This window comes from Apteryx mantelli, chromosome Z, assembly GCF_036417845.1.
Source record: "Apteryx mantelli isolate bAptMan1 chromosome Z, bAptMan1.hap1, whole genome shotgun sequence".
Taxonomy (NCBI): domain Eukaryota; kingdom Metazoa; phylum Chordata; class Aves; order Apterygiformes; family Apterygidae; genus Apteryx; species Apteryx mantelli.
This window is the reverse complement of record NC_090020.1, coordinates 64717706-64839731: the sequence shown is the minus strand read 5'-3', so window position 1 is coordinate 64839731 and position 122026 is coordinate 64717706. Positions and strand designations below refer to the sequence as shown.

Genomic DNA, 122026 nt, shown 5'->3' with positions numbered 1-122026 from the left:
CACTCATAAATGTATTCTGTATGCAGGGAAGCAGCACTAGAATCATGAAATTATAGTTTAAATGAGCAATTCAATTTTCCAAGCCACTGTTTCAGGATGTCTGCAAATTCAAGTAGATGTTCCTGAATCAATGACTGAAGTATGAACGTTTCCTTGCATCACTACTTAGACTTGAATAAAATGAAATCAATTTTGGAGAAGTTTTTTTTGCTAATTTCATGCCTCTTCTCCATTTGCTACTGTATTTATGGAAGGACATATGCCATATATAAAACAAAGGAGTCATGTTAGTTAGTACAGAGTCATGCCTTCACCCTGGCATCATGCTACAGAGTTAATCTTTTTCTGAATCGTAAGACAGAACAAAATGGATTTTTCTTAATAGCTGTTACACAGAGTTAACACAGTCTTTCTTGGGTAAACTTTGCCATGTCCTTGGTAACAAATGTATAATCCAAACTATACTGAGATACTTCAGTGAATGTTTTTATCAAATGCAAGAATGCACTGCTTTGAGGCTCATGAAAAGCTTTGATCTAGGCTAAAACTCCCCTTTGTCTTGAACGGCAAAGTAGATTTCTCAATTGTCAATTCAAGCTGCTTTTTTTTTAAATTTATTTTTGACAAGAAAACTTCCATCCATGCCTATGAGTGCTGGTCACTTGGTACTTTACTGCTGTTTCCTAGATTGATTTGATGGCAGTGAGGAAGGGGTAGAGGAGTTGGACAGTGGTAGTTCTAGGTAACCTCAGTAACATTTTTGTAACTGAAACCAAGCCCAGAAGATGCCCTTGTTTCTGAAAAACCTATACAGAGATTTCTGTAAGAGAAGCAGGTTATCAAACAGACTTGGATTGCTGGTAGCTACCAAAGGACAAATGGAAAAGACAAGCATTTCGGATCAAAAGAAGATGTTTAAATATACTTAAAAACAAACAAACGAAATGGCTACAAATCTGTTTTTGTTGCCCAAACCAGAATTCAGAGTTGTACTGTGAATACTGCAAGAACATACAGAGATGAAGTCCATGAACAGAAAACAGATCTCAGTTATGGCAGTATCAATCCACATCAGTGGGATATATTTAAAAATGTGCAGTCACATGGAAGTCCAGCACCTCACTTTGGTCCTGAAAGGATTTAACGCTTTTAAAATATGGAGCAGCAGCTTCTTCCTGTTATCTGTGATAAAATTGTATGTAATGTTCTTAAAAAGACCCAGAATATGCATGCCATGTTCTGTTTGTCGCTTTTGCAAAGAGATATTGTCCCACTGCAGTTACTCTGGCTTCAGTAAGACTTAGATGACAAAATACGGAATATCTTTCATTCTTCTGAGAGAACCTATGAGAAATGGATGCCTTCTGAATTGAAGCCATGCAGTAGTCTGAAAAAAAATGAAATACTCATGTTACAGTTTCTACTAATTTATACTTCAAATAAAATCATTTCCAAGCCACTCTGGTAAAGAGCATAGGACAAAGAAAGCAAGCAGTCATAAAATCTATTGTTGCTGTTCAGCTGCTATGAAGAATTGTTACAAAGCTTACATCAGAGATTATTAGCAAGTTATGCAGTTTTAGAAATGCAGATACATTTCTAGTACAATTATTCATACTGCATCCTACCAAACTTACTATATTTCTTGAAAGAACAGTAGCTGCACTAATTGTTACACTGAGGAACAGCTAGGAATTTTATCTTGAATCAGAAGATTCAGAATTAGAAATACCAATTAAATTAGCTGACCAGAAGGAAGACCAGAATACAGTAGTTAATTACATAACTAATATTTCCAAATTATGCTGTAGATTAAGGCCTAATTCTCAAGACAGACAGAAAGGGAAGGGTTGTGCAAGTCACCAGGGAAATCTATAATAACCAATTTTGTTATTAGAACCATTTTTAGAGGGGATGTAGACATGTCTAGTATGTGAAAGTAGGGATCTTAAGCTAGTTGCTTCTCAATATTGTAAGCAGTTAAAATATATATAGGGTTTTTATATATAGGGTTTATATATAGGGTTTAAGTGTTCCTTCATGTTCAGGACTAGAAGCAAGGAGTATGTGGTATTCAGAGGACAGGAGAGATAGTACTATTCCTACCTAACACAGTATTAATCTGCTCTGCGTAGGTACGGATGCAGATAGAAATTGAAGAAGCTTAAAAAGAAGGCATAAAGAAAACAGATTTACCTAATAAAGTCATCTATATCCATTGAACGAGCTCGTTTCTCAGAGTAACCTGTATTTTTTAAGACTGTCTGTATTTTCTCCGCAATTTTGAAATTTTCTGGTATTTCCTATCGATAGAAGATAAGATACAAATTAGTTTTTCATTCATAGCATATAAAAAGGTTAAAATTAGTTGAAATCGTCTGTTCTTTTCCTGCTTTTAGAAGAGTTTTTGTTTCAAGTGATCTAATTAAGTTCTCTTTCCTCCTTTAAGGATTAATATATACTTGTGCCTGGATTTTTATACCTCAACTCATTCACTGTAAATGAATCACCAACAGTATTGCCAAACAATATATTAACAATACCCTCAGTTTTTAGTTTTTGCACTGTATTTTAGAAACACTTTTCCATTTTTCTTTGAAGAATGGAGTTAGGTTCCTCCCTACCCCAAACTCTTTTGGAAAAGCTTTAACATTTTAAGGTTTTCCATGCTAATTTTTTACTCTTACAAATGTTAGTGCTTAGGTCACACTGCACAGGAATAGAATTTAATACATTAAAAAGACACTTACTGTATTATATAAGGAACAATGAATTCGATAATTATGATCCAACAACTGCTCTACAGCACTTGATCTGAAAGAAATGCAAGTCTAGAGTGAAAACTGATTTTTAACTGGTTCTTTTGACTTGAGTGGTTGTTAGTCCTTACTATAAAAAGAAACTGTATTGACTACACAGAACTGTTTATTTGAAACAGTTGCCTAGTAAAGAGTTTTCTTCTAAAGGTTTCACTTTAGAAGAGTTTCTACCATCAGCATAAATTCTCCATTATTATTTACCTCAGACTGTTCCAGCATCTGCATTACAAGCCTCTATGAAGAGAACTCATTTCAGACCGATGTAACACTACTAGCCATTTGCAAAAAAGAAATGGTTAACTGGACAGACTCCGAAACTTTGAAAAGCTGCCCTCTAATAGAATTTACTTACTTGAATGCTGCAGAGAGTGTCTTGTTTTTCCTAACAAAGGCTATCCTTACCAGACCATCCCATTCCTGAAATTAAAAAGCATACAGTATTTACCAAAAGGAATAGACAGCTGCTACAAAAAGTTCAAAACAAACACTATTGACAATTTCACAACAATAACACAAAGAAAATAATCTTTTTAGAAAAATATCTTTCTAACTAATAAGAAGGCAGTGCTGTTTTGTGCAAAGCAATATAAGTAGAGGAGAAAATACATCACCCACAAAGACTTTTGAATTGTTCTTTTTTGTGGATGGGCACTATCAGACATATCTTACATACTGAGAAGGCAGGTAGTTGAAGAAAATCTGACTAAATTTGGGCTAGGCCTGAAGATCAAAGCATTTCAAAAATTAATTTTTAAGAAAACTATCATGTAACATCTGTCTTCTGAGACTATACACAATCATCTGAAGATGAGAGTTCTCATAGACACTCTTGCTCATAAGCAACAATCACATCATCAGCCAGAACAGTCTCTTGGAGATACAAAGGGGAATGAAAAGGACGTTATTACTAGCAACTCTCCAACTGACATGGAGATGGTACAACACTTCAAAGATGAGGTAAGAAAAGCTGCACCTGAGCTGATGGTGGCACATTCTTCAGGTAATGTCCTATGCAAACTGATGAAGTGGGGGGATAAATATTTTGGAATTCTGTAAATGCCAATGGATAGCTGGTACTTAGTAAACTACTGTGAAGACAGCATGTAGAATTGAGTAAGAAATGAAATGAAAAACAAATTAAGTACTACTACTGCTATGTTACTAGATATGGTTATTAGAGTGATGCTCACCTGAAAGTTGATAGGTGGTGGTGGGTTCTTTGGCTCTATTCTGACAACACTGGATTCAACTTTAGGAGGGGGCCTGAAGTTGTTCTTTCCAACCTGTTAGGAGAAGTTAGGCAGCTGTATAAGATAGCAGCAAATCCTCACATTCTTAAAAACAACATTCTTCTCTCTTTGATAAGTGGTAGCTAATGTAGAATGACGTACCTTCATCAGATGGTCCACACGAGCTAATAACTGAGTATTAATAGAGAGTCTGCAGTATAGTTTAGTCCCGGGTTTCGCAACCAAACGAAGTGCAAATTCCCTTTGAAACATAAGTATAGCACACCTGAGAATTAGAGAAATGAGCAAATGAATTCTAAGTCTTCTCAGCTTTTAAGTCAAAAGCCAACTAAATGCAGCTTTCCCCTCAACACTTAGAAGCAATAAAGTCTGACATAGATGCACACTCTGCCTTAATCACCTCAGTAATATCAGTAAAATTAGCAATTCAATGAGAGAAATCAAGAACTGCTGACATATAGAACTACACACAGAAGTGCCTAGCCAATTATATTTTTAATATATTAGACAATACAAACTATCTTAGCTTCAACTTTACCACCCTTACTTCTAAAGGTAGGAAGGCATTTGAAATGCCAGATGTCCTGTTTATCCTTGGAATAACAATTAGTTATAATAATAGTGTGAACAGGTGCAAATCCTATTTTCATCAGTTGGACAACTCACTAATGCCAAGACTAAATTTTCTCATGCTTAATACTTCAATAAACTAATTTCCAGGCGTTGGCAACTTACGTATTATAGAAAACTTTTGGTGTGGATCTGATCCACAGAACTGATATTTTATGAAGTAAATAATCTGATTTGGGATTATTTGTAAAATTAATCTTTTCAGTTAGAAAGGCTAGAGATCTATTCTTCCACAAACCTGAAGAAAGGTCTATGAAGCAACAACTTGAAAACAAAGGGTGAAGAAATCTGAGGAAAAGAATAGTATCATTAGTATGTCTTCTGAGCAGTTATCATTAAAAAAAAAAAAAAATTGCCAGGCTCAGATTGCTTTGTCCATACCTGATAAGGCAAGTTAGCTACACAAGCATCAAAGAATGGTAAGTCTGTTTTCAACACATCTCCAACCTTGATTTCAAGTTTGTTTGCCAGACACCTGTGGGGAAAATACATGGTGGTTATTTTCACATAGGCATGTTGCTGAAGTTTTTGCCAAGGCAGTTCCACTGCTTTAAGCACTCACTATTTCCACTGTTGGTACTTACGTGCCCTGGACTCTTTTCTGAAGTTCGCCCACAAGTCTAGGGTCAATTTCACAAGCAATAACCTGAAAACAAAGTATATATTTGCAATTTTCTACATGAACTCCTTCTAACTAGGATTAGAACTTCAGTTGCAAGAAACTGTACATAACTATTGCTACAGAATTAAATAATTCTTACATATTTCCTGTTAGGCTACGCACTTTCTCCTATCACAAAACATAAAAGGCTTATCATGTAAATAGATAATAGCAATACAGTTTGACAAAACCATACATTATTTACATGAACAAGGTCAGAAATTCCTTGAAATTATGCAAGTTTTAAGAAAAAAAATATATGTAAAGTGATTCTGCTTTTTTGAATCAGTTCACAGAATAGCCTCCTGTTTGCTTATAGTCTAAGCCATAATGTTGTTTCGGGTATGTCAGGGGTGGGGAGGGGGGCAGTGGGGAGATTACACTTACTTTTTTTACTTTCTCTAACATTTTCACTGTCAAGTTGCCAGTTCCAGGGCCTACTTCCAGAATGACATCTGTACGTCGTAAGGCAGCCTAGGAACAAATGGCATTTCACTATTTTTCTAGAACTGATTCCAAACAATCATTTAATCTTAAAATGAAACATACATGCAGCTCAATAAAAGGCTTAATTCAGCTAACAGTGGTGCAAAAATGTCATTTAGAAGAGGAAGCAAGGGAAATAGTGAAAACATGAGTGTCCTGGGCAGAAAACACAGAAAAATAAGCAATTAGTCTTATTTTTAAAAATGCAACAATGTAAGAACTATAGTATAGAAGAAGGTCCCTTCAAAACCATAAAAAGGACACTGATTCAGGGAACAGAACAATGCATTAAGGTGTGTTTTCCAAACAAATTTTCAAACTGCTGTACAAGGTGTACAGGAAGCCGATATTCTAGAGTATAAAGGATTGGCATCCACTTGACAACCTAGAGACCTGCTCTCAAGTCAATCATTTCATTCACTACCTGGTTCCGTAGCACCAGGCTGAATAAAGTTCTCAGCTCTAGGGCTGGCAACTATTGCATACACAGTCAAAGGAGCGGGCTTTTCCCCATCACCCGTATGTTAATCTTTTGAATGCCTCAATATTATTTTCAAAGCTCAAGGTCAGCTGTCACATAACAACGATTGACAAAGACCAACTATTGAGATTCTTCAAAACAAATGTGTGATACTGAGCTGTAAAACTATATAGTGATTTTTTAAACTATGCCCTTGTTAAAGCTTTAAGTTGTATTTTAGACCACATGGGAACACTTGTTTTAAAAATGAAGTTCAAAGTCATACTACTGATATAGCTGAGGTCACTAGGGCAGTAGCCACCGACCTTCTCGATGATGCTGTTGACGATGAGGGGATTTTTCAAGATGTGCTGGCCAGCTCCGGTGTTGAACAGAATTCCTGCAGCAAAGGACCAGAGCAGGAGAGTTACTAACGTGAAAACACAGCAAGCGGAAACTTGGCAAGAAACTTTTATATAAAGAAGTAAGAGTTTCTACATCCTTAGCAGCCATCCACGCTCCCTTCAGATGACGAGCCGCTCCCGGGTCCCGCGCCGGCCGCCCCGGGGCCAGGCCGCAGCCCGGCCCCGGGGCCGCCGCCGCCGCAGCCGAGACCCAAGGCAGGGCCCAGCCCGGCGCTGCGGCGGGAGCCGCCCCGCACTCACCGGTACCGGTACCGGTGCCGCCGCCGCCCCGGCGCTCCCGCCGCGAGCGCTTCTCCGCCCGAGCTTTGGGCATGGCGAGCGCCCGGCCGCCACGCGTGCGGCCGCCTCCCGCTGTGGGCCCTGGGGACTACAGCTCCCAGAGAGCACCGCAGCGGGACCCGCTGGCGCCGGGGTTATACGTCAGCGGGAGGCGGGGCCTGAGAGGAGCCCGGCCTCTTTCGCGGCGCCGCGGTGGCTGCGTGGGCACGCAGAGACGGGGCCCGGGGGCCCGCGCGCCTGCTCTGCGCCTGCTCTGCGCCTGCTCTGCGCCTGCTCTGCGCCTGCTCTGCGCCTGCTCTGCGCCTGCTCTGCGCCTGCTCTGCCGCGTCCCGCCAGCACGTCTGATCCTACCTGCCGGGGCCGCTCCCTGAGAAGGTGCAAGTACTCTGCAGTAGTGCTGTCTTCTAAGGTTAAAAAGGCCTAACTGTAAGGCTAAACGGTAGCACGTAGCATCAGGTATCTTTCATCCCGAGTTGTCGCAAGAATAGACTCTTCAGCGGAGTTATTAGAAAGAGCCAAGGCAAGGAACCATTGAAACAGCACGGTTTAGCAAAGCGTTGATTTAATTGACAAAAATTAGCGTTATAGCTCACTTTCCAGACAGAAATAGCCATCAGGAAAAGCATTTTTTCTTGCGCTGAATCATTTTTCCTTTTCTGTTAAATATATGCCTAATCTTAATCTTAAAACTTAACCCAAGATACCTGTATCTGCAATAGTGCTGGTTCAGCTCTACTTGTGCTATTGTCTGTTGGCAAATTTCAGTACTATGTCAACATTTCTTGATGGTTACACGAGTTGTTTCATCCAAGTTTGACATTGCCAATGGGACTGTTCTGCTGATTTGTACTCAGGGCACACAGCTGGCGTTGACACCAGCAATGAACTGTCAGGCTCAATTCTGTGTTTTTGCAAATTGTTTGAAAAGTCAAATAAAAGAAAACATAGAGACATCTATCTACTGGTTAAACAAAATAATTTTCATTTTCTTGATAGGTTACTGAGGTATCTTGGTACACCTGCAACACCTGGCATACGACACAGAACAGTGCCAATATAACATTACTAACTTGTTCATATGACCATTTGGATTGGAGCATGAGGAGTATTAGCCACTTACAAGCTATTTGAGAACATGTGTATTAGTGCTGCTATAAATTATTTTCCCTTTTCTCTTACATATGGGAATATACATGCCCCTAATGTGATAAGGAATGTTTTCCTAGCTAACTGCACATTATTTGGTGCACCAAACAGTAAGGGGGAGTGTAGCGAAAGGAGTGATGCACTTCACTCATAAGAGGGAAGCAGCACTACATTTATTGCAGTAAGATGGTGACTTAACAAAGTTCAGTCGTAAATAAGAATGATTTAACAAGGTTAGATTGGCAAGGTTCACTCAGTTATTTACTGCATGAAGGACAGGGTCAGATGTGTGTGCAACGGAGACCCTCCTGTTGAGTCACGAGGTTCAGAAAGGACCCCCTTGCTTTCTAAACTACTCCTCAGAGGAGCCTAGGTGCAGCTGGATCCAATCCTAGTCTCAGACTTGGTCAACAGATTATGTCTATGGAATTATGTGCACAGTTAATCAGAGATATAACTCAGGAAAGTTTCGTGAAGTTCGCAAAAGTTCAGCATGCTATTAATCACTTACTGAGGATCTGTCATGGGTAAGGAATCTCTCAACCTCGAGGAGTAACCTTGAGAGGCGTCCCTGCTCAAGAGGAGGTTCTGCAGTGCAGCCTACTGCCCTGCAGGAGAGCTCCATGGGCTCTGGGCTGCCCCCTATTTATGGGGGGGGAGATGATTGTCTCATAGTCATATTTGCATGCTAGATAGGCCGTAGTTGGCGCATGCTCAGCTAGTCCTTACATACGTGCTGTTTACAGGAAGGTCAGGTTGAGGGGGAGAGAGCACATCGTCACAGGGAGACAATTACATGGGCAATTAAACTATGTCTAAACAGTCAGTGCGGTGAGGGAGCAGCATGGAGACAGAGGTAAATAACCCAGAACAATATCCCTTCCAGGTAGCTGTGGATGAGTAGAACACTGGAAAAATGAAGGAAGAAAAGGTGAAAGTTAAAATAGTCAGGGGAAACACCTGTAGGGCTACACTTGCATACAGTAGCTCCAACTCCTTATTCAGTTGTGCTATGTACATCAGAGTTTGACTTCAGATTTCATCAGCTACTTCTTCAGTATTTGTTATTCTCAAAAGCGAACAAAAAATCCAGTTAGTTAACATTAGACACCTGAAATATTTTCGGATTCAGTATAAGTTGTTACATAAATGTAAGAGGCATTTGTACCACAGCCCCTTTAAACCATTCTCCCTTGTCCAGCTATGACAGTTCAGCAAAACACGTAATACGTGAGTAAAACTCTGTCAAAAGTTGTCATCTTCCTCCATTACTTTCAATCGTTTACACGTTAGAATTGCCCCCGGCAGCCCGCTGGCACCGTTAGCTCGGGACCGCAACACACGGCGCCCAAGCCCGCCGCGCCGCCGCCCAACGGTCGCGCCGCCGCTCCCGCCCCGCGCCGCCGGCGAAACCGCCGGCGTCACGCGGAGTCGCGTGCCAGGAGCCCCGCCCCTTTCCCCTCCCGGGCGACAGTCTCTGCCCTAGCGGCGGCAGGCGCATGCGCGCGAGAGGGCGCGTTGGGCCCGCTCGCCTGCTGTCCGACGGCCCCGAGAGCGCTCTCACGCGCCGCGGGGAGCGCCAGTCGCGTGTCGCGGGGGCGATGACGTCAGCGGCGGCGCGCCGGGGGAGGCGGGGTGCTGCAGCGGCAGCAGCTGGTCCCGGCTCGTGGCGCGAGCTTCGGAATAGGCGGGGGTCACGCGCGCCAGGCCCGCTCCGCGCGCGGCGCCGCGAGCCGAACGGTGGGTGGGTGAGCCGCGCCCCCCCCGCGGCGGGGCCGGGCCGCCGGGACGGGGTCAGCGGCGGCGGCGGGGCCCTGCGCCGGCCCGCGGGTGGGCGGCGGCGTGGCCGGGCCGCCGGGACGGGGCGGCGGCGGCGGCGGGGCCCTGCGCCGGCCCTCGGCGGCGTGGCCGGGCTGCCGGACGGGGGGATCGGCGGAGGCGGCGGGGCCCGGGAGCGCGCGGGGCCCCGAGCCGCGGCTGCGACCCGTCGCCCCGGCTGCGACCTGTCGCCCCGGCGGGGCGGGCGGGCTGCCGCGCGGCGCGGCGTGCGCGGGCGGGCGGGCGAGAGGGCGCGGCGCGGCGCCGGTCGGTGCTGGGCCCGGGTGGCTCCCAGAGCGGGCGGCGGGCAGGCGGCAGTGAGAGGAAGAAGGCGATTTCAGCTTAGGTTAGAAAATTGGCTGGGGGAAGGAGCCGCTCAGATTTTTCACGCCAGGGAGGAAGGAATTGTACAGTTGAACTGTGCTGTGCCACGCTCTTCCTGGTGTCTTTTTACCTATTTGTATCTGCTCTTCCTATCATCGTTTGCATTTTAATTTGAGGTATCAGGTGCTGTTTATCATTGGGGCAACATTCCTTTTCTGCTCGTGTGTATTTTTGTCTTGTGCTGACTTCTGTAGGTCACCAAGGATAAGGGAGCTCACCATTATATTTTATATTGTTCGGTAATGTCAGAGTATTTTCTTTGACTGCAGAAGAAAAGAAGAGCTGTTACAGAGCTCTGTAGAGCTATTTTCTCATTTCTCATTGGAACAATTTTCAGTCTGGATAAGACTGATGGGAAGGCATCAGAAGAAGTGAGGCATTAAGTTGCACAGTTTGTTGATAGAACTTGTGTTTTGCAGAAATGAAGAAAGCAAGCACAATGGTCTTCCATTAAAGGTGATTATTTTCTTCCTACAGGGTTTTGAAGAACAGCAGTTGAGGTCTCACTGGAAAGCAACTTCTTCCCAGAATCAAAGGCGGGTTCAGTGCAGTAGCAGTGAGTTATTTCTTCGTTTTGTGTTATCTTAGAAAACAGTAACGTGTGTTGTGTAAGAACATGACCCTACGTACAGTACTGACATTGCTTCTAATGTATGCTACTACATATATTGCTTCCTTTATCTTAATAGCTCAGATGATGTCTGCAGTGCATTTGGCATGGCTTTCAAATTGGCATTCGTAATATATAAGAGTACTTCAGTCTTTATAAGTAATATGTTCCTTATGAGTTTTGACTTCTTGAAACTTAAATTAAAGGCTAGTCGTCTTCATCATTGTCTACTTTTTTTTTCCCCTCTCATTCTTTTATTGTACCATTATGTAGAAATGCATTTCATACCATATGCATGAAATAAGAAAGGTTCCTGTTACCCCGACCCTACATATGATACACTTTAAAACTGTATCATCAGAAGCTGGTTTTAACTATGTACTGAAATGGCTTACAGCCAGTTTCAGAGGATGAAGGCAGACTGGAACTGAAGTTTTTATTTCAGCTGTTGCATACCAATTTGTTATAAAGTGTTCTGTTGTATGTTTTTTGATAATCTGTTAAAATGAAGTGAACTATAAAGAAGTCAAAGCAATAAGATTGGCCTTGTAAAACTTGTCATCCTGTAAGCTTACTATCAAACGTTTAAAATACTCTTCCATTGTCTGTCTATGCCTTTGGCTTTTTCTGTGTTATCAATACTGAACCATAAGATGGCATTTCTTCTGAGCTTGTATCTAAGCAAATTCCTCAGTAGGAGTGGTCCTACTGTAATTTTATAATACCTATTGTTTGTGTTAGGACTTCTTGATCAGTTTTGTGTTTTCCATTTAACCCAAGAGGCCATTCTTCTTGCCCGAAGTGTTTTATAGCATAATCAGAGTTCCTTCTCTAAATACCACAGTCAGCTCTCCTTACTGCTCTCCTTTATTCCTAAGTTTTCCCTTTTTACTCTGTGTTCCTTTATCCCTGGTGTCTTCTGCTGCTTAAGTTGATTTTCAGACCTAATTTTTAGTTTCAATGTTGTAGTTTTTTAAAAGTAAATCTGTAGAAGTTCTATTCCTCTGTTTCTGTCAGTAGCAATATGCACACAAACCCTGTAACTCTTCCTTCCTTACACATTTTCATTTTTCTTCTTTGCTATGGCTTAGATTGAAAAAAGCTGTTTACTCATTAAAGTTAAGAGAAATTAATCTGTTGTTCTGGAAAATCTCTGCTAACGATGGTAGTGGTAGTACCTCGAATGGCCAGGATACTGGTAGGGGTTTTTTTTTGGTGCTGTTCTTACTGCTCAGTAGGAATGCTAAGGTATGACATAATTGATACAGGTAAAACAGTGTTAGAGTAGAGACTCATAGGAGTGTTTATAGAGTGATGGAGGGGCTAGTATAACTACCAACTGTTCCTGAAATTGGCAGTATCCTTAAAAACACTGCTAATATGTTGTGTGAGCATCAGAAAGAATGCTAACACTTGTATTAGACTAATTTGCTCAGAAGGGGACCCAGAAGCGGTTCTTGTGGCTTTTTGGAATGGAAACTTTGTTTTTCTTGTTGTCTTTAAAACAAATAAGCTTGAAACACCCACCTTAATTAAGTCATCCAGTGAAAAAGAATAGAGAACAGTGGCTATTTTGAATGTAGGAATCTAGGTGTGACTAGACTCTTCAGCTAGTGAGACTGAGTTATATGCTGTAATCAGGTACGAACTCAAGTGTGATGGAGCAACTGTCATGCTTGATTCTTTGGAGCAACTAGTTTGGATGATCAGATCTCCATTTTCAATTGAGTTAATCTGGGCAAAGAAAGCTTAGCCTTTAGTGTGTGTCTGGAGTAGGGCTCAAGAGTACATGAGTCATTCAGCCACAATACTTCTAGCTGAAAATGCGTTTTTGAATATATTTTATTTTTTTCCAAAAGTAAATGAAAAGGTAGCTGAACAGACCAGTCACTTGTTAGCAAAATGATGTCACAGGAAGATCTAACAATAGGAAAGACCTAGATCAGGGTTTTTGTGTTTCTTTGCAATTTTTTAACATTTTGGCTTTGAATCTTACTCACTGCCTCTGCTATGAGCTAGTATAAGATGGTGCTCTTTATACCAATGACTTTCACTACATTCTTGCTTTAGTTGTTCCCATGTCCTTCTGCTATCTATGGTAAGTGTGTGAAGTGCAGAGTCACAGAAGCTTTGTCAGAAGGCACCTCTAGAGACATGTAGTCTAGCCTCTTGTTCAAAGCAGGACTGTTGTCACCACCAGCTCAGGTCAGGCATAGCTTGTCTAGTCAAGTTTTGCGAATCTCCAACAGTTCAGGTTGCAATGCCTCTCTGTTTCAGTGCTGCACTGGTCTCCTAGTGGAAAGATTTTTTTCCTGATGTTCAACTCGCTGCAGTTTGTGGCTTCTGCCACTTGTTATCTTCTGCCATTAACAAGAAGTGTTTGGCTCAGTCTGCTTCTAAGTGTCATTCTACTGGCATGCACTTACTACTGGTGACTACTAAAGTTATAGGTGACTACCAAATCATCTTTTAGCCTATTCCTTACCAGAGGAGTGTAGGTTATTTGCTTCAGATGCCTGACCATTAGCTCTGGACTCCTCTTCTTGAACTGAGGAAAGCGAGAGGGGTGATGACAAAACTGGACACGGTATTCTCTAAGCAGTCTCACCTAGTGCTGAGTAAACAATAATGATGCTCCTTGAGCCACTTACCGTGTTCATCCTAGAGTAGCCCAGTCTGCAGTTTGCCTTATTAACAGTGAGCATGTACTGTATTTTGGGTGATATGTTTACTGCTTTGTCTCCATCTAATTTAACATAATTTTAACTGAATCCATTCTTGCAGCTCACTATGGTGGAAAAGAATTCATTGAATTGTTAAGAACAGATAACAAAAAAAAAATTACAGAATTAATTGCTTGGGTATGTATGAGTTGTTACACTGTGTTCTGTGAAGTCCAGGAAAAGTGAATTTTGGAGGCCTCTACAGAAGTAAACTTTTTTTTCCCTGCAGATATAGTAGCAGTCCTTGTTGATTTGTTTATATAACTAACATGTGATTCTAAAATTCAGATATATTTCAATGTTATGGGAAAAGTACCTGAATACAATTTTCCTCAATCAAAAGGAATGAATTCAGAGAAAATGTTCAACCAGTATGGCAGAACAATCAAGACACTCAGACTATTTTCTAAAATAAAATATATCTGCAGATACTTACTTAGAAGGGGAATTACGTAATGAAGAGTAGAACAGAGAAAGGAGAGTTGAAGTTTTGAATTATTGCAATGGAAAGGAGATGGAGGAGTTTCAGAGTGGCAATGGAAGTGCAGGACACTGGAAGAGAGACAGGTAAAGATGAAGTATTGGTATTTGTAGTGTCTGAAGACTTTCTCACTGTGCTGAGGGGTGGCATTTGGTGTATTGTATACCTTCTGGAAACAGCTGTTTGATATTCACTTCATCTGTTTCATCTGCTGCACTAGGAAAAGTCTTGTGGTACTTGTTGAACTCTGAGTTAAGCTCTACAAGTATTCAGTAGACAATATATTGTATATTTTATATACTTCTGCTCATGTATGCTTGGAGGTGATGCAGATTTTCTTTCTTGTCTGAAAAAACATGTTTTTATGATATGCGTAAGTTCCACTGTCAATTAGGTATCAAACCTAGCTGCATCCTATCTGCAGGAATTGGTGTCACAAAAGTAGCTGTACATGACAATAATGAAAACTGTGTTGTAGGGGATCCCGTTAACACATAAGATGTGTGCTATTGTCTTGATTGATTCAATTATCTTTACAAAGCATGTGCAGAGGTTAAGTTTATTCTCAAGAGAAATTCTGTTCATGAGAAGGGGTTATAAGGACTTTATCTTAGGGCTGAAATTGCATGTGATGAATCTCTCTGGCTTGGCACTGCTGAGGGAGTCCTATGTTCCTCCTTTCTCCCTTAGCCAGGGTGGTGCCTGCTGGACCATGTACTCAGATGGCTCAACTTGCTAACTTTGCAAAAAAATTAACAATTTTCTGTACGATTAGTGAGTTCAACTGACTTAGCAAGAAGTCTAGTGAGGACCAGAGCTAGTGCAAGGAAAGGAGTGGAAAGGCAAGAAAGGTGAGTAAAGGGATAAGCTGGGGCCTGGGGGGAGTGGAGGAAAGGGAAAAAGATTGTCCCCCTTTCAGGGTAATTACTAGCCTGGGGCTGTAGTAATATGTAACTTTGCTCTAAGTCCATATTCTGTTTTGGTAAGACAAAGAAACAAAAGTAGATTAATATAAAGGATTGTACCCCAGCTTTAGGAATTAGCTTTATCTGAAAGTTGGCTAGTTGAAGGGGGAATGTTGAAGTCATATTGAAGGCATGCTGTTGTTCTGGTTTTCTGCATATGCCTCCAAATTTGGCAGTTGTTTATTCTTAATTTTTTTGAGATTTAAGAAAAAAAATGTTGATTTTTTTTTTTCCCCTTAAAAATGATTTTTAGGAGAAAAGGGAGCCTTGCCAGTACAACAGCATTTAATTTCACTATGGAGGGAGATTCCTAAACGTAAATATTCATTCACTTTTACAGTACTGATATAACCCTAACATAAGCATACAGTACTGATATAACCTCTAACAATATAACCCTTCATGGATTTCCTAATAGTTGTCAAAGCTCTTGTTCATCACAGTGCGGTTTTAATAAATATCTTAAGCTGGCATAAACAAGCACTACTGATGAAGCAGCATCAGCTTGCATCTAAACTATCTGCTTTTTATGCCTGGCACAAATATCTATGTAGCAATGTGGTATGGAAGTGATTTGGGAGCTTGATCCAAATGAATATCGGTGTATTTCCCCCCCATCTCCAGCTTCAGATGTTGAAGAGGTGCAGGGACAAGCAGAGGGTGGTACTATTTATTTTAGTGAACATACCTCTTTATATCAATATTAAAAAATAATAATAAAATAACCCGCCCATATTTGTAGTTAACCTAAACTGCAAATGCAAGTTTGCAGTTTGGCACTGTAAGGAATGATTTGAAATAACGAGTGTATTTTTCTTTTTATATCAAAAAACTTGGAAAATAATTGTAAAAAAACAGGCTATAATGACTGCTATCATCAGAATAAAGCAGAAATTGTTTAGAGGAATCTCTTGAACATAAAAGCAACAAACATCATCTTGTTCTGTCCTATGTGGATTCTTACAATATGCTTGCTATGGACTTTGCAAAATCCCAGCCATAATGCTGTGTTATTGCCATTTATGTTTTCTCACGTTTTTTGTTAGAAGTAACTTCTATAAGCTAGTATAATTCAAAATACTCTTTTCTACATGTTCTTTATATGCATAATAATGCTATTTATAGTCATTGCAACCGTTCTTGCTATATAGCCAATTATATTAAATTCCATTTGAGTGTTTTGTAATATGGTGTAGTACAATTCCCCCTACCTTCCTGGAAAATGTAATGGTAAATTGTGGGCTCTTTGGCTACAATGGCTATTTTATGTAATACTTTGCTAATATCCTCTGAATCCTATTACGTTACCCATAAATTTATAATAATTAAGAGACTGTCAGCTTGCAAAACAAAATCTTGAAGGGGGAGTTTCCTAACCTTGGAACAAAATGACTAAATTTTGAGGATGGTAGTATTAGCTTTATTTTTTAGTGGATTATGTCAACTGCATGCAAATATACATGCATTTCTCAGGTAAAGGAAATCCAAATAGAAATAAATTTAAAAAAATGAAATGATCATATATTGCCTTCCTAATTTTTTTCAAAGCAGGGGTCTTGGATGAAACTAGAACATGTTTCTGATTATTGTATTGGAATAGCTCTATTGACTTTTCATAATGTGTTGTCTTTGACTTTTTTTAACAAATGGATCTAATGTTTCATGCTGATGAAGCAAAGACCTATTTTGAAACACATATCTTGATGTGTTTCTTGTTAATTCTTATTAAATATTAAATTAATATAGAGCATACTGCTTCCTTAAAGTGTTTAAATACTGTAAAATATTTATCTTCAAAATTTCCCCATCTTTAGGGAAATTATTCTCTGTCTTCAATTTTGTTATATTGTTTGTGACAGCTTCATCCAATCTTGTGTGAGGAGTATTGTTCACTTGGGGTCAGAAAGCAACCATGCAAATTTATGGAAGATTAAATCTATTGAGCTTTGTTAAATTTAAATGCCCTACTTATTAAGAAGTCCTTGAACCACAGTTTTCTGGAGGATGGGAGAGTATTCTTTGGAAATATCACTACAAGACTACCCAGTTCTGGTCATCTTACCTATGTATGTACTATTGTCCCTGTCAAGAGACAGGACACTGAGTTAAATGAACTTATGTTCTGACCTGCTAAGGCTGTTCTTATAGCAGTGTCTGCCCCAGTTTTTAAATGAAAATATGAGCTTTTTTCAAGAATGAAAAGCATTTAAAAAAAAAAAAGCTTTGTATATATTTCTCTTTGACTTTTGCCATCTTTAGGTCTGTCAGTTGATTATTTTGAAGTAAGAAAATGAAAAACATCCTCATGGTTTTTGTTTGCAATGTGCTGACTTTAAGTCATCTGATGAGAACTGTTCTTGGTTAGTATATCAATTATATAAATCTTTAGTAACAACACCATTCCTCACAAAAAAGCAACCCTCCCCTTTCCACCGCTGCCAAAAATACAAAAAAACCCCCTCTCTTTCTGCATCAGCTTTGAATGTAGCTGAGAAATAATTTCACCTAATGGGCATAGTCTTTTTGTGGTGCAAAATCAGTTGTTACATGAATGTTCCATAATCCATTTTTTCTCTCAAATGAGCATGTCCTTGGAATGGATCTTCAGCAAGTATCTGGGTATGTGCTGCTGATTCACTGTTAATATATATGCAGTTTTCCTGTGGTAACTCATTATTTGAAGAACACTGTTTAGCAAAAGGCCTAAAATCGTCAACTTCTCTGAGGCTGAAATTACTTACTGTTTGTTTTTTGTTTTTTGTTTTTTTCTTGGACACATACGCACACGTTCTACAGGCTTGACGACTTTTGGAAGCTCTCTGTGTTCTTGAGGTTTCATCTAGCAATTAGGACTGATGGTCTGCTCTTTTTTTATAAAAAGTTTGATTAGGTGCTTCAGAATGATACTTTATCAGGTCTTGTTTCATAGTGTAAGATATGTATACATTTATTTTGCAAAGGAAATAATTTGACTTTTGAATGGAAATAAATGAAATCACTACCAAGTTCCTGTCATGATCATTACAAGTTAAGATGATGTTTTTCTGTCTTTTTGCTAGGCAGTATTCCTCATAGAGTAAACCAGTCTCAGTTTGACTTTACAGTCTAAATCAGTGTCTTGGTTCCCTGGAAATTAGTAGTCTTTTAAGAAGCAAGCTGAGATTGTATATTTAAATTTGTTATGTAAAGGTCTCATAATCTTAGGAAATTTTTAGAGAATCTGCAAATTGATAAAGGTTGAAATGACTGGTACAAGTAGAAAAGACAGAAGAAATGAAAGGTAGATCTATTTTGCAGGAGATTTAAAGCAGAAAGATGAAAAGGTGTATCATACAAAAAGTCTAGGGCAGAGTTGAGTTACTTGGTCTGTTAGATTATTGCTCTAAAAAGAGAGATGATCTAGTAGTTAGTAGATCTGAGAGCATACAGAGTGTGTGTGGGGGGGTTGTTTTTGTGTTTTGTTTTGTTTTTTTTTTAACTTTAGAAGCTTTGACATTTAGTCCACTTTTGTTGTGGGTGATTGGAGACCTAGTTATGTATCATGAGTTCTTAGGGGTGTTTTTTGTTTTTGTTTTTAATTGTGCAGGGCTATTGGTAGTGTCTTTCATCTTGCTGCTTGTTTTGATGTTAGGATGGTGGTTTTTTTTCTTTTCCAAAAAACCCACAATGTTATCCTTGTATCAGAATCAGGTTTAAATTGTTTGGCTTTCTTATTATCACCCTTAAAATTTTCCAACTCGAATCTTTTTCTAGGTGAAAGTTGGAAAGACAAACTAATTTCTTTAATACTAAACACAAACAAATCCCTGAGCCTGTTTGTAGAAGAGAATTAAGCTGTGCTTAAGTAAAGATTTCTAAATAAACAACTAAAGTGTAGAAATAGTTTGTTTAACGTGGATCTGCATTATGCAAAGTTTATGTTGGTTATAAACAGAAGCTTTTATAGATAGAAAAACAGTTTCATTTATTGTCAGACTTCATGGTTATTTATATACATTTCGGTTTGCCATGATGCTGTTTCTGCAGTCATGAAAAATGTAATATGTCTGTTTTGTGTCATTTGGAGAGCAATGTTTAGTTATGTCTTTAGAGTATAAGAATATGTTTATGTTGGAAAATAGGCAATTGGCATTCTTGGTTCAGGTGAATTAGCATTTTGTATGCTGAAATAGATAATTAAGGATACAAATACATTGAGAAAATTCAATTTCTTTTAGGATTCTAATTCTGAAACTCTATGATTTGTCCTCTTTTAAATAGATAAAAATTATTTAGGTAGATCTGAGTCATAGAAATTGTCTATCTGAAATGAAACAGTTCCTCTTTTGGGGAAAAATTATTTACAAAATACAAAACTATTGATACTCTGCATATCTACCTTTTTCAGATAATCCCATGGTTTGCCCTGCCTTCAGCTGAAGTTGTAATTCATTGCAGTTTTGCTCTGTCTGCTGTGCTTCACTGGAGAGGTAACCAGTTTAAAAACAAAATCAAAATATTTTCTGGCATTCTTCAAATTTAGTAAAGGTGCTTGCAATGATAGACTTATTGCTTGCTTTTTCTGCTGAGAAACTTCTGAGAGCAAAATAGTTTAACCACTCTGTATCTTGACATTGTCTCTGAGTGGGTGTGATATGCTACCTCCACTGTGTAGTCTAATGAAAAATTAGCATGGGATGTTTAAATAATGTGAATGAAAATATCTATCTGTAATTTTTCTGGGGGAAGAGAACTGATTTTATAAGTTAATCAAGCGTGCTTAGTTTTATATTCTTTGCAGGAATAGGATCAAAGCATTTCACAGGATTTAACTTTTTAATGTTTGCTGTCCTTTATTAAGTGTTTTCTCCCTTTTAAAATGTTCTCAGACTTTCATGGATCTCAATAGTGCTAGCACTATTGTTCTGCGAGTCTTGACCCAAGCTACTAGTCAAGATACTGCAGTGCTGAAACCAGCTGAAGAACAACTGAAGCAGTGGGAGACACAGCCAGGTTTTTATTCAGTCTTGTTGGTAAGATACAGCAGAAAAGTGCTATTACTTACTTTCTGAATAATTCCGAGTGTGACCTCCTAGAATTCCATTGAAACGTGACCTCTAGCTGAGGTAAGGTTTGAGTAGTTGTGGTCCAGCTACTAGTATCCTTGTGCCATGCTGTATGAGGCATCACCATCAACGCGTCTCAGAGCAGATTCCTTTCCTTGGCCTGTTGTGAATTGTAGGTAACAGAAGGCCAAGACGACCCTTCCCAAAGGAGTTGCCTTTTCTGCCTGATAAGGCAGTGACACTTTTATTTGCCCTAGTAGTTTTCAACCTCATTGTATGTCTGAACCAGCTGTTCTTTATTGTGGAGGCAATGCATTATGATAGCTGTTGTACAAGAAAAGTTCCCCACGCTTTTCAATGTACTAAGTTTGATACTCAGTTGGAATTGCTTTCCCTCTTGTCAGCAGAGAGAGATTCTCAGGGAGATGACCAGGTTGGTAGTAAGGTTCCTGAAAAAGTGCGTACTTCCAAAGGTATTACTCCTTCTGCTGATGAAATGAATGCATTAACATGGTTCCAGGTGATGGAAACAAAAAAAGCCCCAAGAGTTTCAAAGAAGGCAAGCAGAATTTAGCAGTATCATTATTCCCTGCTTCTTCTGCACATGTGTGTTTATGTTAGGGTAGTCTTAAATAACATACAGGTAAACTGATTTTCCTTTAAACATCTGTCTTTAGTGCACAGGATAAATGACTCAGAGTTGTTTAGTGACATGTTTTGTCCTCTGTAGACCTTCTGCCTCATCTGTTGGAAAAGTTAGAGCGAGTCAGGGGACTTAGGGAAAAGATTAAACAAAAAACAAAAACAAAACAAAAAAAAAAACACTCTGAATTTTGAGCTGACAAACTCAGTTCTACCCCCTGCCTTGCCATAGAGTTTGTTTACATTTGTTTGTATTTTCAGCTGAGTGTATGTATGCATATATATTTTTATATACACACACACACACACGTATCTATGTTTATCACAGAATCACAGAATGGTTGAGGTTGGAAGGACCTCTGGAGATCATCTAAGTCCAACCCCCCTGCTCAAACAGGGTCACCTAGAGCACGTTGCACAGGATCACATCCAGGCAGGTTTTGAATATCTCCAGAGAAGGAGACTCCACAACCTCTCTGGGCAACCTGTTCCAGTGCTCTGTCACCCTCACAGTAAAGAAGTTTTTGCTCATATTCAGACAAAACTTCCTGTGTTTCAGTTTGTGCCTGTTGCTTCTCGCCCTGTTGCTGGGCACCACTGAGAAGAGTCTGGCCCCATCCTCTTTACACCCTCCCTTCAGATATTTATATACATTTGATAAGATCCCCTCTCAGCCTTCTCTTCTCCAGGCTGAACAGGCCCAGCTCTCTCAGCTTTTCCTCATAAGAGAGATGCTTCAGTCCGTTAATCATCTTCCTAGCCCTCCACTGGACTAACTCCAGTAGTGCCATGTCTCTCTTGTACTGGGGAGCCCAGAACTGAACAGAACTGTACAGAACTTTATAGATATATAGATATCTTTTCAGCTGTAGAAATTAATTTTCAAAAGTAAGCAATTGCTATGTTTTAAGTCTTTTGCCTGTGGGAATGGGAATAAGTTTCTTTGTGTGTTGCCCTTCTCTGCTCTTTCTGTATCTCTTCAGTTTCTCTTTTTAAGACTAGCTAGCATTTCATGTAGTGTTCTAGATGGGACAGTTCTTTGGGTGAATAGATTTTGAATATTTCTTGGATTTTTCTCAGTCCCATGTCCAGGTGTTCTGTTTGGCTTCTGAGTTCAGCTGGAGATCTTTTGAGCAATAGCCATAATTTAAGAAGTAATTTTCCTGAGTGTTTAATTTGGAATTCGCTGGTCTATGAAACTTGTCTTTTCTTTTGTGGTATGCAAGACTTCGTATTTTATTATCTTGAGATACCTTTGTCGTTGTGCTATCCTGCCGTTTTGAAGTGAATGCTGCTTTGTACAGCTGATTCTACAATATACATCTTAATCTTTAGTAACATGCAAAAGTCAAAGTCACAGGAACTAAGCACAATAATGAACAGTGCTGCTTAGTGCAAACAGAATAGTGATGTTCAAGTTCTTACTATCCAACTATTCCTAGTGTAAAACAACCATCTGTGCACAGCATATATACTTAAACATCTAGCATACTGTGTATTATGGTATTTTTATTTACATTTTGCTCTAACACTGTATAAGTTAAAGATGACTGAAAGATAATAGAGTTAATGTCAGGCTGAAATGGATTTGAAAAAACGCCCAAAACTACTGGAACATCTTAACGCTTATACAGTGTAGAGGAACAGAATATGTCTTTATAGGAGCCGCACAGGCAAGTTTGAGAAGTGCTATCATACCAGAGCACTGTTTTCCATTCAGTGTTGGTAGGCAGGAAGGTTCTTAGCATGTGGCAAGCTAATGCAAGAACTTTCCTGAAAGATCTCAGGAGTTTGTGCAATACTATATCCTTGTGCAATGCAGTATAATTTCTTTTTCTACTGAGAATCCAGCTGTATCCTTTAAGAGTGTAATAACTGGCTGTTGCTAGTAATTAGTATCCGTTTATTGCCTTTTAAGCCAAACAAGATTAGAAATACGTTCACTGTATATTTTGGATTTATTTTTTATGAGTTAAGTAGTAGAGCTAATGACAAGCATTTTTCTATTTTTTTTTATTTTTAACATGTCATTTAATGTTTTTTGTCAAATGTTGATTAACGCATTTTTATATACACCTGTGCATACGCAGCTACATGTATTTATGCATATACTAGTGCACGTATTTATACAATTTCTCTTCTGTCTGTGGCACATTGAGTAGCTTTTAACTTAACTTCTTTTTAATAGAATATCTTTACAAATCATACTCTGGATGTGAATGTAAGATGGTTAGCTGTGCTGTACTTCAAGAATGGAATTGATCGGTATTGGAGACGGGTGGCACCACAGTAAGTTGGAAATTTCTTTCACTTACCCTTTATGGTAGATTCTGTTACACTTACCCGATGGGAAGACGGCAAATTGCTTGGTTGATAGAAGAGAACTTACTTTGGAATTTACAGTGACATTAATAAAACGTTTACATATTCCTCCGCCATGTTGAAAAGCTTTTTAGGTCATTAATGGACCGGTCTGTTTTCATATTGTGTCTTACAACTTTGTTCATCTTTTATTTTTAAGAACTGAGTTACAAATCTAGGTCATAGATTCCAGATTAGAAGTGATGTGATAAGCTTTATAAAGTTAATACCTGAACTTTCTGGTAGTGGCAGATGTGAGAGGTAGGAAGTCTCTTGGAGAGACTATTAAGGAGATGCTTAATTTAAGTTAAATTAGAATTCATATTGAATATATACATGAGAAAGAGACAGTAGCTATCATTATAGACAGTTCTGATGTGCATTTTTAAAATTATTCTGATACTTGGCTTCTGGTAATGTCTGACAGAGTTCTCCAAAGAAACTAGATGTCTAACCCATATTCCTGAGCAACAAATTATTTACTTAAAAGTTTCCAAGAGGGCTGTTGTAATTTATGATACATACAGAACTATATACTTTTCGGAGTGTTCCATGTAAGGTTTTTTCTTTCACCTTTAAAAAGTAGGTGTAAGTTCAGAAAGGGTTTTGATTTGCCTTCAGTGCTGTCAGGAAATAAGAAAGATCTAGAAGTGTTGAATCCACTGAGCTCTCATATGCTAGTAAAATAAATACTTAGGGACATCACTGTCAGGCTTGTGTATGGGGTGAGTTGGAATTTCAGGTCCAGTTTCTATGGATGATGAATCTGAGCTTGTTCTGAAAGCATGGCATCATTTGTATTTTGTGGTGTTTGAGATAGCTTAATGTATTTTGCCTTACATTTTAAGCTTTTTTTGAAGATCTGCCAAATTTATGTGGCAAAAAGAGGGAAAAGTGATGGAATTCTGCATCTGCAGGGCATTCCAAATTGACAGTGTAGTACCCCGTGATTATGTGAAGCACTGAAGTGTTTGTGAATGCAGATTAGTATCAGATTGCAATACATCTACAAACATTCAGATTGCCTTTTTTTAAAGAGGAAAATATCATCTTGTGTGTGGAAAAAGGCATATATCTTTTGCATTTTTTGTTAAAGGGAAGAGATAATGCTGTTTAAATTACTGGTACTTAATAAGTAAACATTAGTGAACCAATTAAAATACACTGTTTCAATATGTTAATTTTTTCAAATAAATGTCAATAACACAGTAAAATCCTTGGTTCATTTCCTGTAGAAGTAATGACTACAATTTAGTTATTTGCACTGATGTGAAAATTGAGTAACAGTCTTTCAGTGATTTTGTTTTTGTTTTTTTTTTTTTTTGCAAGTTTAATGTGATTAAAAATATAAACAAAAAAATAATCATTGGCTACTGTTAAAGATTCCATGGAGAGAATACCCACTAAATTTCCAATATAAGCCCACTTTTCCCCCTATTTCTAATTTCCTTTCACATGTTTCTCACATGTGACATCTTGCCAATATCCTGTGCTCACCCAGATCACTCTCAGTTAGTAGAGTATGTTGGACATATTTTGAGAAATGCTCTTTTTAAGCTCTCATTTCTCAGTCAGTTGTTCTGCGAACAGTGGATACCGTGATTTTGAAGGTTTCATTGTACAGTTTTTAATTTTTGGTCCTTGCAAAAACTCTTGACTCCCTTAGGTTGGCATCTGTCCCTTGTCCATATGCATAGTGCCTCAAAGTTTGTTCTGATGTATCCAGCCTGTTTGGTTGAACAGTGTTGGATTTAGTGATGTGCCTGTGTTGACTGGTTTCTACTGCCTCTCAAAGGCAGCAACTGAATTTATACCTACGTTTTTTCCCAGTAGAATGTTAACTCAGGTCTGTCTCCTCTACTCCACTGTTGATTTTCACAGAACCTATAGAAAAATCATCTCTACCATTTCTGCCCTTTGTCAAATTTAGTTGAATTTGGACAGATACATTCAAGAATTGTGAGAATTGGAGAGGGTTCTCGCAGACAGATAACATGTTCACATAGCCTTAACTCCTCAGTATATCAGGGCTAAAGATTGTTTACTGTTCATCGTTTCTTCTAGAACTATTTGTCTTGAATATTTATGTACTTGTGGAGAACTTTTAATCTCCGGAAATGTTCCCAGTAAGTTAAATGTCTCTGTTGTACAAGTGTGTTGAAGTTATTTTTAGCTGAGTCTAGCAGGACTAGCTTTACCCTGCTTCTGCTGAGCATTGTGGGGTTTTTTGTTTTGTTTTGTTTTTTATCAGCTGCTACTCCTGCAAAGTAGGAAAAGAACAGTGATTTGAGATCATGAATGCTTTGGAGAGGACAGTAGTTGGGACAGGAGTTGTTTTTCAGGCTCTTTTCAGGCAGAGTTGGGCTTATTGTTTTTGCAGTATTGTCAGTGTTCTCCAAAGGTGGCCTCATTTTATGATTTTGCAGATCTTTACTAGTTTGTTTTGGAGAAACAGCTTTTCTTGAATCTGAGTGCTAGTAAGAGTACCTTTTCTCTGAACATGTTTTCGATTTCACTGAGAATTACTATCAATTCTTGGGTTTTGTGGACTTTTCCTTTTGATTGGATTGTTGTCTTAGCAACTTTAGGAGCTCTTAAATCATGTTTTTATTTGTTTGCATTATAAATAGCTCTTCAGACTTGGATTTCTTGTTTAGGAAGTAGTAAATTTTTTTAAAAAAAGGTCCAGCAGTACTTTTTGATACCTGTTTTCCCCATTCTGCAAACACAGGAAAAAAGCAGACTCTGAAAATGCAAATTGTGAAAGACTAAATCATAAAGATTTTGAAGCAAATGCCTACTTTTCTACAAGGACCTGTCTGTCTTTGATTTTTTTACTTGGTGAAACTCAGTAGTGAAGTAAAATGAACTTAGGAAGAATGCCTGTCATTCACTAACTTCTGCTCTGTAATTTTTGTATTTAGTTGTGTGCCTTTCTTGCAATGCCTTAAAAGAGGATAAAGATTTACCTTTTCCTGTGGCTACATCTGCTATGAACTCTGCAGTGGGGAAATGTGTAGCTATGGGTTCAACATCCAGCAGGTGTCACTGTTGTATTATCTAAATGTTAAGTTCCTCCACCTGTGATGAATGATTAGAGATTCTTAGACTAATGCATCTAAGATAAAAATGAAATATACCACTTGCATCCGAATTAATTTTTTAAATTGTTTTCATTACAATGAGAAGCTTTGCTTTGCTTATCATAAGTTCCTGTATCTGAGGAGCTCATCCTGATGAGTCCATTTTTTTTCCTTTTTGTTTTGTTAGTAAAATCAAAAAATTGATAATAACACTTATTTATAGTAAGTAATGCATGTTTGTTGCTCTTAGGATATACATACCATATGATTGAGGGGAAAATGTAATTAAGGCAAGGGTTCTTGAAAGCTCACAAAGGATGCAAATTAAATTATATAATCAAACAACTTTATTTTTTAACAAAACAGTTTTTTGGTGCTTTCTGTTATCCCTGAGCGTGTAACACAAGCTACATTAATTAAAGTTATAGATTTTGTAATTGTAATAATAGTAGCTTGCAAGTTTTAGAAATCACTCAGTGTGCCTGTATGTCTGGAAAATATATACTGCAGTTGTTTATTTCTATGAAAATGAAATTCTATGGAGCCTGCTTTTTTAATGTCATCTGCTGACTTCAGATTGATAAGCAAAATAGTTTTCTGAACAAAACCTTTTACTATTGAACAAATTTTTGTAAATGTTACCCAAAGTATTTTTAGGCATTACTTAATTTCATGTAAAAATATTTTGGAGCTTGATTCTTGGTAAAAGGCCAATCAACTTTGTTTCCTGCATGCTATAAATTATCTTTGAAAATTAGATTTAGGCTGGCAGTTCAAAGTCACTTATGAAAAAATAATTCCCCTCCACCTCCATGTTCTATACTTAAGGAAAGCCTGTGATTTGGCAAAACGGGAGGATTTGTGTTATACATGGGGTGGGGGGGACTAGAAAAATTACTGCAAATGTTTGATCTTAGGGTAAATTCTAGTTTTGTTTTCATATTATTTTGATTTGAACCTTTAATACTTGCCTAGATTAGTATAGAACCCGTGATTTTTAAGGAGCTTTAGGCATCATTTTAAAACCCGCAGTATAAAAGTAGTAGGTTAGTGTCTTGGCAACCATGTGCCAGAGACAGCTTTTTGGGTGCTATCAGTAAATAAAGGTAGATGTTTTCCTGATAGTACAATCTATAAATCCTGACAAAGCATTTCTAAAAGTGGCCTGTTACGTTTCCTGTTCAGATCTCGAAGAAATTACTGGGACCGTATGCAGTATAAAGCAGTGCAGGAGTGGTATGGTACAGCAACCTATAGTTTTAAACTGATAAAGAGGTCACTTAAAAGGAAATCTAAAGGTAGTTTAAAGCTACATTTGAATTAAAATTGACCCTTGTGGCTTAAAATTTATCCTTCTTACTAGTTTTTCTTCATTCTTGATAACTGTATCAATATTTTTTTGTAAAGCAAAGGCATAATTTTCAAAAGATCAGTGTTTTTTTTTTAAATGTAGCAACATGACTTCAGTAAATAGAGAAGGATTCTTGCTTTTGTATGAAGAGCTTTCATCTGGTGCCGGGACTGCTTTGTACTAGGCACCTTTTTTCATTATCCAAGCGTGTAAGTGAGCAGAGACAAGCTTGAGTCAGCAATCTTTGCAGTAATAACTGTAAAACTCCCTCACAGCAATCAGAATTTATAATTTATATAGTTTTCCCATATTTTCATAATCAGTCCTTGCATTTTACCCTGTGTACTTGTTTTTTGACGTTTGTGTTTCCAAAGGTCACACAAAAAAGGAAATATGCAACCCTGATGTCAAAAGGCCTCATAAATATTTATCTTAGTTTCACTGTTTCTTATCTTTCCAAATGTCTGTGAGACAGTGAAAAACATTCTCTTGATAGTTTATCAAATTGAAATAGATTAGTTTCAAGAAAACCACATAAAAGTAGTCTCCATCCAATCAAATACAGATACACAAATGGAAATGATCATTTTAACTTTTGTGTCTACTAATAGTAACAAAACAATGCTGAATGAATTAATAGTTTGGTTTTATGTAAAATGAAATGCTATTCTAATAAATATATCCTATTTTAATAGTGCTCTTTCTGAAGAAGAAAAATCTACATTACGTGCTGGACTTATTACTAACTTTAATGAGCCAGTGAATCAGGTTAGTGATGAATGGTTCATTATTATTCTCCTAAAAATGCTTCTGGTATACAATTGGTATATAATTCAGTTTATGTCTTTATGAAGTGTTTAATAATGGCACAGTTGACAACTTGCAATTTACGTATTGCCTTTCAGACAGTTCTTTATGTTGAAGTGAGATCTTTGTTCCGATTTTTTTTTTTTTACCCCCCTTAGACCACAATTCAATATATTTTGTCTTTTTGGTTTGGTTTTTGTTGCAGTGCCAGTTTATGCTGTCCCTCACTGTTTATGCAGCTCTTGGTGAGTTGACTCAGGGAATGGATCAGGCTCAAAAGTCCAGCACATGCTCCCTGAGGGTGGATTTTTTTTTTCTCTTTTTTTCTTCCAACTGTATCTGTTCTCTGATCTGACTCCTAGTGTAGCCATTCAGGAAGTGTGATGGTGGTGTAACAAGAATCAACCACTAGAATGGCACTGCATAAACCCACCTAAGCAGCATTGCTGTCATATATGTAAAGACAGTATTAATGAAATTAAATAGGCATGATCAAACTTTAGTATGATAGTGTCATGTCTTGCATATTTAAAGTGACTAATTTTTAAGCTTCTGTTTGGATTAAAATAAGGATTTATTGTTAAATTGAGTTTAGTGCTAACGCTAGCAGCTCAAAACATACATATGCTAGATGTAAGAGTTCTCCTTCTGCTTACATATTCTTGCTCATTTAATATGAGTTTCTGGAAAGAAGTATTCGCTACTGTTTCAAGCTAAGTCTTAAAGAACTTTGGAGAAAATACAAAAATGATTTGCATAAGGTAAAGCTTAAAAAGTAAAGGTGTAGCAAACAAACTTTAATTCTGCAGACAGTTCAGTTCTAATGTTTCGGGATTCCTTGATGGGATTACTGCTATTTGTAGGATTGAAGCAATATAGTGAAATAACGGAAAATTATACTTTGTAAAAGTCACCTGCACAGTGATGATTTTGAACAGAGTGTAAAGTTTTTAATTTCAAATGCAAATTTTTAAAATGGAGGTAGGCATAGAAAATGTCTTTAAATTTGTATTGTAGATACAATTTAAAATTGACCAAAAATATGACCAAATATTACTTGTTTCTTTATTTCAGCTAAGAACTTTGTTGTATATCATGTTTGACCTTAAAGTATGTCATTTATACTACTAGCTAATACAAAATTTATCGAATACTTAATTTTGAAGCGGTTGCATGCTATTCACGTTTCTGAAAACCTAATGCATTGTAAATGAAGCTTAATTCAAACTTCTTAATCAAAAATTTCTCACTGCTTGCATTAGTATTTAAATCAGATACCTGCTGATACAGCAGTATGGTACATTTGATAAAGTTCTAATTCTGTTGAACAGTTAAGCAATTTCAAGACTATAGTAGCAAGCTGAGGTTTGAACCCTCTTAACTGACATTTTTAGAATAATGGATTTATTTACTTGTGTGATGCTTTCAGGATATTGTACTTTGTGGTGTGATTTATGAATTGTAAATGAGTGGCACAAAATTTCATGCAATATGTCCTGCACCTGAATGGAATTTTGTTGTATAACATGTTTTGGTGCTAAGAGTCTTTAGGCCCTGGCAGTTGGGAGATAAAGATATTTCAGTCCATCTCTCCTTTCCTCCCCCATCCCCTAATCCCTGTTATAGGTATGCTGATGTTTTCCTTTTCATTTAGACTCTAGTACTGCTTGATAGGCCTGAAGTTCAGCGTGCTGGATTCCTGAGGAGTGCTCGTTGACTGCTCTTTTCCAGCAGTAGATATTCGATAACAATTGCTATGTGCCTGTGCATGATGCATACTGCATCATTGAAAGCAGAGAAGTTATAACCCTTGCATGTATTTTAAAAAAACAAACAAACCAAAAACATAAGAATTAGACATAATATTGTGATGTGATGATTAGAGCTGACTTCCAGGGGAGGCAGGAAAGAAAAAAGGAGCATAAAATATACTGGGAGCATAATTTCTATGCCCTCTGAAGGTTTTTGCCGTATGGAGGGAACAGAGTAACAAAATACTCCTTGAAATATCTGACAGCAGACTCCCCCCTGGCCCTTAACTTAAAAAGCCAGTCCTCAAAAAAAAAAAAAAAGGCTGTTTCTTGTATCACATTTGAAAAAGAGCTTATTTGCACCCTCCTGTCATTCACATCACTTGATCTAAAATAAGACTCTCAGCTCTTCTTTGCAAGCCTTATTTCTGTCTTCAGAAGCCATTCTTCCTATACAAGTGGGCAGGAATAAATATCTCAGGAAGTTGTGTGGTGGTCACCCTTCAGATGACACAGTTAAAGAAGCAGTAAAAGAGTACGTGGTTATTCTGTCTTATGCCTATAACTTGCTTGGATTCCCCTGCATAGAATTAGAAGATATTTTTTCCCTAGGATGGAAATATAGTGTTTCTATTTAGCGCTCGACCAATCTTTCATGTTTCAGGCAGTTTCGCTTTCTCATGCTTTAAAACATTAATCTGAAATAAGCCAGCACTGCTAAAGAAAGGAGAGGTTTCTGCCTCTTCCTCCCCCCTGCTCTGCCATTCACTCCTGCTATTGTCATACCCTGTCCTCTGATCGCACAAATACTCATGCAGGTTTAAGGTGAGTTGGGGAACTGTTGTGGATTAAAACTAATCCAGCCAAAAATGCTGTTAAACTTCTGTGTGAATCAGTTTCAGAAGTCCTGAGACTGATGTGCAGCTGGAAAAATACAAACCTGTAGATCATGTTAATGTTTTTAATATCTTTAATTTAACATATTTACAATTAGAATGCTAAAATATCAATTTTTGTAAAACAATAGCGCATAAACATATAGCACAAGTTTCTTGAATGAACTCTTCTTTTCTTTCCTCCTTCTCAGCTGCAAAACTGTTGTGAGATTAAAAAAAAAAAGGCAGCTCCTTAATTTTCCCTTTCTTTCCCCCCCACCCCCTCATTGTATACTATTAGTATATTTTTAATTTAAATAAAAGGCAGTGATGTAACATGTATGTAACGGTTGCTGTTAAGCAGCCACTGATCTAGGCAAGTGAATAATTGAAGTTCGGTGTGCTCTGAAGTGTTCTTTTGAATTTGAGACCGTAACTTGATTTATAGTAATACAAATATGGGAGAAGAGTCACTGTCTAAAAGCTAAAAATGATATCCAGGATTAGCAGTAATAAGGGTGTTATATATTCAGCTTTCTATATGTTTTAATAGAAAAAGCTGAAAAAGCTCACTAAGTAAAATGTGATATCCAAATATTTGATTCGTCATTTATGTGATTTCTAGAAAATTTGACTTGAGTGGTCTTTATATAAGATTTAAGCAGTATAGCCAGCTTTATATTAAATCTTTAAATGAAATATTGTCATTGAATTTAAGAAATACATTTTTTCTCCATTTTTGTTTGTTGCTTTGTATTCATCAAATTTTAAAGTAATTAAAAAAAAAAAAAAACGAAGACTAACAATCCTTACTAAGTTTTTTATTTAATTCAGGTTTTATTTAGCTGCTTGCAAATAATAGAAGTTGTATTTCTACAGTGTACATTTCTTAATGATCTTTGACCTTGTGGTACCTGTTTTTGGTGTGTGTGTGTTTTTTTGTTTGTTTGTTTTTGGGTTTTTTTCTTCTCTCAGATAGCAACTCAGATCTCTGTACTGATTGCTAAAGTTGCTAGGGTGGACTGCCCAAGGCAGTGGCCAGAACTTATTCCCACTCTTCTGGAATCTGTGAAAGTCCAAGACGATCTTCGACAACACAGAGCGTTACTTACCTTCTATCATGTTACAAAGACCCTGGCATCCAAGCGGCTTGCAGCAGATAGGAAACTCTTTTATGATGTAAGTAATGCAATGTGTACTATTGTCGAGCGCAAGCAAACAATTAGTTTTGCATACTTGCCTGCTGCCCATGGTTTGCTATCAGTGAATTAATGAGAAGTATGTAGACTTTAATGTTTCCCTTTGAAACAGTAATGCTCTTAATTTGGGTATATGTACAATATAAAGTAATTAGAAGTCAATTTCTAGGTGAAATGTTTTTAAGGTCTTTATTAATTTTGCATGTAACTTGAGTGTTAGTTGAATAACAGGTTGTTTAGAAGCAGAGCTTCATCTACAGGCATTTTGGTTATGCCCAATATATGCATGTCAGCCTTGTTATCATGCCATACAGCAGATTATATATAAACTTGCATTGTATTTAGAAGAGTGGTTTTGATTCATAATTCAATATGTTCTTTAAAAAATATTGGTTCTTAGACTTCCATACCACAGTATGAGAGATGAAACTTTTTTGAAGCCTTATCACCCTATTATAGATCTATGGCTGGAGTTGTAAATCAGGTGAGAAGGGTTTGTTATTTTTAAAGTAGTAGAGTCACAGAAGCTAGTGGTAAGGGAAAACAGATGATTCTCTCATAATGTTTTCAAATTAAGTTGAGGTATTTTTTTGGAAGACATATTTGGATCAGTAGAATTGAATACAACAGAGAAGTGAAACATTGTGTCTCATGTTATACGAGAAGATGGATTAAATAATGTAAGTCTAAACTAGCCTTTAAAATTTAGGAATTTGTGCTGTAACCAAATCCAGCAAATCAGATTTTTTTTTCTTGTTTATTTTGTTTTTTCCCTTTTGCAGCTTGCATCTGGTATTTATAGTTTTGCGTGTTCCTTGTGGAATCATCACACAGATACATTCCTACAGCAAGTTTGTACAGGGGATGAAGCTGCAGCCACAAATTCATTAGAAAGAACATTGTTGTCATTGAAAGGTAATAATGTAAAATGGTGTTAAATATAAGGGATGAAATAAATTTCTTCACAATGAATGGTCAAGACTTCTCTGGGAAAGAATCTTAACACTCCCTAACAAAGAGATGTCTATTGGGAAAGGCAATGATCTTAGTTTCTTCTTACCTCTGTCTTGAGCAAGGCCAAAGCAGGATGGTTCATGTGGGAGGCAAAAAAGGTACCCCTTGTTTTTCTTTATGAATTTCTCTGTTCCTCTCTCATCAGAAGGGTATCTGATATGCATGTTGTGAGAAGTCAAGAGATGGGGAAGGTGATGGAGGGCAGGGCAGGATGCTTTTCTCATGTGTTTTGTAATTTAGGCCTGCACCCATGTGCCTTACTTCAGACAGTTAACTGAGGAAGCTGAGTTATCAATTTTGTTGGTTTAAGTTCACCTCCTAGTCAGTGAAGAAGTAGTGAAGTTACCAGTGGGATGAATACATGGCTTTACTCTACTCTACTTTGCATTTAAGAATTGAGATGTTTGTGTGATGCTTGCAATGCAGATGTCATTCTTGAGTTGTTTCAGAAAATATATAGCATGTAGCTTCTCTGGGTTACTGGTAGTGATAAACCTGAGAAAATTCAGAAGATGAATTATGTGCTGTTGTACTGTTAGCTGTTACACTTGGCCCTTTTTCTGTAACAGAACCTTTCAGAAGGGTGACTACTTAAAGTCTTTGCAGAATCCTTTGTCCCGATTCAAGAATTCTTGGAGTTCTCTTCACTGTTTTTTGTATGTAGTGTACAGGTAATTTCAGCAAGATTAGATTAATTTTTGAGTATGGTTGAAGCAACCCTGGTACAAAGTTAATGCATTTTATTTTTTATTTGAAGAATTGGAAGAAATGCACAGCAACTGCTATTCTAGTCATATGTCTGGAAGTCTGTTGGAACAAACATTGAAAAATATCTACACAAATAACTTTTTTTTTTTTTTCTCCCCAGTCCTCCGTAAACTGACAGTCCACGGGTTTGTAGAACCTCATCGGAGTGTAGAGGTGATGGTAAGTGATATATCTATTTCTAGTGCTACACTAAAATCTTTTGTGATGATTTGGAGTGGTATTAGATGCCTAAAGGTTGTTAAAAGGTACACTTTTATGTAAAGCAGAATCAAGCAACACACTTTCAAATTGTCCTCCCGTCAGCGAAGGGCAGTTAGTTTCAGTTACAGCTGTGACAGATCCTAGGCACTGTGATATCAATACTGCAACATTCTTTAAAGAAAAAAAACAAAATTCCCTTCCAGTTTTTAATGCATTTGTGTGTATGTCAATATTGTAGCTTTCTTGGCTTTTGCTATCTAGAAGAAAAATTCTGCAAGAATATATCTGAAAGAACACAGTGGAAAGGTATAGATATCAGATGTTAGGTTTGTTAAGAAGAAAGTTAAGTTCTTCAGCATGTATCTGAGTAGCCAAATCTAAGCCCTTCTGTTAAATTTTGAAGTCACTAGCAAAAAACTATGATTCTGTCAAAATGAGTATTTCCAGCAAGTGGAGCTGGAAATTGGAATTTGCAGGGTCTGTGGGCTTTTTGGTGTTCAAGGTATCATTAGCTATTCTGTTTTCTTATGTATAGTTCTTTAGTTTTATATCCATTAGCTAAATGTGGAGATGCTTTCTTGTGTAAATGAAATACTTTGAGATTATTTGTTCCCTGTTCATGATATCAAAAAGATATGGTATTTGAGATTTAGACAATCCTGACAGCAGCTGACAAAGCAAGTCACATGAGCACTTAGGGGAGGGACAGCAAGTTGCTTATTGCACAAAACACTTATGTGATCCAGAGAGTGATCCATGAAACTGCATGTTTGGAAACAGTGCAAATTTTCTTGGCTTAAGTATAATCTGATTATCTGTATTTCTGGTAGTGCTCTGTGAGATATCAAACTACCTTGAGTTTAGAAGATTTGTTCCTCTTCCACAGGACGCAAAAGATGATGTAGAGGATCCTGTCGCTAAGGACAGAGTTACTGTATTCTTTCCAGTCTTTCTGACACACTGCAACAGTTCCTAGTTGTGGTCCACCCCCTACCCTCACCCCAATTTCCCTATCCTGCCACCTTCTACTTAGGGAAGCTCTAGTCTCATCAAGACTCTTTGTTTGGGTTACTTCTTTCTCTTTGATCTAACTTTTGTCTTCTCTGGGATGTCAAAAAAGCCTATTTCTGGTCACTATGGAGTGATTTTTGAGTTATTTCACATCTGAAGATCTAGGGCACTTGAGAGAAAAGACATCAGGAATCTGATTTGTGCTGGAGCGGACGTAGCCCTGACATGATGTTTTTGGGGCAAAAGGATTCTGTGCACCTGCTGTAGGTGTTGCTATTGGGGAGATAATGGCCCTCGGAAGTCTCCCTCAGCCTCACAAGTAAATCTGCACTCCTATGAAAAAGACTATTTAATTTTCTCAAAATCAGTATGATTGAAAATTTTCAGAAAATTAAAATAGCTTGGTCTGGTGCAGACACCTAATATGAGAAATTTCAGCCCAAACTGTTAACAGTGAGTGCTAAACCCATCTTTCAAATACTGCTTTTCAGCAATTTTTGCAAGTGATTTTTTCCAAAGAGGAAGTCCTTTTTTGTGGGTTCAGCTTGATGTTTTGTTTCTAACTCAATCTATGCTTGGCATCTGTATTACTTAAATAATTTTCCTAATGATCAGGGCCTTGGGAAAATAAAGATCCCAAAGTTGATATTTCCCAAACGTTGTTTCCATTAGCCTAAAGAAGAGCTTTTGTGGTGCCTGTGGTTTGTTGCCTACAATAAATTCTAGAATTTTTAAGTTAGTCTTAATTTCTAAATTTGAGAAAAGTATATATGGAGAAAAAATAATTTCAGCATTCTATTTCTTTGGAAAAAAAGAGAAATATTACTGAATTTTACTGGGGCATTACTGGTGTGGGGTTTTTTTTGTTTGTTTTGTTTTTTGTTTTGTTTTGTTCCTAAAGATGAAAACGAATATCATGGTAACCGAATAACAAAAGAAAGACTATTAAATAGAGGAGGCCAGTTATTTCACAAATAAAACTTACATTCGGATCACTGAATCACAGAATGGTTGAGGTTGAAAGGGACCTCTGGAGATCATCTAGTCCAACCCCCCTGCTCAAGCAGGGTCACCTAGAGCATGTTGCCTAGGATGGTGTCCAGATGGCTTTTGAACATCTCCAAGGAAGGAGGCTCCACAACCTCTTTGGGCAACCTGTTCCAGTGCTCTGTCACCCTCACAGTGAAAAAGTTTTTCCTTATGTTCAGATGGAACTTCCTGTGTTTCAGTTTGTGCCCATTGCCTCACATCCTGTCGCTGGGCATCACTGAAAAGAGTCTGGCTCCTTCTTCTTGACACCCTCCCTTCAGATACTTGTACACGTTAATAAGATCTTCTTTCAGCCTTCTCTTCTCCAGGCTAAACAGGCCAAGCTCTCTCAGTCTTTCCTCATAAGAGAGATGCTGCAGTCCCCTAATCATCTTTGTGGCCCTTTGCTGGACTTGCTCCAGTAGTGCCACATCCCTCTTGTACTGGGGAGCCCAGAACAGGACGCAGTACTCCAGATGTGGCCTCAGCAGGGCTGAGTAGAGGGGGAAGATCACCTCCCTTGACCTGCTAGCAGTGCTCTTCCTAATGCAACTCAGGATACCACTGGCCTTCTTGGCCACAAGGGCACATTGCTGCCTCATGATCAACTTGTTGTCCACCAGCACTCCCAGGTCCTTCTCCACAGAGCTGCTTTCCAGCAGGTCAGCGCCCAGCCTGTCCTGGTGCATGGGGTTATTCCTCCCTAGGTGCAGGACCCTGCACTTGCAGGGTCCTATGCTGAACTTCATGAGGTTCCTCTCTGCCAACCTCTCCAGCCTGTCGAGTTCCCTCTGAATGGCAGCACAGCCTTCTGGTGTATCAGCCACTCCTCCTGGTTTTGTATAGTCGGCAAACTTGCTGCAGGTGCACTCTGTCCCTTCATCCAGGTCATTGATGAAGAAGTCGAACAAGACTGGACCCAGGACTGACCGCTGGGGGACACTGCTATCTACAGGCCTCCAACTAGGCTCTGCGCTGCTGATCACAACCCTCTAAGCTCTGCTGTTCAGCCAGTTCTCAATCCACCTCACTGTCCACTCATCTAGCCCACACTTCCTGAGCTTGCCTATGAGGATGCTATGGGAGACAGTGTCAAAAGCCTTGCTGAAGTCAAGGGAGACAACATCCACTGCTCTCCCCTCATCTACCCAGCCAGTCATTCCATCATAGAAGGCTATCAGATTGGTTAAGCATGATTTCCCCTTGGTGAAGCCATGCTGACTACTCCTGATCACCTTCTTGTCCTCCACATGCTTGGAGATGGCCTCCAGAATGAGCTGCTCCATAACCTTCCCAGGGATGGAGGTGAGGCTGACTGGCCTGTAGTTCTCTGGTTCTCTTTCTTGCCCTTTTTGAAGACTGGAGTGACTTTGGCTTTCTTCCAGTCCTCAGGCACCGTGTCTCCTGTTTTCCGTGTCCTTTCAAAGATGATTGAGTGAGGCCTAGCAATGAAGTCCGCCAGCTCCCTCAGCACTCGTGGGTGCATCCCATCAGGGCCCATGGATTTGTGGATGTCAAGGGATTTCTAACCCGATCCTCCTTGGCCAAGGGAAAGTCTTCCTTTCTCCAGACTTTCTCCCTGGTCTGCAGGGTCTGGGATTCCTGAGGGCTGGCCTTAGCAGTAAAGATTGAAGCAAAGAAGGCATTCAGTATCTCTGCCTTCTCTGTATCCTTCATCACCAGGGCCCCTGCCTAATCAGTAGCGGGCCTACGTTTTCCCTAGTCTTCCTTTTGTTACGGATGTATTTAAAGAAGACCTTCTTGCTATCCTTGCAGATTAAACTCCAAATGGGCCTTTGTCTTCCTAGTCCCATCACTGCATACTCAGGCAGTGTCCCTGTATTCCTCCCAGGCTGGCCTCTCTCTGCTTCCACTTTCTGTATGCTTCCTTCTTCTGCTTGACTTTTGCTAGGAGCTGCTCGTTCTTCCATGCAGGTCTCCTGCCCCCTTTTCTTGACTTCTTGCTCATTGGGATGCACCGCTCTTGAGCTTGGAGGAGGTGATATATGAATATTAACCAGCTCTCTTGGACCCCTTTTTTCTTCTAGGGCCCTATCCCATGGGATTCTTGCAAGAAGGTCCCTGAAGAGGCCAAAGTTTGTTCTCCTGAAGTCCAGGGTTGTGATCCTACTTTTTGCCCTGCTTCCTCCTCACAGGATCCTGAACTCCTCCATCTCATGGTCACTTGCAGCCAAGGCTGCCCCCGACCTTCACATCTTCAACCAGCCCTTCCGTGTTTGTTAGTACAAGGTCCAGCAGTGCACCTCTCCTCGTTGGTTTCTCCGTCGCCTGTGTCAGGAATTTATCACCAATGCTCTGCAGGAACTTCCTGGATTGCTTGTGCCTAGCTGTGTTGTCTTTCCAGCAGATATCAGGGTGGTTGAAGTCCCCCATGAGAACCAGGGCCTGGGATCGTGAGGCTACTTCCAGCTGTGTCTGTAGAAGGCCTCGTCAACTACTTCTTCCTGATCAGGTGGCCTGTAGTAAACACCCACAACAGTGTCCCCCATGCTAGCCTGCCCTTTAATCCTTACCCATAAGCTCTCAACCTGCTTATCATCCACCCCTAGGCACAGCTCAATACATTCCAGTTGCTCTGTCTCATAAAGGGCAACTCCCCCACCTCGCCTTCCTGGCTTGTCTTTCCTAAAAAGCACATAGCCACCCATGATGGCATTCCAGTCATGTGAGCTATCCCATCTTGTCTCCGTAATCGCAGTGAGATCATATCCGTGCAACCACATGCAGATCTCTAATTCCTCCTGTTTATTCCCCATGCTGTATGCATTTGTGTACAGGCACTTCAGAGAGGTATTGGAGCATGCTGATTGACAACTGGGAGAATGTTTCAATATGAACGTAACACTGTAGAGTCACTTAAAGATGCAGCTTTGGGTAAGAACATCAGGATTTGGTAAACAACTTCCTGTTTTGTTTTAAAGAAGGCTTTTGGGGGCTTTGCAGTCCCCACTTGTGTTACAGTGTTAGAATTGGATTTTTTCCTTTTATAGTGTACAGTGCTTCCATTTCTAGTGTTGCATTAGTAAAGCCCTATTACTCTACAGGAATTAATGAGCTGACAAAATTGTTCTTTGTCAAATGGACTTGAGAGCTCCAGGGGTGTTTTTCATGTGTTTGCATCCCCAGTTTATTTAAATGACAGTACTTAGCAACACCCTACATCATAATCTTTGCAAAACTTACCATTTTGTTGTGTCTGCCAACAGAGCACTCTGTGGATGTGGAAAATGTCTGTGTTACAATACAGTTACATCTTTAAATTACAAGATAAATTATATTTTGTTAAACTGTGCTGTTGAGTTGTTAATAAAGAAAATTTCTGTTCTTTTGTCTGTTTGCATCTTCACGCTGTCATAAAAATGAAATTAATGTTATACTTTTTATAACCCAATACTTTCAGCATACCATTTGAATTGAGGCTGACTTCATAAATTAACAATAAATATTTTACATTCTTTTATTTTTGCTCAGATCAAAATCTTATGTTAACTATGCAAAGTAAAGATGGTACTTGTACAAGAAAGATGTATAATGTAATAAGATAGAAACTTTTTTTAATACGTAACTGGTAATGGTTTAGTCTGTCCAGGCTTTTCACTGCTTTTGATTTAAAACTTCTCTGCATTTTCCTTTATTCAGATCCAAGTAATGAAACCTCCTTTGTCCTTCCGTGTTTTCTTACATACCGAATCTACTTCCTCTAGCAGAAATGGTCAGAAGAATATGCACCTTAGCATTGTATTAGCGTATTGATACGTAAGAGAGCTTAGTGTTGCATCCTGCCTACAGGCTGGAGATACCAGAAGGAGCTGGCACTAGTTCATAATGCTGAGGAAGATTCTGACAATTTCTGGGCAAGCATTGAAATTTTGTGAGTTTCCAAGAAAATTAGCGTATCTATTCATGTTGGGGTTTTTTTGGTCATTCCTAGCTGTATCAACTTCTGTGAATGTATTCAACTCGGTCAAGATGTATCCACTGCTGTCTTTGTTATGTTTTGGGGGAGTTCTGGCTAGATGCCTCATATAACATTATAACTAAATCATAGAAGAATTTCTGTAGATGTCAATATGTAGGTGAAAATCTAAATAGTTAAAACGAAAACCATAATGTTTATTCCTTTTTATAGCCTTATTGGGTTTGTGAATCATAACGGGTAACATGAGAGACATCTTTAAATGAAAGCAATATTACTTTTTTGGTACATTGAGTACCCTCATTAAGAGTAGAGACAGTATACTGTAAGACTTAACGTTTCTGTGAGGAGGGTATGCCATTGTCAGGGAGAACTGGCTTGTGAGCTTTTTTCCTTTAAAATGCTAGATCTTCTCTCTAAGTCTTTCTATCTTGGCTTTCAAAGACATGATGCTTTATTTTTCATCAAAAATGTGATGAAAAAAAAAAAGCAGTAAGGTCAGTAAGAACATGTTATGAAGCCCAGACTGCAAAATTAAATGAGAAATATTGCCTGCTAGTAGATATCTTGAATGTCCATACACTAATTCGTGGAAATATACCCTGATATGTTTCTGCAAACTTTTTTTTCAAATCTTTCAGTTGTCTGAGCATTCTAAATAACAATGTATTAAAAAATACTGAAGCAAACAAACCTCAGCTTTTCCTTTTTGCACAGCTTCCTTTCTGAAGTACCATCAGTGCCTTGTGTGCCTTACAAGGGAGGTTTAGCTCTACTATTTACAGTTTTTCCATTGCCATATTCAGTTAATAAAAACTGATTAAAATTAAGATCTTCTGAGACTGTGTAAAAGTAGAAGTTATTGGGTCAAACAGTTCCTGCATAAGAAATTTCTTCTTTTTTTCTTTTTGGTGTAACTTCATGATGCTGAACAAGCCAATTAAATTCCCTTCATGTTGGTTGCATTTGGGAAGTGCCTACTTAGTTGCTTTTGTAGAATTATTTGAAGTCTGGAAATAAAAGTTGGATATATGTGGGCCATATAATACACACATTAAATTTTACACATTAGTCTGTAGACAATAGTGAGTTTTACTAGTGGTCTTTGGGTGTTTACATCTTGTTTTCTTTTGTGGTTTACCAGATTAGGGTCTTCAGCCTTGAAGATTTCTTTCACCTCTGCACCCTCAATTGTACCAACATAAGATTGGGGAACTGATAAGCAAATGGGGTCAGAAAACTAATCTAGATTTAAAAACAAACAAAACCCATTGTGTTAGATGTTGAGTGGTTTTTTTGTTCAGTTGTTTTTTGGAGTGATCCATTTCTAGATCTGGTTCAAAATGTGGTGTCTGAAGTGATGGTTTTGGTACAATTCAGGAGCCACACACTGGTATAAAGGTGATAATGAGAGGCCTGAAACTTGGAGAGGAACTTGGGCCAGTATTTTTGCAGAAGATAAACCATTTCATCAAAACCTGGCTTAATTTTTTTCCATACTATGGCAGTGCCTTCAGGACATTAAAAAAGTCCATTTTGGGGGAAGATTCTGACCACTTTTGTGTAGTAAAAAAGTCTCCCATGAAGTTTAGGTCCAGGTGCATAACCTGCAGCTTTGGAGTGGGTCTGGCTCACCACCGGAGTGCATTCTGCCCAAGTCCTGCTTCCTGTTGCATTTCATGGCAGAGGGAAGATGTGAATGGGCAGTAAGTTAAGTGCCAACAAATAATTTCGGGAGCTTGCTTTTTTCCACCCTGTTAGGCAAAATCCTGACACCTTTCATTGGACTACCTGGTGAAAAGCAAATGACTATCCCAAGATAAGGACAGCAATGTTCCTTGGATTACCTGCCTCAAGGTCACTTTTGTATCCACTTTTGTATCACAGAGACGCCCCTGTTCCCTACTGGAAGATACCTTATGCCTACTTTCCCCCATCATTTGAAGAGGATGTTTTCATTCTAATGATGAATGTAATGGCATATTTGTCTGTGGGATTCGTGTCTGTTTATGAGATAAAAGCCTGTGGTATGCAGCCCATTTGAACAAAAAAGAAAAAGCTCTCCCTGTTACTCACATGCACTGCCTGCTTTGCTGGAAGAATTGGATACCTCATGGCTACATCCTAACCTGAGAACAGGTAGACCTGCTAGATTGTATTTTGTGAGTTCAGGAGGAAGGAAGTGGGTGAGCAGATTATAAACCATATGTCAATATTTACATGCGCCTCTTTTTTACATGCACTTCTTTCTATTAGAGATGCTACATTGTTTGTGTTGTACTAGTAAGATCAATTTGGATCATCTATGCAGTCTGCTAGCTAATAGTTTATTTCATGAGAAAATTACTTGTCTAAGAGAATCAGTTGGTTAAATAATACTTAGATGATATCTGAGCTAGTAATATGTCTGACCAGTTTGATCTTTTTCAATACAGTACACAATGAGCTTCATCTTTCAATATGTATATTTTTATATTTTTCAGGGTTTTCTACATGCAGTGTTTGAACGGCTAAAACAGTTTTTGGAGTGTAGTAAGTACCTGAATCTTTTTCCTTATGTTTGTTGTTAAATACTAAAAAAGTTGGATGAAAGCATAATATAGTTACATCAAGATTATTTTGATGCTAGGATTTTTTTTGAGTGTAGAGTTATTATTTTAAATGCACTTCTACTGAAACTGTACAGGAAAGACTTTTCAGTAAAATGTCCTTTTATGTTAAAAGATCAGAAGTTCTCTCACCAAAATTATACTTAATGTGATAATACCTATTCTGAAAAGAAATGCTAACTTATGGAGAGACATATTAAAATGTATAGATGCTACTAAAACCCAGATCATCTTGAATTTTCTTGTTGTTTGGGAGGGTTTTATGTTCTTTTTTCCTGGAGGTTGCCATGCATTTTAGTAAATGTCATATGGGAAATAAAGACCACATTCAGCTATACATACTTTAGACCTGAAAAAGTAGTAGTCTGGCACTAGGCAACCATGTATTAACATGTTCAACAGAAGTATAAGCATAACTGGCAGGTGTGTCCCACACAGTGAATGGAAAGCCACCTGAAGCTTGCAAAAAAAAGGTGCTAATCAGTGTTGCATCTGAACTCACTCTACTCTCTTGCTTCTGCACTTGTAGCAGGCTTGATGGAAGCCATTCATTCATTTGAAGCCTGTCGGGCCATTCATTTATGATTCAAAAAACCTTTTCTGAGGAGTAGAAATCATTCTTTTTGATAGAAATGAAAGTAACTGGCTATGGAATCTGTACTTAGTAGAGAGGGGCCAGTCTGGGTTCTAAGCCTCGTTTCTAGAAAAGTTGATGGAAAACAGCACTGTGTTCCATGCCAAAACTAAATATCTAGTTTTGCTCTTCTGGAATGCAAGCTTTTTTTTTTTTTTTTTTTACATTCAACTGTTTGCCCATTCTAGCATACTATAGTCCTGCTCTTTCTGGTCCTTTTTTAATTTTGGCTAGATAGTTGTCTAGCTTTAACAGGGTGAATTGAAGGCCATACCATCCTATAGCCTGATGGTTATGAAAGTCTCCTAGAACATGGGGACTGTGGGTTTGAATGTCCTAAGATGAGAAGTGAGCTGACGCTTCATGTTTCTGGACCACTTTCCTAATCGCTAAGCTGTTTTGCAAAAACAGGCGCCACTACCTAAACTGAACTAGAGTTTGCTTTTATTATAACATCCTTTTTGCTTGTATGCCTTCATTATGGCTCTTTTTGTTTTTCTCTATTGTAAGCAAAAGCTCTGTCTTCGTAACCTTATTCAGAGTGCTTTCTAGTGTCTGTAATAATTTTTTATCACTAACTGAATTCATTCTAATTTTTTATGTCTCTTAAAGATGAGGTTATTAGAAGAACACACAGTACTATATACTAAGGGCATGGCATAGGTTTCCTATAAGGGCATTTTTGTTTTTTCAAAGCTTTTATATTTATATATATTTATATTTATTTCCTTGTCTACCCTAGTGTATGTTTGCATTTTTTGAGTTTTTTTCACCAAGCTGTCTGTAATGGTGTCCTGATTGTTTTATTCTGATCAGTTACAGTGAATTTCATTGCAGCTGAGAGAGAGTTAAAGAATTTGTTCCAGTATTCATTACCTTGAGTTTATGACTTTGAATTTATTCTGCCATGGAATTTTTTCTACTTTTTTTTGACTGCCATATCCCCTGAACTGCAGATTAAGCAAGTTGTTCTTCAGTGTTAATTTCTTCAAATGTAGCTATACAGAAAGAAAAGAAAGATTTGAAAAATAATAGCTGTTGTTAAATATCTGATTTTACCAGGTAGAAATATAGGAGGAGAAAACATATGCAGAGATCGTCTAGAAAAGACTATAATTCTGTTCACTAAAGTGGTAAGTAAATTCTCCGTTCAGATACTGAACACTTTTCAGCTTCTGGAAGAGCAGACCCCATCCAAATATATATGTATTCCTTAAAAAAAAAAAGTTTCAGATATTTCAAAGAAACAGAAGGAAATGCAACTTAGAATTTCTTTGCTGTAAAATATGCTTGTGAAAACTTGCATTCTGTTTAAAGAAAAGTGTATCTGTCTACTCATGCTAATGTAAATTACAGGAGTGAAGAATAAGTTTCCTCACCTCAAACAAAATTAAGTGTATCCCATAGGTAAATTATAACCAGGGTTTTGTTCGGAAAAACAATTTTGGATGTTTTGTTGAAAACAGTATTGTAATTGGGAATGGCATTGACAGGGAAAGAGATTTTAAACTTTCTATTCTGCTTTTCACAAGCAGTTAGATAGTTGTTTGTAAGCAGTTGGATTGAATAACTGGCCACTGTTTATTGAAAGGAAGTTAACAAACTTTCTCACTCTTACGCTCCATGACTTTTTTTATTATAATACATTTTGAATTTTCAGCTAACTCATCATAAGCAGGAATTGCAATGTCTTTTGCTCTGTCTTTCATAGATACAAAATCTATAGTGTTCCCATTGTTTACAGATTCCATCTTGGGGTCATGTATCTTATTTTAAATATTCAGTCTTGTTATCAGAGGTGGGAAGCACCTGGAGCTCTCATTGAAATTGAACTCAGGGTGCTCTAATCCAATATTCTTCGTCTTTATCACAGAACTTCTTAATTTGAACTCTCAGGCAGAATATAGGAGATGTGCACCTTCTTTTCATTCTTTTTTATAGACCTAAAGAGAGAATGCATTTTATTTGTAGATAATCTAGCATCTGTGGAAATTAAGATGCAAGAATTTATACTTGGGGGCATTTTTGCAATAGTAGAGGAGATAGAAGGAATAGACTAGGCCAGGCTGCTCTAGGCCACTGTTTAGAAAAGCTAAGCTGAAGAGGCAACTGCTTGTACTGCAGTTAAGGAGGGAGAAAAAAAGATCAAAAATCCTCTCCCTCACATCTCCTTTTTTTTTTTTTTTTTTTTTAACTTAGAATAATTGTAATAGAGATGATTTATTTTTTTAACCCGAGGAGCTTTTTTAAATCCCATGCGTGTATTGATGAAAGTATTAGACTAAAATCCGTTACCTTTAGGGAGTGGATAGTTTCAAAATTTTCAGTTAGTTCCTGCATGCATGGAGTCATTTTTGGGGGGATGCCACGCAGGATGTTTGAAAGCTATAAACACAACAAAAGATTGCTAGTGTGATGAAAATGCAGTAGGTAGCTTCTCCTTAGAGGCATCTATTTTGAGGCTGGGATGTGTTTTTAGCAAGCTGAACCACTGAACTTGTTTAAAACAAATCTATATATAAAGTATCTGCTAAAATTTTAAGAGTTTTAAATGTGATTGATACTTTTTTTTATACTATATTGCAAGCAAGCCTGTCTAGTTGAAAACAGGTATTGTTCCTTAAACTTGTAGCAAGAAGTAATTTTGAATCTGAATCAGGAATTTCACTGAGAAGCTTATGTTTCAGTAAGCATTGGTGCTGATCCTTTCCTAATTTCCTATGTTCAGTTTTCTTTCTTTTCTATAATTTTACATAAATAGGCACTTGTTTTTTGTAGCTAGTTTGTGAAAGCATTTAATACGTAAGACTTGCACAAAAAGTCATTTGATTTCTCTCCTCTTCTACTTCCTTAATTTTTAGCTTTTGGACTTCCTGGATCAACATCCTTTTTCATTTACCCCTTTGATTCAGAGGTCATTGGAGTTTGCTGTAAGCTATGTTTTCACAGAGGCTGGTGAAGGAGTTGTATTTGAGCGGTTTATTGTACAGTGCATGAATCTCATTAAGATGATTGTAAAAAATTATGCTTACAAGCCATCCAAAAATATTGAAGGTACTGCTGCTATTTACTAAACATTTTTCAGTTCTTGAGAAACATCTTGCTAGTTGTTACCAATACTTAAACTCCTTTAAGACATTGTTTTGAAACACTTAATACTTCGTTAGTAACGTGTGCTTCTGTCTCTATTGATAATTAGTACTTTCACCAAAATAACAATGTAAACAGTGACTTGTCCAAGTTATTTTAAATCCTTGAGGAATTTGTGATCAAGCATATTCTCTGATGATCATTTTAGTTTTCAGTGAACAATTTTAATTAACTAATAACAGTGCTATAAAAAACACAGTAAATTGGTGACATACAGTTGAATATACAGCAAGTTTATGTTCTGTTTCTGTAGGACTGTATTTCACAAGTCTTTGACTCTATGTACACATCTGTATGTACAGATAACTAAAATTGCTCTCTTCAGAGTTGAACTATATTTTTCCAAAAAAATTAAGCTTTCATGTTAGTTTGACTTTTGCCAATGACTAAATGAGTTAGTGTTCTCATTTTTAAACTAAAAAAAAACCAGTTTCATGAATATAAAGATATGTGTATCATAAAGATTACACAAATCCAGCATATAAAATTCTTTAAAATATTGACACATTTCACCATTATTCCATAATTTGTAGTACGTTAGAATGCCCTAATTATTAACAGAAATTGCTGCTTACATACATTCATAGTTGTGTTTGAGCTTTTGAAATGTAGCTTTCACTTGAGACATGAAAATATAGTATATTCTAAGAAATGCTACTTACTAATTTTTTGAGAACTAGGTGATTTCATTAAAAAATTAAAAATATTTAGAGAAAAATACTTTTTCTTAATGTGCGACTGATATATACTGATTGCGTTAGTTGTGTAGCATATGGTATTTGTTCTTATTACCACTTTCTTTAGTGTTGAAAATTAACGCTTAAATTAATTTTAAGATGATATTTGGATACTTTCTGAATAGGTATAAGTGAATCTTTTTTTGAGTGCTCTGTGTGTGTTTTTTTTAATCAACTTAAGTCCAACAGACCTATCAGTCTAATTGTGCTGTAAGAGAAATCTCTTAAAATTAAATGGATTGAGGAGTTTGACTTGCTAAACAAATAAACCTGGGAATCTGTAACAAAAATATAATTGTTCCTTTGGGAATAAGAATTTCTTACTTACTGATTTCTTTCTAGTTTTACTAAACTATTTGATTAATCAGCCATTTAATTGTAATTTTGAAATTACACATTTTATTTCAGATAGCAGTCCTGAAACTCTTGAAGCACATAAGATAAAGACAGCATTTTTTACATATCCAACACTAATGGAAATATGTAGGAGATTAGTCACTCACTATTTCCTGCTGACGGAGGAAGAATTGACAATGTGGGAAGAGGACCCAGAAGGCTTCAGTAAGAAATGTTGTATAGTTTGCACTTTATTTAGATACTGATATAAAAGTTTCATTTCCACATTACCTCTAGAAATTACCTATTGCAATATTGGCTGTTTAATTTTCTGCACTCTTGTTATATAGACAAATATTCCTTCTGGAGATTGTTTTCAGAACCTGAAAATTTTCAGTAGTCCATGGTATTCACAGAATTAAATACTAAATAACTTTCTTTAAACCATAGTTGAAATAATATTTTTTCCCTCTTTTATTTATTTTTTTTAATTTTGTGAATTAATAGCTGTAGAAGAAACAGGAGGAGATTCTTGGAAATACAGTCTCAGGGTAAGTGTTTCAATTTGAAATGAAACCGTTGAACATTTCTGGATGCATTTTTTTGATGGTCCAAGAGCAATGATATTTGGTAGAAAAACAAGCTCATGTTTTTCAGAAGAATCTTTAGTTGAGTTAGAGAAACTTCTTCAGTAACTTTGTCCATATATTAATGTACAAACATTCTGAAATATACTGGAAATTACGCACTTCATATTCTGAGAGAGAAGGGAAAGGAGTTTGCTTTGGGGATTGTATTGTGTGCCATGTGTGGTGGTTATTAAGCTCACTACAAGTTGTTTCTTCTTTAAACTGATGGATAGAACTAGATGAGCAACAATTTCATTTTTACATTCTTGCTAAAACTTTCTTAATTGATCATGTCTGCTAAAAGTCATATCAGATGCATCTATATTAGCATTTTAGTTCACATCAAAAGTGTGCTTTTGAAGTGAATCTACCAGTTGTCTCTGTTGTGATTTGCTTTGCAGAGTGATCTCAGAGCATATTAGCTGGGTTACTTTTAGACTGTAACTAAGAAGGAAGATGCACATCTAATGTGTTCCAAGTGCAAACGAGTATTTAGTCCAGGTGACAAACTAGAGCTAATCCAAAAGAAAACTCTGAAATACATACAGTGTAGTCACTTACTTCTCAACACAAGATGTTTTACTCTACAGATACTCTTGTTGCACCACAGAACTTGCTCATGTGGACACAGTGATCAAAATCTTGCTAAACTTGAACATGCTGTGTGTTTTGAGATGGTATTTCATATACTGTAGCAAAATTTACTATTAATATTATATTGCATGCTATGCTGCGTAGTGTAAAATGCTTTTTACTTGCCTTATTTTGATAGACTCTATAGCAGATTTTCTTTTTCCAGCCATGCACGGAAGTTCTTTTTATTGATATTTTCCACGAATATAATCAGACTCTTACCCCTGTGCTTTTAGAAATGGTTCACAGTCTACAAGGTAAGTTCTTTAAAAATAAAGAAACAGTGAAGTGTAGAATTCTTTGTTTCCTTGTGCCAGATGTTAAACAAGTTTGTGAAATACAATATTATATAGTATATTCACTCTGTATTTTTGAAATAACGTATTAAGATTTCTAATCCTATCATAATGAAAATGCAATGTGTATATTGGAAAAGGAAATCTTAAGGATTCTTTCCTTTTCATCTTAATTATTGTAGTTTAATTTTAGATGACTGACAAAGATTGGAGCAGCATCTCTACTTTTGTGAGGTTGCAGGCTTTATTGACAACTGTTGTCAATCTTAATTCTGTAGGCTATTTTTAACAGGAGCTTTCTGTTCAAGTCTTGCAAGGCTGTTTATGGTATATCTGCTGTGTCTCTGCAGAAATTGCAAGAAAACCCTTGTAGAACAGAAAGTTGATGCTGTGCTGTCTTTTTGGAGAGTTTGGGGCAGCTGAAGAATCCATTTAAACATACTCTTTTTTTGTATGAAGACAGAAGTCTTCATAGGCTGAGGAATGATTCACGTTTTCTTACCCTCATAAACTGAGTTTCGTAGTGCCTGTGGAAGACAATGAGTGGTAGCTGCCGCTTTTTTTTTTCCTGTCATTTCTGCTTAGGTTTGGTTTCCCCAGGTTGTATCTTAAATGACTTATTACAATAATTTACATTTGAACTTACTCAGTATTTTCTGTTAGCTAGGAATAAACATATTTCCTGAAGATAGTTTTTGACTTTAGATCCAGAATTTCCTCACAAAATACTTTGTATACATAAGTTTCAGGGTGGTTTGCTGGCTTCGATACTGGGAGTCATAAAAGGTTTTTATTACAAAAGGATTGACAGTTGCTTTGTTTTCCAAATATTGTGGAAGTTACTACTTTTATGAGAAGGGGTGCTTTTTTGCTCTAAAAGTCCCTAATAGTATTTATGGATGTTGTCAATATGAGACTTATTGTTGAAGTGCTAGGTGGCATTAAGAATTCATTAATTCTCAAGATTCTGGACAGCTTTAAATGTACTTTTTAATGAATCCTAAATATACATGCTGACACACATGTAAAGTATATAGGAACTAGGTCTAGGTAGTGACTTTTTGAAATAGTACCACACAACGGTCATTCTTTAGTAATTTCTAATTCTTCAGTAGTTGTTTTTAAGTCTCTTCCTAAAAATACATGCTTCTGATTTACATGTTGCTATTAAAAATATTTCAGTTCAGAGGAAGGTAGTTAAAGAAAAAAAAAGGGGATTATCAAAGCACAGAGATTTTTAGTGTGTTCACTGAAGAAAGTATCAGAACTGATATACTGAAGTTATAAATAAAACAAAGATACAGGGACACTAATGGAAATGTGATTTTAAAAATAAGGGTTGTCCATTGTTTGTGGTTATGCATGCTTCTTAAAAATGTAAGCTGTTAGTCTTTGCTATAGACTACTTCATTTAAACAAACATCTTGCTTGTGTTTTTTGTTCAGTTACTTTTTTGTTTATTTTAATTTTGTCTTGCAGGATCGACCAACATGGAAGATACCAGTGCTATACTGATTAAAGATGCTGGTAAATTACATTTTACTTTACCGTTGAAGGAACAGAGCTACTGTTATGCTTGACTTCTTAAAAATTATATGAAGATTTTCAAGATTTAATTTTAAGACATTTGCAAAATAGGACCTAAATCTTATTTCTCTATGCACTTGGTGTCATTCTTAACTTTTAGAAATGCTTATGCACAAATATGGTGCTTTTTTCTTCTGCGTTTTTGTAAAAACAAACCTGCAATCTCTTCCTCTCCTTTCCCTTTCCCATCTGCAAATAAATTAACTGTTACACTTTGATGGAGATAGTCTGTCCATTTTATAAATAAGGAGATTTTATGGTGGAAGAAAAGGATTATCTAAGGCCTCTCATGGAATAATTCTTGCTGTTAGAATGAGATTTTTGTTGTTGCTATGGCTTGTAACTATTTTCAAAGTCTGTAAAGTTTTTTTTTCTGTAGTATCTTTAACTAAAATTTTCTTCAGATTGCCCTTCACCATGGTCTGATAATATCTGTTTTCAGAGTATATACATTAGTTTTGTTTTCTTTATTGCACTCAGGTGATATTAAAACATTTTTTTGAAACTCTAGGCTGATAACTTAGAATTAACGATGAAACATTTAAGCAAACAAACAACTTTATTGTTTTTCCCCAGTGTATAATGCAGTTGGACTTGCTGCTTATGAACTGTTTGATAGTGTGGATTTTGATCAGTGGTTTAAAAATCAACTACTAGCAGAACTACAAGTTTCTCATAACAGGTAACCTTCTCATAACCTTAATGTCGTTTATTATCTCTTGAAGTATAAACTGTTGATACAAATTTGATAAGGTATAATATCTAACAACTGCAGATCTGGGAAGTATTCAGTGTTTAAACATACCCACTAAATGAGCAGAGATATGAAATATGTAAAGGTAATTGATACAGTTGCAGAAATGATAGTGTTCCTGGAACTTGTCTTTCTGTTCATAATGTGTGGCAATTACTGCGTGGTGGCTACTTTCATAGTGTTGTGTAAAAGTGTTATAAATCTATCCTCTTGCCTGTATTTGGGTTGACTAAACTTTCTGAGCACAACCACGTTTCTGCATTTAAAGAAAGATATTTAGGCCTCCTAAGTCCTCAGAGCCCTTTAGGCAGCAAAGTCCCGTTGAAATCTGTGGAAGCGATCTCTTCAAAACTGTAGCTTAGCCAAAATAGTGATGTATTCTTCTTTACTGGTTCAAATATAAGCCCTGTGTAGCACTCTTCAGTTAATTTTGCCAGCAACAAAGAATGTAAGGGCAAACAGGATTGTGTTATAAAGCTGACAAAGTGTGAATGATTGCAGGCTGATCTTATGTAAAGAATACTATGTAGTACATCTGCTAGGGGTTTTCCTCCCCTTCAAGGTTCTCTGAACTTAGTTGGCCTTCATGTTGGGTACCTCTCTTTTCTTTAGTGGATATCATAGGTATTTTGAAAGACCAACTTTGGCATCTCAGTATAGACCAAATTGTCCATCAGTACAACTGACTAGGAAGACAGCATTCCTCCCAGTTCCTCAGGCTGTCACTGTTCCCTCAGGGGAAGGACAGCAAATGCACGATACCATCATCAGATGACTTCCATATCGCCCTTTGACCCTGGATAAATACGTACTGTTTTTCTCATCAAAGTCACTGGCAATCACCCTAATATCCTTTGAAAAACTTTATTATTTTTTTCCTTCTAGAGTTGAAATTCAGATAAGTTCAGTAAAATGAAGTATGAACTAATTTGTTTGCTGATACCCTTAGGAGCTACTGTAACAGTCATAAATGATTTTCCAAAAGCAGATACCAGCCAGCTCCTTTAGTTCCAAATGCCAATTACAAGCATTTGCTTTACAAATATAGTTCAATTTAATGTATGGTGGAAAAGCAGATGGCTGTGTGCTTATGCAAAGTGTTGTTTAGAACTGTTCTTGGTGTGATACTGTTTTGAAAACTATCTAAGACTAATCTCAAGAAAAAACTATTGTTTTTCTTTCAAGATTCTGATGTTTACAAGGTTGTATATCAGCTATGAGTATTCCAAGAATTGAAAAGTTATATCATCACTATTGCTTGAATACTCAGAAGGAGATGCATTAGTAAGGCAACATATTGTGAACATCGTGCTTATTTTGTAGAAAACAGGTTGTTTGTGCTTCACTGCCACTCAATAAACATCAAGCAGCAATGGTATCTTATTTGTCATTAGCTTTGTGTGCTAGCCTAATGGACTGCTGTGCGTATGCTCCTTACACAAACTTTCATGTTCTCACAAGGTGTACTTTGTTGATAATCTTACGGGAATGCTCAATAAATCATTTATTGAGGCTTCTTCACATTTAGCAACTTCTTCAGTTTAGATTGCTGTCATGGTGGCTTATAAGATAGAAATGGATCAAATGAAAATATAATAGGATAACAAGGCAAAATAGCTTGTTACTTAGAATAGTAAAGGGTTCATCTTGCCTGACTTTATGTATCTTCAAGTTAAACATTTAAATCTGAGCTAGTTTTCTTGGCCAGCCTTTATAATCTAGTGAAGAGAAATAGTAGCTCCATAGAGGATTTTTTCTGAATCTTTGTTGGGCAATTCAGCTTATTACTTTTCTTGTTCTTTCTTCTTCCCACTGACTCTAAAGCTGTTTGTTTAATGCTCTTGTTGTGGCACTGGTGGTGCAAGATTTGGTAATGACAATCCTTCTGAGAATATTTTTAGAATGATGGCATGAAATACACTGGTAGTTGCTGTAATGCAATAGTTAAGTTTGGATTTTATACGTTGATCCGGCTTCAAAGCTTGCGCATAAAACGAGTTTCAAGAAAATTGCTGGAAAGTATGGCGAAAATAGTTGAAGTCATGGTGACAGTAGTAAATGGAAGATCTATTTTTAGTTTTTTATTTGTGTGTTGTATGCAGAATAAACTGTTTATAGCAAGACTTCAAGATTCAGTCCTTTAGGAGAGAAGCTTTTCTTTCAGCCCTACATTGGTTTTTCCTGAGTCTGCTAGTGAAAAAGTTTGATTAAAAAAATTTATACATCAAAATTTTGAAGTTAGTCTTTACAAACTAAATGCTTTAATTTTAGCCTTGAGGAATAGTATTTCCTAGTGTTTACTTAGATTTCTCTTTTATCAAAGTATTTTAGAGAGGAGGGGTAATGAATTAAGTGAGGTACAATGTTTTTTTTTTTTTAATACTCATTTTTAAAGGTATAAACCAATACGCCGACGAGTAATTTGGTTGATTGGACAGTGGATTTCTGTAAAATTCAAATCGGACTTGAGGCCTATGTTATATGAGGCAATTCGTAACTTGCTTCAGGACCAAGACTTAGTGGTAAGTGTTTATAAATAGACTTTTCATCTGTTTTTACAAGACAAATGTGTAATCCAAAACATGCCACCCCTTATGTAAACTTAGTTGAAAACTTTAGAACATCACACCTTGAAGTCTATTGTGTCTCTCAAAAACAAAGATAATCTGTTGGGAAGTTGTGGAGCGGTTTTATTCCTGAAGAATAATGTCAAAGATGTGAAATGAACCCTTAGCGTATTTTCTAGGTGATGGCTCTGCAGGTGGAAAAATGATTGGTGATAGCAACCATCTGCGTTTTGTGTGAGAGGAAAGTTTTGAAGCATCTTGACATAGATCATTCATAAACTCATGAATACTTCCTGTATGGAAAATAAGGTTATTTTGTGATGAAACAATATTCTGTATTGCAGAGAATAAGTACTAACGTAGTTATCTTTTGCTAGCAGAAGCTGGTTGAGTATGGTTCTCTGGTTTGAAGTCAGAATTTTAGCATACCAGCAGGTGAACTTGAAGTTGAGAAGTTTAAAAAAACAAAAAACCACAACCCTAGCACCTAGTAAAAAGTTATAACTGTCAGATTGCAAATTAATATTTAATTATTTCTGTGATTCTGGACATCTTTAGCCAGGCAGGGTGGATTTCTGTTTCAGTGTGTCGTGACTGTTCAAAGTTCATGCTTCACAGGCATCTATTTCTGCAAACTTGAGTTTATCTATGATTCTGAGCTTTTTGAGTGATAGTGAGCCATAAAATAATCTGAGATTAAATTCATTCTCCATTGCAACAGCTTTTATCACAGACTAGCTACCTTCTTATTTAGGTTTTTCTTGACCTTTGTGAGGGTATTGCCTGAATAGTTTTTCCAGGTGTTATCATTTTGACATTGCCAAATAAACTTCAAAGGGTTCTAAAACCAAAGTAAACAAAAATATGCTTGTGTTGAACTATCTAAATTTCTTAAAGGATGACAGAATACATAGGAGGATTGAACTGCCGAAACCATTATTGGTTTGCTATTTGAAGATGATATGCTGATAATCAAAATATTTCATGGAGGTAGGTATGATGGTTCCTGACTTTTGTCTTTCAGGTCCGTATTGAGACAGCTACAACACTGAAATTAAATATCCTTCTCTTAAGATGTTCAATAAGTTCTTAATTAAAAGTTACTGGAAAATAAATGATTTTGAAGTTACTAATGAATTCTTCACCTTACAATTGTCATGTAGCCATACTATATTTGCTTATTTGATCTCATATCTATTTGTCAATCAGTATTCAGTTTTTCCTTAATGATTGTTTACCTGTAGATGACTTCGAATTCAGAACTGACCAATTCTTACCGGTAAGAGCATTTGCCTGGGAGTATTCTGATGAACAGATTCTTAAAAGCAAGGCATAAAAAGATTGTTTCCAAGTTCATTTTAAACCAAACTACTCAGTAATCAGTATATATATTTTTTAATCTTCATTGGCCAAAGCATCTAAAGACTCCACCTGCCTCTGTTAAGGTTGCTAATATGCGATTTACAGATACACAGTTCAAAGCCTCTTAGTATTATGAATATTACAACTTGCTACAGTTGTCTTTAGTACTAGATGCAACATGTGCTCCCAGTTGCTAAGCTTTTCCCAACATGAATGCTGTCTTTAACAAATAAGTCTCCTCATCAATGTTACTTCCTCTCTAGTATGCCTGTTCCAAACACCATTTTCAATTCAGTTTTTCAATTCAATTCTTTTGGGAACAGACTAGATAAAAATGCAAAGTGCATCAGCACTGGAATTTCTGTAGTCCACGTTGTCTACACTGTAATTGTTTAAGATGCCTTTTTCAGTTCAAAATCTGAGTTTTCTGTATTGACCCAAAAGCTGGAAGAGCATATACCTTTGCTATGTCTCTATAAAGTGTTCTTTCTGGAGAGATGGCTTTTAGCTTTACACAACCTTGTCTGTGAAGTCATGTTTATACTTCTTAAAACATAAAAAACATATGTGCTGAAATAGGTCATGTGCTTGAACTGTTACACAAGAGTGTCTCTAAATTTTTTTTTATAATCTCCTTTAGGCTGTGAGTGGTTAATATGCATTTTCCAAATGAAAGACAAACATTTTGCACATTCTGCAAGTGTCATTCAAGGTGCATAGAAGTCTTAGGTCAGTGTTGTAAGCATATGGGAATAATTACTGATTCATATCACTGATTTTATTTTTAATGGTCTAATCTGTGATTGGTTGTTTTTCTTTTAGTATCTGGAGTCCATGTTTACACTGCTCTTTCAGCTGCTTCAGGAAGTTACAGAATGTGACACCAAAATGCACGTTCTTCATGTTCTGTCTTGTGTGATTGAAAGAGTCAATATGCAGGTATTTTTTTGTAGAATTTAAAGTGGAGCTTTGTATTAATGACACAGAAGATTCCTCACTTGAGTGTTTTTGTCCTATACAAAAATAATGGAAAAATTTCTTTGTTTAGTAGACAACTTATTGTTATGGTAGATGCCTACATTATTTGCTTTACTTGGTCTTCTCAGTTCCTACTCATCTTTTCTGTGTAATGTGATCTTGCTCTTCTTAATTCTTTCCTTAATTTGCTATGGTTTTTTTGCATTGATTTTTGGAGAACAAAATGAATTCGTCTGCTTATTTTAATGCAGTTCTTGCAAAAAAAATTTTTTCAAACTTCTGACTAATTATCTCTTCTTACTTCTGAACTATAATTTTTAGTGAACCTTATGTTTTAGAAACATTTTTTGTGACAAAACGCTTAGGGACTGTGCAGTTAAATTCCTAATTTCTTGTTGGCTCCAATATGAATGAGGATTACCTATAAAGCACTATCCTTAGCTGCATACAAAGGTTTGAAGTTCAGATTATCAATTTTGAGGGCTTCCTACTTAAAGTATATTTTTCAGCTTAAACATAAAGAAACTGATAATGTTTTTGCAAAAATGACTTGTTGACTGCAGTTGTCTCTTCTCTTTTTTTTTGTGGTAGTACTGTAATTAAGACAGAAATAAACTTCAAACCATGCATTATCTCCTTTTTTTACAAGTAATCCTGTCTTAGAGCCAAATGTAGTTTTTCTAATTGTCCTTTGTAGGAAAAGTCAACATGGGAGCAGGTTCCCTTGCATTTTAAATTAGTTAGAGAAGTAGCAGGAAAACCAGTTAAGTCTATTGAGGGTAATTTATAATTAAATACTTTTGAAGACAAACATTAACTTTTTATTGTTTAAAAAAAAAAAAAATTAGATTGTTAGGAGCCTTTGGAGGTCATCTGGTTTGACCCCTGCTCAGAGCATACTTAAGTTCAAATGTTGTTCAGGACCTTCTCCAACTGAGTTTTGAAAATCTTCAAGGATGGAGATTCTTCAACCATTGTTTTGGACTAAAATCTTTTCATTTTATTATAATTTTAATAATATAATTGGTAACTGACTTACTGAGCTAGAATTTGCTGAGAAGCAAAACATTGCTTGTCACTTCTATTTAAAATTGTATATCATGCCTCATTAAAATAGACACTTGTCTTCATTTTAAATTTTAATCTAGATGTGACTATTAATATCTGCAGTTGAAGTTGATAAAAACACAATAGAAAGGCAAAACCAGCAAAATATTTTTTTGCTCTTTTTGAAAACTTCTTGGATTAAAAATTAAGTGATTGTGCTGTCTAGAAAATACCCTTTTATTATTTAAAAATTAATATACATGAAAGTACAGTTTTAAGCTCCTTAAGTACAGCTACTGAAATGATTGCAAAAGAGTAGCATAATATCAGAGAAAGAATATATTATTATAGCTAGAATTTTTAGGAATCACTGAACATCCGATTCTTATTTCTTACACAAAACAAAAATCTAAATTATAACCTGTCCTGCTGTTATAGACATCAATTAAAAGTACACTTAAAATGTGGATTAGATGATTTTTTTGTTGTTGTTGTTACTTGAAATGGGGATTTTGTGGTGCTTTACAGCAGTTCTGTTGTTTCCAAAGTATGATGGTGGTAAATGTAATGTAATACAATAGCTTCAGATTAGCATCCTGCTGTGGATACTTGGTCTGTTTGAAAATTTCTTGATGAGTGGCATTCTGCAACAACATTTGTTTTTATTTGTATGGATTACATTCTTAGAGAATGCAGCTATTCAGTAATCCTGTCTAAGTGGAAAACACAGTCATATGAAAACATCTTCAGTTATCAAAATACAAATATTGTTTGTGCTATACATACTTCTTAAGCCTTACCATTTCACAAATGTCAGTATAGTTAATATATTCTTTTCAAAGCACTATAGAGTCAGAAGTTGTTCTGGTCACACAGTATGGAATATGATATTTTAGGAGGGGGAAAGAGGAGTAAATTAAAGCAAATTGTATTTCTCTTGTGACAAAAGCAGCTCCTAAATCTTTCAAAAATTAAGCCTAGGGTAAATTAATGGCCTTGTTTCACACCTTAAGACACAAATTTATGTTCTGAACTTCAGATACGACCACATGTAGGATGTTTGGTTCAATATTTACCCCTCCTTTGGAAACAGAGTGAGGAGCACAATATGCTGCGATGTGCCATTCTAACCACCCTAATCCATCTTGTTCAGGTAAGGTGTGAAAATTCCATAAGTGATGCCAATATCTCTTCCAGTTCTTTCTGATACATGCTTACACGTTCAGTGAATATATATTTTGTTGGCAAAAATAAGATATATTTTGGTTTTATAGAGTATTTTAAAATGTTGTTCAGTCTTGTAATAAATAGAAGGTACTCTGGTTGTGGAGACAAACATTTCAGTAAAAACAGTTCTTTAGGGGGAAAAATGCCTGAGTTCTGGAGGCTACTGCTTTGGTTGGTTTTGTAGTCTTGGAATTGTACCTCTTTTGGTGTCTGTGGAAAACAGCTCATCCTGGCTTCTTTTATTTCCTAAAAGGTGTAAGGAGTATCGATCTCTTCTTACAAATATTATGTATACTTCAGACTTGATTCTGCAGTGTAGTCCTAGCCATTTCCCCATTGTGTTCCATTTGTTACCTCTCAGGGATGTGGATTTTCTATTTCAGTTGCAAAAATTCTGTGAACATGAGACATTCCAAAATTGTAGACTGAGATATGGGCCACCGCAATAAGGTTTGCTGTGATACCTTTGTATTTGTTCTTTAAATAAGATTAGCATCAAATATTTACCTCTTTGTTTAAATCATAACCATTAGGTTTAACATCTCTCAAGATATATTTTGACATTAATTTTAGGTCATCTTGTTTCTTTGGAAGTCCAAACTTTTTATTGTTATCATTTTTACCTTTACCTTTTTACCCCATAATTTCTGATACCTCTGACATCCTTTTGAAGTGATTGCTGCAACATTGTTGTATAGCATATGGAAAAAATACTTTATTTCATTCCTCCTGAAATTTCCTGGCTTTTAAGACATTCTCTTCCCCTTTGTGAGTTATGAAACGGAAATAATAAAAGGTCTGATCTGCCTGCTTTCTTATATAAAGACTTATATCACATTGACAGTTATTTGTATTCCAATCTTTTTGATTTTTTTTCTTCTTTTGAGAATTTATCTATGCCCATAATTTGCTCTTTAACTATACTTAAATGTCTCACTTTTCAATGTCTGTTTTAAAGTGGCAAGGTCAGAACTCTAAAAATGTCTTTGAGCAGGGACTGCTGCCACCTTGTCTTCGCTCATGGCTTCTCAGTGCAATAGTAATTCTGAGAATAGAGGTGAACGTAGTGATTCTCAGGTCCATTTTTTTTTGTTGGTTTTGTAGACTCTTTGTAGACCTATGTGGAGCAGGAAACAGTTTTTCTTGCCAGAATATATTGCTTGCCAGACTGTATTAATCAACATTAGGTTGTTCATTTAGCTAAGTCTGTTTAGTTCACGTAAGAGCTTCTTACAGTCCTCAAAACTCGAGGAACCCCCAGGTTTTGCTACATAGCACTAATAACTAGAAAAAACAACATTGTATCAAGAATGGAAGTTGCTGGCAATTGGTAGCCAAATAAGCTTTGTCTTTTGGGTAGCTTCCATTCAAGGTGGTACTTTGCTACCCTGCTTTTCTATACATGTATGATAAACTCCCCAATTCTTCTGAAGGCTTACTATAAGTACCTTGTCAGAGATTTTTGAAAGCCTATCAGAATTACTAGCTGCTTGCTTTATCCAGAGGTGAGAGTTGAAATAAATTAACTGAACTTCTTATCAGTAAGGGAAAAGATCTTGGTATCAGTAAATAATCCTTAAATTTGAAATATCTTAGAATATTTGTGATCACTGGCAGTAAAAATGCAAATAAGATGTGGTAAGTTACTGAGAAAAGAGTAAAATATAAAACTGAATATGTGGTTATGTTGCCTGTAGATCTTGAGATGCTCTACTTTTAAAGAGTTATTTGGCTGATAGTATATCATCCAGAAAATAGGCTGAATATGCCCCAGCCCTTTCTCCAAAGCTCCCCTCAAGAAGAGCATTCAGGTATTCAGGCTACATACTTACAGAAGCATGTAAAAATTATTCCAGAAAGAAGCCTTACCTGAGAAATATCAAATAATTTTAAACTTTAATGATTCCAAAAATAGTAATTATGCAAAAGCAGAATTCTTGCTTCAGCTATCCTCATTTCACTTGAGTAGTAATATCACAAAATAACCAGTTGTTTCTAATGTAATAATTCTAGTCTTTGTAAGATTAGTTTTAATTTATTATTAGTTTCAACAATAATTACTTTATTTTTACAAATTAGTTTTATTTTATTAAACGATTGTTGAAAAAATTCTACCATGTGTCCTTGGGTAGATATCTTTCTGCATCTCAGATTCATTGATCACTTAAAAAAACCCAAAAAACAAAAAAACCCACTGTCACCAGTATATGAATCTATGTTAAGAAACAAATACAAACCCTTCTCCGAATTCTTAGAACATGTCAGAAGATTTAGGATGTAATAATATCCACAGAGTAATTTTCGTCCTCAGTCTTTAACACTTTTTATTCAGCATTTAGTATTTATTAGATCTGTGACTTTTCCTAGAAAGAAAACAACCAGAGAATGTTTTAGGAATGTGTTGTTTATAATTTTTCCTTGCAGAGCATGGATAAGCTGCTTGTTCTCCAAAAGTTTAAGTAGCTTTTCTCAAGACTTGTTGAAAGTTAAGGAGTATCAAACTGTAAATGCTTTCTTTTTGAGTAAAGTGGATATAATCCAACATTTGATTTCTTGAATGCACATTTACAGTATGTAACTAGAACAGCATGATAGATCTTTATCAATGCCATTCTTGAAATAGTTTTTGAAAGTTTTTCTTTTTTAGGTGTTAACATTTTTATTTATTCTTATAGGGACTGGGAGCAGACAGCAAAAATCTCTATCCTTTTCTACTTCCAGTTATTCAGCTAAGTACAGATGTTTCCCAGCCTCCGCATGTCTATCTTCTGGAAGATGGTTTAGAATTGTGGTAAGAGTGTTCTTCGTCAAATTCTAATTTTAAAACTTATTTTTATCCCCAGGAAAAAACACACGATTTAAGAAAGGCTTTGACTGTATTAAGCATTTATATATTCTAGATATCTCACCCTGACATCATCTATTTCATACCTTTTCTCATAAGAGGGTGTGGTTAAGAAGTTAACGAAAGAAGCACAATTAGAATTAACCAATTGAATAGGAAGTCCATTTGCAGGCAGTTGCTAGCAAAATACAATTTTGTTTTGATAATGAACATCAGAGTGAAAAGTCTAGAGTCACTACAATGTTAATGTTGAGGTAACTATTTGGCATACTTTGGCATACTTTGGGGCATTAATTCAGAGCTGAACACTGGAAGAAATGTGAGTTTTAAAGAGTGAAATACTGGAGAAGTTATCTTCCAAAATGCAAGCTGTCTGATGACTGAACTAAAACAGTGAGTGGCAATGTGATCCGTCTATCATGAAGTTAATTTACTTATGTTTGTGGTGCAGCTGAACTCTAAAAGGAAAAATAATTATTCAGACATCCAGTACATTTTTCTGCAAATAGGTATATATTGACTTCATTTTGAAATAGCAAGGGATTCCTTTGATCTAGATTGTAGATAGGCATTTGAATTACAAATACTTAGCTTGCAAATACACTCTTTTATCTGAAGCAAAACTAAGTTTTAAAAAGCTTTTCGTGGTGGGGGAGCTACTTTGAAGGGTGAGATCTTGAAGAAATTTAAGCTAGGGGCCTTTTTAGTGTATCAGTTCACAACTTTTATATTTTCTTGATCTAATTTTGAGGGTTATTCACATGCCTATGCAGAAGAGTGTGTATAAACTTTTTTTAAAAGATTTCCTGGAACATCAGGAGGGAGCTGGCAGACAAGGTCAGGACTTACAGGACTCCGCTTCCTGAAAAAGCAGCTTGGAGGCCAGTTGAGATAATTTACATCACCTAAAATGTTACTTAGATACCATAATCCTACACCTAAGCTCTGGGAACAAACTGGAATGTGGTGATGGTGACGTTTTTGTGTGTGGTGTGTTTTTTTGTTGTTTTCTGAACATAAACACTTGGTTTATATTTAGTGTTTTTCAAACCACAGGAATTTTAAATTGATACAAGCAGTGCTGAGCATATGACTGAGCTCTGTGGAGGTCTCCAATGCTCCAAGTGTTGTTCCTATACACTGAATATTCTTCTCTCCCCCTGCCTTATTTGTGTTCTGCCCTGGTTGCTGAAGTTGGATCCTTAAACATTCCCACTGCTGCATTTTTGAGGCTACATTGTTTTTAGTAGTGTGAAAACTTTTTTGTTTTCTTACATTAGCCAGGCCCATGTCTATACTAAGGGTCAGGTTGTAACTTGAAATGTGGGTCAAGCACTTGTTACTATTTGTTTGAAGATTATATGCATTATTACTAGGAGTTTACAATGTTTTCCATCTGTCAGTTATTACTCTCTATTATTTGTAGGTCATCTAATTTCACTTTATCTATTCTTAGGTTAGTAACGTTGGAGAATAGTCCATGTCTTACACCTGAGCTCTTGAGAATATTCCAGAACATGTCTGCCCTTCTTGGTGAGTCTTCTACTAACAAAACTTCCAATTCTCTTCCAATGGCCAGTGTTGTTCATGTCCCTCAAGGAACTTTATTGTAGCTGCAAGAACTAAATGGTTAGCAAAGTTGTTACTATTCAGAAATCAAGAACAGGGTATTTGTTCAGCGTTCCCATCCTCTTTATTTGTTTTGTGCTTACTATAATGATTTGTAGTGGTTTTAGTATATGACACCAGATCTACCTTCTGTAGCTACAAAATACTTACTGTTTGTCTTCATTCTGTCTGCTACTAACACAAAACAAAGAGGAGGAAGGGTTGATGCATAGACAGGAATTTGCTACAAAAAGCTAGCACTATATAAATGGTCATGACTTTCATAGTTGCATCACACTGCCACTCTACTTGCGTTAAATTCAGAATGTATATTTGTCGTTTGTTTACATTTGTTACTGCTATTTTATCCCCACCCTGTCCTCTCCAGCCCTCACAGGTGTTACTTTCCAGGACGGTGATAGGTATGAACTGAAATCTCTTCACGCTCTTCTAACAAAAGGTGGAGATATTAAGAAATCTTCTACGCTTGCAACAATTTTGTTATTTTATGAATACAGATTGAAAGTCATGATTCCCTGTGGGGAAAAAACAAATTCTCAAAGAGATGTTTATTGTTCTGGGAAATGAACTGATAGAGCAAGAAATTATGTTGATAATGCAAACAGTACAGTTAGGCAGTGTTTTCCTTAAGAGAAAGCTTCAAACACATATCTGTCAAGTCATTTCTGTCACTAGGAGTAGGTTTGGGTTGTGGAACTTGCTACTGTTTTCTTAGTGTGGAAAGCTGATTTTGAATATTCTGATAGCTGAGATTATTATTTTTATAGTTAATTTACAGATTTTTTTCTTTTATGGGGTGTGGAGTGGGGTGGAGAAAACAGCAGCCTTTGCAAAGTATAATCACAGACCAATTTCTTTATACAGTCTTCTGGTACTGCTTCACTATTTGAACATTTTTCTGAGAAATTTTTGCTTTCCCAGTGTCAGTCAAAAATTTTGTTTGCTGTGGACTGAAATGGTGTACACTTTTCCAGAAAGCAGAAGCCATTCTGCAACACACCCTGCTGGCAATTCTCTTTTGTTTACATCTGGAAGAATCTAGCTGGAATGCCTGCGTGCATCGTAGTTGTGGTAATGGGGTTTTGAAACAGAGCTTGAATCTTAGATTGGTGCTAAATTTCTTTTAAAACTTGATAGTTACAAAAGCAATATAGTATTTCCATCTAATACCCCTCAGACAACTATACTGTTTATACACCGTACTCGTAAAAGGGATCTTAAATCCAATGCAACAACCCAGTTCAAGCTATAGTGCCTTTCAGAAAGATATATATTCATCAGTGATGACTGTACAAGTTAAATAACAGTTCAGTCTAAGCTCTATACTGAAGTTTCTCCAATATGTGAATGGCAACATTCATTTGAAACTTCTCATATTTAAAAGCAAATCCACCTTCCCTTGTTCCTCCCACCCTTATGACAACTGTCAGGACAGGGTAGTTTGCTGAGATGCAGAAATACGTTTAGATTTTTGAGATCCTTTCACTGGTGTCTTGTGTGCCTTGACTCTCTGAGATAATGTAAATGAAAACTCAACTTTCCGTAAAACTAGTCCCTGGCAAGATCTGCCTCAGACTGTTTCTCATTCAGTCTGAAGTTATCAAAGTGGAAGCCAAAAGGCAGATCTTGTGGTGAAGAGTTCTGCACAGATTACCTTGCTTATGTCTTTGAGGGGGAAAAAAGAAACTAGATACAGAAAATGCTTTACTTAAAAATATAATAGAAGGAGATGAACAGAAGTGTCCTGTAGTTTCTTAATTTCTTCTTAGTGGATGCAATTTTTCTAATGCACAGGTGATATAACTATTTTTCTGGTGTCATTGACTGCTCCATGAGCAGGTTATGGCCTTCGGAGACAGTGTGCTATTTGAACTAGAAGAGCTGGAGGAAGGAAGGGAGGAAGTTCATAGATGAGATTTTTGGGGACCTCATAGAGGTGCGTAGCAGACTCTGCCCTGCCAAAGGGGAGGAAATGGATGTGGGGAAATGTCACCAAACTGAAGAGAGGAAGAAGTTCTGCAAACACTTTATCTTCCTTCTCTTCACCACCAGAAAAAGGCATTTTAAAGTCTTGCACCAACAAAACTGCTTGGATACATTCATATAATAGGTGACAAAGTACTGTGGGTTTTGAACAGTACGTATAAATAGATACAGTGCAGCTTTGATAACTCAGATCCAAAGGGACTGTGGAAAAATACTAACGATTTATATAAAATGGTTGTGTTTAAGGGGTTACAGAAAGTAGCTGTAGAGGCTTGGGATTATTGGTTATTCATTATGTTGTAGCTTTTGCATCGAGTTAGCTGGCTTTGTGGACAAGGTCATGGGGGACTTGATCAAAACTTTTTTTTTTAGTAGGATTGTACACATTTTTTTTTTTTTCCCCCCAGAAAATTCAGAAAGTAGTATACAGCAATAGACTTCCAGGTTGTTATTCAGAACCCTTAAATGCTATCTGAGCATCTAATATTTCCCATTCAATTTAGGAGTTTAGCTTAACTGTCAAAGTAAAAAAAAAACCCTTGATTTATGATACTTTTTTTTGCGGAGGGATGGGGGCACAGTATGTTTTCTTCAGCAAAGTGGTATAAAACTGAATGAGATATATTGTGCCCAAAGTATTTCTGGTAGTTTTTGAAGTGTGCCCTCGATATCAGTTGATAGAAAGGTACTTCAGTGTTTTGTTCTTCTGTTGATGAATGCATGTTTAGATGACTACAAATGAATATATGTCATCTATTACACTTTTTTTTTTTTAAGTGCTCTTAAAGTGCTTACCAAGATGTACACTCCACAAGTTTTTGCTTATCTGATTGCTTCCTGGCCTACCAGTAATACCTTAGAAACCTGAAATTTGAAGATCTCCATGCTGTTTTCTCTCATGCTTTCTCTGCTGGAGGTGATTCTTTCTTATTGCCGTACACATTGTTTCTCCCTTTCAGGTATATTTCTCTCTCTGAAAGAGCTTTTCTTACCCATTTCAGGTTACTAGTGCTATTGGAACTCAGTGTGAGAGTTGTCATACTAATCATTTAGATTTGCCTGTTAAATTAATCAGTACTGTTCTTAAATCATAAAGATACAGCAGTAGAGTGTTAAATTTGATGTGAAGAATTGATTTCACTTGCGTAACTGACATTCTTTCAAAGATTGGGGTACTTTCACTAATGTACAATCATAATTAACAACATAATCCTCATATTTAGTCTTCACATCAGCACTGTTAATGTTTAAATTCTGTTGAAATATAGTTGCCCTATAGAGGGTTTGCAGAGGTTTTCATCCATTTCTTAGTGCAGCAGATTGAATAATGTGGAATGGAGGGACGTACTAGTTCTCTGAGGATGGATGCATTTCTGCAGCAAGATTTAAGGCTTAAAATGACAGCTGAATCTGATATAATTTCAGGTTGGGAATATGGTCAAAATCAAGAGATACCTGATTCAAGATGCATCAGGTTTAATGTGCCTATGCTGCACTTGTAAAAGTGGTGGCAATAAGCAGGTTACTGGAACTGGAATAATTCCTTTGGTCCCCAACAAAACCCAAAGGACGCAAACAAATTCAAACGAAGGGGTGGGGGGGGAAGAAGATAAGTATGATCTGGAAAAAACTCAGCAAGAGAATTGATGTGTTATTGGTTTCTAAAGGTAATCAGTTGAAGACTGGATATCTTTCTAGAAAAGTGCTTTTTCTAAACACTGAGTATTACGCACGGATGAGTTGTTGAAATTCTGTGTTTTTCTAGACACTTTTTATCTGTTTTTTTTCTTTCTGGCCTGAAATAATTTTTTCATTGTAATTCTGCTACTCAGATTGTATTACATAGGTAAGTACCAGTTATTGAAAGCTTGGTACATTTATTTAATCATTTGGTCATTTGATTGTTTATTTAAAAATTTGTCTACTATGTCAATATCCGAAACTTAAAATATGGTTACATCTAGTAAGAAAAAACAGGACACCTCCAAGGAGAATTCAGTAACTTCAGGAAAAAAGTAGTACTAGTAATATGCTACTAATGCGTGTATATATATATATTTATTAATGGAATCTTTTGATGATGAGGATATTGGATGGATAGGTGGAAATTCATCACTTTTCAAGTCAAGATATTTAGTTATTCCAAAAAAGTGATGATAAGACTTCACCTGTCAAAGTACTGAGATATGAAAGTAGTCAAGAATTCAAGGCTGTCCAGTAGCCATGTCAGATAACAAGAAGCCTTAACATTCTTTCTGATGAAATAAATAAAATTACCAAACTCTTTAAACTCCCCAGAACTCTTCAGATGTTATAATGAAAAACTAATCATAGTTTCTATCACAGGATATTTTCTGTGAATTTTTTTGTCTTTTTTGTGCCTAGTAGTGCTTACACATTTTGGTATATACTGCATTCATTTAGCCATGGTAACACATATGAAGTTTTAGCCAGCTGCTGGTGTTTGTTTAGTCTGTTGAGGAATTTTGTTTAAAACTTGAAATATTTTTCTCTTGTCTGTCTGTATATATATATATATTTTTTTTTTTTTTAATTGGAATGTTAATTAAAGGTGGTAGAGAAGATGCTAACTTATTTAACTAAGAATACTCTGTCCCAAACTGGTTTTAAGAAAATTTGAGTTTTCTAGTTTTCTGTTTTGTTTTTAGACAGTGAGGGCTACTGACTTTCTGCACTAGTGTCAAACAATATATGAGACTTTGAAGCCTTTGGTTTTGCTGTGAACTGCATTTACAGTGGATGCAGGGTGTGTTTGTTTTGGTTTGTTTTTTTTCTCCTTAATGTTTCAGGTTTCAGTCTGAGGACTTACCTTTTTTCTCTTTTCTTGAAACTGCAGCTATATACGATCTCCTGTATGTATCAGTCTCTTAAGTCCTCATGCTTTCCTTGCTGAAGTGTTCAAAGTATGGCCTAATGCTCAGTGTGTTTTGGTTCAAAAGCTCAATGCCATTTGATATGGCATCTAGGTCAGACGACCAGAACTGCAGTCTTGCTTTCCCTGGTTCTAGTCAGCGTTTACTGGCACTGAATGTGAGGCTTAGCGTCTATCAGTAATTAGAAGTCTCTTAAGCATGTTTCATGTGTTCCATGTTTAATATGTTCTTAGCACACTAACACACCCCAAACTTGATTTTTCTTGGTTAGCACTGGCTGTTGAGGTGATACAGGATTTCTTGTGCTTCCATTTGAGGACATGATAGCTTTTATCTTCCCCATTTTTTCTGTTATTGTCTCTGGCAATGAGACAGAACCTGAACGGTGCTGAACTAAGCATAACTTTTCTTCTGTTTGTAGGCATCTGGCACTTAAAAGCCACATGAGGAAAAAGGCATTTAAAGTGAATTATTTCAATTGTATTTTGATTTGTTGATGAGATTCTTAACTGTGATTTCTTTTTTCCAGAGCTGAGTTCAGAAAACCTCAAAAACTGCTTTAAGATCATCAATGCTTATATTTTCTTATCATCTTCTGAATTTTTACAGGTATGTTACCATAGTGTAAAGCTTTGTATTAGCACCTTTGTTCCTTATTGTCCAGCTACATTTTTCCCCTCATATTGGGAAACATCACATACCTAGAAACATGCATGCTCATTCATTCATTTTTATGTATATAGGCACATACATTTCTACATTTCATACATAACATTTCTAATGTTAGCTCTTTATGGCACAGAGTGGGCATTCAATAAAATCAGATTTCAGAAAAGTTATTGTTTAGAGTTAAGATTTTTGTGAATTGATTTAATACTTTGATACCTGAAAAAGTCCTATGAAGAGTAATAATAGTTACTACTTTGTTAATTATCCTACCAGGATTCAAATTATGATCATAAGTTCTATGAAGAAATCAACTAGAGATGTTATATCTTGTTCTCAAGCCTTCTTTCTTACAAAATTCATTGAGAATTCGTTGAGAATTCATTGTTGAAAAAGTGACTTTATTTAAAAAAAAAAAAGCAAAAAAGCTTTCATTAAATTTAATCAGTTCAGGAAAGATGAGTTTTAGCAATCACTATCTTTGAAGAACAGCTGGGTCTTCCGATGTATGTAATCCTTAATGTGTTGAGTGTTGAAATATACATAGAATTACAATATACTTACATAATTTTTTTCATTTAATTTTAGATGTATGCCACTGACTTGTGCCGGTCATTTTGTGAACTCTTAAAGGACATAACTACTGAAGGTCAAGTTCAAGTTTTAAAGGTAGTGTGTAATCAAAATGATGTTACTACGCAGATATTCAGCTCTGTCATCCTAAGTAATATAGTAGAGTTTTGTCAACTTTGAGTAACATTTTAAAGTATGATGAATGTAGAACATGTTAAAGAAAAAAGAAAGAAATAGATCTGATTTAGCACATGTGACTGTTGGAGCCAGAGGTGTTTTAAATTGCGTATTTAAATTATCTGTTTGTAGAGGTGGTGTGTATGTATTGGGGGAGTGTGTACACATAGACAGTTTCTTTCTCTCTCTCTCTCTCTCTCTCTCTCTCAAAAAATAAAATAAAATAAAATCCCCTAATTGTTGTCCCAAGGCAAGCTAGCACAGCCATATAGAGTACCTTGAAAGATACCGCCTAATGCTGGTACCCTCTCTGCAATGCTTCCTTTACTTCATGTTATTCCAAGGTGTTGTCCTTAGGTAAAAGAATTATAAGCCACTCTGAGTCCTCTTTGTACTGATGGATTTGCATTAAGAGTTCCTGAAACTCTTGCTGTTTGATTATTTTGTAGATTAATAGAGAAAGAAAGAAAGTGATGTCTTAGACCTGCATACAAATAGAGCAAACTAAAACAACTATTTTAATTGTATCATGGCCTGACAACAGCAAGCCTAACCTTTACAGACAGGTGGCCAGTCGCTGTATGGTAAAGATGGTAGTGTCCTCAGAAAATCTTAGAGCACTAAGAATGTCACTTGTTATGGAGAAAGTGTATAAATTAGATGTCTTGTGATATATGTACCATATTGAAAAAAGATAATGTCAACATTCTTCAATACACAGTAACATTCAGACAAAACAAGGAGAGTGTTTAGATCAAAGTGACTTAAATTAGGTTTAGTCTTTGGCTATCAGTGTACTGTTGGAATATGTAGAAAGCTAATTAAAATTGTTCAATTCTAATTGAATTTTAGAATGGAGAGTACTGTGTGAGCTAGAACAATTCTACATGGAGAAGTTCAGTTAAGTTGGCCAAAGTATAAAGGATAATCGCACTTTTAATTACAAAATAAAAAGGCGAAATTAGTTTGTGATAAATGAATTTTAGAAGTTGTACAATTCTGCTTTTCAGCTTGGTTCAGAATTAAGTTTATTGTATTCTACTTTTTATTATTTGGATGAAAGTGCAATATTAAATAATTCAATCATATAATTTTTTTAAGAATACTTGCTTATTAAAAATCAGAGTCCATTTTGAATGTTTCTAATTAAAATGTGAAAAGATAATTAACTATCTAGTAACTATGTCTAACCATCCAAAGCTCTTTGGGCTTTGTCTGTACCTTATCAACCAGTATATCCATCCCTTTGCTCATAAAAACAAGAAAAATAAAATCTTGTAACTTCACAGTATATCTTTTAACATTTTTGAAATATTAGTTTATCTTTTCAGTATTCATTAGCAATAAGGAAAAATAATCACGCAATTGAATTTAACTATGTATTTAACAGGCTGACAAGATAGTTAAATAAGAAGTCTGCATATATATGTATATTATTTTAAAACATATTTAGGTGATTTTTATAATTAAACAGTAGATTCACTTTTTGTTTTTGCTGCCTTTCTGTGTCATTGCTAGAACTTAATAGCTCTATAGCCAAGGTTCCAATCTTTACTGTATATTGGATGCACATACTCTCCCAATCCTATTTTTGTGTAGTGTACTTGAGTTTTTACTGTGACATCATATTGAACCAATCATTGTATTTGTCATGAGCTGCTGTTGTAATAGCAACAACTGCTTAAATGGAGTTGCTAGAGGTTTTTCAAGTTGTTTAAAAGCTTTTTTCCCCAAAACTTTGAATGGTACTACGAAAGAGATGTTAGGAAATTCATACCCTCATGTTTGAAATATAAAACATGAATGTGCCTTTTGAAAAATTTCAGGAGGTAGTGAAGTTGGTGTATGAAATAAAGATAGTTGAGTAACTACAGTTTATTGCTTTATATTTTTGCAATAGTTGTACTTACTAGGAACTTTGATTGTGTTGCTTGTTAAGTCTTTAGACTTGAATTCAGTTCACTATAAATGCAGCAGAATTGTTTGTTGCAAGAATTATACAACATGCTTGTTTTCCACTGTAAGGAACTTCAGGTTTTTATCATAATTAGTACACTTTGCTCTAAGGAAAGTGGAAAAATGATTGCTTTCTGTTTCAAAGCATTAATTGTAGAGCGTTTTGATACTGAATGGTGCTTCAGAAGCTTTTGTTCTGTTCTTCTACTGTCAGTCCTCCATAAAGCATTCCTTAAAGCAAACAAATTCCTATTCAGAGTGAAGGTTTTGATAAAATCATTTTCTGTCTCACAGGCATAATTTGATTAAGTATCTGGAACTGAAACATCTTCATGAATGATACTTGCATACTTTATCTGAGGTTTATGGATTAGTTTTAAACTCTCAATAGTAAATATGTGCAATAAGGGTGATTATACTTAGAAGGCAGTTGGTATTTTTTTTCCCTAATGTTTACCAGAATATGAAATGAAGTGATTTCTTTTTTTTTTCTGGCTTGGTTTTGTGTCCAAAGTTGGAGTTGGGCTTTGCTGCTTCATATACAGGTGAAAAATACTGTGAGTTGCACCCTACAAGGTAGTTGCTCAGGTACCTGCAGGGAAAAAAAAAATTGGCTGCACAGAGGCAAGACACTGTCAGTCAGTAATATTGTGCCCCTGTTGAAAGGAATGGCTTGTGTTCCTGCAGTCATTGGGAAGCAAATGAAGGAGCTGGGAAAGGAGTCTGATTGTGACCAGTTCATTATCCAGCCTAAGATACAGGTGTGGTATTTAGGTGCAGTTCACTGGGGCTATAGAGATGTAAATGTACAAGAAACTCAGAAGCTTGGGATTAGAGTTCTCATTCAGGAAGGTGGAACTGTGAGGTAAGATAATGCGAAAATAGAGCAGAAGACCAGCTTGTATACAAGGTCAAACATTCCCCTCCTAAAATAGACATACAAAAAAAAAAAAAGTAAAAAAATCAGATACTGTTTTACGCTCAGGATTGTCTTATTTTTTGCTTATATTGTAATTGAAAACTTATTTTAAAATTGATGCTTTTAAATGATGTTTTTTCCCCCTTGCTGTTTTACTGACTTTTCTGCAGTCCCAAGTACTACTTGTCTATGAGATAGCATCTGCAATGGACAATTCACTGACAGTTTACTTCATTATAAGGAAGCAGAAAAGAAAGTTTCGATTCATTGTTTCCTCCCATTTTAAGTTGTGGGGGCCTCAGGAGGTAGAAATTAGAGCCCACCTGTCTCTTTGGTGGCTTCACAGCTGCTTACAGAATCCCAGGAGAGGAAAACAACAGGATAAATTGGTGTTCTGCTCATTTGTGGCTCCTACTGTGAGGGATTCAGAGCAAAAGCATTCTAGTTCTGTAGCTAAAACATCAATTTCTCTCTATCGATACTCTTATTTAGAATCTATAGTTGGACATATGTTTGATGAAGCAAGTTTTAAACAGATTCCTAAGGTGGAACGATGCTGCTAGAATAGTGTCAGTTTTCCATTTAGCTCCCAGTGTGGTCTTCCGTTACCCTCAAGATTTGTTCACTGCAGTTTGAACATCTTCCTAGCATGTCTACCTGCTTCTAGAGGAATAACTAAAATATAATCAATATAAGTGTTTCTGTAAAAATGCTTTGTCAAGTACGACTGTGCTGCCTCTTAATCAAAAAGCTAAAATAAAAAGACATTGTGAGGAAGAAACATCGAGGAGTGTTTTCTGAAATATTTTCCTACAGTGTTGGTTGATTTGAAAACAGGTGTTAAAATAGTAAATAAAGTGATAAAGCTGAAAAAAAGTAATTTGGACTTATGAGATATGTTGTGAGATTGTTGAGGCTTGGTGTGATTTGATTTAATGTATTTTTAAATTCTCTAAAAGAGAAATTAGAATGTTAATTTTCTGGTGCTTTATCCAAAGATAACTGATGCTGTAAGCAAGTCTGTAGGAATAAGACAAAAAAAAAGAAGGAATGGTCAAAAATAATGTGAAGAAACAAAGACATAAGAAACAAAATTATGATGGAGATAATAACTGAGAAGTACTTATTTTGAGTAGTATTTAAAAGAGAAAGGAGAAAAGCAGTAAAGCAAATGAAGTGAAGGATAATAGTGGGCAAAAAGTAGCAATCTTTTCAATGGATTGCAGTGAGTTAAGTGGCTTTTGGAGGTGTGTGCATAAAGACTGGATTTATGGATATTTTACAACAGTTGAAGTGGTTGCTGTGTTTATTCTGTCAGCAACAATGGCAAGTGTTTAAGAAATAATGAGAGAATTTATTCATAGGGCATGAAAATCTAAACAATTCCATCCGTCTTTCTGCTAAAATGACTGACTGAAATGTTTAGGTAAATGAATACATCTTTTGTGGTTGGAAAGAGGTTGTTGAACAGAACTGCTGATTTAGTTGTCAAGGAAACTGCTTTCTTGTGGTCTCTTTGAAAATTCTTATGAGAGACAATAAAAATATTTACGTAGACATAGGACTTAAACTGAAATTCTTGAATATTTTAATTTCTGCTTCATATTCAGGAGCAGTAAAGCCACTGTTTACAGCATCCTATTTTAGAATGTTTCAGCTTATTAGGTAAGCAGGCCTGCAGTAAAAGAAATTTTTCCCCTTTGTGCAATAATCATTCCATTATCCAACAAGTTTTTGAAGAGCATCCCTTTATTAAGAAAACCAAAGCTGTCTGGTGATGCTTTTGGCACAATCATGAGTTCATTTCTTGGATGTCTGTTCTTTGGCCTTTGAACACTGCCAATTGTTGCTAGTCATTACCACTTAGGACCAAATGATCTTTTCTCTTACAGGACCATTATTGCAATAGCAGTTTAAAAGAGCGAAAAATAGTAGGAGTTATTGGGAGGAACAGGGGACATGCATGATTTGCCCAGTTCTAATACTGTGTATTCCTTTCATCTGTTCCCTTCATCTCAAAAAGGATATAGTCAAATTTTTGAAAGTTCAGATAAGAGCAGGAAGGACCATCAAAGGTTTAAAAAGCTGCTGCACAAGGAGCAAATGAGTTAGCTAAAAGAGATGACTTGGAGGGGAAAGATCAGTAGGTTAGTGGTCTACAGAATTGAGTGGCATGGAAAGCAGACTGCTGTTTAGCATCTCTTTCAAGACAAGAAGTAGGAGCTGTTAAATGAAGCTAGTAGGAGTGAGTGTGTTTTTTCTTAATTAAAAAAAAAGGGGGGGGAAGAAAAGCTATTAAAGCAGTAGGATTGTTACAAATATAGAGATTCAGGGGAGGCTGAACAAGACCACAGAAGAGTAATTCATGCGGGAAGTCCCCCTGAGCTGGAAGTAATTAGAGACTAAGAAGAACTTTCAGGGGAAGAACCGTATGTGCTCTCCCCATTCTTTTCTATACACATCTGCATACGGTCTCTGTTCTTATTCCCCCTAGGAGTGGAATAGGTGTCAGCCCATTTTCCTCACAGCCGCCTCCTCCCCTCTCCATCTTGGCAAGGGGAGAGGCCAAATAATCAGGGGGGAGGAGAATGCCCAAGGAACACAGGAAAATGTTTAAGAGAACAGCTTAGGAACAGGAAAGAGCTGAGAAGCAAAGGGTTAAGAATGTAAAAATAGGGAACCAGAGTGGGGCACTGAGCCTAGCACATCTGAGAGCACTTGTGATTTCATGAATGCACCCAGGGAGCTGGTAGGTCCCATCCAGTGGTGACAGGACAAAGGAATAGAAATAAGCCCCAAACTGCTGGGATTCCTCCCTTCCAACTCCCCTCATCAAGCTGCTTTTCCCAGAGCCCTGTCTTGCCAGCTTGGCCAGGGTGAGGAAGAGGATGAGGAGGAGGTGCTTGGCTGGGTGGACCCTTAATTTCACTTGGCATGTCAGTTCTCGCAGTGTGTCAGTTCCATTATGCAGATCAGGTTTGCAGAGTGCTTCACTAGAGTATACTTTCAGCTTTGAGCTCTTCTGAAATGAATTGTAATCCTGCTTTTTACTGGTATTTAACAGCAAACATCCTACTAGCAGGACTGTTTATAGACCAGTATATGTAGTTTTAAATCGCTGTTACAATTTCCAAATATACTTACAGTCTAATTTGCTTTTGTTTTTAAGGTTGTGGAAAATGTCCTAAAAGTAAACCCAATTTTGGGGCCTCAAATGTTTCAACCTCTACTTCCATCAGTATTCAGGGGGATTATAGATGGGGAGGTAAGAATTATTATTTTTAACTGCTCTCAACTGTTTGTCACCAACAAGAAGGTACTCTCAGCTATTTGGCCTAATTTTCTCATTTTGACATTATTTTCTTTCTTTCTAGTTTTAAGTGCATCTACTAGGTCTTTATAGACTTATAAAGTACTGTGACTGTCGCATAGTAACAGAGTAGCACCAAGAGTTGTTAAAGCAACATATTTCATCACTTATACTGTCATCCAGTGTTTATTTCAATAAAATGACACAGATTTTATTCTGTTTCTTAACTGTTAAAACTGAAAATATGGCATGGCTACACTGGGAATACTCTGTCAGGTATTTTTGTAGGTGTTGAAGGGTTTTGTTTAAGACACTTAAACCCTTGTTAAGTGTCACGTGTGCCAGAGGAAAATGAACTGGAAAGGAAGGAGATTGTCTTCAGCTTCTTTTTCTGATTGATATAACTAACAAGAGCTGAAGGATGTGATAATGTTCTATGTGAGATAGCTTCCAGCTAGTTCTGTGTGAGAAGCTTTCAGATTTTTTTTTTCACTTAGATGGTCTTAAGTTCTTCCTTTCGGTGTTGCTGTTATATAAGCACTCCATACACACTTACTTCACTCATATGTGGGATTTTATAGTCATTTTTAAAATTCATTTTTTCTTGAGCATTTTTATGTTTTTAAAAGGTATAAATGAGCAATATCATTTCTAAATTCATAGTGGTAGCTAGGGTGTACCTTATTTCCCCACATTAATGGAATAAATTAGTGAATTATTAGAATTCTAAGTGGCTACTACAGTGGAGGGGTCTTTGCTATCCAAGCTGATATCCTCAGACAGAGAAAAATCACAGAAGAAGAAATAATATGCTTATGAGGTGCACTGCATCATCTTGAGATACTCAAAATGCTTGTCTGAACTATTTTAATACCCTGCCTTCGTTTGTTCTCTCCTTCTGCCAGTGATTTTTGTGCAACTCTTTGCCTTCAAGAAATTCTGGTGTTGGACCAAAAGAATTAAAATACAGTATGGTTTTTTTCACTGTTGAACCTTGCAGCACTAACAGGAGAAAAATTACTTTTGTCAGAAAAGTCAGTGGGTGGAATTCTTTATGCTTATTACTTTTTGAGCAAAGCCTTTGCTTCTTTCAGAGTTGAAGACTTCCAAGTATCAATACTTGGCTCCCGTTATCATTGAGTTAACTGAGATATTCCCAAGATTAAACCAAGTAATATTACTTAGCAATGTATTGGTTGCTGTACAAAATACAAAAAAGACAATTTGTTTGAACAGTTTGCAATTTGAGGAAAGATACAAAACTATACAGATTAAAACTGGAGAGTAGATTATTAAAAATATGTTCTGATTTAAGACCATAATTAATTCACTTCCTAATTTTCAAAAATGTATCAATCTTGCATTTTCAGTAATAGCTTTTTCAGGTAAACATTGGCTTTTTGTTTCTCAAGTAAGCATTTCCACTTGCTTTTGTCTTGCTAAATGCTGGATTTAATACAAATACATTTGTAGTTTCTTTTAAAATGAAAAGTAATAACTAACCATAATAAACTAATGAGATTTTTACTGCTTCCTGTTAGTCTTGAGACACTGGCAAGTTAGTTTTTGGCATATGTATATAATTTCTCTCAAAGAAACTATTTAATTTTAGAAATATTAAGCATTTCTAAATGTCATTAAAATAGTAATTCTGAATCATAACCAACTTTAAAAGACATTTCTAACAGTACAGTATATTATTTTTCCTTAAGACGCAGGATTTAAAATGTAACATAAATCACTTTGAGTTGTCTTTGCTGTTTGGTGAAAACTGAACTTGAGACTGCCATAGTTTTCCTGTTTTAAGAACTGGGAAACTCCTTGGTAATAAGTCCTCAATATTGTGTTCTGAGTGGCTTCTATAGTACAGTTTATAATTTCTAATTTAATAAAATACATCAATCAAAGATGCATGCAAGTATTTTCCATGTATTTCTGTGTTGTATGTTAAGGGTTTTTTTTTCTTTAGTTAAACTAAAATTTTTTTCTGGTTTACTTTTGTTTCAGAGATATCCAATGGTGATGTCTACTTATCTGGGGGTCATGGGTAGAGTTCTACTACAAAATACAAGTTTTTTTTCATTACTTTTGAGCCAGATGGCTTGTGAATTGGGTCAGGAGGTAAGGATGTTTGTCTTGGTATTTCAACTGCACTGCATATTGAAGTGTTGCTTCCTTTTGACGTTCTTGCATTCTTTTGAAGAACTTTTCCCTATATTTTTCATGCTTGTTCTTCCCTGATCCAACTTGATCCCTCTCTTTCCCCCTCCTTTGGTCCTTCCCCTGAACATCTGTAATAAGTTTTGTACATTCCACAATCCCCTTAAAACATCTCATAAGCTTTATCCAGTCTCTAAATTCTCTTCCCTCTGCATCCTATAATAAGTCCGTTTAATTTGCGTGGCACTACATGGTGAAAGCTTCTTTCCTTGACTCATCTTGGTGGTTTCACACCAGGGGCAATGGTCTAATCATTCTCCTCTGGTAGTCTCAAGGAGGAGCTGATTCAGTGTGCTTCATTTTCACCACTTAGGTTACTAAGGTTTTTCTGCCTGTCATTGTTTCTTATCCTTGCTGGCTTTTTGTGTTCTCTGTGATTAACCTTTGTTCACATACCCTAACAGAAATATTCATTCAGATTTGGAAACTGTTTTAACTGTGTCTTTTTGTGTATGTGTGTTCCTTGCACAGCATGCTGCTGTTATTATTAGGGAACTGAGAACAGCTGTGATAGGAATATTCTGAAAGACTAAGACAACAAGCCTCAAAACTTAAGTCATTTATGCTCAGCTGCTGGGTAATCTATCTGTTAACTGAAAACTGAGCATGAATCAAACACATTGCTAAAGCTTTAGGCCGCCGTACAGTGAGTCTCATGCTGTGTTCTTAGCTCTGATGACAAGCTTTGAGAGTTCTTAGTCCCTGAGGCAGAGATGACCGGCCTCCAGAGCTGACTGACAAGAGAAGCCAAAACTAAAGTGGACATCTTCTTTCTTTCCTGAGCTCCACTGAATATCACTGGTGTTTATGTATGCTTTCTTGTGGCTCAGACCCAGCACGGTGCAGAAGATTACATCCTCCTTTCATAGCTCAGCGTCACGCTGTTCTGGATTGTCTTAGGTGTCTGTGCATTCTGGCTTTGTCAGATGGCTGCTACCTACTTGCAGACTGGGTGCTAGTCATCCGACTCCTTCAAGTAGTTGCAGGCCTAGTATCATTATCTTAGTTTTACTATTTTATGCAACTATGCCAAGCAAACAAATATAACCAAATGTTTCACTTCCTACTCTAAATCAAGCAGTGCAAGTGTCTGGGCACAAGGTTAAAGAGGCTGTCTTTCACTAACAGGCTTTCATGCTACAAGTGTTTTACCTTGTCTTTCAGTGAAATTTAGTAAACTTCTTATCCTTGGGTAATATAGGATTTTCAAATAGTAAACACAAGTCTTCTGTTTGGTTTGTTTGTCACCAGTGAAGGTAAAAGCACAAATTTACATGATTTATATATGTTAAATTTTTATATGAAAAATGTTGAAGTAATTCAGTGTTCTGTCCCTGTATTAAAAGTATTTCTAACTTCTGGGTTACAGTTAATAGACTTAATTGGCATGCGTGTGTATGAGGGGAGAGTCCTCAGGGCCTGGAAGCACTGTCATAGAAGATACAAATAGGCCATTGCTGCAAATTATTTGTCACGCATACATAACTGCATGGTGACTTTTCCAGACTGCATGTCTCCAAATTGATTGCTAAATTAAGTGGGCTTGCATTAAGTGAAACATTCTGTTTTCATTTACATTCCAATACAACAAAACAGTTTATCTGTAAGTTAACTATATACAACGTATGTTTCTTCCAGTTGGACCAAATTCTTGGTAACATGATTGAAATGTGGGTTGATCGGATGGATAACATCACTCAGCCAGAAAGACGAAAACTTTCTGCTTTGGCATTGCTTTCACTTCTGCCATCGGTGAATAGGTGAGAATATTTAAAATGCATTATACAAGAATACTTCAAAGGCCCTTAAGATGCTTTTTAAAAATCTTTCACAATTCTACAGATTATTATTCAAGTATGAGTAGTTTTATTGCATCTTTATTTGTGGCTGAAGATACTGAAAAACATTTAAGAGTTTTCATACTACATTATATTAATGTTTTATTGTGTTTCATAGCAATACAGTAAACTTCCTTATAGTTCATGAAAAATGCTATTTAGTAAAAATGAGGAAACAGAACTGTATATTTCATTGTCATATGCTTTATTGCACATTCTCATATTAATACTGGACTAGCTGCTTCTCACAACTGTGTTTAAGTAGTTGCTTTAGTTGGCCTGTAAGTCTTTTGAGGTCCCTTCCAGGGAACAATATTTGTTCAGTCTTACTTCATATTGAGTGTAGATCTTAACTTTCATCCTGTTTTTCCCCTTCATGACACAAAGTAGAGTTGCATGGAAAAAAAGAAATAACTGTTTTAAAAGTCTTTTTTTCACTGTAGACTTCTGTAGCAAGCAGCGTTATATTATTGGCCTTTTTCTCTCCATTATTGTTGGTGAATAAACACGAGAGGAATGTTTTTAAAGAAAATGATGAATAGTGTAACACTGAGTTTTAAATTGTCACTACTGGAATTCATATATAACACATGTTTAGATAAGATTTTTAGTCCATACTTACCTTAGGATTGCTCTTGCCTGCTTTGTAAGTCAGGAAGACAGTATGGCATGAGTTTATGTTTGGTTTGGAGGATTTCCTGAAAAGTTTTAAGTATTTTCTAATGGTAATTTAGGCTCTGCTTAGAAATCCTAAAGCTGTGTCAGTATCTGTAAAGCTGTAGAATATGTACTCAGTACTCTAAACATTAGGGAACCCTTGTATGTATAATTTAAAGAGGTTTCACTGCTTCTAATATGCATAGAAGTTGCCTGCCCCCTTCCCCCCCTTCCTCCCCCCAATCATCAGGACAGACACCTAGTCAAAGGTGAGCCAAGCAGCTGCTTTATGCAACAGTTTTGGGAGTGTTTTTGTTTGTTTTTTTCAATTAATGTGACAATGTTATATTACTTAAGAGTGTATTTTAGGCCTTGTTAAAGAAATGTTACCTAAAATTTAAGGTGCTGAAGTGGAATGCTGATAAATGTCTGTCTTCCTTTGAAGTTTCTCTTATAGAGAGGAAGGAAAAAGAACTTGCTGTAGATAGCTTTGTTATTTTGAACTAGCTTCAGCTGCTCCAAATTTCCTGCTGCAAGAGCCAGTTATTCCTGGCAGTCCTTACACAATAGAACTTCTCCAAATGACAGCTTTATTTTTCAGATATTCAAATTATTTAAGAATATTTTTTCTGAAATTAAAAAAAAAACCTCTTTAGTGGGCATCTTTATGTAATAGCTACAGAAATTTTACTACCAGGACCAAACATAGCTTCAGACAGAATATGTGAAAATGATTCTGCCAATTGATTTTTCCATCTATTACTGAACGATATGAATCATTCTATCATTCCCATTATATTATTCCCATTATATAATTATATTATATGTGCTGCTGCGTCTCACATTTGAAACTCCTGTTAAATCTTAAATTTTTCTAAAATAGGACTATTGTGCAAATCAATTTGAAAGGTTTAAACAGTATTTTAAAGAGTGCAATATTTAAAGAAAATATTGTTTTGATTCATACAAAAACCTTCTCGAGAAGAGCTGGGTAATTTATCCTCTGGGTATACTTCTGTAAAGAAATTCCTGGTTAGATATTCCTTTGGATATCCAAAGCCAGCTCAAGATTCCTCAGCTGCATAGACAGAGTAGAACTTTGTCTTCCAGGATGACAGCGAGACTGGCTTGCTCCGGAAGGCTGAGCCTGCTGCTTTTCCTGTTCCACCCTCAGCTTAGCAGGCAGCGCCGTCCCGTTCAGTGATCAGGGGTGGTACCAGTGGCAAGCTCAGGTTTTCAGGATTCTGCTATAGGGAAAATAGGCAGCAACACTATCTACCACTTCTTGGGGATTTTGTTCTCTTTGCTTGTTGCTTCCTATAGCTTATAGAATAATAATATCAAATTATTTTAGTGAGGAAAGGCAAGGAGTAGACAAAAGTAGTGGGGAAAAATGAACATAGCTTGTACTCCCTTTCTTCCCCATGGAGCTGCTTTATGAATATGATAGTGGGGGGAAATCAAGGGAAACCTTCCCCTATTCCCCTGCACTTCCCTCCCCCCAAGCTCTGTAGTATAAAGCCATTGTTTTTTAGATACTTTTCTAGTTATTGATCGTGTTGGCAATTTGCATATGTTCACTGGGGACTCTTCTTTTTGGGTGAAGCTAAATCTTACATCGTTATTCAGTTAAAAACAAGTATGGCAAAAATAATCTTTTTTCAAACATAGCTCCTTTGTGAAGAAGCTACTGTCAAGTGAAGGATTTTAGAATGGGTAAGATGGGAACCACTGCAGTGCAGTTGTATTTTCAGTGGCTAGCTTTCTTCTGTAGACAGTATCTTTCAGAGTTATATGTAATGGCATATGCAGGTTCACATGTCTTTAATAGCAACAGTGTACCACTGCATTTTATCCTGTCTGCATATAGTCCTTCAATCCAGCATCCTGTTTATCTTCCTGTGCACAGCTGCACATTGTGTTAGTCTTCAGAATCTCATATTAAAAAAAATTAAAACATAACAATAACTAAGTTTCTTTCCTGATTAGTGTGTTGCAGCACCTTTTCACTTGCAGTAATTTCCTGATTTTACTTGCTTTTCTCGTAAACTAAATGCTGCCTAATTATCTGCATTTGCCATCTGCGTCTGGCCACTCAAATTATGTTAGCATTTTTTGTCTGACTATATGTGCATGCTTACTATTTTCCACATTTTGTGCTCTTACTAACAACTTACCTGTTCTCTATATCTGCATTCTTTGATATGCATTTATGAAAAGTTCTTGTTACTTCGTAAAATAGAGTGAACCTTTTTTTTTGACTAAGTATGGGCTGGCTATTTTTAAGGACCTTTTCCTTTAAACTGATGTGGATACCAGTAGGGTCCAGCAACAAGATTGAGGTCATAAACATACTCATATGGTGTAACAGTGTCTCTTGACTGAGAGGTTACCAACATCACTTAGGTCAGTAAAATCTTGCCCTGGGATGTAATCTAGTCTTATTTCCATGTAGTTATAAAATCTCAGAGTTTCTCTTCACGATGCTTGATACCTGTTAGGTAGGACTACTTTAATGTTTACTGATTGTCCAGCAACAGCATATTTCTCTGTTTAGATCCTAACATACTAATACATGGCATTTGCAAGATTCACCTAGCTTGAAGAGAGTGACACTTGATATTTTTCTTTCATGGCACATTGTCTAGGCACACAGTATTTGTTTTACACCTGTCTGTGAAAATGTGATTGTCTTGTGCTATGTAATGCTACCACTTTAGTCTCTACCACTCACTGTTTCTGAGCAATGGCCTTGTGAACATTTGGGGTTCATAGTCTAAATTGGGTTTTTAAGGGGTTCTAGATTTAATCACTCCGTGCTTTCATTAGAAAAGTGAAAGCACAGGAAATGTGCTGTTGAAGACAGAATGTGTCTTATGCTAGTTACCCAGCCTCTCTTAACAGTCTTTGAACATACGTCACAATCAAAAGATTCCAGGATTTGTCCTTGTTTCATGAAGCTTGTGAATCCATGGAGTTTTTTTGCTGACCTCTGTTTGCGTACTTTCACTGTTTTCTAACATGACCAGTGAATGTCTTTCTTTTTTAAATTTCTTAAAGAAAGCAGTTTATAATCAGGTTGTTATATGAACAACAGACATAAAGTTTTAATTTTTCACTTTTGTTAGTCCGTGAAATTTCCGTCACACGTGGAAGGCAAAAAGGTGAGAGAAGGTCAGTAAACACATTAAAAGTTTGCTGTGTGACATGCATAAAAGGAACACCAATATAAAATGGAATGAAGCTGAGCATAAAATCTCCAAGTCATTATAGTGCCATCTGTAGCTATTATTTCATTTGTTAATGTTGATTACGAGTAGATGTTTCTAAATGGATAGCAGACTTTTTTTTTTCTTGCCAACTGTTGTAATTACTCTGTCAGTTCAAATCATAGTAGTTTGTTGCTACACCTTAGTTTCATGTTAGATGTTCTGATGATGCTGCATGGTGAAAAGAATGCATTAGTTGCATATAATAGTTAGATGAGTTTAATGAAAATACAAAACAAATGGTAGGATGCTAAGTCAAATTCTAAAAACTTCAGTAACAGTTATAAAGGCAATCACTCAAAAATTAGAATAAGGATTTAATAATTCTAGTGGACTTTTCTGTTCCACTTTTTCCTGTATCTAAATATTTCTGTTCTTGGGTTTTTTTAAGAGCTTGCCTGTGAAGTTTTTTGTCTATTTTTAAGAATTTACAACACAAAATTAAAGCCACTGTTTTCCAAAAAAGTCCATTAATTTTGGTACCTGAGGGTAGGTCCAATTTGAGAATTAACTTTGAGCTTGAAATGTGAAGCATTTGAATTTGTTTTGTCTTTTTCCTTTATAATTTGGGGCACTGGAGTTGTATTTAGAGATCCCATTGTTCATTTTTCCCTTTGATTCAAATTGAAGTATTTGTCTCAAAAACTACTGTAGGGAAAATGTTAAGCACCTAAGAGGTTCTCTGGGTTGCTGTACTCATATCTAATCTTTACATAAATGAATGTCTGCTTTTTCTCACTGTGTGTCAAGTCTGATATGTCAACCAGTGTGAGTTCTGCCATTTAGATAAGTGGCATTGCAAGTTTAAGTACAGATAGTATGTAATTATAAATCTTCATTAGGTAATTACAAAAGTTAGTTTTTTCTCTGGCATTTGCTCAAGTTATTTTAAGTTAGGAAATTTAATTTTCCTCTTAAGGAGGATATGTGTCTGTATGTAATGCAGGAAATGGCAGAAAAAGTGCTTTATAAAATGTCATATTCTCCATAGTTGTATCCCCATTTATAAAGTAAGAATTTGCTACATACTGATTTTAATATCCATATAAAGAAAGGAGAATGTACTACTGATTCCATTTCCCTGTCCTTCCCCTCCTCTGCTTTTATTCCTTCAGTCAAAGATGGGCTCACCCACACATGTAATAGACTTAGTTTTAAAAGGAGCTCTCTTTGGTTATGTTTTTACAGTTGTCATCTTTGGCCTTGGGATGTGTTTGGTTTGTCCAACAGGTAACGGTGCAGTTTTAATTGAGTGAAAAATGTGGTTTCGTTCTTAACCTGAGTACCATAGTCTGTATCACTCAAAGTGTTAAAATTAAGGAAGTTGTAGTTCTATATGCAGTTCACCTCATAGCATTGGCAAGGAAATGTAGATTGGAAAGGCACTTTAAACTTCCGTTGTTCAGGATCTCCGTCTTTTTTCATCTGCATCTAGTTGTTGTTATGGAATGGTCAGGAAGAAATTGTCATTTCTCTGCCTATAATGCCTCGTTTGCAAGGAAGAATAAGTCAATGATGGCATGGGCATGTCACCAAATGCACTGACCTATTGCAGAAAACAAGCTGCGGTCACAGGGGATTGATTGATTTGCCTCTGATGCCTTGCTTTCATTTGTGACCTAATTAAATATAGGGTTTCAGAAATCTTTCCTAAAACTCTTCTAAATATAATTTACCCTAAAATTGTTTTTTTTTATTATGTAAAGGACAGCAAAAAGAAAATAATGGACTAAATAGCTTTTTTCCTAATTTTATCCTTTGTAATGTGCAGTTTACGTGTTTGTATGTAAGCTATTGAGTAACCAGTGACTAAAGCATACCATATTATTAAAAATGAGTCAAAAATCACAAGACTGGAGTAGATTTTTAAAAATAGCCAGTACAGTTTTTTGCTGGTTCCACCTGTGTGTGTTCTGAGCTGTTTTGGTATACCTATTCATCTTTTTGCCATATGCTCCATGAAATATGAGACTGCCTGAGAGTAGCTGAGATTTTGGTGACTTTTCTTAACAGTGCAAACAGTGCAAGACTCTTAAGTCAAGATATGATCCCCAAAATTAACAGTAGTACCCATGTCACTAGAAGAACTTCTGCAAATAAGTACTATCTTAAAATGATGTTTTATATTCAGACAATCTGATGAGAGTGATGGCTGAACAGAATATCAAGCTTTGATATTAAGGAAATGTCTAGTGTGCTAGCGTAAAGAACATTCGGTTTTTAAAGAAGTAGCTTTTGTATTTTGTATATGGATATTGTCTGTAATTTTCAGGAAATGCTATCAGCTGCTAATGCAGTCAGTGTGCTGCTGAAAGCTATAAAATAGGATTTATTTTTGAATCAATTCCTAGAAGCTGAATTATTCCAATTGAAAATTTGAAATTATTCTGCTTTGAATTCTTTAAATCTTTGGGTTTTAATTTTATTGTATGAACATTTGTTATTGTGAAATTAGAATGCAGGATATAAGAAGCTAGATCATCAATATTATTAAAAAGCAGTAGGTGGCAATGTATTTTTTTTTAAGATACATTAATGTTGAGTACATTTTTCATCAGTTTTCTAATTTGAACAGAGTTCACTAAATATTTTAGTGAATAGTAGAAGCTGCAGCTATAAATATTGATTTTTCTCAGCATGTCACATCTGATTTCATCGATGGCCGGCCAGCCTTTTTTGGTATGTTTTGTTTACAGGGCTACTACTCACTCTGTAGAAGACTTATTTTTGCTCTTTAGTTTGCATGACAAATGTGATATATTGATGCAATGTTTGTTTACAACAAGGTGAGAAATTTACGCTAACAATTTCTCATCAGTGATTCTGCTAGTGTAATCTTAGTTGCTGAATGCTTTCTGTCATATTATTTATTGGAGTTTAAAGCAAAATAAGATTTAAAAAATTGAGATGTATTCATTTTCTTTTCCTAAATGGGGAAAATAATTGTATGGTTTCACATTTTACTATTTTTCAGTATGTTTTGAAAGCTGCTTGATAATTTAATCAAAAGTGGTAAATGCCAAGAATAAAAAGGGAAATAAAGATGGTTTCTTAATTTTGAGGTAGATTTTTGTGATGTATTTTTACATATATGAATGTTTAGTACTGTGGAATTTTCTAAATTTGGAATGTTTTTGCTGGGTTACTAATTTGGTATTAGGATAGCTGTAGTGCCTGTCTGTGCCCTTCATAAAAGTCACTGTTGCTATTATATTAGAATGCAATAGCACTCGATGAACAGAGAAATTTCCAGTAAGCAGCAGATCAAGAACTTACTTGTACAGGAGTATGAAAGGAGTAATCTGTAGTATTTGGATATAATCAGAAATTTGTGGATAATCTGGATGATTATGATGATGAAAGAAAAGGGGTTTTGAGGCCTGATAAACTAACATTAATAAGATGTCTGTAGCAGATGTTGCTGGATGTAGCTAGGTGAGCTGAGATTAAATGTTGATGTGTATGCTGCCTGAGTGGGAGGTAGTGGCTGAATTGTTCTGACCTGAGGTCTGATCTGGAGGGTGATATGGGGGAAGGTGAGATTGTAGCTATTTGAAAACAAACCAGAACGTGCATCTTAACCCGTCTGTGGAGAATAAAAGCAGAAGGGAGCAAGACCTGCAAGAGGAGATGTTTGTTAAATTATTAGAATGATAGTAACAAAGAGAAGATACAGGTAAATGCCGGGAGAGCACAACATTTTGAGACAATTGTGACTGACCATTTCAGTAGTAAAGATATCAAGGAAAATGAGAATGGAGACCAGCCAGCCTGGTAATTTTCCTCTGAATTCTGTGTTGAGATACCAACAGTGCATCACAGGGAAACCATACCCTTGTGTTTCTTTCTACATTTTTTTACTTTTGCCTCTGCCTAGTTTTACTGTGTGTTTTTTTTTTTTTAATAAAATATACAATGGGAGGGAAACAGGTTTGCTCTTACAAGTTCAAAAGAATAACTGCAGTGATAAGAATTGGTTTTCATCCATTTTGTGGGCTTTAACATCATTTTGTAATAATTATGGGATTGAAATTCCTCTTTAAAAATTGGCTTTGTTTATTTTAAAGATGGGTGAGTTTAGAACTTTTTTTGAACTTTTTGCATGTTTTTCTGCAGTACATAAATTTGAGTTGGATGATTGCTTTGTGCTCATTAATATTCATAACCTGATCCTAACATAAATCAATGAGTGCAGAGAAAATAGAGATTGCTTGGAAGGACTGTACTTAATACAGTGTTTGTGTGTTCTTCCAGTTACTTTGACCTGTCATTTTATGCAGAATTTGAAAAATTCTGTTGAATTTGGCAAATCACTTTTGCTTAGACTTCATGCTTGTATTGACAAGGAGTATTAAGTAATCAAGTTAATATATTGAGTTAATAATGTTTTTTTCCCATTCATTGTAGAAATAGATTTTCATATGTTAAAAAGTAATGACATTAGTAATTTTAATAATGTGAGCATATTAAGATAAAATTCACTGCAGGATTCAAAGATCTATTGCCATGCGAAACTGTATTCATGTCTAAAACTTGCCATTTCTACTTACTACTGGAGAGCAAAATCTGTAGTGAATAAAATATGGTTAGCCATCTCCAACAGTGGTGTATTTCAAATAGATGCTTGGAGTTTTCACATTTAAGTGCTTTCTTTATAGTTTTCAGTTAATAATAAATCTTATTGTTTAAGGACAAGCAACTCTGGGTATTTTGGGCCTCCTGTATTTGAAAATTGAAGGAGAATTTCCGTTGATGACAGTATCACATTTTACAATGCACGTTTTACAGATTCCAGTCATTATGGTTAAAATTATTTATTGAAATCTCTGAAAATGTAGGGTTCTTTTGGCAGTATTTGGAGGATAGCCTCTTCAAGCGTGTGCTCCTTTTGTTCATGTGCTTCCTGCATTTCAGTTTGGATTCTTATAGACAAAGGTACTTGGGTGGTATTTTGCCCCTATGTGAACTTGTGCTTCCTACATGAGATCAGTGTGGGCGAAGTGATCTGATGCTTCCGTAGTGACTTTTCTTTGTCTGTGGCTATTTATGGGCTTTCTCATCCTCTTTTTTGCTGAGCGAGAGGTCTCATTTTAATACAAATTATGATTTTTATAGTTGCATTGCTATTCATAGGCTTAACCTCTAAGTTTCTATCCTGTTTCCAGCCCCTTTTCCCCCTTCGATTACGAGACAGGATTTTGCAGGTATTTAGTCCTTACGACAGATAAACTGAGGATGTAATCTGTTACTTAAGTGAGGGTGATATTTATAGCGCATGTGTTGTTTGCACTAAGTGTTTATCTGCACAGGAGACGCTAAAGGAAACTAAAGCTGTGTACCTAAGGGTGTAATTTTTAGAACATATGTAAACCTTTGCGGATGCCTTTTTTTGTGTGTGTGTGTGTGTCCTAAAGTAGAACTTAACAAAGTGCCTAGATCAACTCTGACATATGACTTAGAAGAGGCACCAGTCTAATCCTTGTGATGCCGTGCTGACCCGCAGGATGCCCCGGGCGGCCGTGGGGCTGCAGCGGAGCATGCCTTGCTGTGGGGCAGGAGGCACCAGGGCAGCCTTGCCCAGGTCCCATGTCCGGACCTCGGTGTTCCCTGCCTTTGCTAGGCTGCATGAGTAGGTTTGTATTAGGAGCAGTTTTACTCTGCAAACAGAGATAGAACTGTATAAATGTTGCTAGTTATTTAGTAAAACATTTCGGTTTCTGGCTGAAAGCAAGAAAGGATTTACAGATAAGGCAGTACTACTGTTACAAATAGGTATGCTTTGTTCTGTAATAATTATACCTCACCATCTTACATAAAACTTTTTTGAGCACTACTAGTTAAGAAAGAACAGAGCAGTAGTAGTTACAAACTAAGATAGTTCTTGGTTATCTAGAAACAAGTAGTTGAAATTTCCTTTCCAACAATACTTCTGAAGCACAGATAAAATGGCTTCCTGTCTCACTGTTTCCTGTATCCATGGCAACCGCACTTTACCCACTTATTACTTTGTTTCCTGAGTGAACAGTTGCAAAACCTAGGACAAAATGTGAGAGCTCTAGTATGCGAGAATATTGCTTTGAAAAACATTTCACAGATTAATACAGTAAGTTAACCTGTAATTTAGCCCAATGAACTACAAAACAACAAAATAACAGAAATAATGAACTGCAGATTTGGGGTAAGAATTTGCTTTTATTTATTTTGAATGTAGCAGAACTTTATAAAAGTAAAATTCAAATTAGAAATGAACCACCAATGAAAGGAAAGTTGTTTTCTGTTAGCATTTCTACTTAAATGTTTTTGCAACATCTCCTACTCATTTTTTAAATATATAAAATAGTTAAAGCAATAAGCAGTGTGTTGAATTTACTAGAAGCCATTATTTTGGCAGCTTAGTTGCTTTTATGCCATAACCAATTAAATATTTACTGGCTAGGTTGGCTGTATATTTGTTTCACTATTCATTTACTCGGAAATATTTTCAGTGTTGTTCAAATTCATGGTACTTAAGTTTTGTTTTGAAACTGCTTATTTGGCATCAAAGGAGAATATTAAAATACCAATCTGGAAAGTAATTCTTGCCTTTTTTTTTAAAGATTGTACAAGTAAAATTTTTAAACTTTCAAATGAATATTATTTATAAACTTGATCTTTTTTATCTCTACTAGCGAAGTCAGAGATGAGTGAGAAGGCCAAAGACAGGGATATGTGTGGACTACAAAGTTCTCCACCCTGCATAGGAGCATTCCTGTATATCCTTAGTTGTTTTCTTTTATTGCTGCTCCAGAAGGAGATTCTTGGCTGTCCATCTGTTTGCCGGCTCTGCACAGGGAGGCAAGTTAACTGTCGTAACTTAGGTCTTTCAAGCATCCCACGGAACTTTCCCCAAAATACGGTTCTTGTCTACCTCAGTGGGAATAATATATCACATGTGATTCCAAATGAATTAACAGGCCTTCAGAAACTTGCTGCACTGTACATGGATAATTCCAGTATTTCATATGTACATCCGAAAGCTTTTGTGGAACTCCATAAACTGTGCTACTTGCATCTAAATAACAATAATATTAAGCGCCTGGATCCGGGAATATTTGAAGGTCTTTCCAGTCTTCGTTGTTTATACCTACAGAACAATCAAATAGCTTTTGTTCCGAGAGGATTATTTAGTGATCTCCTTTCTGTTAGATATTTAATGCTTCAAAGGAATCGTCTCAGTGTCCTTGGAAGCGGGACTTTTTTGGGAATGATAAGTCTCCAAACACTTAATCTAGCCAATAATAAGATTTCATGGATATCAGATTCAGCATTTTATCACCTTGAACACCTTGTGTATTTGTACCTTGAAGGTAACAACTTAACAGTCGTGCCATCAAATGCCATTGGAATGCTCAAAAATCTTGAAAGACTCTCTTTGTCTCACAATCCCATTGGATCAATATATTCTTTTGCATTTAAAGGACTTAACAAGCTCAGATATCTGTCTTTAAAAAGTGTGAAGCTAAAACATATTGCTGTAAACGGATTTTTTGGATTAAACAACCTCAGCCAGTTAATCTTAAGTTATAATGATTTAGAAAATATAAGTTCCAGCAGTTTTACTTTGTTGCGTAATTTAATGTATCTGCAGCTAGACAGAAATAAAATAGCCAGTATTGGTGATAGTACCTTTGCAAATATGGGGCATTCACTTAAAATACTAAATTTAGCATTTAACAATATTACAGAGTTGCAACCTGAAGTGCTCAAGCCCTTAGTGTCTTTAACTCACCTGCAGTTAAATTACAATCCTTGGAACTGCAGCTGCAAAATGCTTAGGTTACATAAATGGCTAGCATCATCTTCTGTTTCTGTGAAAATTCATTGTCAAAACCCCCTCAGTATGCGTGGTAGACCTTTACATTATATTAAGTGGACTCCCTTTGCCAACTGCAGTAGCCCTACTGGCAGTCCAGAAAAAGTCTGGAATCTAGGATCTGTAGATATTCATCACAGCACTACCACTTTGCTGATGGCATGGCATAAGGTAGACGGGCACAACACATCCGAACAGTTTTTCAATGTGGATGCTAGATATGTTAATTTCTGGGAAGGAGCTACAGCAACATCTGCTAACCCATTGCTTTATGAAAAAAATGCTGCTGAAAATCCATCACAGGCAACTATGGTGTTATCACTATTGCCAGTGCAAATACCAGCACAGATTATACCTGTTAACACAAGTGTAGAAGACGAAAGTTTATCTCCATCAGATGCAGCATCTGTGTCATTAAAAACATCTCTACTTTGTACACAACAAGTTGAAAAGCTGAACCAGGCTTTTGACATTTTACTGGCTTTTTTCATTGTGGCGTGTGCTGTAATCCTGTTCCTAACATACAAAATTATTCAGTTTAGACAGAAATTAAAGATGTTAGAAAACTCAGGGGAAAAGAGAATAGAATATTATGGTTTTTATCAGCCTGGCAGATACAGCATAACTGACCCAGTGCAGTCTCTAACTCAGAATTCATTGGGACATTCAGAACTGGACCAAATTAGGCTGCTCAAGCGAACAGCATCTGAGAGTCAGGCCCAGGTCATATTGTTTGAACATTCAGCATTGTAATGTACCTCATTTGATTTGGTGGTAAATTTATTGTGGTCTGAAATGTCAAAAAATCAAGAACTCAATTTTCTAAAAAAAAAAAAATTCCTTCACTGGTTAAAATCAACTGGTTATAGTATTGTGGAAAATGGTATAATTTGTTTCCCATCATCATTCTTTCCCTAACTGTTTTGGAATTTATTCACTTCGTTAGGTGTCAGTTAAGTCTGACATGGATAGATATATTTATCCTCTGTGCCTGTTTGATGAAAGGAATCTTTCATCTATCACTCAAGTATATCAAAAGATGTGCAGTAAGAAGTGTGCTTGTATATTTATTATTTATCTTTATTTTGTAGTCCTTACTGGTATTAAGTATCTATAGAAATTACATAGCTAACCTGAAGATGAGCAAGCAAAATAGATCATTTTATCAGGATCGTGAAGCTAAAAAGTTGGGGTGAATGAGAACAGAAAAATGCTTTAGATGTTTATTGTAATGAACACTTTCTGTTCTGCCTCCGTTAGTCATCACAGTGGAAAAAAAAGTGAACATTCTTACAGTTAACATGTTCAATCTTTTGAGAAAGCAAAAAATCTAAAATGATATAAATTTGTTCATACCTATGACATTTTAATATACAAATCTGTGTATTCAGTCTGTATAATGAATATATTAAAAATTTGAATTTTTTGGTTAGTGTGTATTTCATTTTATGATCATAACTGCAACTGGAGTTAATATGGAAACTGGCATTCTCTTGGATTGAAAATTTGACAAAGTTTGTAGTGTGTCTAAGATAATAGAGCTGGTTAATTATTTTCTAAAAAAGATATCTTGTCATCTATATAGCAGTAGTTTGAAGGTGTTTTTTGCAAGATAAACAGTATAAACTGAGGAAATATACTTCAAATATATAACTTCTAGATTAAATGCTGAAGGTATTTAAATATTTGTGATGTATATTTGCAAGTGTCAGGTCAAAGTACATTTTTAGTAAAGGCTAACTAAGCTTAGGAGTCTTATTTAAATAACAGATATTATTTTAATATGTAATTTGCATTTGTTTCAACTTTTTTTCTGTTTATATTTTTAGTAGGATATGCCTACTGTGCTGTAGGTTTATTTTGAACCTGGATTTCTATGATTCTTTTTCCAATAACTCAAACTCTATCCAGAATATGTTCCAGAAAATCCAATTAGTGTAAAGTTTTCAACGAGCTGAAGGGGACTTATTCATGTAGATTCTGTGTCTTCCATAAATATGTGCCCTACAGACTTCAATCACTTGAATTTTAAGCAACTCAGTTTACAGTTAAATCAGTAAAGCCTATCATTTAGCACAAGGAAGAATAGAGAAAAATATTTTGATAGGCTCTCCTTCCACAAAGTTAATTGAAGTTGCTTAAATAAGTATCTTGCTGTTCCCAGATTCAGTCTTGAGACCAAGGGCAGTCTCCAGATGCATAGACCTACCATAGCGTTTCTTGTTCCAGCCTTCTTTCCTTCTGCCATCATAACTAATATGCGTGGCAAAATGTCCCAATATTGTGCTGCTCCCCATCATTCCATTTCATGCATCTCTAATCCATTTCTGAGAATGACAGTACAAATACGGACCTGGGCTGTACTGTCTCTGTGTGAATGTGGAAGCATATGTTGTGTGCATCTGTTGTTACTTGTTATCTGTTATCTGTTTGTATTGAATGTACTGAAATCTCAATTTACTGTTTCATACTACTGTATTTTAGTGTAACTTACTGTATAATACATCAACTACTTTTATGGAACACTGAATTCAGCTACTTGAACAAAAGTTTAAACCATTTGGATTGCATGAGTTAAAACTATTTGTATATTTTAAAATGTTATTCCAATTGTAGATCAGATATTAAATGTAAACTGCAGATTTTTTAAGAAGGGAAAATATTGATGAAGCTTTAATTCATGCTTAATTCTTTAGGTGGCTATCCGTTAAGGTTTTTTTCCTCTTTATCCCATTTTGCTTGTTACTTTCCATTTCTCTTACATAATTCCTTGTGATAAGTGTTAATTATTTTTTTCCTTTAATTAGACCTGCAGATTCTGTTCTACTATAGTAGTTCTGCAGTTTTAAGTGCTGTATTTCTAAATTGTCAATTTTATATAAATACATCTTCAAAAATAATGGACTGTGTTAGCATCTAGATGAAAGAAATTCCAATGAGAGCTAGTTAACTAAAATTCATTAACAGAAATGCTGATGTCCTCATAAAAGAAAGGATTTTTCTAGAGTGGACAGATGTCGAGATTGACCAAGTCCACTTCTCAAAGAAATCTGCCAGGTTACAGGTCTTCTGTTTTAAACTGTGTATTCCACAACTGCTTTCCTGTGAAGAATGCAGTTCCCTCTGAAGGTGTGCCCTTTCCAGTACCAAGCTTCTGTAGAAATTGTTTTTCAAGAATGAGTCTCACCATCCATAGTGGTGGAGTGTAGAAGGAAATTGATAGTGTCATAGCTGTTTCCTCAAGCAAAGGGATAGACCTGTTGAGAGCTGCCTTTTGGAGAGGAAGCAGTCATCCTCTTATATCCATCTTGCTAACAATTTTATGGATAAGACTAACAAGGAATTGAGAGATTCATTATGCAGATATTGGGAAATGCCTTTGTTTTGCAATTAGTAGTTTTTGTATTAAAATTTTCACACTGGGAAACCAAGATCCTTCCATGTAAGAAAAAAGGATATGAATGTTGGCAAGTGTGGTTCATATGTGTCTTAACTATTAAAATCATTAGAGATTGTATTAGAAGGTTTAGCAGAGTCAGCCCTAAAGGATGTAAAATGGAGCTTAAGTTTTTGACTAGTCACCAGTCCCTTGCTAGATTCCCATCCATAATGTTTATCATTGAGTTTATGGTCAGCCATAGGACTCTCCTGGAAATGTTCTCTTAGCTGTGTTGTTACTGTCTTGGGAGCTCCTTAGCACTGTGCAACTTCTAGGGACAAAAATAAATAATTAAATAATTACATTGCTTGTAATATGTGTAAAGTAATCTCTATTTGTCCCCTTTCTACCTCTCTCCAGGCTAATGAAATAAGAATAAAGAATTACTTAATCTTTCTGAAATCTATTGTTATACCAGTAAAGGTGGTGAAGCTTCTCCATTTCTTGTTTTTTATTGCTTCATTCTGGCCAGTGTAGAAAAGCAGAAAAGATTTTCTCCTTTTCCTTTTGATCTCTGGAGGAGAAAAGGATGCTTTGCCATCTAGCATTTTTCCTTCTTTTCTGATAGACTGAGGAATATGCATAGCAGAAATGGAGACCATTTTATTTAAGAACAACTAACATTATTATCATGTATGTTCTATTAAAGTGATGATAGAATTTTATTTATAGTGGCTTGCTGCATAATTAAAATCCAAATTCTGAATTTTTTCATAAAACTTCAAGGTAGCAAAAATGTTGAATGGAATAGCTGAGTGTATTGGAAATGACATAGAATGGGAAGACCATGTATCATTTTCTTCAGAACTGATGTAGTCTTTTTGCTTTGCAAAGCTTTTACTGCTTTATCTAACAAATACTGAAATAAAAGGTGTGAAACTAGTCATGTACATACTGCCCTAGGTATGTTTGCTACACTTGGTTTTCATTAGAGGCAAGGTAAATTTTACTTACAGGTGGCATAAAAGATCCTTTTACTAATTAAAATAATGTTAATATTTGTTAATTACAGCTTTGGAACTTGATCCTAGACTGTTCTAGATCCTGATTAAGAGGGTTATAGAGGTTATAAACCTCTAATTCTGAACCTGTCTCTTGATAATTCTTGCTGCATACCCAAATGATGTTTTGCCCTGATAAATCAGGGAGACTGGGTAGTTATAAAAATAGCTACAATTTTAAGCTGTTGTTTGTTCTGGTGCTAATCTGGACTATACAGTATTTAAGAAAGGAACTGCTTAAATGCTGCCTTCTTTCTGAGTTAAGATTTTAGCACTAACAGTATTAGTTGCTCAGTTTTGAAACCAACGTTCTTCTAAATTCTAATTCTAGTCCTTTTTTTTGAATCTTCACATGTGATTTTCCAATGTATTTCTTGAAACAAGCAGGCTAATTTTAGACTTTTAAAAATATGTTACATTGATATGCATGGCTCTTCCTTTCTGTTCCATGAAAATAAGACCTAATACACTTTATATTGCCATTGAATTTTAATTAGGTTTGTTTTTTCAAAGCACAGTGAGTATGTGTTGTCTTTTTTTTCTCATCATGTCTTGCATTCTAAAAATAGTTGTATTGTTTAATGATTCTGTACTCAGTAAATTTTTCAGTGAACCTTCGGTAGGAACAAACTTCATGTCCCATTGCAAGGGAAAAAGGAGAAAATATTATTTACTGAAAGCTGTAGGTGATAGTTACCCCATTTTGAAAGGTCTGCATTCTGTAGCATTTGCTATTCTCGAAAAAAAAAAAAAAGACATTAATAAGTTTTTATATATTTACTGAAGAAAGAAGTAAAATGTTACTCCTCATTTATGCCAAAAAAGTAAAAATATCCTCTCCAAAAAAAAGAAAATAACACTTAGGCTGCTTTCTCAGCCTGTTCTTTGCAGCTATCAAGAACAGTATTTTCGGTTCTCAACTTTCTCAGTTTCTTCTGGAAAGGTCAAAGATTCTTGGAAGTACAGCACGCTCAAGCAGGCCTCCCTGCGTGCTTCTGTTATCAATTTGTAAGCACGGGAAAAACCCAAAGAGTTAGTGAGTGCTATGCCTACAGTATGTTTATATTTTGGCTGCTTAACATAACCCCCCTGAGTATATTGACCGTAATTAATCCTGTAAGGCACGAAATGGCTATGCCTTCACTGGGTTAGACGTCTACCCCCATCCACCCCAATATCAAATTCCAGTGGTGGTTAGGGATTCACGTGGGTTGGAAGCAATGCATGTAGCAACCAGGTGGCTGATAGTGACCTGTACTATTATTTAAATGGTACGTACTTGCAGAGCATAGCTTACTTCTTCCAGGGGCAGCGTGTTCTCGGCTGAATTCCCTGTGTCACCTATTGAAACGAACTTTAGAACAGCTGTTTCCTTTCTCACATTGGAAGAACATTAACCATGTTAATGGCATTTTCCTAGAAATGTGTTTCAAAAAAAAGTATGAGGCAAAAGAACTTAAGTGGAAGGTACGCTGTGCAGAAATCTCTGGCTCAAATAAAGAAATTTTTTATCTCTGAGGGCTCATCCTGCAGGCTGTTAAATAGACACTACTTATTTTCTCAGTAGTGCTGTATAATTTCTAGATTGTTTGCTTGCTATCTTTAGAACCCCATAGAGATTCAGCCTCACAAGATTTAATACTTTGTTTCTTGAATGAGACAGTGAAGCTGTTTGGTAAGTGGGAAAGTCACTTTTAAAATGTAAATAGATACTTGACAACAGCAATAAGAATAAGGCAAATGAAAGAAAAATGTATCAGTTTTGATAACTGGTATGGGATTTTGGAGTCCCAAGTTTCATTATACAAAATTCAAGTTCATTTCCTGGCATTTTTCTGTATCTGAATTAAAAAATGGAACAAAAACAATCCTTTGAAAACAAAATAATTTGAGTTGAATCACAATCTTATCAAAGCAAATCTAAAAAATATTTTATAGCCTTAGAATTTTAACTTCATATTTATTTTTTCTGAAGCATCTAGTGTTGTGTAATGTCTCTGTTTTTCTGATATACGTAAGGTTTTACTGTATGTCTGCAAAGATATCTTCAAATACCATAAGCATCTAATGTAAAAGTTGCTACAGCTTATTCAGTTTTTCAGTTTTGATCCTAAATATGAAAAGGAAATGAAAGCATTTTAAGAAAAATATTTGACTACGTACTTTAAAGTATTTGTATTATTAAAATGCAATATGCAAACTTAGTATTCAATATCTTTAAACAGAAATCATATGGAACCTGTCCACTTCAGCCTAACAGGCAGCAGCCTATTTTGGGGAAAATTTAGCCTACCATTCCAAACAGGGACTAGTAAGGTGCTTCAGTCAATAACAGTGACCCGGGAAAGAGTTATAGTTTACCACCACCCCTTAGGCCTTTTCTATGATGCCTATCGCTGAAACTTTTGCAGCCTTCCCTGAGGCACACATCTTTTCCCTGACAGTATTCCTTAATCCTTTTGTAGTTCACGGACTAGGAGTCCATCCACCTAAGGCCCACAATGGCAGGGAATCTCGAACTGGGTAAAAATGTTTTTTCACCCTCCATGGGGAGTCATCAAATTGCACAGAAGGGGGAAGGAATACTCATAAGGCTGGACAAAGAAAGCAAGAGAGGAATGTACCTCTTCAACATTCGGCTCTTTCCTCAAGTGTTTGCTTGTAAGTTTTGTATTGAATAGTGATTGGAGAAAATGTGTGGAATTGTTAGGAACAGAAGCCAGTACCCTGACCTCCCTACTAGCAGGAGCATCCCTCCACAAGCAGTTCTGAAGTTCTGTGCTAATACTTGTTTTTATCTTTTATTCCATTTGCAATTACATCCAGGTTTTCAACACACTATAAAGTTATTTCTGGAAGACACTGGCAGATGAGTGGGATTTTTATTTTGTTTTTTTTTAAGAAATAATTGAAGATATTTCTTACATATTTTTGATAACTTTAAGCCATTACTGTAGTTTACAAAAAAGAAAAATTTTGAATAGCTACTTGATAGTGTGCTCAGCTGAACAGTAAGTAATGAAAACACTATTTTGTGAATGTGCCCTACAGTTATTGAGCAAATTTCCTGTTTAGCTCGTTTAGCTAATTCACCTTCCTATTCTTTTCCAGTGTTATCCAAGATAAATTCTGTGGTATCATCAATATTTCAGTGGAAGGGCTGCATGATGTTATGACTGAAGATCCTGAAACAGGAACATACAAAGAGTAAGTGGAAAATGTAATTAATTATTATGTGTTTAACAGTAGTAGTACTTTATATATAGTGTTTCCATCTTGACTGAAGGCAGCCAAGACATACACTCATAAGAGTTCTGTTTTCACAATAGTGGATATTATAGCAAGATAAGAAATTTTTGGTCCTATGAAAAATGATTGTGATTTCGTAGGGGGATAAAACAGCTTAAGATGAGAATAAATTTAAAATTATGTTGTTCATAAAATTACCTACTAAATGATATCTCAACAGATTCGTATTCTTGCTTATGTTTTTTGTCGACATGACATTTTATATCTAAATTATGATCCAACAAATGTGTGTATTTATAGGTGTCAGTTTAGAGTTTCTTTGAATATGACATCTGGGGTTTAACCAAAATCTCTTCCTAAATGCCTCAACTTCATTGAGTGTATCCAGTGTACCCAACACTTCATCATGACATGGAGATGATTGGATCCTATTCCACAAGAACCTTTCTTCCCATTTGGTTTTTCCACTTAACATACTTCCTTCTGAAATTAATTTCCAGATTGATATAAGCTGATCTGCAGTAGGGCATACCTCAACAGGCAGTTTCCTGAGCTGGAAGCAAGAGTTATTTTATGGCTGATGGGGCTGGTGGGCAGGAGTGCCCAGAGTACATGGCCACCAGAATCACACTGATTCATCTCCTGCTGCTTCCCAGGTTCTTGGTGGTATTGCATCAAAGTTGGAGAAGTCAAAAAGCACTGAATAATAAGGAATTTCAAAGACAAAGATCTAAATTTTGTATTTTCTCTGCAATATTTACATAGTTTTAGAACTATAGAAAGGCAAAAAAACGGTGCTCTGCAGGATGTCTCTGTGGGCATAATATATTCTGATAACAGTATAACTTTGTGCTCAAAATCAAACACTTTCTAACTTGCAGGTAGTTACTTGGTGATGGAATAGGCTGCATCTGTACTAATTAATTAAATGGGAATAGGAATGTTGTCTGGCACTGAAGCCAGCTGGCACAGAACAGCTGGCATACATGCTATTAAGCTCTCCTCTCTCAGAATAGGCAGGCTGCACACACGAGTCTGCTTAGAACGGTCTATGGCTCATGCTAAACCTGAACTGTGCCCAAGACTTGCTTGTGAAAGTGCAGGTTGACCCATGACAGGGATTTTTCTAATTATTTATCAGTATAGATGATTGAATTCTGGAGTCTGGGAATGTGCCTTGGCACTGTTTTTTATTTACTATTAGAGACATCACCATAGAGTCCATTCTGTTTCTAAATGTGTTGCTTTGCCAGCACTTATTGAAAAGAATCTTCACAGAAAATAAAACTTTGTCCCAGTTCATTTCATATTTTTAAGGTTGAAGTCCTGCAGAACTGGTCATTGTACTTTTCCAGATTCTGGGCATTGTTTTTTGCTTTATAAAATATAGAAACACTGAACCAGGGATGTATTTCTGTTGACAGATACTAAATGTGCTGTTGAAAAATTCTGACATTTGTGTTATACATTTCACCATTATCTGAAAGTAAATAGTGCTGTGTGCTATTCTGGCTGTTCAGGTTCAAGAAGAATGAATTTAAACTTGAATTCATTCAGAAAAAAAATAGATTGTGCACACCCCTGATTATCATAATATCTAACTACCTTAGTGGGGAGACTAAAAGAAAACACGTGTATACTGTAGGAAAATCGAGGCTGAAGCAGTGTATAACTGCAGTTCATAAATGAGCAAGAGGGGATGGATAAACATGCAGAAAGAAAATGAACTATACAAATAAATTAAATGACAGTGTTGGCCTGAGAATACTTGTGCAAGCTGACCATGAATACATTTAAGCTGGAAATTTGAAGAAACTGTTCTAGTTAGGGCAATGAGATAGTGGAACCACCTTTTCAAATACAAATGCAAAGATAAAAACACAGAGATAAAGGTTTCTTTATGAATTTATCTCTGGATAACTTTCACCAATGTCTTTATAAAAGTTCAGTCAACCTTTCTTCTTATTTTGAGTTATTCAAGAGGCAGAAAAAAACTCTGGCATCTAAACCAGTATTTTTCATAATTTGTTTCTATACTTATTACAAAAACAATAGTTAAAATATGCATATTGCTGTGCATATTATTACCTATCAATTGGATGTGGCGCAAAAAAGTAACAAGTTTAAAAGTTTGTTAAGAAGTTTGTTTTATCTGCTTACAAAGGCACTTTAAATGATTAGATACTAACTCATTTCTTTCCACCTAAACCTCTATTATTCAATGTCTTTCAGATTTTTATCTAGAATGAGTAGTAGTGATCATACAGGGCTTTCAAAACCCCTTGTTAGATAACTCTTTCTCAGAGCAATATGAATGTAATGAAAAATCATTGCCAGTTTTTCTAATATACAGTTTTGGATATGTGCCATTTTTTTCATGTTGATAAGATGCAGAGTGCTTGTATTGCACTTACCTGGGAAGATTGAGAAATTCTAGTTAGGAAGAGCAGATTTTTCTAATTTAAGTTTTTTTAACCCACATAGTCTGTTTTCTACCTGCAGAAATATATTTTTAAGCCAGAATTTGACCTAAAATATATCTATTTACAGCATGTCTTTTCCTGAAAATTATTCTTACTGAAAGATATCTCTGAATCTGATCTGCACAACCTAAAATGATGCCTCATTTTTCTAATTCTCATTTTAATATTGGAAAGTAGTCAATGAACACAGTTAGAAAATACATTCTAATGTGTTTTAAAATGTAAAAACATTATATTTAATTCTTTTACTTGATTAAAATCATTATTTTAAAACAAATTTCTTCATTTATTTTAAGAGGAATGCCCTTTTCCTATTTTTGAAATGCACATTGGGTTTTTATCTAATTTAAAAAATGTGATATAAATGATGAATGTATTTCTGAAGATAAAATAATGTAAAAGATATTTAATTCAATATACCTACTTTTGTCTGTTCCCCCACGTGCCAACTTTTCAACTGCTTGAATAGAAAGCAAAATTCTACCCATAAACATTTTCATGTTTACAACACTGATAAATATGCATGAGAACTAAAAGCTGTCCTGTATGAAGGAAATGAAAATTAAATAGAATTTGGAGAGTGAGATTCTCCAAAATGTCATCACTGAGGGTTTTGCCAAGGCATCTCTCTTCTTTTGAGTATGGGGTCTCCATCTAAAAAAGTGACTTGAATTGATTTTACAACTTTAACTTGCAAAAAACAAATGCCACCTGGAATCATTAAACATATGTATCCTCTTCCTGCGATCAGATAGGCAGTATCAGGTACAGGAAGAGATTGTTTCTTTTGTGTATTTTTAACCTCTTTTTGGAGAAGTAAAAACTGCTGTTTTTCTGTGACAGTGAAGATATCCTCTCAAGAAATCAAAATCTGTTTAAATGTTGAACTATAAAATACATCTGGTAGAAAAGTAGATGATAAAAAAGAAAGCTTGAAAGATAATGTGCACTGGTTTGAAATGTGGACTGTTATCAAGATGCAGATTTGTGGAAAAGGGCATAAAAGCATTATGAAGGAGAAATGTGGAAGTTCATCTTCTACGGAGCCCTTTGTTTAGATGTGAATGAAACGCAGGAGGACATTGTTTTGCAGATGCTGTAAGAAAAGATGTTTGTAAAATACTCACACTGGCTGAATATTTTCTCCATTTTTATATCAATAGAGGTTATTTGAATATCATGGCAGACTAGTTGTTTTTTCTTTTTTTACATCAGTACCAGACACTCAGGAAAACAGTTCCATAAATCTAGTAGTGGATGGCTACTGAGAACAGTGCCATTTCTGGAAGTTAATATCTAACTTCTTTCCAATATTAAGAGCTAGTTTGTCTTGCAGCAGCAATATTCATTCTAAAAGGAGGTCAGATTTTTAACTTTATGAAATGTAATGCTATGTTTTCAATATAAGCTCATAATGCTTTAAAAATCATGTTATGTTCTTTGTCTTAATGATGCTTGATACCACTGCACTGCACAGTTCAAACATATTCAATATAAAAAGAGTATTTTGTTTTGCCAGATGTAAATAAACTGCTTTTTCAGTATTATTGAATTGTTGCTGTGTAGTCTGCTTCTCAGAGATGCTTTGTTCTGAATTAGATTAATGTATAAAAGTAAGGTTATTGGCAAGTTCTTCAGCTGGACACAGCTTTTTATAAGTAACCCTGGAGCAGTGTTTTCTTCTGCTGCTTTAACTAAAATATCAGCCTGCAGTAATCACTAAAGAGAAGTTTATTTGCCCTTGTCAGTATACCAAGATAGTTGTTTTCCCCATGTAATGTAGTTCCTATTCTCAATTAAGAATAAAAAAATCTTCAGTTATATTTGTAACATTTCTTAAATCTTTCTGGCAGCCTGCGTTGTACTCTAGTGTAGCAAGCTTATCTTAAATTTAAAAAATGAGGAAAAGCTTTAGGTATTTCAACTGCTATTCAAACAGTTTGTTTTTTGTCATAGCTTAGCACAATTAAATATGACTGCAGGGTGCATCTCTGATAAACAAAAAGCCACTAGGCTTTACCTGCTTTATTAGGCAGCCATACCTGGAACATTGAAACAGAAATCAATTTTTAGGTTCTTGTTATAATATCTGTTAAAAATGTGGAGCTTTACATGTCGTATATGTTCCTTTTTCTTCATTTATGTTTGCTTGCCTGAAATTGTGCTAGATGTCACTCTGTAAACAGAAGCTTCTTAGTTCACTGTTTCACTTTTATAAGAATCAAATTGCTTTTTACCACAGTAGAGCAACTCTGTTGAGATGATTATAAAATTCACAGAACAATCCTGACACGTGAAGCACTGGAATACTATCTCCTTGTTACTGAAGTGAACTTTCAAACAATATTAGTGAAGCAATAAATATGCTAAACCACAAATTAGAGGGGGTGCATAAAAAGAGAGAAGGTCACTGATGAGCAGGATTTTAATCATAAGCTCACTTTCCAACCTTATAAACAATGATTCTTATCTAGAAGTTGCACATCTTAAGCATCTACATTAATTTTACTTTTAAAACTTTTCTGTGTTAACAGTCTATGTAAGAACTTGATACGTTTCTGCGTAGTTGCTGCAAACTGAATCTACCTGTTCAGTTAGTGAATTTAACTGGAAAGACCTTATTCTTTTACTATATATAAATGAATTTTCAAGCAGACACATCAATCTTTTGAATAGAAAACTGTCTAATACAACTGAAATTATAAAAGGCCCCAGTGTATCTCAACAGAAGAAATTCTAGAAATCTATTGGCAATAAATTAGATGTCATGAAAAGTTCTAAATATAATTTCCATGTGCTTTGTTTTATGAAATTGTAATCATAATTGTAATAAAAATAGCCTATTGTTAAAAGTGGTGCTGGTTTATAAACAAAATACATAGTACACGCACACATGCTACTTCCTAGGGAGCCAAGATGTGAATTATCATGCTGTCTTTCTGTCCACCAGTGTTGTCACCCTCAAACTTCAAGAGTTTATACATTTCTAAATTTCCACTGAAGGAAAAGCAGGCAAAATTTGGCAGCAGCCCTCTGGCTGCATCATATGGTAGCTCACCAGACAGCACGCCCATGGTGTTCGTTGGCCTACTTTTTGGTATTTGGGAGTGTCGTAAAAGATGTGGAGAACTACTGAGGTTATTACATGGGTGTAGGTGACACAGGACATGCGTTCGGATTTCTTTAGGGTCGCTGTTCTCAGAAAGACTGACCTGGTAATAGAGGTTGCCTGTCTTGCATCAAACTCTGTCGTACCTGTTCTATGTTTTTAAAAGTGCTTTAAAAATTTTTAATGATAGTGTGTGTTTAACCTATTTTTATTCCCATTCTTAGCTGCATGTTGATGTCTCATTTTGAAGAGCCCAAAGTTACAGAAGATGAGGAACCTCCCACAGAACAAGACAAAAGGAAGAAAATGGTAAGTTTTAGATCCGTTGTTCAGTTTTAGAAATGATTATGTAATTCACTTTTGTCAGCCTGAATTCTTTGCCTTTGGATTTGGTTCATCTGTTATTCTTGGAAAATTCACCTCTTGAATTAAAAAAAAGCTCTGATGAGAAACTTCACAGCCACAATTATGCTTCTGCATTCCTTTTGAGTCTTGGAAAATGCTGCCAAAAGAAACATTTATTCACCCAATTTGAATGCTTTAATACTAAAGATACCATAATAAGGGTTTATTTTGAAAAATTTAGGGACATAAACTTGCTGAAATGTCATGACAGGCCAAGTTTTCAGATCTCCTATTTCTTTCGAAAACAATGTTTTATTATATTGTATTATGTGTCTTACTGAAACATCTATTGATTTATGTGTTTACATAAAACATTTTTCTAATATAAAGAACTCTTAATAAGGAGCATTGATTTAGATTGACATGTCTGGATTAGGAACCCTGCATTTTAGCCGTTTTTGCCTTACCTAAATGTGAATGTTTCATCATTTAACCATTTTTGTAAGTGTTAAGGGAAACTGGTTCCTCACATTTTGATAACTTGCATAGAAAACTGCAGTGTACAAACACTGTGGTATAAAATTGAGTCTGATATGTTTGTCATTGGATAATGGCAAAAAGTGGAATTGCGTGATTCAGTAGATGCATGTAGTCCCCTCATACACATTTGCTTTAATTGACCAACCTGTATCCAAAGGAAGACTTGTGGACCCTTCTTTAATAGTTCTTTTTATTTCTTGTAGGAGGGGAGGAGAGCTTGAATGATTTTTAGTTGTTTGTTTCATCTCTTATTTTTTAAGCTTTTGGGTGCTTTTCATTTGTTTTTAGGCTTTTTTAATATTAATTAATAGTTCTTTTTTTAAAAAGTTAGACACTTGCATATACTGCTGCTATTGGTGATGCCTTAAGAGAAATTCCTAGTGTCTTGAAACTTATGATTTAAAAAAATATATATATATATGTTGTTTTCTGTGATCCTTAAAAACACATTAAACAGCTTTAAATTACTTTTAAATTAAATTGCTTTTAAAAGAATGATTACAAGCATCTGTATGTAGACCCTGTTGTGTTTGGTTGAATTTTCTTCCAGCCTGTGGGCTTAAATGAAATTTGCAACATTTCTTACAGAATTATAATATTCATTCTCTTAGTGGCTTTGGATAATCTCTTGAGAATCGAGGCACTCTTTTTACAACCAGTATCATTCTTCCCTCTTAAATGGTCCAGTGCACCGGTATAATGTTGATAAACACAGTCATAATAAAGGAGCTGTTTGGGGATCACATGTAATACTGAGTTATTGTCCATATTGTTTTTGCTTGTGTGTAAGAGAAATGGCTGTGCTTTGGCGATGATGGGCCAGAACCATTGAGGGCATGACTAGGCAGGTTTTAATTTGCATGGAGAATATATTTGCCCTTGAGCCATATCTCCTGCTTCCCTTTTTTCTTTAAGGAATTGCTTGTGATTTCTTCACCTGCTGTTCTTGAACATCTTCTCAACCTTTGTCTCCTTAGAAGGTTGACATAGAATAAATTGTCATATATGAACACTGAAGCTTCATTTCCGTTTCTTATTTCTCTCATATTGTAGACAGACCTATTTCCATTGTTGCTGTGTTTTCTAGTTTTCCTAAGCACATGAAAATCCTTTGTTTTTCTCACTTCAAGCCTGTTTTGTAAGAATGTCTGTCTTAATTTCACTCTTCTTATTCCCATACTTAGCAGATTGTTCCTGATGTATTTCAGACCTGAACCTTCTATACTATGGTCCCTATGTCTTTCATGTCACTTTTTCAGCTAACTGAAGTATTCACCATATTCTTATTCCTTTGTATGACATTTCTCACAGCTGTTAAAGCAAACAAACTCTAGTTGATATGAATGTCTGCTATAAATTAGTTCTGAACCAGCTGAAATTGCTTGGTATAAAATTTGTTCTGCATGTTGCAGAAATTGAGACAGCTGTTTAATTCTGAATGCTACTGATCATTCTGATGGTAGTAGCAGAACTGTCAAATAATAGCTAGGGCTGTTAATCATGCCCTACAAGCACAACTAGTATATGATTTTTAAAAAATGGATTAAAAACAAAAAAGCCCCTGGGACCATCCCACCCTCCTGTGCTAGAAGTTTCTTCCTCTCTGTGAGAGTATCAGCATTCAAATGGTTCATTTGATATTTAGAACAACTGTAGTAGCAGGTATGTCTGGTGAATGGGGATGGGAACAGATATTTGTGATGAGGAGAGGTACAGGAACCACCTAAAAGGAATCTGCAATTGATTTAAGAAAAATTCTATTCCCCTGCCCTGCTTTATTCCTGCGAGAGGTGTCTACCCTCTTAGATATTCTAGATGCTGAATCAGTTTGTATGGTAGGGCTCAGAGTTTAAACTGTGTAAAACAATAATGAAAAGTTAAATGGGATTATCTTTTTGAACATAATAATGCATTACAACTTTAAAGGCCACTAATGTGAGGAAAAAGTACAAACTGGCATGGTCCATGCTAAGTATCATTTCCTGATGTTTGCACAGGATCTAAATATTTTTATGTTATTCCTTTATCCTGTCACTGCTACGTCTCTTCATTATTATTCACAGCTTATGATTACTAAAAACAATAATAGCTAGAACAGTGTTTTATAAGTTTATGAAAATTTAGTGTAGTTTAACCAGTTTATGATAATTTAGTGTTATATTTCTAGGGACTGTTATTTCATTTTCCTTGGAAATTTATTTAGAAAATGTGAATAGATGGGAGAGAATGATTCACGACCTTGCACTGCGTATAGTATATAGATCTTCTTTTACGTGCCCTTAACGTATATGTTTTTAGTAACTCCAGTATCATTTTTGAAAAGGGAGTTAAGCTTTTTCAGCTATATATTTGAAACTAGGGAAGGGAAGAATGAAGTACGGTATTTTCCTTAGATAAAAATCTATCATTTAAACTTGTAATCGTCCATGTGGGCACATGTTTTAGATAAAGCTGTATGTAAATTATAAGCTTTGTGATTTTTCTTTTTTGCTTTTTCACCTAGTATGGAAAGTATGAGTCCTTACTTTATAGATTCTGAAGAAAATAAATTGATGAGTTATAAGCCAAATGACTAAATTTTATGTGAAATTGCAATTTATTAAAAGCAATACTTTTACAGCATAAGTAGTATTTTGCTATGTATTTTGTTTTAGGTATAATTTCTATCTGTGCAGCTAGTCTAAAAATGAGCCACTGATCTAATCCAAGGCCCGCTGATATCTATGAAAAAACTTCAATGTTAGTAGACTTGTATCATCTGTTTTCATTGTGTAATCTTATATCCTTTGTTAAAAATAAAGGATATGTTCCTTTCTTAAATGATTTTTCCAGCTTTTCCCAAAGCATCACAATCACAAGATACTTGTCATCACAGTAAATATAATTTTGTGCCCATCATTCTTGCTCCCTCTTTAGTATCAAAATATCCATGTTTAAATTGAGGAGAATCCCTTAAGGTCTGGAAATCTTTCCAGCACAGAATTAACTCAGGACATCCCCAAAACACTTTTTTTTTTTTTTTAATGTTTAGGAGATATTTATTATTTGTTCTTGCATTCTACATACCATTGCGTTATTGCTTGTAGTGATTAGGTCACCATTTTAGTGCTGAATAATACATGATTTTGTATTGGAAATTGTGTGATTTTGACATTAGTGTTGTCTGAAGATGTTGAGGATAGAGACCCACCTAATAAAAATTGGTTTAAAACAACTGATAATTCCACAGAATTCTGTTGGTTCTGGTAAGTGCAGTTGTGGGGGGGGCGGGGAGAACGGACAACTGTTCTCCAAAACTGATATGCTGCTCTTCAATCAAACCACTGTTTAAAACCAATGATGTGGCAGAAGTGTGCTATCAGTCCAGCGCTGGTATAGGCACTTGTGCCAAAGTTCAAGATCAATTTGTAAAGTAGCTAAATTTTTGTTGCTGTTATTAGAAAACTGTTCCAGAACGTCATGATTCTAGGGATTTTACTGAGAAGTATTGGCTTTAATACCAGCTATGTCCTGCTGACATACATTGTGCAGGGTAAGCGGGAGACATTTAGTCATTTGGGTCTGATTTTCCTGTGAACAGAGGTGCAAAAATGAAACAATCATTTTGAAATCTTTCAGTAACTTTGACTTCAACTGCTTTTCCATAGTTTTAAAAAAGAGGTTTAGACATGTAGGGAATTCAGTGCTAAATTTTACATTTCTCAGGTAATATGCTGGTAATTGAAAGTAAGTTGTGACATGAGGTCACAAACCTGCATCAAGTATTATGCAGGTCATTGTCCTGCATATAGCTTTGGAGCTTCTGTGGCACGTGAGGATAGAAATAGGGTGATTCATTCCACAGAGCTGGCCACTTAGTAGGAGATTTGAAGATGTCTCTACTCATAAGTGAAAACTGCTTAGAAAGGCAGAATGCATAACAGATACTTGTGCTGTTATGTATTTACTTGAAAGAAAATCTTCTGACAGTATCATGTTCATAGTATAGCCTTAAATATAACTAGTGATCTTTTAAAACAGTTATTTATTGTCATAGCAATAGGAGCTGTACAAACATAGAAGGACATGCAGTCTTTGAAGACCTTACGCTCCAGGGGTTAACACAGCAGACTATTAGTGAGGAGTAAGAGGGAAGAGGTGTTCAACAGGCAATGAAGTGAGCCAGTGTAAGTGTGGGTTCCTGTAAGTACTTGTGTATAGAGCTATTTATGTTGTATACAAATTACAACAGAAGTATAATGATTTCTCTAAACTACATTCAATAGTCTATTTTTCAAAAGTTATTTTTCAGACTGGAATTATCCAGAACTGAAAAGACCCTGCAGGCCTTATGTTAGATATAAGCGCTTGAACATGTAAAAGGGACTCCAGTCTCATTCAATAACACTGTTTTTAAATACCTTTTAAGTAAACCAACCATTTAAAAATAATTTACATTAATCAAAAGGAAAAACTGCTATTTTGAAGAAAAGATTGTGCCAGAATAAGGGATGCCACGAAGCATTGTAAACTTGATTTTGTGTAAAGATGCTGAAATGCAATAGTAATAAGCATCAGTATAAAATTTGGATTAGTAAATTAGGGCCCTCCAGTGCTGCCACAACAGAAGAGAGCAGCTAACGAACGCTTCACGTCCTGGCGTGAATTATGTAGAGTGTGAAGAGTCATGCTTGAGAGGTAGGAAAAAGGGAGAAAAGGTGAGTAGGTCTTAACGTACAGCTTGGGAAACTTTCAGTGATCCAGACAGCCCCCATGCCTTAGGCCCTGTCAGCTCTCTAAAACAGCTTTAGTTTCGGAAGATACAAAGATGACTTAGAACAATATTCACATTTTGCCACCTGGGCTGCAAATTGTGTTCTGTTTTCCAAAGAAGCACAATGCAGAATCTCACACTGTCTCTCACTTAATGACAGGGCTTGTATCTAGGCCTGTGTGTGTATGATGCCCAAATCTAGTTATAGTTGGTGCATGCTGCAACAAGATAATGTGACTCAACAGTAATACCTGCAACATAACTATTTAGCTCTAGGATATTCTTTTTTACATTCCAGTGGTACTGCTCATGTAAGTTAAAGAACATTTGTGAGGCACATAGGTGCTAGTAACCATGTAGTATATTAGTATATTGAGTTGGAAAGCAGGATGAATGACAAAGTGACAGAGATTAGAAATGGTACAAAAATTGTTCAGGGTAGTTGAAACTAAACTCAGTTGTGATCTTGCAATATTGAGTGACTTTGTGATACAACAACAGAAGACGGCAAGTGTCAATAAATGCAAAGTAATGCATGTGGTGGGAGGAAAACAACCCTGCTATACATACACGGTAATGGGACCTAAATTAGCTGTTATACTTGAGAAAATTATTTTGGAGTCATTGCAGATTGTTCTCTGAAAATGTTAGCAATTGTCAAAAGGACAAAGATGTTAGGGATTATAAGGAAAAAAATTGAGAGCAAAACAAAAGCGGTATTATGCTGGAAATATCCATAGTGTATACACAGTATTGCAAGCAGTTCTACTCATCATATCAGAAAAGAGATAGAAGAACTGGAAAAGTTAGAGGTATGCTAAGAAGTATGGAATGATTTCCTTATGAGGAGAGACTAGACCATTCTCCCATATTTCTTCAAGGTTTTCTGAGGCGAAAGTATGTATAGTAAACTTGATGCATCCTTCTCGTATCATATTTATTGTATGTGCAGAGATCAAGTGGACTTTATCTGTGCTTGTTGACATATCTAGGAATTTGGATGTGCTGAAGTTTGGCGCTCATGTTTGGACTGAGCTATCTAAAATGGAAATCCCAGAGACTGGAGTTTGGGTGGTTTGTTTCTAATGCACTCACAAATATACACAATCTACAGGAGATATCTCTAAGGAAAAAGAGAGGGGGAGAGAGAGAAAACACAGGGAGAACATAGCTATATGTCTATACAGGTATAAGGTAATATGCCTTACCTGAACAGGCTAAAATTCTTTAGCATGGAAAGTAAAAGACTGATACTGTAGAATCATGAACTGAATGGCAATGACAAATGAACATCCTATAACAAATTTCTGTCCCTTTTTACTAGGCAACAGGTTTAAAGCAAACAAAAGGAATTACTTTTTTAATGCAGCATGTAATTAAATTGTTGAATTTATGACTGCAGGCTGTTTTGAAGCCCATAAATCTAGTTCTTTTTTCAATCAATTTAGACAATTCAAGGAGGATGAATATATTGTTGGTTCTAAAGTTCAGTGATCCGGCTGCACCTTCTGGCTCGTGAGGATTTTAGTGTTGACTGTGGAAAGTTTGAAAGGGAAGAATGACTCTGTATTTGTGCAGCTTCCCAACTGCCCAAGGTTGGGAACAGAATAACGGATATAGTAGGCTCCTGGTCTCACCTTAACAGCAGTTCTTACATGGTGCTGCAAGAAGAAAAATCAGATAAATGATTGGCTGAAGGTAATCTTTTCAGAAGTGAAGAAATGAAAATTACTGCTTAGCAGGAAAATTGATAATCTTATTTCATGTATCGGCTACAGCAGTATCCCCTTGCTTTTTGAATCCATGTTATTCCTGATGAAACAGATGTTCTAAGTCATTATTTTAGTTCATAAACATTCTAAAAAAAATTCATTGTAAAGATTATGCTGTTTGCCTTTCCTAGTCCATCATTTTTTTTTATTTGAAGTGAAGAATTTTGAAAGCAGTCAGCAACTTCTAACCCAGCAATACAGACAGGAATTCCTGCAAATAATAGCAGAACTTTGCTATTATCTCAGTTAAGCACCTGTTATTGCTGCACATCACAACTGAATTAGTTCTGCTTTCAAGAAATCAGACTAAATGTGCTTCTCTTTGTAAGCCTATCCTAATGTATTATGTTGTAATTAATTAGGACATTAATCATTCACAGGCCCCATCATCTCCAGATCTCGAAAGACAAAAACCTCCTGAGACAGCATTTAATAGTAATATTTAATCAAGATTTATAGTTTCTGAGATTTTTGTTGAGATTCCTAATGATCAGTCTGCTTATCTGCAGTAGATGAAATACCCGTGAAATACCCATGAAAAGTAGAACCTTAAAATTAAGGTTCACTAGAACTTCAGAACTGCAGGGTTTAGTTGGGCAACCAGTTTGCATGAAATTGGCATGGAAAACAGTAAACCTAACATCAGGACTACGTATTTTAATAACCCTGAAAACTGAGGCTTATTTTGCAACTATGTGGTAGGGTCACATAAGTCATATGTTGGTAACTGAAAATGTAAATTAGTTGGTTTGGGGAGAAAAAGGTTGTTAAAGAATGGCTTTTTGGAGATGTGTGCCGAGGTGACAGTGATGCATGCCATTTATCTAGTTTCTTCTGTATCTGGGTCGCAAGTATGAGAACACTTGTCTGTGCAATTTTAATGCTGGGCTTTCTGCACAGGATTCCCTGCAGTAATTTTGTGTGTGACTGTTTACAGGTATGAATTTACTGAAACTAACAAATAAATTAGAAATGTGGTATGTTTCCCAGATTATAATTCTTTTTTAACAAATGCAAACTGTTCTGAGATTGGTTCTTTGTCTGCTTGGCAAAATAGTCTTTTTTACCCTGTAGATCTGCCAAAGCAATATTGCAAGAGGATAAAAGTAACCTTGGCAAATCTTGATTACAGTAGCTGTAGCTTAGATTTTTGTTAGTATCTTTCAATGTGAAAAGCCTGTTTAAAATTTAGAGACAAGATTATATTTACTGAGGAAAAATTACTATACAAAGAATGCTAAACTATTATCACAATTAGATCCCTTTGCAAAAGACTGCAGTGTTAGAAATAAGTAATAAAAAGATGATATTTTACCTTTGAAATGTAAAATAGCTGGGAGTAGAAAATGGTGAAGGATCAAAGGCTAAGATGATGATATTAGGAATACCAAGAGGATGATTAAGAGACTCATAACATGAAAGGTGACCATAATAGAAAGAAGAAAGAACTTGCAGGCACTGATAGATGATGCTAAAAAGTAGTCTGCTTATTCACTCCACTTGTTCATAAGAAATACACCTTCAATTTCGCTTTTGTGACAATTATAATGGTTTTTGTTTCTTTTATTTTTGCTCTAGCTTTCTTTGCTTTTAAATGTATCTTAAAGCACTAATAGGTATAATGTCTTCCACTCCATATTAAACCATATATCTAAATAATTCTTTTTTGTGTTATACCAGAATAGAAAGGAATGGAAAGGTGTCATGAATGTGCAATGTGATTTTTCTTGGAAGAATTTTTTTTATTATTATTATTTTACAAATTCATCCATGAATATTTGAAAAATCACATAGCTCATCTGGTGAGAGTGACCTAAGCTTACTACTGCTAAAGAAAAATCGAAACTTCGGCTTAGGCACTGGACAGCTTATGTTTTTATTGATGATGTCTCTATATTCAAACCCATTTGTCAGTCCAGGTAATTTATTAAATAAGGCATACTTCGTGTGTTGCATTCCTGTTTAATATAAACTCTATGTGATGCTAATTGTTTCCCATGACTTCTAGTCAGAGAAGAATTTAATGCCTTATTTCTTAACTCTGATTCAACCCAACAAGGGAATTTATGATCTAAAAAATGTCGGAGTTACAGTTGATCACATTAAATTTCAGTATCCTTCATCTACAGCAATAATCCTCTTTATTGTTTACATAGTGGCTGATAAAATATTGCTAATAATGCGGTAAACTTATGCCATAGATGATATGTGAAATAAGAATGAAGAAATCCTGAAGGAGCAGTTGTGCAAGTTTAATATGCCTCAGTTCTTTTGGGGATAGCAGTATAGCAGGGTATTACAAGCTCAGAAAAGACTCCTGTTGCAGTGGCCTTTGACATCTAGCATCATATGGTTTTCTGACCTTCCAGTATAAGTAGTAGTGTTGTGGGGTTTTGATACTAAGATAAGCAGAAGTTCTCAGGTCTGCAGTAATTTCCTGTTTATTCAACATCCTCCTTTATGATACTTCAAGCTCCAGGTGCAGCCACCCTCCCACCAACCCATAAGCATACGCACTTGCCCCCTTCATCCAGCCTGGTGGATTGAGAGACAAATGCTGTGACAGATGCCTCTGGCCTGCGCACACCTCTCATTATCAAGACAGATATTCCCCCTCCCTTCCTCAGAAAATAGTGTAATTTTTCCAGACTTGGTCACATCTTTATACGTTAGGAAAAATTATTTTAGCTATTGTTGTTTAATGGTTAGAGAACAGGCCTGAAATTCTAAGTAAAATGGATTTTTATTTCTAGCTATTTCTGTTGTTTGTCATATGGATTTAAATCAGTTCAGCTTTTTTCAGTGTTTTGTTTCCTTATTAGTAAAATCAAACTGATTATACTTTATGAAAACTTTTAAAGTACTTATCATGGTAACATTTGATGGGTTTCATAATACTGATGGAAAATCAACAAAGCAGCTTTGAAATCTCTGTCTTATAGAAGGGCAAAATCTTATAGCAGATTGGGTCTGTGATTTGAGAACTGTTGTTTCAAATAGTTTGAAACTGCCGTCTGTTTTTCATCTTGGGGGTAAATTTGATCTTTGCCTTCTGAGAATTTCTCTTGTTTCTCAGCTATGTACAAAGAAAAGCAGGAGATCTTTGTTTCCCTGGCTCAGGTTATAAAAGAGATGAGTAAGTTCCAGACTATTTTTTACTGTGATGTTATATATTGTTTTCTTCTTATCTGTTTCCACAGCTTGCACTAAAGGACCCTGTACACACTGTGTCATTGCAGCAGTTCGTCTATGAGAAGCTAAAGGCACAGCAGGAATTACTGGGAGAACAAAGTTTTCATGCGCTTATGGAAACTGTGGATACAGAAATAGTTGCACAGCTACAAGAATTTTTACAAGGCTTCTAAATAAGCAGAAACAAGTTTTTTTTAATGTCCAACTTCCCTTCCAAATAATACAAAAAAGCCAAAACTATAGCCTTCCTTCTTGTATGGAAGAGCCTACTGAAAGCTAAAAATAACTTGTTTAAAAAGAAAATTTTTTTCCTTGAAAATGTTTTTTCCTCACTGTAAGGTTGACAGAATAAATGTAAATTGGCTCCTGACTAGAGTTTACAAACTCATTTCATGAGTGTGTGATTTTCTGTGTATGAAGAATGGTGGATTTGCATAAGGAAATATGTTTAATAATTTCTTTTGCTTCCTTTGCTGTTAATAGAAAAAACAAGGTTTTTGACTTCATCGTTACTCCTAACACTGAGAATGGGAAGCTGATTTTGGAGTTCTTTTTGTGCAATGGTAACATCTTGATTTCCCTGCCTTACACTTCTTAATTGCTACTGATGATTTTTTTTTTCTGCAGCTGTTTAAGTAGGGGAACTGTTACAGCAGGAAACACTAAGTTTTTAATTAAATTTAATGTTAAATGTTATATGCACACATAAATCTGTGTATGCTTAAGATTCCCAGGCTTAAGGAGTTGAACAACATTTTTTCCTTTCAAAAGAATAAATTACCAAATGTGAATTTTCCCTGAAGCTGACAGGGTTTTAGTGTACTGTAGGTATTTAAGCTATCAGCCTTGGTAGAAGTGGGATTTAGGGTGTATTTAGCATTGCTGAGTAATTGTCCTTTTCATAAGATGAAGAACACCATCCTAAATCTATTGAATATGTTTGATTTTAGAGCAGACCCTGTAGGATGTAATGAGGATAGCTGACTTAGGAAGAATGATGGAGAAATCTTGAGGATAGTTGGTGATTCAAAGGAAGTATTTTTCACATCCCTAATTACTATCTTTATTCCTCAACAGAAGAAAAATTGTTGAAGGGAAGGTGAACAAGGGAGAAGTTATTCTTATCCAATTCTTCTATGCTGACAGACCTAGTTTTATTTTCTGAAAACTCTGGGATATCAAAATGCACAGTACAATCTTATTATAGATGGCTGTGAACAGCATGTAACTGCAGAGTCCTTTGTTCCTCTGAGTTACAGAACTGTACTACAAATTCTGATGCTTCCAAAAAGACAAACAGTAAAGTGTCAATTAGACTTTCCAAAGATGCCTCACTCCTGACTTACTTAACTTGCATTCTGTTACTACAGTACGTAAAACTACCTGTAATTTAGAGAACCATGCCCTCCTCCACTAACCTTATTGGACCTATAAGGAATGATTGTGCTGTCGCATGGAATAAGTCATTATAACTCTTCGTGGCCTTGATTTTTTTTTTTTCCTCTGCGCTTTAAGATTAACTAAAAGCTTCTTTGCATGAATCAATCCTCACACTGTTAATATTTCCATTAGTCATTCTAAAATACATTTAAATAGGATATATTAAATAGGCTTTCCTGGATTACTTTCTGTAGAGTAACTATTGCCTTTAATTTGATACCAAAGCACAAATACATGTAAAGATGGACATTCCACAAAATGCCCATCTCTCCTGATGGGCTTTCAGCTTTAATTACTGGAACAGCAGCGTTATTGAAGGTTTGTTTTAACTATAATTTTAGGTAGTGTTACACTTACATGAAAAGAAAGTTTTGTTTTTCCATCCCTCAGTTAATTTGTAGCTTTTAGTGCTGAGTTATACAGAGAACTGCTGGCCACCCTAAACTTCTGTTGTTGCTATTAAACTAACTTTGTTAATGCTTTGTTATGTTTTGTTTTTGTTTTTTTTTGATAATGTACTTAGGGTTTTATTATCAAAGTAACACTTCTGTGATTCCTACCATGGAATATGCTGTCCCAGACAGTGATCTTTGTACCATAGCTGGCTCTCCAAGTGTTTCGCAAAGCTATGCCGTAAGCTGAGCGTTCTGAAGGAACTGGGTACACATGTTAAGAGGAAGGAGTGTCTACTAATCCAGCAATATAGATCAGTATCATAGTTGGTTACCCTTTCTTGACTCTACAACATACAAGTAGCAACATTGAGGAAAGCAGTTAAAATTGTTTGTGAGCAGAAATATTTCTTCATGAGAGAAAGATGATTTTATTGATCTCAGAGAAAAAGAAACTTTGACTGTAATGCTTCTTAAACTATATTTGTAGAAGCGTTAGAGAATATCAATGTATGTGTGTATATATGAAGATGAAAGTTTTCATTTTTATCACCAATTTCTTTATTACAAAAAAAAATCTTACTTTCTTGACTTCCTTCTATCTCATTTTTAGTTGTCATAACACAGTGAAACATACCAGAGGTAAATGAGTCATTAATTCCAATTAATTCTAGGCCGCACCTGGACATAAATTGCTGTTATCCAGTACCTCAATTTTTTGCTTATTCATCAGAGGCCTATCATCAGGATACTTCATAAGTGTTACTGAAAAGTTTTGAGCCCGGACTGTCACAATTCAAATAATTATCTACAAACTTGAGACTCAAAGATAGCTTTGAGTTTTAATTGTTTGTTGCCTGGGCAACCGCAGGAATAACAGGATAAAGCTGCTACTTTCTATGTGCCTTTGACATTCATATCTTGGGGGAGAAAGGCTATTTTGCATTTTGAGAGGATTTTCCTCTTAAGCGCTGATCCTCCACCTTCAAAGCTGGAGTGAACTTTGCTTCACTAAAGGACAATTCAACTCTTAGGACAGTGGGTATTTTTGTGTGTGCCCCCCCCCCCCCCAGGTGATTGGCTCTTTAAAGATATAGGAACCTACATGCTTTTGACAATCTCACCAGAACCAGAGGTTTTCAGTATTTGAGTTTTTCTCTTTACTGCCCCTTTGGAGGGTAGGTGTTTTTAAAGCATTCCTCTGTTCCCAGAGGATGTGTGGCCACTCTCCTGTGCCTTTTCCTTCACCTTTTGGCTGAGTGGCAGTGGCTGCCAGAGGGATCAGACCTCTGAATGCAAAACCTGCCCTCTTTAACCAGCTACCAGCATGTCTCTCCAGAAGCTTTTGATATCCCGTTACTTTCTGCTTCTTACCGTGGCCCAGCCAGGTTTGCTAGAAAAATTGGTACAACGTGGATGTTTCCTGCATCTGATTTACTCATTCACCCAGCAAAATCAATATTCACAATTAAGAGTTTTAGCTGGTAATGTTCTGTACTTGCAAGGAAACAGACTCAGTGCACTAATGGTTCTTTTCCAGTCTGAACTACAGGTGGTTACCAGGACCTGGGGGCAGTTTACCGAAATTGCATTTGTTGCATAGTTCATCTGCGGATGCTTGCATCTTGGAGAGCTTGGCTCAGTGTGAGACTAGCACCGACCTTGCTAGCATTTGCACTGCAGGACTGGGAAACGATGGTTCAGTCTGAATAAATAAATGGTGCTGTGTATGAGCAGGGTTAGGTGAGCTCCAGCGAGCTTTGTGCTGCGCTTCCAGAGCAGCGTGTCGGGGATGGTGGTGCAGAGGTGTTCCAGCCCCCGTTAACCCACCTGATGGAGTGTTCACTGTAATTTATTTTAGTGCATGATAACTAATGTTGGCACAGGCTGTCAAGAATGATACACATATTTTTGGCTAACAATGGCATTATAACATTGTCATAATATCTCTGAATAAGTATATAAATTCATTTTCATATGCATTATGGAACAAGCCAAATTCTTCATTAATGTTTAACTTATCTTGGAAGATTTTACTCCAAGTTAAGTTTGGACTATAAATGAAAATACCATCACAATAACTGTTTGTATGACAGAACTGCTATCAGTTTAGCCTAATGCAATACAAGTGTCTGTCTGTGTTCAGTAGCAGTCCAATACTGAAAAAGTGGAGAAATTTCAGCTTAGACTAGCAGAAAAATTTTTTCTGAGACAGCGAGGAGAAGCTTGTATACTGCTTGTTCATGCTATGCCAGGTTCAAATCAGGCATTATTATATATAATACCGTGGTGTAAATTCTTCAGCTTCATAAGAAATTAACAAATTCTTTTTATCCAACCTCCTCTCTCCCTCCCCAAATGTCATATTAAATTTTCACTTGAAAGTGCTAAATTAGGGCTACTGCAAGCTTGGAGGATTTTGGATTGTTGCTTTGATCTTGTTCCTGTTTTAGCTTTGTTTTTCGAGGCAAAAAAATAATTTCAATTTTTTTTCCTGCAGCACAGTTAAATTCCTGAGGCTTATGAATCAGTTTACCTTTCAGAAGAAGCCATGATTGTGAAGTTGAATGTAAGCCTTTTCTGCCTCTGATTATTCGAATAAACAGTCTTTGAAATTATGAGCTGAATAAAAAGAGAACTGTTTTTGCTATTTCCATCTTTAAAAAAAATTAACTTTGTAGATCACTGACATGACTATTTTTTTGCCCTTTGGTCTAAATCATGAATTAATAACCCATCTAATCAAACATTACTCAAAATTTTCAGCTTCTACAGATAACTTTTGTCTATGCAAGATTTTATAAATACTTGAAATTAAATCGTGTATTCCAGGTATTCTTATCACAGACAAAATTATCGGAATAATTTTGTTTCCACAAATGTTTTTAGGTTGGATGACGAAGTATGTTAAAACTCTAGCTTTAGTATGCAAAAAATATAGAGAGTTTTATAGATACAGATATGTGTGTACATAAACATATAGTGTGTATGCATATAGTCTTAAATAATATATATAGCTGTTGATAGTTCTTCTATGTAACTATCACATATATATCATATGTATAAGCTGAAACAAGCTGGTATCATCGATCATATGTCATATTGCATGTTATATATGCAGTAGTCATACATCATATATAACCACTGTATATATATAATTACTGCATGTATATGCACGTATATGTATAGGCACACACCATATATATGTATGCGCGTATATATGTGTGTGTGTGTGTACAGCAGCTGTAGCTATTTCACCTGGAAAGGGGTGGGCAGCACCGCGGTGCCGGTGGTAGAGAAGCTGCCCCAGCCCGGCCTGGCCCGGCTGCTCCCGACCTGCTGGCAGGAGGCGGCCAGGGCCATCGGGGCAGGCTGGGGCCTCCCGCGTGGCCAGGCTATGAGTGAAGGGGGAGACGGTTTTGGGCGCCCCTGGCTTGGTGCCCTCCTCTGCCCGCTGCTGCGCAGGGTCCAGGCCGGGGCAGGAGTTGTGGGGCTGCTCGGGAGAGATGTGTCTCATCAGGGGAAGTGCTCCAACAAGCATTTGAGAAACTAATTTCCCTCTCATAGCAGAAATGCAGCATCCCCCTGTGGTTCAGCACTGGGCCCTGTACGTGGTTTCAGTGGCACTAAATTTCTTTCTCAAAGCTGCAGCCACTTGTGAAGTGAAACTAGTAAATAGTAGCTCTGCGTGCAGTTGTCTAACATGATCAGGAACACTTTGTGAATGCGAAAACTGCAGCTGGAGCTTTGGAGAGGATTTCTGTTTTTTCCTTAAAACCTGCCACAGGAAGGGACTGAGACTGCGGGTGTGTATTTTATCTAAGCCCCGCTGTGGAAGTATTCAGGTCCTCAGTGCCCCCTGAGGGGGGCGGCTGCCAGGCCGGGCCGTGCCGTCCTGCCACTGGGCAGTAACCGAACAGCACGGCCACCTCTGCGGCCCGGCTGTGTGCAGGGAGCTTTCCCAGCACTGGTTGAACTAGACTCGATATATGATCTGTCGTGGCCATGCCCAGAGACGGCGTGATGAGCACCAGGACACCTGCGTGTCCTTGGATGGCCCCAGTCTCAGCAGCTGGTGGCACCAGCCACGGCTGAGCGTCCGTCGCGCGCAGGCTCTGGGGGCCTCGGGCCTTGCGACAGGGATCTGCTTTGCCGCGGTGAGGTGGGCAACACTCGAACCACACTTGAAACAGCCGTTAAAGGTGGTCTTGGATTCTGACAGCAAACAGCTTTCCCTGCCTGCCAGGGTGCTTCTTCTGAGAAGGGAGTTGGTGGCACCTTTCCTTTCTTGTGATGAAACATGCCGATAAGTGATGGAGGCTTTTTGTGTCTTTTGCAAACAAGTCCAATGGCCAGGTCATTTCCTCACAAAAGCGTCACAAATGAGTAGAGCATGGCATTAAATTTGCCAGTTCTGCAAACAAGTTGCTAGGCCAGGTTTTAATCAATCAGAGAAGTGAGTTGTTTGAGCAAGAGATCCCTGTGCCCACAGTTTGCAGACCTTCGCGTGTGAGCCTTTTGGCTGCTCCCAGTCTCCCAGACATGGATTTATAACCTGGATTTCCGAGCTCTCGAGGAAAGCAAGCACTTGGATTGCCCTGCAGAAAGCACATGGGGAGCGCAAGGCGGACGCGCCGCAAAGCCAACGCGCTGCCGGGAGCCCTTCTGGGCAAGGACATCTCAGAAAACTCCACTTACTGTAAGGTAAGCAAATGCTCACTTTGGTTCTGCTTGATGGGCAGGAAGGATGCCTCCTGCCTGGT

At 36.3% G+C, this 122026-nt stretch overlaps 3 protein-coding genes across 9 annotated transcripts; 2 read left to right on the top strand and 1 right to left on the bottom strand.

Annotated features, from left to right (window-relative positions):
* Positions 1-894: 894 nt before the first annotated feature.
* Positions 895-7076, bottom strand: DIMT1 (DIM1 rRNA methyltransferase and ribosome maturation factor). 2 transcript variants are annotated; one of them, XM_067316308.1, is made up of 12 exons: positions 6972-7076; positions 6633-6706; positions 5748-5834; positions 5284-5345; positions 5081-5174; positions 4938-4987; positions 4211-4334; positions 4010-4102; positions 3172-3236; positions 2751-2814; positions 2197-2303; positions 895-1387 (listed from the first exon to the last, which is right to left on the bottom strand). In XM_067316308.1, the coding sequence occupies exons 1-12, from the start codon at positions 7042-7044 to the stop codon at positions 1345-1347; spliced, it is 936 nt and encodes a 311-aa protein (XP_067172409.1). In that variant the 5' UTR covers positions 7045-7076; the 3' UTR covers positions 895-1344. The 2 variants fall into 2 exon arrangements, with proteins under 2 accessions (XP_067172409.1, XP_067172410.1); XM_067316309.1 differs by having other exon boundaries at positions 4211-4310.
* Positions 7077-9843: 2767 nt separating this feature from the next.
* On the top strand, positions 9844-115815 carry IPO11 (importin 11). 6 transcript variants are annotated; one of them, XR_010887025.1, is made up of 32 exons: positions 9847-9896; positions 10836-10914; positions 19525-19606; positions 20006-20149; positions 23013-23113; positions 28315-28387; positions 32028-32231; positions 33034-33166; positions 34134-34192; positions 42695-42743; positions 44517-44587; positions 46316-46508; positions 47750-47902; positions 48185-48228; positions 49106-49196; positions 50715-50762; positions 51399-51504; positions 53972-54098; positions 55168-55201; positions 55382-55422; positions 56328-56444; positions 58570-58683; positions 61433-61548; positions 63059-63135; positions 68641-68720; positions 69366-69446; positions 75572-75667; positions 77720-77833; positions 79571-79692; positions 98454-98649; positions 98815-98999; positions 99100-99168. XR_010887025.1 is itself a non-coding variant. In XM_067316590.1 (32 exons), the coding sequence occupies exons 4-32, from the start codon at positions 20012-20014 to the stop codon at positions 115602-115604; spliced, it is 2928 nt and encodes a 975-aa protein (XP_067172691.1). In that variant the 5' UTR covers positions 9864-9896; positions 10836-10914; positions 19525-19606; positions 20006-20011; the 3' UTR covers positions 115605-115815. The 6 variants fall into 6 exon arrangements, 3 of the variants coding, with proteins under 3 accessions (XP_067172692.1, XP_067172691.1, XP_067172693.1); XM_067316590.1 differs by lacking the exons at positions 98454-98649; positions 98815-98999 and adding exons at positions 105054-105138; positions 115440-115815 and having other exon boundaries at positions 9864-9896; positions 99100-99195; XR_010887026.1 differs by lacking the exon at positions 98815-98999 and having other exon boundaries at positions 99100-99177.
* On the top strand, positions 89735-92974 carry LRRC70 (leucine rich repeat containing 70). The gene is made up of 2 exons (XM_067316593.1): positions 89735-89874; positions 90365-92974. The coding sequence occupies exon 2, from the start codon at positions 90376-90378 to the stop codon at positions 92299-92301; it is 1926 nt and encodes a 641-aa protein (XP_067172694.1). The 5' UTR covers positions 89735-89874; positions 90365-90375; the 3' UTR covers positions 92302-92974.
* Positions 115816-122026: the final 6211 nt, after the last annotated feature.

Coding starts and splice junctions, on each gene's coding strand:
- DIMT1 (XM_067316308.1), bottom strand. CDS start 7,044: ATGCCCAAAGCTCGGGCGGAGAAGCGCTCGCGGCGGGAGCGCCGGGGC. Junction 4,988..5,080: donor TAGCTAACTTGCCTTATCAG/GTATGGACAAAG, acceptor TCTTTTCCTCAG/ATTTCTTCACCCTTTGTTTT. Junction 3,237..4,009: donor CACCACCTATCAACTTTCAG/GTGAGCATCACT, acceptor TTTTAATTTCAG/GAATGGGATGGTCTGGTAAG.
- IPO11 (XM_067316590.1), top strand. CDS start 20,012: ATGGATCTCAATAGTGCTAGCACTATTGTTCTGCGAGTCTTGACCCAA. Junction 32,232..33,033: donor ATAGGAAACTCTTTTATGAT/GTAAGTAATGCA, acceptor TCCCTTTTGCAG/CTTGCATCTGGTATTTATAG. Junction 48,229..49,105: donor CTTGGAAATACAGTCTCAGG/GTAAGTGTTTCA, acceptor TTCTTTTTCCAG/CCATGCACGGAAGTTCTTTT.
- LRRC70 (XM_067316593.1), top strand. CDS start 90,376: ATGAGTGAGAAGGCCAAAGACAGGGATATGTGTGGACTACAAAGTTCT.